The 121,265-nt window shown below is 39.2% G+C and overlaps 1 protein-coding gene across 2 annotated transcripts; it reads right to left on the bottom strand.

The window, feature by feature from the left end:
- Positions 1-5,611: 5,611 nt before the first annotated feature.
- Positions 5,612-99,305, bottom strand: LOC142094877 (protein MTSS 1-like). Of its 2 annotated transcripts, XM_075177462.1 has the most exons (14): positions 99,042-99,305; positions 67,813-67,874; positions 59,588-59,661; positions 45,560-45,644; positions 40,598-40,689; positions 38,240-38,314; positions 25,332-25,489; positions 23,251-23,358; positions 20,562-20,659; positions 12,520-12,634; positions 10,160-10,282; positions 9,581-9,731; positions 8,750-8,776; positions 5,612-6,452 (listed from the first exon to the last, which is right to left on the bottom strand). In XM_075177462.1, the coding sequence occupies exons 1-14, from the start codon at positions 99,111-99,113 to the stop codon at positions 5,719-5,721; spliced, it is 1,974 nt and encodes a 657-aa protein (XP_075033563.1). In that variant the 5' UTR covers positions 99,114-99,305; the 3' UTR covers positions 5,612-5,718. The 2 variants fall into 2 exon arrangements, with proteins under 2 accessions (XP_075033563.1, XP_075033564.1); XM_075177463.1 differs by lacking the exon at positions 8,750-8,776.
- Positions 99,306-121,265: the final 21,960 nt, after the last annotated feature.

Here is a 121,265-nt window from a genome sequence, read left to right as displayed (position 1 = left end):
CAGAAGAATAGGCATTCTAGGGTTAAGATTTCCAGTGTAAACAAAAAACAACTGTGGACAGCATAACAATAGGCAATACTGTGATATAGCAAAGGTCTCTAACTGAATGTCCAACAGTACACTTCCAATATTCTATTGTACGGATGGCATCAATTTAACCCTTTATGCAAAACTCATGTTGCTTGAGAGCAACATTGCCAAATAGTTTTATGTAATAACATTTAACTTTGTATCCTTCCCTTGGCAGAGGTGCTCTCAAGTGACAATTAATTGTGTGTTTATAGTAGTCAGTAGTTTCAGAAGTTCCAATATTGACCACTAGATGGAGTATGAATACAGTGCTGCAAAAAATGTTTTCCTTGAAATTTTCCATGCTTGTCAAATAAAGGGTTAACTTGCAAAAACGCAAATATTTTAGTCTCCCATTTATAAATAGACTTAGGGTAAAAAAAAAACCCCACCAAAAAACACCCAAAAATACAGCTTAAAGAAATATACAATTTGAATGATCTATATTTTTTGTTTTTAGATCTCACTGGCCCAATACAACTGTGTGTATCCTGAAATAACCAGCATTTGTAATGAAATCATTTTGATGTTGAATAATCAGGAAAAAAATAAGGTCAGCCAATGACTTCCAGGATCACCAATAAGCCCCAGTGATTTGACGCATAAATTAGAATTCATGGTGCACTGGGGTCTATGTGCCGTAGATAATTATCTACTGCGTCTGTCCACTTTGTTAATCCATATTGTTGGCTGAAGTTAAAACTAGACTGTTCGGTCCAGTGGACCATTGGATATGTCTATACATTAGCATCATAAGGTTATATACAGAATGCTGTACAAAAGAACACACAGCAGGAGACCATTTGGAGGCTTACGTATAAGTAAAAATCGTTGCATCTATAGAAACTGCATGTTACATTTTATCACAGTGTGCATAGCTGTCTCAGCAGCGGCCGGATATGTATGCATTATGGTTAAAGGCTGGCGTAGTCAGGAGTCGTCAGTACAATTGTCACACTTGCATATGGCTGCATATAAGAGGATACTTAATGCATGTTTCAACCTTCTCAGATGGTACTAGATAACAGATTATATAAAATACATCACTGAGTCAGCTCAGAATAAAAGTTGACTCCACTATGAAGGCAGTAAATATCATTTATTTCTTTCCTAGAAAACCAAGCAGGTCATTATCAGCAACCTACATATCACTTACTGTTATTCATGACAAATTCTTGTTCAGCTTCCTCGACATTTTCCCAGATGTACCAACTTCAGCTACACACAGTCTACCTGATATACAAGACACTGTGCACACAATCTGGTCACAGTGACTGATGGGTCCCTTTGCTTCAAAATACACATCGGCTGCAAGTGCATGTGTAACAAAAGAAAACACACAACAGTTTTTTAATCTTCTTTAATTTAAAGCTAAAATTGCAAGACATTCATACAAAATAAAACAAAAATATACACAATTTACAGAAAAAAACTTTTACTTCCAATTAAAACAGATAGTAATTGTGCCAAATCCTGAATTATTAATAAATGGCTAACTTATGTGGTCTTAAGCTGGGTACACACTACAGAAAATGACTTTAGATGTGATTGATGAGCATGCAGATAGATTTATGTGTACACACCAACACTACTTACATTCAGATCTGTGCTCTTCATCTGTCATAACCATCTGCTGAAAAGATCGTGACTCTGCCCACTCTAGAGATCTGCCTACACTGCTGCTCGTGAGTGCGTACACACTTCCACATTTGCACATCATTTCATCGTTAATCGTGATTTTTAGTCAGTTTTTAAAACCAAATCAAACTATGTGATGTACTTTGGTATGATAAAACATTACCATGTGGGTGTACACACTAATGCCATATCTTACCAAACAATCGTTTATCATGTGACTGGGTCGATAATTGGATGAAAAAGAAACCGTAGTGTGTACCCAGCATTATTTCACTAAATGGGAATTATGATGTGTTTTAGGATTTACTATTATTCAAATATACATGAATACACAATTCTCTTTCTATATAATAGTGCTCTGTACACCATTTCTTGTTAAACGCATTGCTCATTATGCTGCAAAGATAAACATTTCCTGAATTCTGTTATGTTGACATATCTGTGGCCTGGTTGTAGTCAGAAAGGCTTTCTCTCTATTAACTAGAGATTGCTCTATTAGAAAGCCTGAACTGCACTGATGTGCTACAAATAATTTACTTTCCAGAATGTGGACAGAGATACGAAGCACCATCTGAATATATTTTCGGATATTTACGTTCAGACTTGCTCCTGAATTGATGGCATAAAGATTCTTCAAATTAAAAAACAGTTAAAACAGCACTCAAAATATAGATGAATATTTTAAATGGATACCCAGACCTGCTGAGCCCATTATAATAATTATAAAAAACCCTACTTTACAAATATTACCTAGGTTTTTTTTTTTCTCCAGCACATTCTAAACTTTTCCAAGCGCACAATTAAAATCAGTTTCCCGTGTACAGCTTCATATATATTTTTTTTAATGGCAAATCACAAATAAGAAAAGGAAAAATCTCCTAAAACCAAATTTTGAAATACCAAACTTTGTTATAAAGTAATCAAAATGATCCCTATTCTAATCTATAAAGAACTATTTTACATCCATCTTTAAAGATTTAGCCTTTACCCCCAAAATAAAAGTTTAACTACAGTAGATGTGTTGCTGTTTTTTTTTTGCTTTTTTTTTCCCCCCACAACTTATTTTGTGTAATTTTTATGTTGTTAAATACAATCTTAACAAGCTTAATGCAGAATCATGTAATGGTCATCCAAGTAAACAGTCTTGGAACCCAAAAATAAAACAAGTAGTACAGAATATATTCCTTATGTGGGAATACTTAAAATAAGTCAAGGAAAGTCACCAATGTATTTACAATTAACAGAAAATATCACAAGGAAAAAAAAAAAAAAAATTCCAGAAAAATATTCCAGACAATTTAACAAAAAAGTACAAATATAAAAATGTTACTTGTTATGAAAATCAATGCAAGCTTAATTTTGTGCAGGCCATGAATAAAGCTTTGGAAACAGAGCTAAATGTTTGATAGGCTATTGCTGACCTTGGTTACATTTTCATTCACAAATGTGTGCCAGATTCCTACTGGAAGGACTTGTTCACACCCAACTGCTGTTATTGCCCATGTCAGCCGTCATAGCGTTAAAATTAGGATCAATGGTTTCTTACAGTCCATTTCCACCATCGCATTCTAACATTTTAATACCACACTTTAAAATTTTAGAATGCGGTAAAACTCCTTTATCATTCACTAACGCGTTCTACCAGTACATTACATTATATTGGTAACAGTGCGACAAATGGAACGCACATTCAAAACACATTCGTTTTTCATGTGATTTTACCCATTTTCCCAGTGTATGTATGTGAACAATGCACAATGTTAATTAAGATAATAATCAGAAGCAAATATGGGATGAGAAGTACGTCAGCTGAATTCTCTGACATGTCTACAATTGGCTTATGTTGGCCACCCACACAGATCTGCACAACTCCATTATTGCAGTAATCCAATACAGCTGAAATGGAACGTTGCTGCAGATGCTTCGGTAGCCTCACAGACGCCAATAGGGGTCCAGCATGCTACCTGCTGGATCAAAGCCAGTCTAACCTTGACCGTTTAGGATGGAATCATCACAAACATTGTTATAGTCATCAATTGGGTAAAATCAAATTAATAGGCTGACCAAATCTGCATACGTGGCCATCATAACGGGCATTAAGCACTAAGCAATTTCCTGTGTGTAGCGGGTTGTCTCTATAATGTAAACTATATATACAAGAATGAAGTTCCTGTATGTGAGGTTTATTCCTCCCTTCTGTGTGTAACGGGAAATTTAGTCCATATTTTATAAAGATGGACAATACAGCCATACTAAAGCTGAAATGGGGGGAAGGAAAAGCATCGCTCAGGTGGGATCTGATGGTCATTATTAACATGGAACCCTTTACCCAACATGTATGATGACTTTTGGTGCAGATGCCATTTTGGCAAGGTTTGTTACTTGTGGAATAACCCTTGCAAAGATCATTGGTTGTTATAGAACTCTATTATTTGCAACAACAAAAAAAAAAAGAAAAAGAAAAAAAATAAACATCATTAATCAAATGACTTTGCTACTATGCCATCCTTTTCATCAAATATATGCATCTATATACATATACACTGACAGGTGCAACTCACATCCTACATACCACTACGATAGTAATAGCGGGATAGTGCATAGTCTTTATAGGTCCAACACCAAATTCTTCTTCATCCTCTAACATACTGTGGTCTAGCTACAGATAAACAGCTCTGGTGGGCAGAACATTAGTGTTCTGCCTTCCCCTCTGTAAGAAATCCTCTGATGCTGCTCCACCTACATGCAGCTTTGGTGTGTTCTAGTATATGCACTAGCCTTGCACAGACACGGGGTTCATTCGTATGCGTATTCATTGCGTGCATCTAACGGGCAAAAAATGTAACATGCATGCGGAACTGCAAGAAAAAGGCAGCATGCAGTGTTCTAAAAACAAATAAATAAAATAAATCTTACATGAATGTAACAGTGCAAAATAGTGCCATTGGTTTCACCCTTCTCAGTGTATGAAACTCACAAAAGGTGTGACTGTGTCCTTTGGGTCCTCTGAGGATCATTTGAAGTACTGTAGACCCTTCATGTGTGTTAAATAAGAATAAAGTAACTTTTTCAAATAAATAATTAATTACGTTTTTATAAAGCATCTCTGTGCAAACATAACATTCTGTAATGCACTGTACTAATATCATGTATGCCAATATGCTATTACTTTGTAAATTTAAATTCCACAAAAGCCTTTTCATCTTTTGAAATTGATATCTCTAACGTTCCATCAGTATATTCAAGGTTTTGCCTGTGGGAGGTACAAAAACCAGCAGTGCATTTCATCTTGCTATAGTATATGTGGCCTAAGAATCTGCAGTTCTCACAATGCACTGTCCCAGAACCTCATTGTGAGTGTGCTAAATACAGCCCAGCATCTCTTAAACGGGAGGAGAAAGGAGGCATTGTATCCAATGATGGCACGCCAGGAAGAATCCCATGCTCGTCTATGCATAGCAACCCATCCGTTAAATTAAGGCTGCTGGAAGCCAGCTCTGCAATGCTAGGACTACAGATGAAGAGGAGGTCTGCGTAACAAAATATTAGCATTTACTTTCAATTGCTTATTACAGTTTAGGTTTTGGATGGAGATACCCTTTAAGACTTCTGACATTATTAAAAAAAAAAAAATGCCCTGTATTTGGAATAAAAAAAAAATTAAAAAAAAATTCTGGTCAAGCAGAGACAAAGCATGTGCAAACTGCTTTACCTGGGTCAAGGCACTTTGTCATCAAAGCACCAGCCTGAACTGAAAGAGAAAAAAACTGACCGAAAGCAAAAGAAATGTAATACATAGCACAAAAAAAAAAAATCCCCCAAGATTAAAAGTAGTTACAGATTGAGACCCTGCGTAAATGGCAGCTAGCTGAGCCAATGGCAATAAACAATGGGAATTCAAAAGTTTACATCCTATTAAGTCTTTATAATAATAATAAAAATATTGTCTTTAACTGAAGGAAATAAAAGGCAAGTGTAGTATGCATAGGGCTGTCCATAGAAACGGCCTTATTAGATTTGAGGAGCTGATCTATCATTGCTGATTGTTTTTCTAAGTCTCACTCCACGTTTTATCATTGACAGCATATCGTCCGGGGATGTGACAGACTCCGTGCTGCCAATGCTGGTGTTGTTTTGTACACCGCTTGCCATCTGCCCATCGCTTGGGGCAGGTGCATCATATGTTGGTGTGCTAGGCACTGTACCAGCACGGTGTGCAAACACTTTTTGTGGGCTCAAGGGCTGCGGATTGATACTTTGAGAATAGGTGTATGATTGCTTAGGTATAAAGGCACAATATGTTGTTTGTACGGCGTTGAGACTTTGAGCGGAGGAACAAAGACCTTGTTTCATTTGCGAGATATCTGATCTAGGGTCCTGGATATAGGAGAAATGTTCGCTGTTGGCCCTCTCACCAAATGAGCTTACAGGAGCCTCCGGAAAAGTTGGGGTTTTAATGGGCACCACAGGAGTTCGGATGGGAATTGGAACACCGCTAATTGTGCCTCTCCTTAATGTTGGCTTGTTGGAGGGTTTCCTCTTTATGGTAGCAACATATGGTAATCGGACAAGTGGGTCAGGCTCAGCTAGAAGACTGACTGTGGAAGCTGGTCTCTTGGCCTGGAACATTTTTCTATAGTTCTGGCTTATGTCGCTATTTCTGGGAATTGTAGATGACTTGTCAAAATCCAGTTGGTCCGTTTCTTCTTGTTCTCCATGCAGTGATATATAATCATAGTCTGCAACTAAATAGAGAGGGGGAAATTAGATACAGAAACATGTAAATTACCAAACCAATCCAACACTTAAAAGGGAATTCATCACAAAAATAAATTGGTCCCAAGATATACTGTAATTAGAATTGCGCGCATTCCAGGTATTAGCAAATAATCGTCAATCGAGTCAACCATATCGCGTCTTTGGCAGAGTACATGTGAATCATGTGGACCTAAGCCCTTAATCCTTTCCCAGTCCAGGACATAAGGGGTACCAGACAAGGCAAGGATGGTATCTATTGCCATTCCAGTACCCACTGCTGTGAGAAATGAAATGGGGATACAAGAGGGATGGTTGAAAGCACAACGTGTTCATTATGACAGTAGCAACATGGTTCCCACTGGACTGGTCAGGAGCAGACTAACAGTAACTTGGAGCCTCTTGTCTATGACAGCTGTTACTGTGTTTGGTCTTGTGTTGGTGTGTGCCTGTCAAAAGTAGGATGACATCGGACTTGCCCACTGGTTTTCTGGCAGGAGAATATCAATCACTTGTCCATTATGTGGAAGGAACGCGCACCAGAGGTTAGTCAGTTAAGTAAAGTAACTTGTACTGTTTATCCTGTTCATATTGCGTTATGAATTGCAGTGTATCTGCAACATATAAATAGCTGTAGTAATTTGGTGACTTTTAAAAAATATATACTGTACAGATATTTTCCTAGATCATGTTCCCACATTATGTAGTAGCAGGCAAGGGTTAAGGCTGCCGGAAAAGCCCAGTGGTGTTGATCTGGTGCTAGTGTCGCTCTTAGTTAATTCTAAGGGAAACGCTTCACTTGTTGGAAAGGGTAAAGAGCCAGTTGATGGCTCCCTGCAACTTTTACTTAATAAATTGAGACATCTTTCGGCTTCCTTCTTTGCTTTCCTGTCCTGTATTTATAACATCAGGCAGAGTTGCTTACTTTCATTGCTCTGGGATACGACGCACATCTGGTCCCTGGATACAGCCCTAGAACACAGGAGAGTTGGGTCGCATCCTAGGGCAATAAAAAAGGCCCACCTGCTTAATTATATGCCTCAGTGTCCCAAACACACTTCTGCCCCATAAACGTGGTCATTTCAGTTACAGATATAAAAGCATTGCATGCTTGAAAATGAAGGTCAGAACCTGCCATGACAGGTGATAAAGGACCAACCCCAATCTCATAACATATCACATGTTCTGACAGACAGCTAATCACAACGGAGACAGCCGGCAGGAACGGCTGAGCTAGAAAATGAACGTCCAGGGGACCAAGAGAGACTGTGGTGGCTATAAATATATCTCTGGAATATTTGAGAATTTAAACTGAAGGCGATTCTCCCCTTTGAAAACCTGAAAATGTTAAGGCCTTGGATAACCCATATATTTTTTTTTTTTATGATGCATTCCCTGTAACTGTTATATAATAATGTAAGCAACACATAGAATGTATTCATGATACAATGCTGAAATAGTATGCCAGAATAAATGGTGACCCTTATCCTGGGTAATAATTGTGCAATATAGTATATAGGGTCAGGAGTGGAGAAGGAAGTGCACATTGCTTTCTTTTCATTTACATATAAGCAACAAAATAAATATTTTGTAATAATTAGACCAGCTTTGTTTTACTAGTGTGAAGTGTACATTATAAATAGCAGCACACATTTCACCATTTACATCTATAGAAGCCAAGGACCAATTAATGGGGTCCGCCAATTTGTCCATAACAAAGCTTAAAACCCCCACAGGCATTAAAGACATGCTGCAGATGACAACACATGGAAGAGTCAGAATACTAGGCCAATTCGAGTAGTTAGCAATGCACAAGGAGAACACCCTGAATTTGCACATAGCAGTTTTCAATAGTATGCAGTGAAAGCTCAAAGGAAAACTGCTTGAGAAGCAAAGCTCAGTTAGATAACTAGTGTTACATAAACCACCACCAATATAGTCTAATATGGTAGAGATACGTTGGTAAAATGGATGTACTACATTACTGTGAGACTCACTGTTTAAGAGATTAAAATTAAAGTTTTCAATGCCAACCAACGTGTTTAATAATACTTGTGTGCTGCCTGGAAAGTGTCTAACTCGAGTCATGGCAGGGGAAAAGGTTTCAACCAGCAATGGGAAATTTATAAATAAAAACAAGCTTTGTTGTAAGGAGTATTGGTGGCTGAATTATTTTGACTGGCAAACCATTTATTGGCACACAACATTGTCCATGTGACAGGCACAACACCAGATTATATAGGATTGGAGCAGCCCAGTCCAATCTAATTAAAAAGCAGGTTCTTACCAAAAAGAGAGGGGTCCTTCTTTAAGGCTGTGGAAAGAATGCACATATGTTGGTTGAGAAGAGAACTAAGGAACTTGTGAAGTAGATGTTTACAAAATGCTCTTTGCCAAGCTTCACCTCTTTATACATAAAGCAAGTCACTCCTTTATGAGGTGGAGAATTCTACCTCTCTTGGTATTACACTGTACTGTGTGCAGCATGCAGTCTAGTTAGTGGCTGAATATTTGGATTACCATGGATGCAATCTTTGCTGTCATTTTTTTCTCCTCTAACTGGGGGTTGTCAAACTGGAAAATATATAGGTAGCCCTGAAAAAGGCGTTTCTAACCAAAAATAAAAACGCCCCTCCTCACCTCGCGAGAGCCCCTCCATGAGGCACACAATAGGAGTATATTTGGAAAGAGCGCCCAAAGAAACAAAAAATGTACCGGACTTTACAGTTCACCCATAACAGCCCTCACTTACAGATGGTCTGTGGGCTGACTCAATATCCACAGCTATTTATACGCTGCATTCCCGTGGAGTTTGGAGCAACCTACGGTGATGTTGCCGTTTTCTAGAGAATTTTCCACGGCTGCCAGATAACAGATGTACTTCAACACAAGACACTTTTGTGTTTGTCTTTTCTAAAGTTTTGGGGTTTGTTTGTATAATAAAAACTTAAAACTGAATGTAATGTTATATCTGTGACTACATACAGTACGTTTTATTTTTTCTATACGATTATATTTTGTAGCTACAGAATACAATTATGCTACCGAGACTGCACAGCTTCAGAGCAGTTTAATGGAGTATTTACAATGTGTATTCAATCACTGCAGCATAACTCACCATGGGAGGGAATGGTGTCATCTGAACAGGAGGGGGTGGTTGTCTGTGTGCTGTATCCACTGGAACAATGGAGAGAATCCCGGCTAAGTTGTATTTCCGAGCTCAAACCTTGACTTAAAGCCAGGGCTAAGTGGTCTCGTGCGAGCTTTGGCTGGAACAATAAGTGCGAGTAGGTAACATTAGCACCAAGAATACTGCTGGACCTTAGAAAATCTGCTGGACTAAAGGAAAGTGAAAGTGGCAAGCACAATATACAGTGCTAAAAACTACCATGACTAAGCATATTAGACCACAATGGTAAACAGGTACTTTAACTGAAAGAGCAAAAGACTGTTTATATTTTAGGGTCTGATGATTTCAGTCATTTTCAGACACTGTGTAAGCTACATACACCGCAGTATTGGCAGCTTTATTTATAAGGAGTCTAATTGTTCAGTTAAAGTTAATATATAATAAAAGTGAAAAGTGTAAGCAATAAACTGTAGCAGTCTTTAAGTATTTTTTTTTCCAAATAAACAAACAAATTACTTGAACAGCAAAGTATTTGAATGGGGTTATTTAGGTGTTATTTGAATATACCTTAGCCATGACTTGTGGTGGAACTCGAAATCCATCATTGGTCTGTTTAGATTTAAAAGTGCCGTTGTCTCCACTGGGTCCACTAGAGGGAGACACTTGTTGATTGTTGTTCATCTTAGGATCCTGTGTAGATAGTAACGGTTAAAGATATAACGTGCCAACCTTTTGTATGCATCTAGGCTATAATGTGCGATAAATACATTTGCTGAATCAGGAAGAAAAAGAAAAACAAAAAACAAACAATAAAAAACAAACAAAAAACAAACAATAAAAAAAAAACAAAAACCAAAACCCCCACACAATAATAGCAGGCACATGTCAAATTAATTTTGCTTGTATCACTTTATGCTTAAAGGGGATGCCACTATTATATTTTAATTCCCTTCTCACCCCTCAAACTATGCTACAGGTTATTCAAACAAACAATACAAAAACTTTTTCCAAACGTAAACCATGGTCTCAAAGTCTCTCAGTGTTTAAGCTATGAATATCACTGCAGTCTGCCAGCTCTCCGGTAGTGGTGCCGTCACTGCCTACTGCTGCAGTATATAAAAAGATTTTCTTGTTCGTGGAAACGATCCAAGATTTTCTCTTTAGAATGAACTGTGTGTAATTAAATGTGACTGCAGTAAAATCACCACGAGTATCGTGAACGTCTTTGTTCTAGGACCAAGTGTCAAGTGGGACTTCAATGTGAAGGGCTTCCTCTGCTCGTCTTCTGGGTTACGAGGCCTGACAGAAGTAATGCTTTATGGCAACTTGTAGAGAGCGGAAATTTCTGTCTGTCAGTAAAAAGGCCATGTCACACGGGAAAGGCAGCGTTCGCTGTGTTTAATCAATAGGATGTATTTCCCCTGAGGAGGAGCACACAACCACTGATCAGTCTGAATGAAGAGAGGACATGCATGTTCCACAATGATTCAGATCAAAAGCCTGAATATGAGGAGACTCCAAAATAGTCACAACCCAATTTAAGGAATCTGTCTGTGTTACTGACAGGATAACATACCTAGATCAGAGGTGCTAAAGTTGCATCTGTGGTCCCCTAATTGTGACATATGCAATTCAATCCATGGCACACTGACACACAGGGTACAGAGATTAAACTAAAACAAACTGTTTGCACCACTGATCTTGAGAACTCATTTAAATATGACTTTATAGTTGCCAGAAGCCATAAATTAAACATTCCATATTCTGCCTCCATATGGTCCAATCGTCCCTTCCTCGCCGGTGCCTCCATTCCCATAGTGTCACTGTGGTTCACATGACTACTTGAGGAAGTGCACTGTGATACATAGTCACCAGGGCTCTAACGTTAAGAGCCAATGTGACTGACAGGAGGAGGAGGTGGTGGTAGTGGAGCATGCGTTCCCTCAATAGGTCTGTGTCCCCTTGTACTACCTCCTGCAAGTGAGTGTAAATGGAAGATTGTGGGGTTTGAGGCACTGGGCTGGTTGGTAAATGTCACCTTTGTCTCTCCAGATGAGGCACTCACTGCACCTCATAGAAGAAATGGCCGTGCCTGAAACATTCACAAATACAGTACATATATAAAATCTCCCCGTACGGTTTGAAGTGGTTTGTACGTATTCGATCTAGCTGGTAGCAAGTCAATCTATTCTCTCCATTATCAACCATTTCACAGCAGAATTTGGTTTGAATAGAAATATTTTTCCCTCACAAAACAAAGCCTTATAAGAGGTCTGGAGGAGAAAAACATTTTACCAACAGGTCTGTGACTGTTACTAATATCACATTTCAGTGTGTGATAAATAAATGCATGTTTGTTTATGGTGTTATGAAAACAACTTTGTTTGTTTTTGTTGTGTGAAGTTTCTTTACACTTGTAATGACCATAATCCTAGTATAAATGACAATACTATTTTCTTTTTTGTTTTAAATAACATTTTCTGCATAAAACAATATTGCTTGTACATATTATTAACCCAATAATGCAGAGTACAGAATCAGAAAAGAGTATGTTCACCATAAAAAACAAAACAAAAACCTGTAATATAAGTACAGTTATCGAGAGGAAGTTTCCGTCAGTTTCCAGTCTTCTTGAAACATGAAGATTGGAAACTAAGTTATGAAAATACATTCACATAAGAAAGTGATTGCTTACCAGCAATCCTAAATCAATTAAAATTGTACCAAAGCCTAAAAAACTAAAATTGTACTGTAAGCTGGCACGTATAACAGCAGAATCTCCAGGCATGGCAGCCTGGAGAATTTTGAACATATGATCACGACAACTTGTAAAGTGCTGTCAATGAGCAGACTTGTTCACTACATTAAAATATCCATACTGATGCACCCATAAATTTCACCACACAGAATTGGATAAACACCCGTACCTGGAACATAGTCTCCAGCATTATGGTAGAAGGAGGACGAATATGAATGGCTTCCACTGAACTGGAGATGGAGTCCATAGATGGAACGTGCCTTATCGATCCATGTAGATAGTGACTAATAGGGAAAAAAATAAAGATAATATTAATTTAGCATTGTAATAGGTTGTTCAAAATTCCACCTGATACTATATAGGGGTACTCTCTAATAAGACATATGTTGCTTATGACCAGACTCAATTATTGCCGTTGACCTGACTGCCAGTCAATATATAGACTAACTGCGCCTCACAAGAAAGTTCATTTGTAAGCACAACGGACACCTTGTCATATGCAGCTGGCGGTAGTTTCTCTGAATCTTATTGTGCTTAGTGGGCAAACATGGGCAGAGAATTACCTTATAGCTAAACATTAATAAACCTGTTTTAAACCAAACACAGACGAAGAGAGCCTCATTGGCACAAATATTACATAGGAAGTATGTTCCATTGAGAAAAAAATGCATCATAATCTGTACAGCTCTTAAGATCGTTCAATGGTTCTAATACACTTTTATATATTATTATACATTAATCTTGGCAGCAATGTCTGGAGCAGACCCGCTCTTATAGAACTTTAGAGAAAGAGCCGAGTTTACTAGGGCAAATCATTACCCTGGGGTTGGGACTTCATGGGAGCTCCAACGCATGCTTAGCTAATAGTGGTTTAATCTAGAATAGTGTCTCCAAACACAATGTACATGTACCTGCCCTGAGACTAAGAACAGATAAATTCCCCAATAAACAAACCTTAAAGGCATTCAAGAGTCCCATATTGTCATATAAAAGAAAAATTACACAGGACCAAAAACCTTGGCAGCACGGTGGCTAAGTGGTTAGCACTTCTGCTGTACAGCGCTGGGGTCATGAGTTCAATTCCCAACCATGGCCTTATCTGTGAGGAGTTTGTATGTTCTCCCCGTGTTTGCGTGGGTTTCCTCCGGGTGCTCCGGTTTCCTCCCACACTCCAAAAAACATACTGGTAGGTTAATTGGCTGCTATCAAAATTGACCTAGTGTCTCTCTCTCTGTCGTCTGTGTGTGTGTATGTTAGGGAATTTAGACTGTAAGCTCCAATGGGGCAGGGACTGATGTGAATGAGCTCTCTGTACAGCGCTGCGGAATTAGTGGCGCTATATAAATGGTGATGATGATTATCGGACAGCTCCAGATTAAATGGACTGCATTACCTTGATCAAGCAACGCCCCAGGCAGGATCTGTTACATAACACTTTAAACCCAGCCAGTTTGCACATAATATATGTCCTGCCTGGAGAATAGACTGGAGGAAATCTGACAAAAGTGGTGATGTTTCTAGGGCTTCCCCGAGTACACCAGGCTTACACAACCTGTGACTCTCTGGGTGTTGTGAAACTACAAATACCATCATTCTTTGCCAGAAGATAGCTGGCAGGGTATTCTGGGACTTGTAGTTTCACAACACCCAGAGAGCCACGGGTTGTCCAGGCGTGGAGTACACCAACATCATGCCTCCATTTTAGTTTGCTTTGTCCTGTGTCTGCAAACATTGAAGTGTACTTAAGCACAGGTTTGCTATGAGAAATCCAGTGTTTGGTGACCTCAATATGTTTGAGAAATTGCAATATGGCATTCATGTAGTACAGAGCAAGCAGAAGCTGTAAATAATGGAAACAAAAAACAATGTTCAAATTATAATTATAATTATTTTTTTTTAAGAGGGCCTTTGGAATATAAACTGGTGTCTAATGTAGGTATATAGGATTGTGGACATTAATATCAGTTTGGCCAAGTTGACCATGCCCGACGAGGACATTCTGGACCACGTTCTTATTTAGGAAAATAAAGAGACAGATGTTGAGTTTGTAAAAGTTGTATGGGGTGTTAGACATTACTGTCCTGGAAGGTAATGCTGGAGGACAATATCAAGACAGGGGACCTAGCAGAGGGACCAGATTGTTCTAAAAAGGTAATATATTGAAAAATCTTTAGAGTGCAAAATAGCTCCTGTATTGGGAAGTCACCAATAGTACCCTGTCCAGGGAAGAACCCAAGTCCTGTAAATAAAGAATCCAGACATCAGCATAGAGGTGACATTTCTCCAGTGTGTCGCTATACAAGATATGTATCAAGGTGTCATTATAGACCATGGTAGCCAATTGCTCCACTGCAATGGCATAGGAAAACTGGGAAGAGGAGCACCCTTCCCGATTGCCCCTGCACATAATAAATATGTTAGAGCTGGTAATGCCAATGCATGAATGATCAAACTGGGACCATAACAAATGTCACAATGCTTCCAAATCCAAATCCTCACAAGGCTCCACTAGAGGGAGCTCAGACACCTGAGAATGAAACTACTGGTGAGGTGGGAACAGCAAGGAGCACTCCACTCTAGAATCGGAATAGTATTAGTTATAGAATCAAGATAAACAGAAGGTTGCTATGGCGACAGACAGATGTTCGAATATGTCATTCAACACCACAGTTGTCAGTGTAAAAGATTAATAACCGGCAAGTAGGATGAAAGCCACTAAAATGACAAAAGTTATCTGGATCAACAGACATTTAAAAAAAAAAAAAAAAAAAGAATATTATGGTTATGAAGAACAGCAAGACATGTAGGTTTTTTTAATCCTGTGACGAAGCAAATATATACAGCAGGTAATTAATAGAAAATAGGATTGTGTGTGTATGTTCAAGCAACCAAAAACAATTGTTGCAAGATAACGTTGATTATAAGACTTTTGGATCTACATAATATAGCAAAGCCTAAATGATCAGCTTTGTCTCTGTGGTGTAAGTACGATGCAAAAGATTCAAATTATTTGTCTCTGGTTCACAATGGTTTGGTATGTTTGCAAAATTCCACTAATTGGGAGAAAAGCTGAACTCAGCAGATATTTATAGCCAAATATAGCACAAAATACAATACAAGGAAACCAATGATAATCATATTGAACAAGAAACCTTTAATTTCAGCAAATCCTGCCAATTGTGTCCCCCCCTCCTTCATTACACTAGATTATGTCTCTAAATCGCCTCTTTTGGAATGTAAACGTAGACGGCACCTGAGAATGGTAGATATCAGATAGCCGAATGAGAATACACATTGCACTGACCTATAGTAACCCTAATTGATTGAGGAATCTAAGCTCCCGCTGATGAAGAGGCTGGGGAATTCTGGGTAGGGAGAAGATATTGATGACAGTGTAACGTTACAAAATGTTAGAAAGAAGAGTCCACACAGACGATCTGTAAAAGCCTGTGCTGATGTAATTCTATTCAGTGACAATAGCTGCTGACAAGTCACAAAAAAACTGATCATGCCAGAAATGTTTCAGTCCGCTAGTCTGAGCAGGTTGGTAACTAGAATTGTCCACTAGATGTCACTTACATTCTATTTGTGCCTGAAGCTCACATGCTGCTGGGCAGATAGAGGTCTGCAACCTGTGGCTGCCCAGCTTTTGCATGCTGCAAGTTACTTCCACAACACCACCAGGTGGAGCACCACAGATGCCTAAGCCCATGGCTTCCTGGGGTGTCGTGCCGCTCTCACAGGGGTACCACCATTAGTAAGCAAGGTGGGGGACTACTTGGTAATTATTTGGCTTAGGGGTGCCTTGAAAAAACGATGTAGACCCTAAGGGTGTCTCGAACTGAGAACGTTTGGGATGCACTGCCCTACATGCTTAACATAAACAAAAATGCCTAAATACTGCAAAAGTAGCAGACTAAGGCAACTTCATCCATCTGTAACATTTCACAAAAGTAGTACTGTACATTATATTGTTACAACCATTGAATAGTTATTTATTAGAACACAATCTAGGGGACATATCAAAGTTTGCGCTGCACCTGTTTGTTCAATGATCCCCTATGGTATTGTAATGTTTGACGCATGCACAAATACAAACCTTCTGGGGCATAAAGCTTACTAAGTCAGTGATGATTTGCACATATAAAATATATCCTCCTATATTGTATCAGACGGCAGGAAAGTTGATAAATTTCAAGTCTTATCAAAGTGAGTCGTGATTATCTATGGAAATACAATTGTGTTGTATTCCCTCTTCATGTGCCTGGTAATTAACTACTCATTTAAGCACCATGTCACACATGAATACAAACAATATAGTATTAGAGCAAATTTAGGAGCAAAGAGATTTTCACAGACAGTCCAGAGATATGTATAGTCATTTATCAACACAAGACCCCAAAAAGTTTATATAAAAACTAGAAAGAGACAAACGACACATACTACTGCTGTGACTTTCCTGAAGGACTTTGTCCCCAAAACTTCACACATTTTTTAACTGAACCAGTTTCTCAGAAGCTTAACTTTTTTTTTTTTTTTTTGCTGTGCTGATCAGAGGCCCTAAGGGAGTCAGAAAATATTCATCTTTATAAACAGCCTGTAGGTTTCCTCACTAATCCTAACCGCAAGAAGAAAAAAAATCCTCTGCCAAACACTGCAGAGCTGGTGGATCCTTAAATGGCCATATTGAAACAGGACACTATAGTCTAATGACTGAACCATCTCAAGGGAACAAACTCCACCTTGTTAGAACACGACTGCAGTACAGATTTGTGAATTCTGGCTCTGTTTCACAGATCAAGGAAAATACTTATAAGAGAACACTACCTTTTTTGGAATCTCGTATATATATATATATATATATATATATATATATATATATATATATATATATATATATATATATATATATATATATATATATATATATACACACATACATACACACACATACACAAGTGTCGAGGTACTTTGCACATTTTTTTTTAGATGGGGAAAAACATAGTAATAGATGCCCACTGATTATGATGAGTAAACATTCCCACGTTATGTCTAATGCACATCAGACAACACAATTTAAAATGTGGGTCCTTCTAAAAGTAGTATTTTGGCATTTCCCATGCTAGATATTTTTTTTTTTTTTTTTTTAAGAAAAAAAAGTATATATTCCTTTCAAATTGCACATCGACCCATTTAAACGCTCTTCATGCAACTCAGAAATTTAGTCTAAATACGCATTTTGATGGATGTGTGAAAGGGCTTTTAAGGTGCAATATAGTGAGAAATGTTTTTTTTATTCATTACAGAGAAAAGGTTGCAAGTCAGTAAACTAAAGGCACGACAACACAGAACAGTCAGATTCATTTAGCTAATTCAGTTTAGTAAATGAAAGGAAATGTCTGATTGGACACAGCAGGGTGTGGTTACCTGGTGGTCTTCGGCTGTTGTGGAACTACAAGTTCCAGCATTTCCTGCCAGCCTGCCTTCGTTCCACAGGTTACCCACCTTTGATTTTATAGCTTTCTGTTCACAATATTTACAAATGTTCCCTGTTGTGGTAATAGGATGCATTCTTGTTTCCCATAAACGCTAATATATAGGATGAGTTATTCCACCCAGAGATCCTTATGTATCATTGCATTATTTAACATGACTGCAAGCTGCCATAACTGAGATGTGTGACGAGGTCAAATGAAACTTATCCATACTCTCTGGTGGTTTAGCTGCCTCAGTGGTCGAATGCTTACTGTATTTATACTGTGCAATACCCTATAGGCATATGATCTCTCAGAAATAGGGAAAACAAAATACAACAAGAAGTCCAGCAGAACATAACACTTTTATTAATGAATAATGTTTGTTCTTATAGAAGAGGAAAAATCCATCAACATCAAGGTGTAGTGGAACTTCCCTGCAGAGTTCTATCACTATATATCAGACACCGTCACATGACCTTCAATGCCAATGCTGTGTAATTCCTGACATAATGCCAGTGGTCTGGGCCTAGTCATCCTATCCTTACACCCTTCCAGGGTGTACACCGTCAGTATTTAAAGTATCCATTTGTAAAACTAAACAGAAATCAATATTCTCTACCTGACCTCCAGAAAAGTTTTTAAACGCAAAAAGTGTACACAACGGTAAAGAGACAATTAAAGGATGCCCCTCTGAACATTATACAAGGGAGCTCTCAGAGAGAGTGATTATTTTTTGCATGCTAGGAAGTGAGAGCATCTTGACCCCTTTCTCAGTGATGAGATTCTAGCCTTTGACAAAAGGGTCAGATGCTATTTTTAACAGCTGCAAAAAAAAAAAAAAAATTGCCTTTCCATTTGCTCTGTTACTTTCCAACATCTGTTAAATCTCTTCCTCTCAAAGAGGTTTCCGGCTAATTGGCAGCGATTCAGAGAACCCCGCCATGTGCCTGGATCTATGGGCTTGTTTCCCAATTAAAAAAACAAACAAAAACAAAACAAAACGAAAAATCCTCACAACAAAAACAAAGAGACAGAATCCAGAAGCTGGGAGAAGGGAGAGTGTGAAAGGGCTGTGCTTTGTTGTAGAGAGGTTGTAGAACAAAGGCAGTGTGCAGCTCCCAGGTCCTCATAGAAAGGCAGGAAGTGAAACATACCCGTTTAGCCTGAACCTCAGTGACAAAGCCCTGCAGATTATAGCTGGCACTACGGATTCACTCAGCAAAGTTAGGCTGTGATATGAAAACAAAATCAACAAACGGTTTCCATATAAAACTTTTTAAATAATACAGATTGGATCTGTGTAATACTTATAAACAAAAAAAACCCGAAATTTTATCCCTAAAAACCACAAAAATCACAACTTATTGAAGCCTCTCTCATTGCCATTCAATGAAAAAGCACTGAGCAGTCTCCGCTTATGGTCAGATCTATACACCATACAATGGATTTCAATCTGTGTCAGGTATGGAGATTTTAGGGTTAAACACAGATGGTATTGGTTTAATATGGCAAAATTGTGGCATGCGTGTGCAAGCTTTAGCACCGACATGCAGATAGAGAATTGGGCATTACCTAGCATGGACTTCTATACAGCTCAGATGACTCCTGACCTGCCTATCTCTCCCTCCTCCTGATACTATTGGCTTGGCTAGAGACGGGGGAGAGAGAAAACAGATTCACCTGGAACTCTAGTAGTTCTAGTACTTTTGAGGAAAAGGAATAAAAATGCGATTCATATGCAGATGTTACGGCTACTGCTCATCTACATGAATTTAGTGGGGGGGATTTAAGAAAAGAAAAGAAAATATATAGCGAGATCCTCTCGCCAAATTAAATTATAAATTCTTATATCTCCCTATATGATAAATGAATACAGAGTCGGGTGAGTGAGAGGGTGGGAATCCCTTTGTGCCTTCCTGTTGGTCTGCGATGTCACATTACCCTTCGCACCACTGACCTAATTCCCCAGGCCGATTTTTTCTTTTAATATAATACATTCCTGCAAAAGGCTGTATATTACCTAGCTGAATAATATTAATACAATAACTGGCATGTGTATACTTAACAAAATATGTCCATCATGCTCTCTTCAACCTAATAGCAGCAAGCCATTACAGAGCAGACAGGGAGTGATTGGCAGGTGTGCAGTATTGATCTGCAAACATGCAATGTGTGCACTGGTAGAGTAACACATGTGCTGGGCCAGTGGTGTCACAGCAGCTTAACAGACTGCAGTCACAGCTTTTTGTCCTGTAACAGATCTCATTAGGACAAGGCCTCACCTGCCTGTATTGGTGTAAAAATAATGCTTTACAGCAGGCCTGTCCAACCTGCGGCCCTCCAGGTGTTGTGAAACTACAAGCCCCAGCATGCTTTGCCAGTACACAACCTGTTGATAGCTGGAAGGGCATGCTGGGACTTGTAGTTTCACAACATCTGGAGGGCCACAGGTTGGACTGGTCTGCTTTACAGTATAATAGAGCTACACTGCAATTTCAGGACAATACGGTTTTCAGTTTGTCATCTATTCATTTGATGTTTTTAGGACTAAACTGGTGTATTATGTGGGATGGTAAGCATAACTTACAGGTACAGGAAGCACCAAACATAAGGAATAAGAACAAGCCTGTGAGCGACATTCAATTCATAAGTAACTTAAAAAGGAGAACGTGATTTGCCCTTAGCTACACACTTCCCCGCACAGAAGAAATGCTGAGAATCCTCCATATAATACCTGTTGGTGCTGGCCTTTCGTGATAAGGTTCCACTTGGTGAAGCGGGCGGGGTTTGGTAAATGAAATTGTAATCTGAGTTCTTCAGATCGTGTATCACCTGTGGAGAGGAAAATGAAAGAGCACGGAGTCACTTCTCACGCTTCTTATGTCAGATCAGGATGTAGATTACATACTGAGCTGATAGATCACACTCACTACTAAGTTTACAAGGCAATATAAAACACAATTATTTTATTACTTTAACTGTACCTATCGCCTACACATAAATGCAGCCTCATCAAATTCACTATGTGCCACTGATCTCCCTCAGTACATCAGTGATTTCATCACTTTCTAGTGCAGTGTTTCTCAACTCCAGTCCTCTGGACCCACTAACAGTGCAGGATTGCCAGGTGACCAGTGAAATAATTATACCACCTGCTACACTGTGACAGTCAGTAATGAATACACCTGTGCTCCAGCAAGGAGATATGGAAAACATGTACTGCTAGGGGGTCCTGAGGACTGGAGTTGAGAAACACTGTTCTAGTGAATCGTTAGGAAGAATTCACATGATCATTAATTCAGACCACAATATGGCCGCCTCTACTGTACACAGGTGAGGAGTACACATCACACGGCTAAGAATGTGGACGTTGACACACACACACACACACACACACACACACACACACACACACACACACACACTGGGATAGTTACTCCATAACAAATGACAATGTAGAAGAAGCCCTGGGAAAGGGAGGTCACTCACTGCAAGTCATAATGCTTTACATTTCAGGGACACAATATTTACAGGGTTAACACAACACTTTTCAACAAACATTTATTAAAATAATGGATACAGAACAACAAACATTGTTGTGAAAAAAGTGAGATATATGACCGTGTTCATCAATAGGCTTACAGACAGGACATATGAGAAACAAACAGTAAATATTTCCCCATAATCACAATTTTATTTCATATATATTCATCAGTTCTAACAAGCTCCTGAATCTTTTACCTAGACATGTGTGAACGCTATCAGTACTGCTTTAATATATAGGACATCTTCTCTTCTAGGACTGGAGATACTGTATTTAATGTGTCTTTTAAGTACCAGGTGCATGGACAATGTCTTTTGAAATATCTGCAGATTACAGCATATGCACTGCTAGGAATCAATCAGATGAAGCAAGACGTAATAAGTATACTCTGTCTCTGGCAGGCCAGCAATTCCCTGGACACTACACATATCTGAATTGATAAGCCGCCCCATTCCTGCTGTCATGAGCCAGGGTGATTACTCTTCCTTTCTGGCAGTGCTGAAAAAGAGAGGAACTTTGCATTCAGAAGCACTGCTCTACCAAATATCTACTTCCAAAACTAAAAATGTAGTTTTCTGTAGAATTAGGTGAGCTAAAATAAAACAAAGTTTAACTTACTGGTGTTTTGTGGATCTGGTGATCTGGGGGGTGCTACACCTGAGCAATCATTTCTCTGGTGAACACTGGTTTCCACACGTTTTATGCATTTATTAGTCTAATGGCAAAGAAAATATGGTACTTTCCTGTTATCTGGAATAATTTTTTAATTTATGCCATTTTATTTATTTATTTTCTGGAGACCAGAAAATTTTAATTGCATCCAAAAGTGACTCGAATACGTTGTCTTCTCCGACTTCCAATCTCCAAATGAATTTGGCGAAATATGACTTCAAATGCTGCCGCGTTGTTCCTCTATGTTGTTTATTCCACCGTTTAGCGGATCCCCGTTCAACGCTCAGGACATCAGTGTAAGGATTGACAAAATTGTAGTGATGATTTACTATGAAATGTTGAAATCCGGCCTTTTCCAGTTCTTCCATCTTGTAGGCGCACAAACTATCCGAGTAAATTATAGAGCCTCTTTCAATATTGTTCAAAAATCGCTGTCATTAACGTTGCCGAACTGTGATCATCCACTTTTTTCAAAAAAGCACTTGCGCGACTCCCAACAGAGTCCTCCGAAGATCCACTGCTGAGGAAGCACTCGGCCGGCATTGTTCTTGTGCTTAGTGAGCAAGCTTTCGTCGATTTCGAGGATTAATCCTTCGCCTCTGATCTTCTGTTTTGGCTGTCGAATGAGCGCAGATTTCTCGCATGTAGTTGTACCAGTCGACGGTTGTATTTTTTGCTTATGCCCAATTCCTCTTTGCACAACTTGATCAATGTCAATTCCTTGGCCCAGCAATAGAAGAAGCGAACGACTGTCACAAATGGTGGACGACTGTCAGTGAACCAATTTCCCTGGCGGATGTTGACCTTTCGACAAATAGAATTCCAGGAAATACACAAACCAAAGTAGAGCTTCATTTCATGATTTCTTTGACACAGCATCCTAGCTGGCAGTATTCCTTTCTTTTGCAAAAATGCCACAGCCTCTCTTTCGGTAGAAGGCAGAGTGAATAAATTCATTTTTTAATGTCGGTTGTATTTTTTTTTTCTATTTCAAAAGGCTCCAGATAACAAGAAAGTACCGAAAATTCCTAGCTGCAAGAGCGCCATCAACAGTCACAGCAGGAACAGCAGCGGTGACCATGCTCACATAAACTACACCTGCAACTGTCTGTCTAAAAAAGCATGCAAAGCTTTAAATCAACATGCTTTAGCATACCAGGAGTGTATGTACCACATCCCTCTAGACGAAGAATAAGGATAACCTCACCTGTTCACTCAAGGGGGGCAGTTTATTTGGTTCAGCAGTCAGATTCGTCAGGTCTTCTAGGATGGTTTGTAAATGTGTTATCTCTCCCAGCATGCCTATCTCCTCATCCTATTAATAAATACATTATAGTAACAAGTCAGAAGAACAAAATGACAACATCCAAAGGCACTTATTAGGGCTAATTCAGACCAAGGACCAAATTGGGGATTAACTACTAAATGCCAGCATAGTCTACCAGCAAATGGATGTCAGGGCATGCTGATACTTGTAGTGCTACCACCACGCAAAAAAAAAACAAAAAACCAGTCCAGCTGTCAGAGCAACTGGCTTATGTTCAAAGCATCGTGGAAATACAAACTGTAATAAACATGCTAGATAGAAATAGAACATATGTAAAACACTGATGCAAATGATCTGATCTTTATTGTAATCACGGACGTCTCCTGCTGAAGGAAACATTTCACACTGTATCTGGGCTGCCTGTTACTGTGCCGCTGAATCCAAAATGGGCACAATAAAAAGTTATTTATTTAAAGGTATAAACAGACGGAACTCTATGAACACAGAACCTGCAGCAGAATTAGAAGGAAACGAATGCATGGTCACTACATGAGACTACGGCTTTTACACTACAGTTGTATGCAATTCTCTTCAAAAAAAAGCTGCAGCACTAATCTTTAGCAAACGTAATTTGACTGCCACAGGATGGCCCATTACCACAAGCCACTAAAATCTAAACATTGTTAATAATCCGTGAACTACGCAACAAATAGCCACCATGTTATGGAAGAAAAGGTGTCATTAAAGTATTGTGCACTCTGTCTGCTTCAGTGGCCCTTATAAGTACAGTCATGGCCAAAAGTTTTGAGAATAACAAGTATTGGTTTTCACAAAGTTTGCTGCTTCAGTGTTTTTAGACCTTTTTGTCAGATGTTGCTATGGTATACTGAAGTAGAATTAAAAGTATTTTATAAGTGTCAAAGGCTTTTATTGACAATTACTTTAAGTTTATGCAGAGAGTCAACATTTGCAGTATTGACCCTTCTTTTTGAAAACCTCTGCAATTCGCCCTGGCATGCTGTCAATCAACTTCTGGACCACGTACTGACTAATGGCCGCCCATTCTTGCCTAATCAGTGCTTGGAGTTTGTCAGAACTTGTAGGTTTTTGTTTGTCTACCCGCCTCTTGAGGATTGACCACAAGTTCTCAGTGGGATAAGGTCTGGGGAGTTTCCTGGCCATGGACCCAAAATTTCGATGTTTTGATCCCCGAGCCACATAGTTATCACTTTTACCTTATGGCGGCAAGGTGCTCTATCATGCTGGAAAAGACATTGTTCCTCACCAAACTGATCTTGGATGGTTGGGAGAAGTTGCTCTTGAAGGATGTTTTGGTACCATTCTTTATTCAAGGTTGTGTTCTTATGCAAAAACATTCTGCCTAACTGAAGGATTTCCTGGTTATAAGTAGATACTAGTCTGGATTTCGGCCTAAATGAAGGAGTTCATAAGTAGGTACTACTGACCTATATATGATGGTATCACATTATCCATTTCTGCTCATAATTCCTCTCCACATATGACTGGCCTTCCTTATTGGATTGCTACATATAGGCTGCATAAATTTAAGTTACCTGCAATAGTGAATCCTAGATCATTTTTCTTCTCCGTAATCACCACTTTTGTGCTGTTAATACTGTATTCGGCCTTTGGGTTTTTGAAAACAAAGTGCATGATTTTGCAGTTTTTGACATTACACTGTGTTTTCCACCCACTTAGCCATTCTTCCATCCACCTAGATCGATTATTTTGATCACCATTGCCGCTCTGTCTACCTGTTACCTAGGTTTGTATGATCTCTATACAGCTATACTTTCCCTTCTATACCAAGATCCCCCTACAATCAACTGGTAACCTTTCCTTTCTTTGCACCTACTCCACTTACTATAATTCTGTTGTCTAACCTTCAACCAATGTCCTATCGACTCAATTAGCTTTGCATCTAACCCTAATCAGTCTAACTTATCAGTCTTCCATGTGGGGCAGTGCCTTTCTGGACTCTAGATACGCTCATCACTTACCAATACAGGCTTCAGGAAGGACACAAACATACAAAAGCGTCCTCGTTCTTCGACTAGTGCTCGATACACAGCCCTTTTCTCGGTTTCTTCAAGTAGTACGTACTTGTCACTCACGTCCTGCAGAACACTGTCCAGCTGCATGCGTGCATCATCTTTGCCTGTGGGAACAGCACAGTGATATTTACTTGACATCCAAGACTGGATATCAGCAGACCGGTAAACACACAAACGCACAAGATGTACTGAATCCATATGCTACAATTCTGCTGAATAATAAACAGTTTGCATATTACAATCAAGCAGGCGGAGTCTAAATGATACTATTTTGTTCGTTTTAATCCCTAAAAGCATAATGGTGCCCTGAGTACTACCATCATGAGGAAATCAGGATTCACATTTCAACATACTTAAATCTTGATAAAAAAAATCCCCTATAGTTCTACTGAATCCTAGACAGAATACTGGACTCTGTATTTTTCCTTTTATCTAGAACGTGCATTGTAAAGATCACCCAACATGCTAAATCCCAAACAATTTCATGCATGGTAACCCACATACATTTTGTTCCTGAAGAATGGTTTTTATTTTAAAAAAAAACATAAAAAACCCCAAAAAAACCCCACACATTTTCTATAATTACTCAAACATATTGAGAATGTAAAAGTGATGGAACTACACCACAGTTTAATGAACCGGTTATCTTCTTTACATAGCAGCAGTGTTTATATGAGCCAGGAAAGTACCACTGCTGTCTGTATACAAGGAGACACAGTGACAGCAAAGCAGGAGTCCCAGCTATTCCAAATCGCTGCAATACCCCATAACTAAACCTCTGTAAAATAGGTGGTATCATAGAAAGGTTTGTTTTAGTAAGTCACTATCTTTTTTTTTTAAAACTGAACTTTGCTATTCATAATGCATTATTTTAATTGTTTTGATTCTCATCAGTATGTTTTTTTTTTTTTTAAGTAGTGCGCAAACCTCCTTTTAGCCTCTTGATGTCACCGTTGCAACTGCAGCCTAAAGAGGTCCTTTGGCCAATGAATAGGGCACTCCACCCAGTAAACGGTGACACATGCAAGCTATAAATAAAAGGTGCTTTATACCTTTGCTAAAATCTGTTGGAATCCCTCTTGCATAGAATAGTTTAAAAAAAGTGCAGTTAGGCAAAAAGGGCTATCCTATCATCATCATCACCATTTATTTATATAGCGACACCGATTCCGCAGCGCTGTACAGAGAACTCATTCACATCAGTCCCTGCTCCATTGGAGCTTACAGTCTAAATTCCCTAATGTACACACACATACAGACAGAGAGAGACAGACTAGGGTCAATTTTGATAGCAGCCAATTAACCTCTTAGTATGTTTTTGGAGTGTGGGAGGAAACCGGAGCACCCGGAGGAAACCCACGCAGACACAGGGAGAACATACAAACTCCACATAGATAAGGTCATGGATGGGAATTGAACTCATGACCCCAGCGCTGTGAGGCAGGAGTGCTTACCACTAAGCCACCGTGCCGCCCTATGCTTCTTCATTTCAGTGACTTTGTCAAACAGTACTGTGTGTCTTCAACTTTCCATATAAATGACAAACCATTAGAAATTGACCCTAGTCTTTTCAGGTATATGTGTGTGTTGGGGAATTTAGACTGTAAGCTCCAATGGGGCAGGGACTGATGAGAGTGAGTTTTCTGTACAGCGCTGTGGAATTAGTGGCGCTATATAAATAGCTTATAATGAAACAAATATTAAGCCTATGTATTGTCAAAAAAAAAAAAAAAAAAAAAAATCCTCAAGATGTACAAAAGAAAAATCAGCAGAAAAAAAAAAAAAAAAAGGAAAGTTTTAGAAAAGGTTTTCAAAACCCACAAGAATTACTCTGGAATTGCCATTGAGGCAGCTGGAGAATTTGAAGGAACAAATGGTTGGATGGGCAGGCTCACAGCATGACCTTTATCACAGCTGAAGTGCAGCAGTTGCCCAGTCATATGTTCTACTAAGTATTACTCAACAGTGAAAACAGAAGACACAATATGCACAGACCAAAACCAAGTGAAAACGTGTCATGTGGTGGCATTATACAGAAAACATAAAAGTCTACACAAGAAGAAAAACAGCAAATCAACAGGATTCTTTATAATATTTACATTCCGCTTGTCAACCTTTGACCTTCAGTCAAACAATCCGGTAAGCTCTTACCCTTACTAAGGTGCACCTGTCGCCTGGACAGTTCAGGCAGCCATTAGTATTCCAGAGAATGTAGCCCATCAATTTGTTAGGAAATACAAAAAATGCCTCAGTGCCATCAATGATCCAAAGGGAATTGCCAGGCTGCAATCGCAGGAATATTCACAAAGTGTGTGTAAACCCCGGGGGTTACCTTACAAACTGCAATTATGCCTTAATCGTGCTCTCTTCACACATACTAATACAATTTATTAATCAAAGAAACTTTCAATGGAAGAATAAAGAGACATACATTCTAAGAATAACAAAAGCAATATAATATGAAACTCAACTATAATAGGAACGACAGTGATGTATCAAAATGTTGTCTGTTTATTATTATTATAAAAACCCCGTATTTAAGCCAAACTTTTACACCATTGTCAGCATAAATCTATGTCACAAAGTCAATGAGTGCAATGTTTTCATTACACAGCCTTTGGCCATTAGTTACTGTTAGAGCTGTGATGAGAAACTAAGATGTGAGACTTGTCTGGAGCTGTAGAGATTTCAGCAGTGTTAATTAAATTCTTAAACCTACACTTAAAATGTACTTCCTGGAAAGGAATCATAAATATAATTTTGTTTTTTTATTTTTTTTTCTTAAATGAAAAAGATTTACAGTTCACCTACAACATTGCTACCACAGACAAAAAAAAAAAAATTCAATGCACCTTTGGGGTTCATACACTGTGCAGTCACAGCGCCTTCCATGCTGTGAAAATAGCTGATCTCTATTGCAGTATTTTCAGTGCAGTTTGCCCACATGACTTTACATCAAGAATTCCCCATGCCTGCACTGTGTTCTTGTTCGGACGAGCATATGGTCTCATGCTGCGTTCCAGGCACAAAGTATTTTCCATCTTTGTGAAATTTGTACTTTTTAAGGTACCAATGGCTCTGCTACCCTGGAGGACAAGGAACTTGTGTAATAAAAATATACATAACAAGTGGGTACTGTTTAAGCCCATCTTCTACAGAGAGTGGGGGTTCCAAGTAATGCCCTACACAGCTCCTCTAAAACTGAAGATGATTACACCACACACATTAGGAAGCCCTGCCTATTAATGTTTATGTTGTATGACCATTCTGCATAGTGTTACAGGAAGGCTCGCCTTTACATTCACAGCATGCCTGGAAATCTCAACTTTTTAAACGTCGGAGCGAAGGAATTGTGTGATTTAAGAACCTGTGTCAAGCTCAGGAATGTGCTTCAATTCCAATTTCTGGAACATTTCATAACCATATAACCAGTGGATAGATTTTCTTTTCAGAAACATTGCGAATGCTTTTCTATTACCTGATTAGGGCTCATAGACAAAGCCATCCCAAAATAGACATATCAACCATAGAGGTAAAATACGTTGTTCAGTGATAACCTGACATTCCACTACAGCACTGGTAAAAAGCAAAGTAGATCTGTCATGATCACTAGAATGTAATAATTGGTCTGCCACAATAACAGTGGTTGCTATATTCCAATGAGTATTGTTTTATCCTACACAATGACTGCAAATACTTTCACTAGAAACTGGTGATGTCACCAAGTCATGTATATGCAATCTCCATGCCTCATTGATGTTGGTAGGTCCTAATGAATATACAACATTCCCATTGCTATTAGTTCATGGCTGCCTCTATTGTATGCAGGTGATGGGTCTACTTTAACTGGTTTATTCACAAATGTCCAAGATCCCAGATTTTTACTGGTGTGCCCCATGTTCTTGTATTTTTGTATCAATTGCCTTGTACCCATTTCCATTGCTCTGAATGCTTTATGTAGTTTTCAGTATCAGTCCCAATACTATATGCTGTGTTCCATTTGTGTTTATACAAAATATATAACATTCCATAGTATTGTACTAGGATTTTTAATAAATGGTACTAAATAAATGGTAATAATAATAAATAATAATAATAATAAATAATAATAATAATAGGATCATGTCCAGTGGCAGGTGTAGTGTTCTACATATGTGCATATTTATATATCTACAAACGATGGCAAGTATTACTTATTAGCTGCTGAACAGTAAAAGCCTCTGTCTCCTGTACTGGTCTGAGAGGCTGTTCTGAACTGGATGTTTAGCGTGAATAAAATAACACAACTCTTCCATGGAATACAGAATATCAGAGATCTCCAATACTTCATTGACACATAGGGCTAGATTTACTAAACTGCTGGTTTGAAAAAGTGGAGATGTTGCCAGTAGCAACCAATCAGATTCTAGCTGTCATTTTGCAGAATGTGCTAAATAAATAATAACTAGAATCCAATTGGTTGCTATAGGCAACATCTCCACTTTTTCAAGCCCACAGTTTAGTAAATATAGCCCATAGACATTAATGAAGGTACCAAGAAGGTATTATATGCAAAACATTTTTTTTAAAAAAAAATGTGATGCATCAGATGTAAAGTACATGTATGAAGTCTCGGAGTATTGCAAGAAATTAGAGGATAAGAAATGAACGGCTTCCAACAGGGACACTCCATTATGTGTACTTTATATTGCGTGATGCACAGTTCGCGTAAATTAATCGGCTGCTGTGCACAACACAGATTTCAGGACATTATGGGGACAAGCCCTACGGGTGGGTGAGGGGTTTGGAGTTGGGGACCCTTGCAGACCAAGAAAGGTGCTGGCACTGCGTTCTAGACGTAAGAGAGGGTTCATAAAGAAACTTTGAATATTTTAGGTGACAGATGGGAAATTTTTATTTGTTATTTTTAAAGACCATTTACCTTTTAACAGTTTCACTTCCAACACAAAGAGAATGCATGTCGTTTTTGTCAATGATCAGACGTCAAAGTTTCAGAGCGTTTTGGTGAGAATTGCAACATAAGGAACTTTTTAGACAACGGTCTTAAACAATCATCCTCATGGCACCCCAATGAGTAAACAATGTGTAACTAAATATTATAAAAAGGGTTATTGCCATTATGCTTCCGATGTTCACTAATGTAAAAGTAGCCATCTAGAGAAAGTACAGACAGGAGTTGCAGCAATGCAGAAAACGCACACTAGCCTGTTCAGTGCTTGGAGATCAGGAAGTGGTCATTTGTGTTCTATGACATGTTTGCATTGCCAGAGATCCTGAAGCTACAGCTGTATTAGGAGGGAAAGAATTTAATGGTAAGATTTCCAGCTCAACATTTGAAAACCCCGTTATCCCTTAAGGAGATTATTCCTAATAACTATTATAATGGAATTATTCTTGCTTCACTAATAGTATTGTTATATAGTATAAAGTTACCTGAGAGGCCTCATTATGTTTTCTTGCATGTTCCACTTTAGTAGAGCTGGCTAAAGGTCCAACAAGAAGTTCAATGAAATATTACTTATGGTTATAATGAAACAGTACAACATGTCCTTGGCACATTGAGGGAAACCAGCACTGACTGGTATAGCAGTAGCTTAAATGTATTTTGCAAGAACTACAAAAAAAAATGTTCTCAAAGTAATGTAAATTCCAGAGGTATGCAAGGAGGATGGCACTTGTGAACTGATCTGTCACAGATTGGCAGTCTCCCGATTATTATTAGTTTTGCTAGAAAGAGTAAGAAGGTGCGACAGCGAGAGATATTTCCAAGAGATGTCACCCCATTTTATCAGGGAGATATTTGCTTCTAAACGTAGCACGTTATACAGGAATCTTTTATATCACGTAATCTGGTCCATATTCGGTCAGCCTGGTAAGGAGCAGACAAATATTTCCCATATGAAATGGTGACCCATGGTAAAATAGGGAGTTCTCTATTGTTGACTACTTCTAGACCCGGTACGCGGCTAAATCCATCTCCCTTACATACTTTAAATACACAATTTATTTTTGAGATACTCTTCCCTCAGTAGCTTTAATGGCTACTGGGCAGGGGATGCCAGTTTCATCAGGCAGCAGTAGACGTCCAAGTCTTGTGGCTGTATGATATGATCTACTACCTGGCTGAGAGGGAGTGGTTACCCAAGGAAACCATTCTTTAGCCTACTGCTTCCTCTGGTGAGGTTAATGAAAATATCACCCACAAACATTTTCTCACACACAAAAAAAAAAATAAAAAAAAAAAGTTTCATTTTAATTTACATAATGCTGAATATTTTTAACAACATTATCTGTGATAAGTTATATTGTTCTTCTAAATGACGAACTTATGTTTTATGCAAATGTGAAAGACAAAAACAAAAACACACACATTCCATCACCGTGGCTAGAGGGAAAGCAGCAAAGCTTTCGGTGTACTGGGGAGGATTTTTTTTTATTCTAATGATCTCATTCAGATTAGCAGCACTCCTCAGTCACCTCAAGCATGTGTCAGAGACCTGGGTAGGAAAATGCCTTGTGGTGGAGGAGAACGCAACAGGCCGTACATTCATGGAAATGGAAACCTACATAGGAAAAGCAGCAAAGTTAACAATGTGGTTTTTTAGAGATGTGTTTTCTAACACAAACTGGGTGGTTGTTAAAGGGATTTTTCTTCCAGTGAGAAACACATTAATCTTTATGTATATACTGAAGAACATCTTTGTGTTCATGAATTGGCCAGCACCGCATTGCCAAGAAAAATCCAACCCAGTGACAAAACGCTCTTTCAGGAGAGAGCCTGTGAAGTAATTCCTCAGGATGGCTTTGGAAACACACACACTTGCTAGCCAAAAAAAAAATAAAAAATGAGGAGCACCAGTCAGACCAATGATCAGGCTGAGCTAGTGACAGAAACGTTTAAGGTGATTTAAATCTGGATTAGTGGTACATCTCTTAACCACCAGTGATGCCTACAAAACACTGGTGTTTAGTTTATTCAATAGCTATCAAGTTTGCATTGTGTTGCCATGGAAACCTGTGGAAAACTAGAATAAAGCACTGATGTTATAAACTGTGGGAAGGCTTCAATCATCATCATCTATTTATATAGCACCACTGATTCTGCAGCGCTGTACAGAGAACTCACATCAGTCCCTGCCCCTTACAGTCTAAATTCCCTAACATTCAGAAATATTATCTTGCAATAAATCTAATTTTGTACCAGAAAATACTTGGTATTTAAGTACAGATCTTTATATTTTTGTATAATGATTAGGTCTTCAGAGGTAGTGGAACATTATTGGATTGAGGGTCCTTAACCACTGGTATTTAAAGTTAAAATAAATCTCTCATCTATCTATCTTTTGTAAACTGATGACAAAGGGTTTGGGGAATTTTTATTTCAAAAGACGTTTACTTGACAAATCGCTGGTTTTATTTACGTTTCATTACTATTTAGTTTAATAGAAGAGGGACTTATGGACCTCTGTTATGGGGTTCTCCTGCTAGAGTGGAAAGGAATGTTGGCTATCCCAAATCAAGTTCGTGGGAAGCAGCCCAGGCTGTCCAATGCTGGGGCTAGTTGAGAAATTTGGGGAAACTTCTCCCATCGATTTCAGTAGCTTACTCTTTTTAATGAGGTTTCTACATGTAGCACACATGCTGCAAACCCCACTTAGGTAAAGGGGTTATTGAGATGTTCCAAAAGTTCCATGTCTCCAATGTCCTGGACATATATATTATATCTATCTATCTATCTGTCTATCTATCCCAACCTTGTCATTTCAGCACGTGAATCGCAAGTCAAATGCATGAGCAAAAGCATAGCATAGATATGAGATTTAACATGCAATTTTTAATGCAATTCCAGGGAATTATGGTCCTAGATAAGGGACCTGCTGTGTGCGTGTGCCACGTACTCCATTTCAGCAAGAGAGTGAACACAGAGCAAAACCCTTTATTGATTCTTTGATAAAAATGAAAACAAAACAACTACCCTGAGTTCAGGCTATTTTCTTTTACAAACTTACAGAATTTTCCAAATACATGGTTCATTTTTAAAGCAAATCATAGAGAATAAGCTAATGTAAATAGAAAAATACAGAACAGCAGGATCTCCGATTACACAAAAGCTTTTTGCACCTATAAGAACAGGGCTGTTTCTTGGATCCATCCTAAATCATCAGTATGGGATCTGATCTAGCAGGTTGGAAAACCAGGTTGTCGGATGACCCCAACTTGTGCACGTGAGATCACTTAGTGACCTGGAAGTGGTAGGAAAGTGCATGCAACCAAAATCCATTGCAATCCGAGTGAATTAGATTTGCATGATTTGGCATACTGTTTTTGTGGAAAAATTGCTCACATCAGATGGCATAAGCCCTACTTGGTTACATTTGTTCAAAATTTGATTATTTGCAACCCAGCAAAATAAAAGAATGCTAAACTTGATAATACAGGCACCTGCATCATTATTTCATAGTACGATATAATAAAATAGCAACAAGCCCCATGCAAAATATTTTTTGACTCCTCTCTCTCCTTTGCCCCTCACATTCTCTCTCTCGCTAAATCCTGCCGCTTCCAGCTGCGGAATATCGCACGCATTTGGCCCTTCCTCTCCCAAGATGCCACTAAGGCTCTTGTCCACTCTCTTATCTCCCGCTTGGACTACAGCAACCTCCTCCTTACCGGCCTCCCCCGCACTCATCTCGCTCCCCTTCGCCCTGTACTCAATGCAGCCGCTCGGCTCATTTTCCTTTCTCGCCGCTCCTCTTCTGTCTCCCCCCTGTACCAATCGCTTCACTGGCTCCCCTTCCCCTACAGAATAGTGTTCAAGCTCCTCACACTTACTTTCAAAGCCCTCTCCAACTCCACTGCTCCCTACATCTCCAATCTCATTTCCATCCATGCTCCATCCCGCCCTCTGCGTTCAGCCAATGACCGTCGCCTCTATCCCCCCTGGTTACCTCCTCCCATGCTCGCATCCAAGACTTCTCCTGCGCTGCCCCCCTCCACTGGAACCAGCTCCCCCGCTTCATCAGAACATCCCCCAACTTGTCCAGCTTCAAATGGGCCTTAAAAACCCACCTCTTCCTTAAAGCCTTCCAGTTCCCCACCTAACCAACCTCCTTCCAGCCTCCCACCTACCGCCCTCCTCGTCATTCTCCTCTCCCCCCCTCTCCGTCTCTGCCTCCGTTCTACCCCTTTCCTCCTCCTACCCATGCGTCTCTGTCCATCCTACCCTCCCCTTAGATTGTAGGCTCCTTCGAGCAGGGCCTCCTCTCCTCCTGTTCTCCACCACCTTAACTCTGCTCTCCAGCTCTTTGTCTCCTCCATGAGGTCCTCTTGCCCTTCTACCCCTCTAGCTACCCCTCTGGGGGCTCTCACCTCTCTTCTAGCTGTACATTGAGCTTCCGAGTTATTGTGCTTTTTGTTAACTGTTCCGTGCTGTCTCACCCTGTATCGTGTTTCTTTCCGTCCCTGTACGGCGCTACAGATACCTAGTGGTGCCTTATAAAATAATAATAATAATAATAATAATAATAATAATAATAATAATAATAATAATAATAATAATAATAATAATAATAATAATAATAATAATAATAATAATAATAAATATATATATATATATATATATATATATATATATATATATATATATATATATATATATATATGTGTATATATATATATATATATATATACACACACAAATCACTTAATGCAAGTTTGAATATATGCATATTTGAAGTGAAGACGTGCATTGAAAATAGCAGCTTTAAACGTTCACTTACAATAAACTGATGAAGTCTCCTTATATTCATTTTTTTTTTATCCCTATAGAGGTCTCCAAAAGGCCCACAATTTCCTGCCTTTCCTATTTCCTCTGTCAGACTTCCTTCCCCAAAAAACAACTATTAATCTAAGCATGTATTAAAAGCAGGAAGTTTAATTTTGAGACATAAATCCTGTGAATTATAATTCATGAGATCTTTATTTCTAGGTCTTGCTTTCAACATAAATGAAAAGAAATATACAGCACAGTAGTGAAATGTATATTAAATTGAAAGCATAGTCAAATTTACGTCAGTGAAAGTTAAAAATAGCAAATATACAGAGTATTCTTTAGAAGAAGCTTTTCATAATATACCGTGGTATTCCAGTGGTAATTTTTATTTTCAATCCTAACCAATAATTTACACTTATGTTCATAAAGTATGGAGGATAATTATATATCATATTCTATAATTAGGGTGGAAAATTAATTTGTCCAAAAATCTTAAGGATAAATAAATCATGCAACTTTTAATTAAGTAATAAGATTATGAAACTTTGTTAACCAATTTGCTGCTAAAGAAAAGTGGGACTCTCTCCCTAAACGTATACTAATGTGCCAAAGATGAAACCTACTCATCTTTATCACTCATGGAGGTAAATGTATTAAAGTGCGGATTTTGCAAGTTGACGAGTTTTTTTTCAAGCCGCCAATATTTGGTGACCTTGCAGAGGAAATTTAAAACGGCAATGGCTTTGAAAACAAAACTTGCCTTTAAAGCTAATGACGTTTTAAATTTGCACTGCAAAGTTGCCGAATATTGGCGACTTAAAAAAAAAAATGCAGCATAATACATTTACCCCCGCCCCCCCCCCCCCCAAAAAAAATAAGAAAATACTTACCCGTCCCCACAATTATATATGTTGTTGGTGGGGGCTGGGAGAAGAGTCTACTAATGATGATGTCATTATGACCATTTGCAATGAGATCACTGAGCAAGCAGCACTCAGCCCTACATTACAAAAATAACAAACTAGGTTATGGGAGGAGAGCACTAAAAGTGCCCAATATCCCCCATCCTGGCACCCATAGAAAGAGGGGCAACCTTGACTGAAAGAGGGCTTTTCCCTTAGAAGAAGACCATTAGACAATAACACCCTACACTACAAAAGCATTACGGAGTCCAGGGACGGGGGGATGGGGAGCACTGTTGTGAAGCCCAATTCTCCGCTATCCTGGCTTAAATAAACTCAGGGATACCCTTATTCGATAGAGGGAGAGGAGGAGGCCCCTTATTAGTTATTGTTTGGTGATCTACAGCTAATAACACCTTATACTACAAGAAACATTAAGCAACCAGGGATGAGAGATGGATGTTGTAATGCCCAGATTTCCTCCATCCTGGCTTCAAGAATCTACGGGGAAAGATTTTCTTTGCCATGTCTGTAGGTATAAGTAAACTAATGGTATTTTTTTTTAAAATGGCAAAGCCTTCTGAATAAAGGTAGAATTTATGAGGCTACTGTGAAAACAAATAACTGATACTATTGTTGGAATGTTACCAGCCTAAAAAGAGCCATAAGAGGCTCAGTACAAGGGTGAGAAAAGTCTCAGCAGCAAGGGGGTTAATAGGCATTTTCATATCAATGCAAAATATCAACAGCGCTAAAAAGTTTTGTGACTACAAGCACATTGTTTCAACTTAGGGACAACTGCCTTTAGAGCATACTTGCCAACTCTCCCTGAATGTCAGGGAGACTCCCTGAAATAGGGGTGATCTCCCTCACTCCCTGAAGAGTCTGGCATTCTCCCTGATGCTGAGCCAGTACAAGACGTGGTTGGCTTCACCATCTGTGGCATGATGACACAGTTCAGAAATTGTGTCCTATGTCCATGTATTGATGCCTATGGAGGTGGCCATTTTCATGGAGACCAAGATTTAATCAAAGACTGACAGGTAAGACAACATGACTTCAGTAATGGAGACAGAAATGTAAAAGACACTTCAGTCTCTAGAGATTAATTAGCTGCTTTTCTTTAACGCATAGTTGCCTACTCTTCATCATTTTGGTGGGACCAAAATTATACAATTTGTCAAACCCCGCCACTACACAACCATCTCCTACGGGAACTCCCTGAAGCCAATGAGGAAAAGTTGGCAAGTATGCTTTAGAGGTGTCTGATACCACACTAGCTCCTTGTAGCAAATCAGTTTTTTTTGTTTTCTATGGTTCTATCAAAACGGTCTAAAATGTATGGAGACGATAGTGGCTGCTAATATGAAAACACAATAACTTGGCATTTTGTAATAGTAGGTGACATGATTCTTAAAGAGGAACAGTCATCTTTGCTTTCACTCACCCTTTGTGTGTAGTATTAGTTGAGGAAAATATATTAATGCATTTCATTTGCCTCATTGCTTTGTATGGCAACTCTGGGCTCTATTGTAAACGGCTGTTACTAGGAGTACTTCTATCCCTCCGGTAACAGCCTTTCTTCTGTCTCAAGGCAAATGTGCACTGATTGTCAACACAAAATTCAGATATGAACTGGGGGCTGCCGAGGAAATGAGGGAAGAGGATGCCTTTTTAAAACTGGGTGAGCAGATAGTGTTCTTTATTAATTTGCTAGAAATTCTATATGCAAGATGGTGCTAGTCACTAGGTATGAAGCGTATGTGAGAACATGTATGTCACGGTGCTATAAGTTTGACTGTGGGATAGAAAATGGTAATTGTGTAGTTTGGTTGCAACATGTACTACTCTAACTAAGGTCTTTAGGAGACAGATGCCCTTCAAGGTGGGTGGTTCAGCTATAGCATACTAACAAATACCACAATGTTTTCAATTTTATGGTGATAAAAAAGAAAAAAAAAAAAAAGACATAACATAAGCAACGCTTAGGTACCCTACAAATAAAATATAGGCCATTTGTCATGATAATGACAGCACCAGAAATAGTGCGGTGATTATGAGTCTTCAAACCCAGAAGACAGAGAATGAGCAATGGAAACACATGGACTGATGGGCAAGTGATAAACAATGGCCCTTGGCACAGTTACATTAAAGCAATGAGAAAATACAAGATCAATTACCTTTCTTCACTTTCTTTTGTAACTTTATTGTATCGGAGGATTTCTTCTTAATCTCAGCCCGGGCCTTCTTGTACTCTGAAAGCAGGTGGACAGGCATGACGTAAAGTAACCGAATGCAACAGACAGAATACTAATGATTTTTTCAGTCTTGTATATGTTCATGTTTCTTAGTATAGTCTGTGCTTGGACTCTTGTTCTAACTGAAGTCATGTTAACGTTTAGATGTAGCAGAGGAACAAGCACAGGTAGGGTGCACACATCAGTACTAAACTGAAGTTTAGCAAACAACCAATGAGTATTTCTGTATTCTGGTTTGTGCTCCGTGATAAGGAAGTGACAACACAGTTATAAAGATTCTACATCTTCTGGCGATTATAATTATCTTACACATACCCTCCTTCAGCCTTTACAACGCTGCTCCCTGGATATAAAATGTATTTAATGCAGAGAGCACAGGATAAGCAGCCCGGCCTGATTATACACACAGGAGGAATATAAGATCTTAAAGGTCACTTTCAAATATACATTGTTTTCCTCTTTTGAAAAACAATATAGGCCATGTAAGTGGCCACTAAGGAAGAAGTTTGTCTCCATACTTTACCCACTTATAATCAAAGTATCTTTTATATGTAATAATTCCCATTTATGCTAATGCTACCAATCATTGAGATCTTGTAACGTGCTTTTGTGACCTTTTGGTTTCATTTGTGGCACTAGACTAAACTTTGTACTGGTAAACTGCACTGAACACATAATGGCCAAATCTTTATTTATCTTTTGCAACCCTGCAAATATTTAGCGAACAGCTCAACCAAACAGAACATCCAGGATTTATGCAATAGTATTTCATTAACTAATATTTGAAATACAACAGGCTCTGCAATTGCAGTATTAGAAGAGATCAGGTGATGACATAGTGACTGACTCATCTAAATCTAGAAATGCTCATGTAGTGTTTTTATTGGTCAACAGCACAGAATCAGTATAGAACAGCATAGGATAGCAGTTGACTGGGAACTTTAAAGGATGCCAGACACTGTTTTCCGCCGTGATCAAACAGGCATCTAGGGGTAGAACCGTGGTACTTCCTTCTTGTACAATTACAGAAAGAATAAGTATGTTTAAATGAAAATTCACGAACTATAAAAGAAAGAAAATTCAGATGTGAAAGTTGGGCTTAATTTTACTGCCAATTATTAACCCCCGCGCCCCTCCCACCAGAAAAACAAAAAAAAACAAAACAAACAAATATACTATTCCTTTCATACGGATTGGACGAATACTGCAGTGGGTCTGAAATGATGAAATGTTCCTAAACAAACTTTAGGCATCCAGCTAATGTATTAATTATCAGGAAAGTGCTTTAGTTTTTTGTTACTAAAGCAATGAAGACCTCCTCCACCTTTTCCACTGAGGTGGGGTACGGCATATAACTGACAGGAAGGCCGATAAGACTTACCCCGAAATGAAGATTCTGAAGGAGCTGCTTCCCGACCATGACGACTCCTCTTCACCCCGACGTCACCCAATGACTATGAAGCAAGAGGGCGGCTGCAGTTATGACGTCATTGAGCATACAGACGTGATTATCGCTGTTGTTAAGGTGATAATATAAGTATGCAGCCATGTACAATGTAGTTTACAAAGGATTCTACATTGTACATGGGTTCATACTTGCATTACCCCCTTAACAGCGATAATCACGTCTGCATGCTCAATGACGCCATCAACTGCAGCCGCCTTCTTGCTTCATCGTCATTGGCTGAAGTCGGGTTGAAGAGGAGTCATCATCGGTCATGGTCGGGAAGCAGCCCCTTCGGAATCCTGACGTCGGGGTAAGTCTTGTTGGGGTAGTCAGCATCGATATGCTGACTACCACCGTTCCACTGTACCCTTTCAAGGCATATTCTGGAGCCTTTAATATTGTGCATCTATTCTATGTATTTGTGTGTGTATTCTTTTCATGATCACTTCAGTGTATATTTATATATGATTGTGTAAACCATACACTTGTATGGCTTCATAAAAAACAATGAGGAGAATACTACACCTAAAGGCATGCCGAAGGCCAGTCTGTGTACAATGCTACAAGTCCTCTCTGTCCCATAACCTCCTTATCTTCTACCAAAACACTCCTGATAATCCTATTCATATTTGACAATACATTAATGGCTTTGCCTAGTAATAGGATTCTTGATGGTTCCATTAACTGGACACTTCACTGTAAGGTGAAAATATTTATAAAGACGCTTTCAGGGAAGAACCACCAGTTAGTAATGAATACAGCAAATGTAAATTGTGAGAAAGGGAAGTATATCAGGTGAGGTCCAGCTACTGAGCAGCAGTCAGGTCTCTTACCTTTTGCATGGTCCTTGTCAAGCTGGTTTGCAATCTTCTTCCACTCCTCAATTTTCACTTCTAAGGGGTTTATTAAGCTGTCACTCAGCGCTCTGCAAAAAAAACAAAAACTGAGCTTTAAAAAAAAAAAAAAAAAAAAAAAAAAAAAAAAAAAGAGGGGAGAGGGACATTAAGCAATGAGGCAAAGTATCACTTTGTAATACTGACTTGGAAGCTTTATGAAATAGACATCTTATAAATCACCACAACCAGAATACTGGTCTCATTTCGCATTCTTTTTGGGGGTTTTTTAAAGCGGAATACACTTTTTTCTTCATATTTTTGTACGAATGCCCTTGAAAATGCTCAGATAGGTAAAACTGAACAGAGAACCATATTTCTCAGACATAGGGACACATTTTATTCAGGAAAGAGAGCGCCTCATCACATATGCAATATAGCACCTATTTTTGTTTCATATTCCCCATCAGAAAGTATGACAATATGCCGAGCAAGTGGGAGCACATCACTATGGAATTGCGGGAGTCTCCCAAATTTCGGGGAGTCCTAACGGAAGAGTAGGCAAAACTCTGGGATTCGCCGAAATGTTGACATTTTATAGTGGGAGCGGGGCTACCACGCCCCCTCCTGCCCCTGTCACATGAGAAGTTTTGAAAGTTGGCATGTATGATGTATGTATGTATGTATGTATGTATGTATGCATGCATGCATGCATGCATGCATGCATGTTATATTTCTTTTTCTACTCAACCTATTGGTGCTTTAAACTTTTTAATATTAATAGTTTTCAGATCTCTCAAATAGTTCATGAAGAGTATTTTTGCTCTCACTGGTGTCTGTCAAGACCACGTTGAGCATATTTATAGCATTTGCCAGAAATCCATATTTTAAAAAGCTCTCTGAGTTACCGGTGGAATCAACAGCACAATATTTAATCATAGACCCTTTGGTTACGTAGAAAGTATCCTCCTTTGGTGTGTTCCAGTAAATTAGCTGTGCTATAACTGCTAGTTAGTAAGACGTGTTCAAACTGCCTCAGAAAAAGTTGCCATGTCATCAAAAGTTGAAAATGACAGCCTTCTATTTATAGAGCGAGAGAAGTGCGTTTTATTTTTTTAGGTTTTATTTCAGTCTGCCACTGTAAGCACATAGAAATGTTCAAAGAGACAAACTGATTTCAGTAAGTAGATAATACTGCAGGATATCTCCTACACAAGAAAAGCCATAACTAAAATCAAGACATTTCCAAGCAGTGAGTGAGGTTGTTAAAAATCAGTTGTAGCCAGCAGGCTCAAAACAATTACTGAGGACATGTTGCGAGGAGAGTATCTTTTTAAGTGGTTAGACAGCAGAGATTCATTGTTGTCTCAAAGCAGTAAAGAGTCGCTTTCTATCTATATATAACTGCAGGAACTATATGTAAACTGCTGGGTTTATAGATTCCCCTCCCAGGCACCGTTGTCATGAGAACACCGCAGGGAAGTTTTATGCCAGGGGAAGTAATGGACACGCATTCTCACCTTGCTGCCGTCTTATATTTATAATACCAATATTGTCTTCACACTGTGTGTTGGTTGCGTTGCACTACTTTATTAGGACATCACTAATTAGCAGACTCTTTTTTTTTTTTTTTTTTTTTTTATGAAAGGCCAAGAGGCTGGACTAACACAGGTTACTGGTTCTTCGTAAACTCCGAAATCACATTCTCATGAATTCAGCGCACAAAGTGGCTGCCTCCATTGTGTGAAAAGGATTGTGTTGTACAGGAAAACCCCCGCCCCGAGTTGGGTAAATGGAACATTGTTTGCAACATACATACAGTTGCATGTATGTTGCAAACATACATGTATGTTGCATGTATGTTTGCAACATACATGTAACTGTAGGATAGACAGCTTGTAGTTGAATGTCATCCACTGGGAGGTGGAGGATGCTGGAAAGTGTAGTTTCACAGTTATGGGTGTTCCAGGCACTAGTAGTTTTCTTCTTCCTTCAATATAGGCTGTCTGGGTGCTGTTATTTAGGGGATTAGGAAGATAAGGGAACAGAAAGGCAGGTGGGGCCCTTATGTATAAATAAAAAATCCGTTATTTACATAGGTGAGCGCCTGAAATAGGTGACAAACATTTTAAAAATATTAATCGAGTGTAACTTTAGGGAGGGGGAAAAAGGAATTATTATCAGTCTGCTACACCTTATTAGTCACTGTAGGCCTGTGTAGTTCCAGGACAGATTTCTTGTGGTTTTAGGCCACAACCGGACTGCTGGTGCTGACTGACATGCACACAAAGATCTTCTGTGCCTACTAATCATACTGAAGCTGCATTAGGTTTGCCTGGAGGAGATCTTTCACACGGAATGTCATGACATCATCCAGACAGACAGAACCACAACATGTGATCAGAGCAAAGTATATAGAACAATGGAAAACAAATTACTCGCCACACACAAATATCAAAGCTTAAGAATCAAATAAATATTGATCCAATATAAAATATAATCATATCCAATATGGAACATTGCAACATACAAACAGAATCTTCCTATATGAGACAGAGACATTTCTCTATTCAGCAATTATCTGAAACACTCTCTGCAGTTATTTAGATGCCCATTTTGACTCTTTAGACCAAATGGTCCCCTAATTGCTGTATGTAGTTAGTCAAAATGACTTCAAAACCTGCTTAACATCTGATGGAAATCAATCAGCTGGTGACTGGGACTGAAGGAATATCAAGACCACATAAGAACTGATGGTAATGGTGCGTTCTTTTGTATTACAATTGATAGCACAGAGTTCTAAAGAATAAATCTTATACAGTTTCAGCACAATTGGTCCAGGAAACAAGGTTTATGTACCATATCACTCATATATTTTCACCTGTTTGCTATCAAAAAATATGCAGCCAATGTACCCGCCCTGATCTCACTTTGTAGAAATAAAGATAAAAGATAAAATTCTAGACTTATTTTCCACAGAAACACTCTAGGTGTGTATATCTAATGGCAGAATCATAGTTAACACCAATGTAATACAACCGAAGGGTGTCCTAACTTACAGTAGTGTTATTCAAGGTACAGCTATAGACAAGACCTGAAAACACACTTCCCCGCCCTTAAAGTACACTCAACACTAAAAATAATTTTATCATACCACTCCTAACAGAGGTATGTCTGGCTTTTTTTTTTTTTTTTTTTTTACACTTCCCTTATGTGTTTACATGTCATTCAACAAAACCACAGTGATCCCTCAATATGGGTTTGGAGCGGTTTAGAAGACTATGGAAAGGTCGCCATTGTAAATTAGCATGCAATCTAGTGCAGTCACTTGAGCAAGCGTGATGTGTGGCTGTGGGTCAATCAAAACAAAGCCACCTGCTCTGCCAAAAATGACTAAACTCCACCAAAATGATCTCTCACACTCAACCAAAGAGTGGAAAGTCAGCTTTATCATTCAATGCCGGGAGAACTATTCAATTCTGGGACCCGCGATGCTCATCGCCACTGAAAATATGACTCTTTTGCTCACACCCCTAAAAGTGATGAACCACAAATAGACAAGTGAATGCTTGGGCTACTTACAAAAGGATTGATAGACTAAAGGTGGCGACACAGGTTGGATGTTCTTCTACCAAATTGGCCCAACACCACACTGGATTTAATTATCAAAACCTAAAATAGGATTGGATAGTGCTGAACAGAAAGCAGGACAGTGGACAATCCCCATCGGCGTCTGGGAAGTAGTGGTTAACCAATCATTTACCCAGACATTCAAACAACCTTCACTGTAAATGTAGTCAGACAATGTATTTCTGAGAGAGTAGTAAATTGAATGCAAAACGATTGGGAAGCCAATGAATGCAGTCTTAAGGTATGAGATATAGTATTGCTAGGTTGACTTAATGCATAGAACTAAACTATTTGACGTTTAGACAACATTTTTTTCCCATTGTGAGGCCAAACTAATAACTACCCCACTAAGGCTTTGATTGGCCTTCCTCTAGATAAACACATAGAAAAAAAAAAACAGAAAACAGTTGTACTTGGACATTTGTCTTAATAACAGGATATATTTGCAATTATGTATTGGTGAAAATGTACCAATCTCACTGTCTTTGTGAGCGGACACAGTTATAGACAGGGTCGGACTGGCCTTCCAGGGAGTCGGGCTATCCCTCCACTCTTTGTTGGTGGAAGGAGAGCGGATACTTTAAAAAAACAGAAAAAAACCCACACTCACGCGCCCCTTCTCCCTCCTCTCTGATCGGTCTGCACTGAATGCATCACGCAAAGCCAGATATCACGCAACGCCCTAAATGCACCCATTTTTCCCCCACAAATAGGGCCCCCAACATTCCAGGATCCAGATAAGTCGCAACTAAAGAAACCAACAGCCACAGGTAGTAAAAATAACATGAACAGGTAGGACAGTCTGTCAAATGTTCTGATTCTAGTGGGACAATCCCATATTTTTGGTGACTGTTCTGCCCAATTTAAGGGGCAGGTCAAGATCGTGTAGTCTTTATACACACACTGCATTCTTTATATACTACACTATGGTGTTAGCTGTCCTTTGTGGGCTGACCACTCCCCCTCTAGTGTCTGGTCTCGCCTCTATGATGGCTGGCCACACCCTCTCTGGTGGGCCCCTAGCATTGCAGTTCCCCGATGGGCCCTTCATGCCCCCGTCAGACACTGGTTATAGTATATATACTGGCTATTTAATGATTTAAGAATATTTAAACACATGTAGCTCCAGTAACAACTGTTTACACAGATTTAACAGATAAGATCAGCTAGAAGTTGTAGTGGAAAAACAAGGGTTGGTCTCAGCTGCAGTCTTCCTGTGTTGCCGCACTGTTAGACAGGTGACTAGATTCAGTGGGTCTGAAATAAGACCCACTAAGTGACATATGTATTTACGGAATAGCTGTGCAGGTAATAAAATGATAAACCTCTTACACTGTTAGATGCTTCAGACGGGATTCGATGTTCCGGTGTCTCATACACATCCTGGTAAGAGCAGACCCTATTTCTTTTGTTGCTCCTGTAATACAGGGGGGGTAAAAAAATAAATACAATTTTTCATTCACTTCCCAGATTCAGATCGGCAAAATCATAAGAAAATGTTTGCATTTATATGGGGGAAAAAATGCTTATACTAAAACATTAACACATTAGTGCTCCATATCTGGTATATTCCACATTCAAAAGTTATTGATTGGTAAAACAAAAAGTATTTTAATATATTGTTCTACTTTTTGATAGAATTTACCCACTAGGGAGACCGTTTCATTGGTGTCTATGGATGTTTTTTATATTAATTTTTGGATATTTAATGTAACATTTATTATTATTTAGGGGTAGACTGACTAAAAACTTCTAAAAAAAAAAAAGGTAAAGTATAGGTGTTGCCCATTGCAACCAATCAGATTCTAGCCATCTATCTAGTATATGCTAGAATACTATAGCTAGAATCTGCTATTCCACTTCTCCTTTTTAGAAGTTTTAGTCAATCTACCCTTAATTATTAACAAATATATTGATAGATTGGAAAAAAATAGGTTCAAATCGCCCCATAGGTTTTTATAGAACATGTAGAAAAGAAACAAGCTGTAAAATGTAGCATTATTGTAATAGGCTATAGCCTAATGCTTTTCCTCTGCACTAAGCACAGTCGTCAGCTGACTAACCATGTGATGTCACATCTTGCTGGGTCAGTTTTGTGTTTGAGGTACAGACATTGTACTGAACAAAAAAAAACAAACAAACCTATTCTGAACCAAATTTAGAATGTTTACAGCTTGTAGGGCTTAAATAAAAATAACCGATTCAAAAAGTATTGTGAAACCAATCATTTTCCACTGGATGGTAGGATATTCGTGCTAAATTGTATTTAACATAGCAGAGAAAGCAGTTTCTTACGCTTTATCCAACTAAAACACTGCATGAATAAACACGTATTTTACGTGTGAGATGCGTCAGTTTTGTCAGTAGTACTTTTTTTTTTTTTTCAATGTAAATCGATAACGTTTTCTGTAGAAATAAGGCTTAGGGCTTTTCCTTGTATATGCAAATAAGATTTTTACTACCTAAAATCTTGTGTACAGCACCCTATGTGCACATAGGCTACATGATGGTAGTGGAGTGAATAGAAATACACCCAAAATATAACTTGATGTAGGTATAAGAGCTACAAATAGTCACAAATAAGCTTTAGCAACTTGCACATGTAAATCAGACCTGAACGTACTGAAAGTAGCTTTTCCTATGCACATCAGACTTTCGATCAGTGATTCCATAAAAGGCCACTGCAGGAAGCCTTTCCCAGCCTAACATGGTTGATTACATCATCAACATCATCATTTATTTATATAGCGCCACTAATTCCGCAGCGCTGTATTACAGGGAATTTTCAGCCGACTCTGAACACTACTAAACTGGGCATGTGTCTTCTTAGGCCTAAACGTTACAACTACAGTCCTGTAGCAAACTTTCCCATAGTCGGATATACAAACCCTGAAGATAAACAAAACCTTTTTGTGTTTGAAAGAGCCGAAACATAAAAGCAAGGAACGAATAGCAAACAAACAACATAACTGATCTGGCAGACCACCTCCCAGTCAAAGAGACTGGGCAAGGTCCCAAACGGTGTCTGTTGTTGTAATTTACCAGGGCACATTGCACAACCAAATGAGAATATGGTTAGTCATTCAAAATAAAAAGCACTTAATCCAGAAATCAATTTCACGTGCTGTCTAAATATATCTCACAAGAGACCGAGACAACGTGTTCAGTTGTCTTATAGGAGGGATCCACCGTCCAATGTGCGAGACCTGTACACCTTCAAGCCTCTATCCAGTTGTAGCACTCAGAAGATTGGGGCACACAGAGCAGGCGTCAGAGGCCTGGGAGGGTTGGTACAAATGTGTCAAAAATTGGCATGATATAGAATGTTTCCCTCTTCTTCGCCCTGCTGTTGGCGGGACTGTGGCCAAAGGGGTACGATGTTTCATATTTGGTGGTCTTGCCCGATTATCACCACCTTCTGGGATTCAGTCCATAGTTTCCTAAATACCCTTTTTGAAGCCCCTATCCCGAAAGATCCCTGGATATTTCTTTTATGTTACCCTCCCCAAGACCTGGACAAATTCTCCAAGAAATTAACTGCCCACATCCTGACAGCAGCCAAATCACTCATAGCCCTCAATTGGAAAAAGACCTCACCTCCATCCCTTTTGGCTCTCAAGAAGCAGATTTGGCACGTGGCCGCTATGGAGGAGATTACGTACTACCTCCACGAGAGGCCACGTTTTCTGTCAAGTCTGGGCTCCATGGCTAGCCGTGGAACACACCTTCCGCCCTCAACGCTCCACGTCCTCCGTCCTGACCCATGTGCGATGACCCTAACATATCTCCCCCTCTGCTATAAGCTCAAAACACCCTACTTATCCTCTAAATACTTACAGTGCTTATCTTTGTGGTCCTACCCCCCTCCCCCTCCCCCACAATCCATTTTGTTCCTACACTCATTTTATATTACTCTTTAAAAATGTAAAAACCGGTCATTTTTGTCTAAAGGTTTCCTAATATGCGATACACCACAATAACTGTTGTGATTTTACTATGCATGCTACACAGTGTTATCGTTTTGCTGTCTGTATTTTCTTGATTGACCACTGAAAATAAAAAATTATAAAAAATTGGAATGATTTACAAGGCTTGGTTAACGTTGAATGTTTTTGAGTCGAACTGACGTACTTTCCATGTCTAGAGCATCTAGACAGTATTTCATGAAAAACAATCCTAGTGACAAGTATTGGACATGGGTAAAGACTACGTGTCATAAGGCACTCTGGTTGGTACATACCACCAGGCATGTCATCAGTTTCCATAATCTAATTTCATGATAAACAGGAGGGTACCTGAAGCAAAAATAATTATTATGTTAAAAATGTTAGTGTAGGCATTACAAAGGCTGGGCTGTCAAAATCTTACATTACAAACTACCCATTTGAAATTCTATTTACATGATTTAATGAAATAATTAAGAAAAAAAATAAAATCATAATTACATAATGACTACTCCATGACACTTCACTGTTTGCAATAGACTAGGCCCTAGCCACAATTTTAAAATCTATAGGAAAATACACAAGTATGATACATACAGTGCCAATGATTGCATATTCATCCAGTCAGCTTGCAATGGGAAAAATAACTTGGTTGGGCTACATAATCCAGTCACACAGCAATGTTTGTTTGGAGGTCAGTAGGTTGAGTATAGAAGCATTAATGTAAGTTTTGCATCAACTATATAGAGGGGCAATAGATATTAGTGTCAGCTAAAACTGATTTTAACCAATACTGGTACCAGCAAGATAGCAAACACCAAAGTTAAATCCGACAAATATATCATAAAATAATCAAAAAACATAAACAGAATACACTACACAAGGGCTTATAACACAAAATGTAAACCATATGTACCAAAGTCATGATAATATAATGTAAAAAAATATGATTTATAATGTATAACTTATGAATCGATGAAATGAATTAGATCACAATAACATACTGCTTGTTCCTGAATTAGCTGCTGGAGTGTAAACACAACCAGAATTGGCTGTTGGGAATAAGCATACTGATCCGTTATGAAGGTAGAAGTTTCAGAAGAAAAGGTTAGTCGAGAAAATTCTAGATAGGTCCAGACTGCAAAACAGTCAAAGATGTTCAACACTGGACATGAGGATTTACAAAGAGGTGCTAGAGACAACCAAAGTCATTACAGTCTACGCAATTCACTTGTATCACAATTGTTCATGAAAGGAGGGATTGATCATAGAGGTGCACTGCCCAATTGGTTGGCGAAACGCTCCCATAGATCATCAGCTATTTACATAGCACCACAAATTCCGCAGCACTGTACAGAGAACTCAGTCACATCAGTCCCTGCCCCATTGGATCATACAGTCTAAATTCCCTAACACACACACACGCACACCGAGAGAGACTAGGGTTAATTTGATAGCAGCCAATTAACCTACTGTTATGTTTTTGGAGTGTGGGAGGAACAGTTTGTACAGTCTGTTGTTTCTTTGTGTTTTTATATACCTTATGCATTGTGCCATTTTTTTCGTCACATTAAACTTCATTTAGTAACGTTCTGTCTTTGTTCAAACCAGTTTACATGGTAGTTAAACTGGGTTGTTCAAATGCTACAGAACTGATGTACAAGGGATTTTTTGGTTTACAAATTCTGGTTAATTTAAGTTAGTTAGAACTGCACAACATCAGCAAAGTGTTAGATTCAATGCATTAGTTACAATCAAATCTGGTGGCAGTTTTGGTCAAATATGAGATAGCACTTAGGGGTTATTAATCACTGTTAGACAAAGCAGGTGGTTTAGTTGTGATTAACTCTGTCACACATATCACACGGGCTCAGATGAGTGCTGTATGCAACAACCACAAAAAAAACATTCCTCTTGGTGAGCTCTGGTGAAACACTTCAAATATGAGTCAATGGGATTTATTTATTTTTTTAATGACATTTATGTGTGCATAATTTTTTTTTACTTATTCAAAACAATTCAATTATACTTTCAAACAGGTGTTTTGAAACTAAATAACCATTTTATTTAACTTATCTGAAAGACTTTATCTGGATTAGCACCCCACATATTTTCTGCTTATAAATCTCACTTTTAATGATTTAATACAAAAATGTTGGACTGAGTGGCCTTTTTAGTCTTTTTTTATATACCATGTATAGAAGGGCTTGTTTCTAGTCGCAAAAAAGCACTGCTTACAACAGTATAAACCAACCCCACAAACGTCTGTGTTAGCAAAAATGAAGAGGTTAGACATGTATTTTTAATGGTGAAATTTTATCAATCATATTTTAATAGCAGAAAACAGTTCTAACCAAATAAAAGACATTTTTTTATGTGCAAGAAATGGATTTGAACTGTTTGAAATTAAAAGTGATTTCAATTTCAAAAATATGATCTCTTTGGGTTCAGTTAGCAATCTCAGATCTAGGAAACGGCTCAAGAGTTGTACAAATTAAGTCACTATATTGTGACTGGCTGTTATTTTCTCCTTACAGCTGGTAGAAGCATTTCCTCCTTTTTTCTTATTAGCATTAGAAATACTAACAAGATTCATTCACTGCCCCACTGAACCAGGCACTGCCATGCTGTGCAACAAGTGGCTTTATAGGAATGCAATGTTCCTTAATATTCATTTATATACAATATCCTGATAACTACAGCCAATCTATAATATAAATGCTTAGTGGCGTGTGTTAGTCTGTGTGTGTGTGTGTGTGTGTGTGTGGGAAAAATAAAACCAAGCTGCAGCGCCACCTGCTGGGCGGAGTTATACACTGACCTACTAAATTCTTAGTGTGGGTGGAAAGAAAAATTCAGAAAGGGCTGAAATGTGGTATACCAAGATGTTTTTAATTTGTTAATTGTTAAAAGTGTTTATAAAGATTTAAAAAAAATATATGTATATTTCTTGAAGGAGAAGTGACAGTTGGGAGTGGTTGGTGGTTGCCGGGGGTGACAGTGGGGAGTGGTTGGTGGTTGCCGGGGGTGACAAAATGAGAGGAGTGTGATACTCAGGACCGCTGAGAGAGATCCCTGTGTCTGGATAGACATCTGGATAAATGTGGCGATGAAAATGAAGGATGATGTGATGAAGAAGAATGATGAGGTGGTGACATGTGGACAAAACCACGTTAAAAAAGGGCGCTTACGTTGGGAAGTAACACTCTTCCCCTGAGGAGGCCTGGGCTAGGCCCAAATGCATGACAAGAACCTTTTTAACACCTTAAGTAGCTTGATTTGACTAGAATGCATGAGTATCATGCACGGGTTAACTTGTAAATCATATACTGCTAGATGAGCTATGCCCCCAAAGCATTTCATTGATGTTTAATACAGTCTCTACTCCAACATATTGTAGGTGATTTTTAACTTTAAAGCAGTTGTCAAACCAGGACGTTACATCATTTATGACTCAACAGTCCACAATGGAACTTAAATCTTACTTCATTCACCTACTCAGCTGCCAGCGGGACCTAACCTGCATCAACTTGTACATTTCATAACTGCTCTCTCTAAAGGTAACACAGGTAGGTCAAAAATAAGTGGTCTGTTTGAAAATGTAGGATTGGACAAATACAACGTAAATTTAATTCATAGCCTGTTTTCCAGCTATACATAAATAACGTGCCACTGTAAACCCGTGGTGAGGTTTTATCAATGCTCTGGGACAAAGTATAAGGTCAGGCAGAAATACACACGTCAGTGACAGATAACTGCTCGGTCTACCTGGTCTGTACCTTTGACAAGTCCTTTGAACGCTTTGTGCTAACAGTACACATGCTATTTGAGAGGATGTAACATGCCTCCCTCTGTTTAAATATTTCACAACCTTGTTAATCATGACACAAAGATGGCAGGAAATTTGGTAGGAGCAAAATAAGACGTCTTTCACAGATGTAACAGCCTTTACGTATATACAGCCAGGCAATAGAAAGGTCAACATTGTGACAGAGACAACCCCCCCCCCCAGTAAGTTCTCAATGTAAAACAAAATGAATAATAATAAAAAAATAAATAAATAGCATGTCTTGTTTATTTAGATGATCTGGTACCAGTCTGGAGACTTACAGCTCGTCTATAGCAAGACCAGCTGTATACATACAAGAGTGACACGGCAAGATACACCTACAGCCCCGCTGGTACAATTATATTGTGTATATACAATACTCGCTAATAAATCTTAGCTTACACAATATGGACAGGAGACAGAACAATAACACATATTCAGGAAAAATGAAAAGAACACAGGAAGTGCTAGTGGGCATTTGTTCATACTCAAGCCAAAGAAACTGATACAGATAATTCTATGGGGCATGGGAGGTTCTATGCATCGGCCTATAGCCATACAATACAATAAAATATAGACTAGCTTACGCCTCAATTTCCATGACCTACAAAGCTTAAATGCAGGTGCATTTTAAGGTCACTACAAGACAGCAGCACTCTGAGGTGCTCCTGAAATCCTGTACACAGATGAGGCATACGATATATGCAAGCCATACATTGGCAGCTGTATGTCTGCGCAGTTCATACGGTTTGTCAATATGTGTTAAACCTCCCAAGTCTTATATGCAAGGATATGGCAAAACAGTGGCTAAATGGGGCCCTTCAATGCCCTGGTTATTAACAGTAGAGAAAAAGACTAGACATCCAGGAGGAGAGCTACAACTGCATTTATATTTGGATAGCCATATGAATTGCCTGTACTTCCTGTAAGAATATTATCATTAATAGTGAATACTTTCTTACATAATCAGAGTCAGTGTCATAATTTATTCATAGGCACAGAAAAAATAAAATCTACACATGAAAAATAAACCATTTTGTGTTCCCATGGGGATAGCTCTGTTTACTGTATGTAACAACTGCAAGCCTTAAGGAGAAAGCTACAACAATGATATACAGTGTGGGAGAATGTATTCATTCTAACCTCAGTCTAATTTCTATCTATAAAGGGGCACTTTACAAATGTGTAAAAATGGACCAGATTTTGCATGAAGATATTCCACTGTGGAAATGTTCTACTTTGGAAACTGAAGGGAAATATTTTTCTTCAATATTAGAGGTGCTTTTCCATCATGACAAACTACACAAATATTTTCTTACTAGCTTGGTTCCATTCACAAGTCAGATCATTTAACTAGGTTTACAGAATATAATTGCATGGCAACACTAATTCTATTTCACTGTGCAGCAAGGAAAAACCGTACACACTATATGTACAAAATATGCTTCATCAAGGCACATTTTCTACTTTCACCCCTTTCACTTATATTAACGTTATGCATGTTGACATGGATGTGGTTTTGCATAGCTGCGACTGTGTACCAACTGGTCAGATGAGCATATAAAACTAGTCTGCTGCTTCTTGGTGTTTAGCCTTTAGCAGAGAAAGATTGGGACGTTGAGCAAACATACAAGAGGAAGCTGAGCTGATTGACAGTACCACCCTTTTTATTCAGGAAAAAAAAATGAGAACTCAAGCCAGTGAGGGACATCATGAAGTAGCTTGAAAGCAGCATGAGTGGCCATCCAGCCTTCATAGGGGCTGCAGAGAGGAAGGAGGGCTGAATGGAGCACTCAAACCTCCTCTATGTAGGCCATATGACCTTCATGCACAGAGGTCAACGTGACACGGAAGTCGGCTGCCACCCTTCTAATAAGAACGGGAGCAGCCAGCTGGGGGGGCCAAAAGAGCAGGCACAGCGGGCTGCCTGCTGCCCACTGCTGACAAACCAAGTACCTTGAATATTTGGAACAGACATGGGCGAGCATACAATGCTGCTTCCTTTGGTACAAGTCATCTACAAAGCAACAAGCTAACACAAAGCAACAATCACTGGAAATTACCAGAAAAGCTGAATATTTATATGTCCACTAGAGGTCGGTGATCTTTGCATGGAGTTTGGCAAGTTCCAGTAGCTCTTTAATCACAGGACCTCTTTAAGAAGTGTTATCAAACCATACCCCATTATTCTGTAATTTTTGATAAACTGTCAGTTGGAAATAAAATGTCACAAAATGACAATATGTGGCAATCCTGGCAGGTGGGCCTTACTTCTCCTTTCAGAAAACATGCAGAGCTCAAATGATGAAATGCACGTTACATGCTTCATGTTAGAGGTCACGCTTTACCTTTCTGTACTCCAATAAAGCAAACCATTAATGTGGGAGCATGGTCATGTGCATACAACTGATTATCTTGAATAAATCAAAACACACAGGAAGGATCCCTGGGGTTTAATACTAGTGTACTGTTTGTTTGTTTTTCTTTAGCATCTACCGAGGGACATCAATGGTTTAACACTTGACATGCCAAATATTGGACTAAAAATTATGTAAAAATACTGTGTTAATCTCTGTCAATTAGCAGTGTCTCCATTTACCATTTCCCTTTAAGTCAGCTGCAAAATAAGTTTTAGAATAATAGCCAAAAGGCCGTCCATGCTGTAATATTCTTGGAAAACCATAAAGTGTACCTGCCGCTTACACAGTGGAAGCAGCCAATTTATGGGCAGAACCATTATTGAATATATCAATTCAGTGGGCAGTAGTGATGGTGCCCCACAAAACAGTCTGCCCCAGTGTATACAGGCATAGAGTACTCTCTTCCAATAGGACTTCATAATCCAGACAAAGTTATAAAAAACCCTCTACATCTATGGATGATACATGTACATAGATAGGATGACTTCAACGTATTAAATTTATGATTCTTTTTAAGTGCCAGGGTCAGGTCACCTGGTCACCTTTAACTACTCATAAGGACTTAGAATGATATCCAGATGACTAGGCCCCTTGTGTTATAAATTGCCATGTGTTGTGAAATCTAGAAGATGTATTCAAAATACATGGAAACCAGAATGCGGTGGGACACCCGTACCAAATTTCATATGCTGCATTCTTTGGAAAATAAAACACCAAACATTTTGCATATTTCCCAAGACAAGAGCACAGCTCCAAGAAAAAGCACATTTATATGCAGACTATGGCTGATGACAGAACTTCAGACAACTGAAGAAAAGAATGTGCTTCAGCTATTGTACATGGCACAGGGTCTGGTTTTGCCACTCACTTTAGAATTTTAGGTCCTAAACACGCAAATAGTAGTGATCGTGGATTGCTAAGGAAAAGCTACAATTAAATGATGTACATTGCTACACAAAAAACAGGAGTGCAATATTTTCTACCACATTTATACAGGACAACTTGTGCATATTGCTACAACAGCACGATGCAAACAGGGGGTGTATGGAGGGGGAAAGGCTGTTTTATGTGTTGGTTATAGGCTACCTTTGTACAGGTAAACACCAAAGCAAACTTAAGACAGTGAAGGTAGTTAGAAAAAAAAAAAAAGGCCCAGTGACGCCAAGCAGTTAGTTTTTTAGCCTGGATCCATATAGGACACTCTGCAGCTTCCACAATCAGCGCTTTCTCTGCCTCCATGCTTCAGAGGTGGATGTCATACACAGTAGCAGTAACTTCTGAGGCCTCATGAGGTTGATAAAACAATGCGCTCAGTCATGAAAATCATAAAACAAACCAGTTACAAAGTTATCTCATTGCATAACTGTCTCTGGCCACATGTTTGTCAGAAAATAGGATTTCTGTCATGAGACGGACAAGCACGGATGTAGAACAGCAGTTTTCGATTATTCTCCTACCAACAGCACACTGCTTACCTGATAACGTGCAGATCACAGGCAGACTACTGTATGTATTTTCACATAATGTTATCGGTCATTTCTAAAACTCCAAATTACTCCATAGCTCTGTGTAGCATTTCAGTTTAAGGCTTAGGAAACGAGACGGCTTGTCACGTATAAGTTGCTGGTGAATAATTTAGGTGTTATACCATAAAGCAGTTATTTGACAACTCAAGGTAAAGGCATAGATTGTAAGCTTGCAAGAAGACCTTCTTACCTCTCTGTCTTTATTACCCAGTATTGTTTTATTATTGTGTTTGTTCTCAATTAGTAGCACTATGGAATTTGCTGGCGCTATATAAATAAATAATGATGAAAGGCCAGAGGTACATGTTGAGCTAGTTTACCTTTTATCAGGTAGGAGAAATACTTCAGCATTGGAAATTCTAGCTCCTCTCCACAGAGGTGATGACACAAAGGTCAGCGTATCTGACATTCACAGAGAATACCCACACAGCTGCAGACTTCTCGGAGGTTTAGCCAAAAAAACACCAGCTAAAATCCCATTTGTTGCCCTTAATGTATTGCTACTGTGTGTCCTAGCAGAGAGACTATAATGTATAGCAGATGACCAGCGCTAATATAGCTGCATGACAGATCATGTTACCGGGACGTCAGACATCTCATTTATAAACAGAAATCTAGAAATTCCATAGCATGACACTTGTGATGCATTAGAGCTTACCAAGGCCACAACTCTTGCAGACCTGGCTTATTCAGCAGGTGCTGTTTACACAGACAGCAATAAAAAATAGGGCATTGAACGTTTGCTATATGTCAGAGTGAATAACATAAGTCTATTTTTTTCCCCATAGGGATCAATGATCACACAGCTTGAGAACCCTTACCAGCTAATTACCTGCATTTGTTTTCATCCATAACACTACAAAAGTTCTTGCAAATGCTTGTCTGAGCCCTAGCTGTGTTGTGTGGTGTCCTGGGTCCCAAATGTTAATGGTCAATACCTTTCTAACATTTAGAAGTTGATGCCAAGTTTAATGATCCTTACAGCAGATGCTCTACTGGTACCCGTTATGTCAAGGTACCATAAAACGTTCCACCATTTTATTATGGTTACAATATCAGATTGGATTTTCTTTTCTCTGTGATAGTTAGTTATGCCCAACATTACTAATGCTGGCAACACAGGCTATGACAATTGTCCAGAAATGGTAGGAGTTACATAGTCTGTGTTTGTGGTCATCTTCCATCCACACACAGTCCCCAGTCATGCTGGAAGTGATCACATGACCTGAGGCGCTAATTGGCCAGATCTCATACTAATTAGCCACATATCACATCAAGCTGTAGTATCTGTAAGTGTATGGCCAGTTTACAGTGCGTGCAGTTTTATGTTGCTGGTACACAATCCAAACAGTGAATACAAATAATGTCCATTACAGTAATATTGCAGTTGACCTGAAAAGCCCTATTCACCTATGTAAAGGCTGTAGACTTATTTGGATGAGAGTAGAGGTTAGATTGCACCTACACACAATAGATGGCCACCTATCGATTCAGTTCATATGATGGCTTTCTCCACTGTGTCTAATGGCAACAGTTACTGCAATAAACATTGGGTGGGGCTGTCACATTTCCTTCCTGCCCCGGGTGCTAACATTTCTAGTTACGGTTCTAGAGCAAAACTTTTGAAATAGCTTATGGAGCACCGAGATGTAGCCTGTAAACGAGAAGCTGTGAGGACGTTCAGTTCTTTGTATAGAACACGGATTTAAAATTCTCAATAGTAAAATGTACACACTGGGGTAATACGTGGAAGCGGCAGTTTGCATCTTTCATGATCGTGACAAGAATTCATTCAACATATGCTCAACTGCAACTCAAATGGTTTCACAGATTGCCTGGTGGCATGTGCCCACACTAAGTAACTAAAGCAACCAGACAACACTGTGAAAACACTGCTCTTACACAGATTGTGCCTGACCACATCCTGCTCTGCAGCGACACGTCATTCTTGTGAATCTGCCATTGTGTCAGACTAAGACAATACTGTGACATGTTACTTCATGAAGGTATTTGCCTGGAGCGCAAACAATTGCTATGTTCTTTTAGCAAATATACTTTTAAATGTTAATAATAAAAATAAAAAAAAAAGTATGATTTTACTGCATTCCCTAGGTTTCTAAATTACCAATAAAAAATTAATCATTATAAAAAGTAACCCATGTCAATGGAGCCATATGTGCAGGTGGGATTTTTAATAACAAAATGTTATAATAATAATAAAAAAAATTTAAAAAAAATAATCGGAAATTAGCATCTATTAAACAGGGGTTTGCGTCAACCCACCCTCCTTAGGAGGTGCCCGCAAAGTAGCAATCCAGTGGGGCTCTTACCCTGTGCCAACACTGTAAAGCAAGGGGGTAGGTCAAATCTGCCACATAGGTAGGTCAATAGTGGATACAGCATCTTGGACAAGTACCACGGACAATTCAATTAGATGACCCACACTTCCAACACGTAGCGTGGTGAAGTATACCGAGGACAGTAGGTCCGCCAGCTCTCTTCTGTGATAAGGCGTGACACCAAACCTTTACCACTGTGCTACAGAGTGTATAGGAGTAAATAAAACACCCAAACGGCATCTCTTGTTTGTTGTACTCCGCAAGGGAGGAGTCTATATATTTTTTGTGAACGGCAATATAAGAACGAATTGAATAATTTGGAAGGGAATGACTATGGGGCCTTTTTTTTTTTTTTGAGGCAATAAATAAACAAAACAATCCCCAATTAATTAAAACACAACCCCCACCCAACAAACCAACAATTGACCCAGGTCTACAAGGGATAAGTGATCACAGATATGTGAGATGGCTAGCACATGCGCAGTGCATATTGAAGCCACAAAAAAAAAGGGAAAAAAGAAATAAATATTGAGATAAAATATTTATTATTGTTTCAATGTTTTTAAACAATAAAAACATACTCCACTGAAGGCACTAACAGAGCTGTACACCATGGGTTGCTCAAATAAACCAGACCACGTTTCCTTGTTATAATGATGCACGACTTTACCCAAGTGACGCCAGTAATACGTGAGAGGAAGCCACGTTACACTGCAGGTCATGTACAAGGATTAAAAAGCGTTTTCTTTTGTATAAGCTGAATTTATTCCCCTCAACAGGTGAAACAGTGACACAGTAGACGATCATGGAAGACTAGCAATGTCACCTAGCAACAACATTTAGAGAACACCTCTCTCAAAACGTGAAAAAGAATGGTTTCACTGAAGCAAGAAATAAATTCTTCAATAGCCAACATAACAAATAATGGTTGTATGAGCCAATGACATCCCTAAAGCACTTTTGAGGGGTGGCAGCCATATTGTGGTCTGAAGTAAGACTGATGAAGCAGCTTGTTAAGTCACAATAAAACCTGGTAGTTGAGAAATGGGACACTGGTTGCTACTTAAGCAACAAGCTGCATTTATATCGTTATTTATTATTATTACTATTATTATTATTAGCGGAGCCTATAGAATGGCTGCCTCAGTTGCGTGTACCAGCAAGGTCACTGGCTCCTAGTGAATGGAGAGTCACCTCCATTATATGGCCTGGGACAAGAGTCTTGTGTGTAAGACAACTCAAGTCTGTCTGTCTAATAGAAACACAATTAGGAGTATGGAAATTAGAAAATAAAATATTTACCTCTTGTATTAATGGCCATATCTGCTATTTTCTGGAAAGCGTCCAAAAAGGATCCGGTTACAATTGTCGTAGTTCTAAAACAAACAGAGAGAGAGACAGCGGTTAGTGTATATTATTGGCTTATAAAGCAGAAATTCAATTGAAAATATTGGCCTGTTTTTCCTTCTACAGCCCCAGCTGAAATATGTTGGCAAGCAAAATGACATTGCTTCATTTTCTAGAGACACTGTCAGACACAACAGGAAAATATAACTGGCATGTGGCCACCTGCTTAAAATGACAGGACTACCAAGTGTGTGCTAACTGCAGAAAATAACCTTTTAAGAGTTGATAATATTTTTCACTTTGTAAAGAAATGCAACAGGTATACAGTTCTGCAGCATCTGTTTATTTGTGTGCTAGATAGCAACAAAACAGTGCCTCGCAGAGACCAAACTATCATAAAAAGCGCAGAGGTGTTCTTGTATATACTAAGCATAAAACAATACATTTTTCATTCACAGTACACAAATTAAATGAAGACTATATTCTGAAAAGATAATTTACCTTAAGGAGTACACTGTATTACTCAATAAAAACAGTTTAGTAGACACGTTACATGGTGATGTCACAATTGGGGACATACACATTTTTTTTAATAGTGCGCACAATAGATGCTGTAAACCATACAACCCACATTCTGCCATTTTTCTATTTCCGTTAAGAAAATAATAAAGTAGCATGGTTCCTACTAGGGTCACAGCATATTTTGCAATGAACAGCTTTGGGGCCCATATACCGAAATGTCCAAGCAAAGAATTTCTTGTTGTGAGACTCAAGACAAGGCTCCAGTACTCTGCAGAGACTGTTCAAACAACATCCACATAATTTACAGGACAGACTATTGAAAAAAAAAAAATGTATCTGGTCTTTTTCTAGACTACAGATGCTAAGTGTTGGAGGCAGGATGTGCGACTGTGGATGACTTGGTTCTTAGGTTAATCAAAATAGGAGCCAAGCTCAGTACCAAAACACTGTGTTGCCATGGAATTATTGCCAGATGCTCAGATGATAAATCCTCCTTGTGACAAATGTAACCTGCTACCTACACAACGATTTCCTTAAATGAAGACTATAGGAATCATAACACCTGAAATTGTTGTGTTACAATTTTAAATATGAATATACAGGATTCCAGTGAATATATTTTGAGTGTCATTGGATCAGCATCACCATCTAGCATACATCTCTTAATGGCAGCTTGTAATTGGTAATCCCACTCACGCTCCTCCCCAGGGCTGTGAGAAGAACAGAGGCGACCCAGGAAAAATGGCAGCATGCTCTGGCTAAGGGGAGGAGCTTGTTATTAAAATGTTGCAGTATGCGTAGCTTTAAAAATGTATCCATTGTCTACAAATAGTGAAGGCAGCCATTCTGGGGGCTGAACAATGCTCAAGAACCTACCAACTCATTAGGAATCGTTGACAACATTGACGTACGAGGTATTGTGTGAAATGCAGATGAAACATGTTAAAAAAGCATGAGGTGAATCATCTCCAGCCTGTACCCTACAGGCTTTGGTTTACTGGCTTGCTTCTTTTATCAGTGCAGGTAAAATGTCACTCCTGCTGGGTCATATTTATATGCAAGTCCCGTGCCTAAAAAATCCTGGTTTGGCATCTCTGGGTATTAAGACCGGAGTCTAACGTAGAGCAGTGAAAGGAGATTACGTAACTTTCTCCATTTAATCTGTAGAAAAGCCCGCGGTTCATAGGAAATCATAATTGATTTTACCTGCTGCAAGCTAAAATTGCACAATTTACTTTTCCTGGTGAGAAGCAGAGTAAATTAAAGTAATTTTAAATTAGGCATTTCTAAGGGCATCTGACTAAGTTTTCCAGATTAACTGGTAAAACAACCTAACAAAGTAATCCTGCATGTCTGTGAACCTATTTCAAATTGAGCAACATCTAAATGGAAAGGTATGTCTTTGAATGATCCTTGGAATAAAGGATTCCTCACGCTTTGACACTGCTAACCATACTTTGGTTCGGTCTATGACAACTGTATGCAGTGAAATGTGTGAGGAGAAAAGTAAGTTATCAGTCGATAATAGAACAACCACTGGAACCAAGCTCCGCATTTGAATTACAAATATGTTGCGTTGTCGAGTTCAGTCAATGTACTGCAGCTTTTACATACAAGGTTACACTATGAATTCTTAATATTCTATCAACTTTTAAGTTTGTCCCTCCCAAGATGCATTTCGTTTCAAAATAAGCTAAATACAGCACTTTCTATGGGGTAAAAAAAGGATTACAACACCTCTTTCCTCAATTTCCTTTACATGAATGTTTACTTAACTAGTGCAAAGTCTGCAGTGACAGTGAGCAGGTTCCCATGACAATGTCTGGTGTTTATCCAACCTCCACTCCATCAAACAGCACATGCTATAGCTTCTTTACAAACATGATCATCTCCAGTGCACACATAGCGCGTGATTCATTAAGGAAAGCAAAGCATAAAGGAGCAACAAAACCATGCAGCATTGGAGGAGGAGGTTAATTTAAAATGTTGGTACAGATTTATAGTTGGGATAGAACATGTCATAGTTCAACTTTAAATGTCAGTGTAAGAATAAAGTTATCAAGTATTTATATGTGCTACATGAAAAAGCAGCCAGTATTTAGCTTATGTGCAAAATAATAAACTAATCTGCACTTCTCGCATTGTAACATGATTTGTCCAGGAAAATCTAACTTTTGCCTTACATGAATGAAGTCTCTCAATTAAAACAACGACTGGATAGTACTTAACGTGCACTAGTCAACTATTACTAGGAAATAGCTATGATAGCCGTCAAATCAACAGCCTTCCACTGCGCAGTGGTTGCATTCAACCCTTAATGCATACTTACTAACTCTCCCGGAATATCCGGGAGACTCCCGAAATCTGGGTCAGTCTCCCGGACTGAGAGAAGGCAATTCTCCTGATTGCCGACCGGCTGTGGAAAAGTAAATGGAGGGGGTGGGGCTTATTGGCGTCATGGAGGCGTCACTGTGCCCCGCCCCCTAGTTTTATTGGTCGAAAAGGGTGGTGACAGCATTGGCGGCGGGGCTAATGACACGATTCTTCGAGCCCCGCCTCCACACTCACCTGCTCCCCGGGACACAAGCTGCCAATGTTGCCAACTATGCATTAATGCTTGGATTATCTCCTATGCAGGAGAACACCCACAGAATGGGGTAAAAAGGTACAGAGATAACAACCTCTGTAGGACCATGTAAGAACATCTAAGCCAATAGTATTAAGGGGTGGATGATATGTAGGCTGTAGTGCAAACCTTTACTGATAAATAGATGGATATAGCTTCCTTACATATAGGCTTTAAGCTAAACACAAACCCTAAACAATTTTTTGATGGTAGTGTCACTTTAACAGAAAACAAACTTTCATCGCATCACTGTTTCTGTGCCAGACAGAATCCTGGCAGATGGCAGGGCAAAAATTCTAAAAAGGTGAGCATGCACTCTGATTTTGACAGCCAATTACACTATCTTAGCCATAACTTGCTGTAAATCTCAGTGTGCAAGTATTCCAAAAGAGCAGCCGAGCACTCCCGATCGGACCATGCATGCAACCACCCTCTCCAGAGTCTTCTTAGAGAGATTATATATATATATATATATATATATATATATATATATATATATATATATATATATATATATATTAATTTTTTTGTAAAATTTAGAGGTCAGGAAACAATGTAGAGGCACCTTAAGATTCACATTTCAAAAGTTCCTTAGTTTGAATTCCTCTCCCAGAAAGCTCTGCATCTTGAAGTGCTTTAGAGCTTGATCACACCGACACAACTACAATTAATATATTATTCAAGGAAACATTATACGCGCAATAAAATCATGCATGTTTTTTGTAGTATTGTTTTATTATCTTGCCGACAATGTGCCAACAAAGCCCACAGACTGTGCAAAGCCTGTATATATAAAAAAAAAAAATAAGTAACAAAAAGTGAAAATTAATTTAAAAAAATGAATAATTTTACATTTCAGTGCTCAATGCTTTGTTGAATTATGCCATTGATATTGAAATTCAAAGAAAGTGTGGTTACAAAACTCTACGAAAACAGATAAATAGTCTGCAAGGTCTCTAATCATTTTTCCATCTCTAAGTTAATCCTAGTCAAGACGCTGAAGGCTGTGGGCTGTCATGGGATTCCTGTTTTGGCGTATGGTGAATGACTTTCCGCCTGACCCACTTAATACAGTGCCTGTATCCAATAAACATTACTAACTTTATTAAGACATTAGGATTGAGAGAAACACTGGGTTGTAAACATTTGATAGCCTTTGAATACAATTGCTACTGGCTACTTTGGTAAAAAATTATTTAATATCCAAATATTACACTGATGTATGTTACAACACTTCCCTCCAAGGCATCTGACTCTACACTAAGGTAGCACAAGCATCAAAGGGTGAGTCAGTGATGACCTCCATAATCTTCATATTAGTCCTCTGTGTATACAAGGTCTAAAATAAATAATCCTCACTCACCATACACTGCCTATTTATTTTAGTATCTAACTAGTTGCCATGTACTCTCGTTACAATCATTCTGGGCAGGACAGAATAAATCTCTTTTGCATTAGAGCATATAATGCAAAAATAAATGTAAAGGAGACGGTAACAAGCCACAATAGCCGTCAAATCAGCCACATCAACAGCCTTTCACCAATTCTACAGTTAGCAGTATGTATATATATATATATATATATATATATATATATATATATATATATATATATATATATATATATATATATATATATATATATATATATATATATATATATATATATCCCTATCTTTAAAATAAATACAATGCACCCAGTCTTCAAGTAGAAGGTTTTTATGCCTCAAAATAAACGTTTACATGTTTAAGGTGGAGTTCCCCCCTTACAATTGTTATGTAAGCTACAGATCTTAAGAGATAAGTATCTGTCCAATAGTAAGACATGCGTACACTTTTTATGTTGGACTCTAGGGAAATGACACTTGCAGGCACTATAAGCAAAAAAATAAATAAATAAATGAGAAACAATAATTCTAAGCAAGAGGGAAATATTTTGATGCTATAATAAAAACTAGGATTTCTTACACTTTAAAAATGTAAATGTTTACATTCATTTTTATTTTTTTTTTAAAAAAAAATGTTTTATTTCCTGTGGATGATTGACCTTGCTGTATGGAGTCAAACAAAAACCATAATATCAGTCTCGCTGGAATTCCCTGTCTTTTACTGGCTGACCACGAACTTAACTATACAGTGGGAAAAACATCTGAAAATAGCAAGGTTCAGACACATGGAATGCCTGGGTCAGGATTAATGTAAAACATGAGACGTTTTCATGTGCATTTCTAATCCTCAAGTATTTTGAAACCATTGTTAAACATCTACATCTTTTTTTTAGTTAAAGGGACAGTGACATAAAATAAAAATGTTTTAACGTACTATGCCGTTAAACAGTGACCTAAAATCAATGTATGTGTAGGTCCACTGTGTCTCTACAAGAGCCTTGCAAGACACTCATCTCTTCGTGTGTGTGATATTTGTTGATCCATTCCATTGTCGGTATAGCATAGCTGAGTGGGACTACTTGGTAATGATTTTGGTTTAGGGGTGCCTTGAAAAATGATGGAGACCCTAAGGGTGCCTCGAACTGGAAAAGTTTAGGATCCACTGGCCTAGCTTCTATGTATCTGGTCTGATAAGTAAAAAAAAAAAACCCAACATGGACTCTTCCTAAATAACTAAAGCTGGTCATTCACATTACAATCCTACCTCTTAACTAGCACAACAGGACCACTGCCTAATTTGGCAACTCGCAAATATGGCCATGATTGACTTTATGCGGCTATTAAATGCTTGAGATAAGCAAAGGGAATACTCCCATGAGTCACTGGGATCAGTAAATGCTGTGGGAAGAAGATTTCATACACAGGCCGATAGTTGGCATTTTCCAATGTCTGATAATGATCCAATCCATTTCAATAGTATTATTGTGCGTTGGGAGTCACACACGATAGAGGCAGTTGTTTATATTGCAGCATGTGGCAAGTGTCAAAAATGGTGTTTTATCATGATTGAATTTACAAGAAATGGTAATTTTTCTAGTTTTAAGAAAAGCATTGTTTCGAAAAATTTATATACAGGAAGATTTCTGAAAGCAAACCTCAGTCAAATAAAAAAATATTAATATTTAGTAAAAATTAAATAGCATGACACGTATTGACTTCTGTACACAGCTTTAGTATGATAAAGTTCCAATAATGCGGAGCTACTGTTCCATGTTTTGGATAAAAGCTATCAATTTATAAAAAAAGAACTGTCTGACATTTTAATGAGATTAGCAATTCAACAAGTGTGCGGTTAAAAGTTCATGACATAAAAATATAAAACAACAATCTTTCTGAAGACCTTGACTACATTAATATGTAATCAGTCTGAGACAACATCCCTTGGCATGAAGAATTTGTACCTCAATCTTTGCCTATGTTGCTATGTGTATTCTCCATAACAGGGCAACTAGCGCACACCCGTAGCAGCGTTTATTGCAGGGTGGAGTTATAATGATCGGGTTATAAAAGATAATTACTTCCTAAACAACCGTGTCCTGATGCCTGGAACTGAACCTTGTGTGCTGGAAATATCCCTTTCCCAGGACTCGTTCTAAACTCATGATAACATCAACAGCACACCTTACATTATATCGGTTCATTAATAAGACACCGCACAAGAGCAATCTGAGAAAATATCCTGTAATCTGAATAGTGTGAAACCATGTAGCTCTATACCAAGGCCAAACAAATCCCAGAAGCCAGGTAGCCACAATAAAAACTATACAGCTGTAACCTCTTTGGGACATTATCAATAGATTATTATGAAGTTCTTTATCTAGCGTTTACATATTCCGCTGTGCTTTAAAGACAATCATTCATCATCAATTAAACAATTCTACATCAGTCCCTGCCCCAGTGGAGCTTACAATATATATCCCCTCCTACACAAAGACACCACTTGGAATCATTTTTGTCAGCAGTCAATTAACCTACCAGTATGTCTTTGACATGAGAGCACCCAGAGGAAACCCACACAGACACGGGGATAACATACAAACAGGTAGGGGTCCTTGGTAGGAGCACACCCATGACCTCAGTGCTAAAACAGTGCTAACCACTATGGTGCTGCCTAAAAATGGATCAGTCTCTGATCTGATCAACTAAAACTAGATCAGGCAGTGACAACATACAGCTGAATCCTCATTAATTGGTCAATTTACAGGATGGCCGTTTTCACTGTGTATTTATGACAGGTCTACTATGTTTATTATTGTCAGTTCTAAGGCTGTGTTATGTTTGTATAAACTGGTATATATGACTATATATCCCACGGACCTTGTGGTAAGTTGGAGGTTAGAAGAGGGCATTCAGTGCGGCGGAGGGCAGTATATGATTGTGTATAAACCAATGTGGTTATATGCCTCATTAACACTCTTCAGCTGATGCAGTGAGTACTACGCCAGTTTGCGCAAAATTGCTCTGTGCAAGCCCAGAAAAGCTGGCGCACACATACCCACTCATGCAGATTTCTGCAATTCTGTACTTATGCCTGGGTCTGTGGGAAGGAGGCATCTAACGTAGGCAGAGTACAGCAAAGGGCAATTGAGAACAGATGCAGACTGGGACAAAGAAGCATATGCACGTGAGAAAGCCATTTCCACTTGTGATTGGCTGCTAGACAATGCCCTGCTTACGGTGATTAGCAATTTCTGTGTTGTGCGGGCATATGTTATATTTTTGTGTGCGTTTAAGCAAAGGTTTTAGCAGTTTCGTAGATACCTAATGGTGAATGAGCTAGCTGCAAAGAAAATAAATGGAAAAAAACCATGGGCGCAAATGGGACGCAAGTGTATGCAATGTCCCACATATGCTACAGTTACGACCAGCATGCATCTTAAGCTGCCGCTTTGCATCTGGACACATCTGTGGATTTTTTTTAATGGACAACTCAGTCCCCACTCTCTGTATACATCTCTAGCAAGTGCAGTTTTACCAATATCTGTCAGGATAGAGGCTGGAGACACCCATTAGATGTAATTAAATGCAACAACTAAAAGCCACGGTAATATCATTGTTTATAATTATATGAATAAACATACTCACTTTAACTGTGACTGTAACTTTATAGCTTTGCTGATGAAATCTTCCCAGGTAGGATAACTGGTCTGAAATAAAACCACAAAAAAAAAACATGTATTAAAAGGAGAGCAAGACGTGAGTTGTGATGTGAAACAATATTATTACTATTATTATTAATAATAATAAATATACACACACAGATATACACACACTACAGTATTGTGGAGAATGTTATGTGCTCATATAACAAAATATACAGAATGACCGAAAGAAAAACAAACAGATAATATTTTTCAGATATAGATTAATGTGTTGAAGATGTATCCACTGAGAATTACAAATTTGGTGGCAAAAAAATCTGGTTTCTAAGGAAAGAAGGGAGACAAAGTTGACTTATTTATGGCATCAATAATTATTAATTATAGAGGGAAAATTTTAGAATTTTCTTAATGGGGCAATATTAATTTATACTTTTCCTAAGGGGAAATATCAACATAAAATTTTCTTAAGGGGCAAAATGAATATAAATTTAGGGGCAAATCAACAAATTAATTTTAAGTTGAGATGGCAATTCCACAACTGGTGCTTTGAAAACATGTGATTTTATGCATAGTTTCGCCTTTAGACAATCTCACGGTTTTCAAAACGCACATAATATCGCCCAAAAAAAATAAAAATAAATATGTGGTTTTGTGAAGCTGCATTTTAGGAAATCTCCTCCCAAAACATCAACATCTCAGTACAATGTTGTCTGCTGGTGGGAAGCACCTTGGCCAATCTGCAGCAATAACACTTTACCATCTCTGGCCTGGGGTTCTGAGGATTATGGGGAGTTCATGTAGTAGAAAAGTGATCTTTCAAACCATGGAGGTCACAAGCATGGAACAAACCATGGTTCTATTAAAAAGGGAATAGGTTCTGGATGGAAGAAATATTTTAGCAGGATTTCCCTTTTCTTATTTTGTACCAGTTACAACATATTTTTTTTTTAACTTTTCTACACATTCATCCAGAACACATTACTCCCAAATCCTTGTTACTTCTCCTTTCACCCACACCCAGAGCACACCAGTTGCATAACCATTTCCCCTGTGAATCACTGAGAACATATCTTTCTTTAGATTTACATCCAGTAATTGAAATGTAAAACATAATTATACCAGCATAACAAGTTAAAGAATGTAAAAACTACCGCTAGTAAAATATAACAATGGCCAAACCTTGGCTGCTGTCAGTATTACAGGTATACATTAGACACACGGAATATGAAACATAGTAACATTAGGAAGCTTTCAGCAAATCATAAAGGTTAAAAACACATGATTTTTTTAATTTCAGATAAATACTTATCACACAGAAGTCATTCAGATATTAGAGAGGTAAGGCTTGTAAGCACTTTAATGATGGATCATGAAGTCGGCTTGTTTCACCTTTTGGTTTCTCTGACATTTGATTAAACTGCTTTGGGCCAGTATAGTTACCAGTATTGACAAGCACTGATGCTGTGGGCTAGGTTAAAGTGCCATAATTATGTACCCTTACACTCTCTAAATGTTACATTTTAGTCCACAGCTGCACACGAAAACCCTTGGGGCCACAGCTGCATTTAAGTTATTTATGCAATGGTGTTACTAAAATTATTTGTATAATTGCAGAGAGTAAACTCCCATCAATTATTTCTCATTAATGGAAATGTTTTTCTTAAATCTAAAATGGAAGCAATTAAAGTGCTTCCAAATGGTGCCTTAAAAAAAAAAATAATCGACTTACTTACATATTTTGTATACAGGATGTTTTTTTTCCAAAACACTGCAGCAACAGAAGGTATACACATGCTCACAGCCAGCTAGCGTTACCCCTCACAGCCAAGGAATTCAGGATTATACCTAAGGAACTGTCAAGTAGCAACATACAAATCACTGCTCATTTGTCTCTACTGGTCAAATATGCAGCTAGACGTGTTGGATTTCTAGCACGAATACCCAAATGGTAAACAGCCATTTTTGATCTTGTTAGAGCTCATCGGTGCAGGTTATGGCCCAATGGCTTATGTAATCTAGTGTTTGGAGAGTACCTTAACAGTGCATCTATTAGATTATAGTAAGTATGCAAGAAAGAGCGTAAACAAAAAGATATTCACAATTCACATATAGTTTACATAAATGAGCGTTATCCCACGGAACCAAAGAAGAATTACATTTTAACCAAGGAATTGTGGGTAGAGACATACAATGTGCTCTTTACTTTTGGCCAAAGAGGCTTTCGCATCTTCTGGTTTATTAACATGCATATAAAGTCATAAATTCCCTAAATCTTTGAGTCTGTAGTTTGAACTGTGCAAAATATAATGCTAAACGTCAGTATAAACCTACTGTCTTGCTCTTCACTCACACACCAGCAGGATCTTTGCACAGATTTTCCAAAGAAATAATTTTAACAGTTTTAAATTACTACTTAATTTACAATGTATTTGTATACAGGATGCCAGTGTGTCCATGTAAGCAATGTTTAGGTAGACTTAAAAGCTACCGTTTGAGGCCTGTAAGTTTATGACGGAGTAGTTTTTGCATTCGTTGAGCTATCCCCCGACTTGGTATGTGTCACTGCCTGGGACAAAGTGTAGCAGACACTTGTTGATGACCGCTGAGATGTCATCCTTAATCTTAAACTGGCTTGTTCATAAATCCATGCATGGGTCTGCCGGTTCAACTTGGACAGCTTATAACCAATCATGTGCTTGCATTGGTGGCCAAACATGTAAGTAGTTTTATTAAATAAGTCTCGGACAAATCTAAGTCACTTATGACATCATATGATGATGTCACAATGCGCGCGCAGCTGTGTGTGACTTAGCAGCAGGTGATCAATAGAATTTAGAAGCAGAGCAGGAGCTGTACAAGACTTTATTTGAAGTGTGCTAGTTTTATGTAACATGTGTATGCATGTGAATGTATTTCACACACCCATGCACATGGGAAAACAGCAAATTACACAAATGTCAATAACTTGCCCTTCAGATTTATTCACGGCAAGGCTAAAAATACTTGTAGAATGTCCCAAAAGACATGTTATAAATAAGGGAGAGGGTATTTTCATGGCAAGCAAACTGTTAACACAGCAGTCCCAGCACATCACACAAGACAATAAAATGTCTTCCTAGTACATTCCAGCCTATAACTAAGAATATACTCTATAGCAGCTAGCGGCCATCTGCAGCTGCAATACACTCCATGTTAAAAAAAATAGTTTTCCAACTGTCATTTCCTCTTTATAATAAAGACTTAAAGCAGTTCTAAAAATGGAAACGTGGATTTGTTTTCATGCCCTTAGAACAAGAAATCCCAATAGCTAATTCTAGGCTCCTTTCGCAGCTGCAGTTCAGACACTAATCGCTTGATCGTATGAAATTCGCTTTTTGTGTACGTTTTGGGAGTGTACAGTGATTTTTAATTTCCACAAAACTGGAAATGCTAACCTAAAGTTCAAAGAATGTTTTCTGCATCTCACACATGTAATGAATCCAGGATTCCTTGACGTATTACAGAATCTCCTTATAACCTACAGATGTCACAATTGCTATCCTGTCATAGACATGTTTGGTTGCCAGCTGAACCTTCTTCTTAGACAGGATCAATCGCTTCATTTAGAACTTATAAAACAAATGCATTTGTTCAGGGGGAGTAAACTGCAGCATGCTTTCCTATCTGTTCCAATCATAAATCAACCTTGTGGGAGGGAGGGAGGGAGCTGCATTTTTAAATACTACAGAGACAGGTAGTAAATAAGAAAACAATGAAACAGCCTTTTTGCTTAGAGTGAAAAACACACATTCCATTTTCAATGCAATTCCTTACATAAATGTACTTTTATTTATCTGCAAACTTTAAATGCCAAAAAATTTCTCCCCTCTGCATAAACCGACGTCTTCATTGTTTTTAGAAACTACCCCAATACCCAATGTGGTGGGGAAGGGCACATGACTGTGTAGAAAACATGCGCCCGGTTGTGTTCTATTGGCTCTATTACATACAAGCAAAGGACCACACCCCATTTCACCAACGCTTTACCGCAAAGTAATCATTTGAATAAAATACTAAATTCATATTTCAGTAGTTGCATATTTATCACATTGTTGAAGCCACATTATGGCAGAGGGCAACAAGAGTGATAACAGACATCTGTCTCATTCACTATCACACAGAGGTGAAGCTGACATAGCTATCTGCATTAGATAACCTCCCACTCACACACCTCACCCAGTCTAGGGAGGCTCCAGGTAAGCTCAGGTTCTTTAGTTAACTTTGGAGATACACCTTCCAATGCAGTCACACAGCATTCCTCCAAACCAGTGTACAACAAGACTGCAGCCAGAATATACAGCTCAGTCACAGGAAATCAGTAAAGGTAAACAAATGCATACTAGTGTTGGCATATACAGCAGCAACACATTGTCCTTTGTCTGTGCAAAAAATGGGTGTCAAGCAAGTTGCAGGAGTCGGGTGGGGATAGTAATTCGGATGTCTCCAGCTTCTGTCAGAGCCTTGATAATTCCAACTTTACTGTATGCATAGAACATAAATGCTTTGCATATAGGTAAAACAGGTATAATACAACTACATATAAAGCATACTCCGTACAGTGTTGGTCTTAAATAAGCTGGATTCATGTACTCCCATTCACGTAGAGGTGGGTGTCACAACCTTCCCACCCCAGTATGTCAGGAGCCTTACATCACTACTCTATTATTAAAGCATAGCTGCAGAGTTGACTGAAAAATGGGCGCTAAGCAACAGCAGTGCAATCACAAACAGCCAATCACAAGCTAGTGCTCCCGCAAATATAAACTCTCAGGCATATTTTCCCCGGCCTGCATCCTTTCGCAATAACATGCACACTCCCTTACTGTACTCGGCCTACGTTAGAGCACCCGTGGTCATCTCTCCAGGCGCAGGTTGGCATACATGGCAGAATCTCTCATATCTACATAGTATTCACTCTGCATCAGCCCCTTAATGTTCTGCACCTTCGTCATGTAATATAATGTTATTTACCCATCAAAAGATCTTAATTTTTTGCTTCAAAAATCAAAACAGAAAGCTATATCTTGTACCACAGCAGATCGAAAAGTGTCTAAAATACATGAAAATGTAATACACCGAATGTAAGCTTCAATTACCTGCAGAATGGCACTTAATCTAAGTTGGCAGACATGCCATTACTTAGTTCATTCTACGGTTTATTTTAGTTCTCAAATGCTCAGATCCCTAATATTATTCCATCTGTAGCCATATGGTTCACAAAACAAACCAAAAGCAAAATGCAGGATAATGATACCAGGAAGAGACTCAACTTCAAATAGATCTTAACGTTCAGATTTCTATGCAGCCCGGCTGACCAAATTAAAAAAAGGTTTCCTTCCTCAGGAAAACCAAAGCTTATTTGCCCGACATAAAAAAAAAAGAAAAGACACAATGTGAACAAGAATTCCGTCATCTGGAATCAAATTTAAGCAGTAGCATGCGGCTGTTCTATACATGGTACACGCAACAAGTAGTTTTACATGACCGTTCAATGTAAAGTCTCCTTGAGATAAATGTAGAATGCACTGACAGGAAATACAGCCAGAGATGTGATATTTGAAGCCCTGTAACATTAGCAGTTAAAAGTATCAAAACAAAAAAATGAAAGCTTTAAGCCTACCCATTAAAGAGTCAAAAATATAAAAAGAAACAATTCCATCCACAGCAGTTCCACACAGTTGCATCCACATAGAAGCCTGTGGCAACTAGAAAAGTAAAAATAGTCATGTAATATGGCAGTTAAGGTTTAAAAAGTCCAAAATGAACCTCAAATTCTGTGTAATACAAGAAACAAATGTATATTTTGACAGGGTGCGGACAAACAAAGGAAGTGCATGGAAGTCATTCTGTCAAGTTTAGGGGTATACTGATGTCCACCTTTGTACATCCTGGAAAATATTGAATTCCTAACCAGAGAAGGAGAAATGAGGGGCTGCATTAGCTTCGTTGGCCTGATCAGTGAACAGACACTATCTTTGTATATGCAACAAACTAATGTTATGTGGGTGAGCAAGCAAAGCCCAGCTCTAAGAGCAGGCGTGTGCGCCCCAACAATAAAGGCCAGCCAGTGTATCTTGGGGATTAATACGAAACTGAATGGTGTAAAGGGACCAAACCGGAATTCCCACTGGGCAAATGTGCCCGTGTGATCAAAACCTTACTTAATTTACAACTAAATCAGAGCTGGATGAAAACCAGGCACAACACTGTCTGACAACAAGACAAGCCCACTGGCATATGATCTGTCACCAGATGTGCTGACACCTGGACAATGCTTTCCACACAAACATCTGTCTGGAGGAGGAGGGTTAAATGACAAACATGGAGGTAATAAAGGGACACACAACACACAAGTGTGATAGTATTGCCCTGATCGCATTAATGTAGTGGCAATGAGCAAAACTGGACTGCTAAAGATATATAGGAAGAGATACTGGGGTATATTTACTAAACTGCGGGTTTGAAAAAGTGGAGATGTTGCCTACAGCAACCAGATTCTAGCTGTCCTTTTGTAGAATGTACTAAACAAATGATAACTGCAATATGATTGGTTGCTATAGGCAACATCTCCACTTTTCAAACCCGTTTAGTAAATATACTCCATTGTGTTACCACGTACACCCATTATTGGTTTCCACACAAGACTGCAGAGTTTGACTTGCTAGATGTGTAATTGTCCGTATATTAATATGGTGCAGAAAGGAGAGATAGAGACTCACCATCCCGACATAAGTGGTGCTGTGAAATTGTCCTTGCATACAAAATACTAAGTGTGTCTGTACTGCAATAGTTTTTGTATACAACGAATCAATACCTGGCGGTATTAAGCTGAGAGTTTTCCGTCGGGTTTGAAAAACCAATCAGATTCTAGCGATCATTTATTTAGTGCATTCTACAAAATGACAGCTAGAATCTGATTGGTTGCTATAGGCAACATATCCACATTTCAAACACGCCGACAAACTCTCACCTTGATACATTTACACCCTCGTGTAAAAAAATTGCAACTTTGAGAAAAAGGGAGTTTGCATCAATACACGCTCTCATATTTCATAATTTGCATGTATGTAATAGCACAAACATTTGAAATAAACATTTTACCAGAACTCTTGAAATTCGACTGAAATGTTATGTCTCAATCACTTACAATGCCACATGATTTTGACACAGGGTGGAGATTATTTTTTTAGCCACATGATTCACGCTTATCTATTAGCAAACAGCACACAGAGAAGTACAGTTGTCTGAGTCACATTTAGGAACCCATGATCCATATATGAGTAAGCCAAGATTAATGACCAAAATATGAGCCCATCTAAACCGTTGCTTTAGTAATTTTATCAACATTACAAAAACGGCTCCTGCAAGTTTAAATGATTTTCAGACTGGTCTTTCCCTACAGGATTTCCCTATCTATAGGTTTTTCACACACAGAGAAACATGTTTTCTTGTGTAAATGTGGTTGTGTGCAAGATGATTCCACATATGTAACAGGCTTTCCGTCTACAACTGGCCTCGCAAGAGAAAAAAAACCCAAAATCTTAAATCTATAAAAATTGGACATGACCTGCAGACAGTTTTTGCTAACCCACATATGTATTCCACCCTTTCATTACTCTTTGGAATCAGCCAGCACATAGTTCCTGGCTACAATAGGTGTATTTCCTAGTCACAACTACATAAGACTACAAATGGGACAGGATATGCTGCCAGACTCATTTACAAAGTAAAGAAAATTAGTCAATGGAAAGAAACTCTGAATGTGAAATGAGAAGATAGGAGTAAATCATTTGGAAAAGAAAATATTTGCTATTAACCACCTTTTTTCATGCATTTCAATAAAGGGCACCTTTACCACTGCTGCCCATGGAACAGTTGTAGCGGCTGTGTCCTGCACCAGGAATTAAAATAATCTAAAACGGCGGCAGGATGTAAGCGGTGATACATGGAAAACACCACTGATGGAACACTTATTTAACATCTGTTAAGGTGGAAAAGTGTTTTGATGGAACAACTTGTCATCTTGTACTCTGTCTCGTCCATGTTTAAGAGGGGAAAAATAGAGGCATTATTTAACCAATTTGCATCTGAATCTACACAGAGAATAGTGTTCTTTCTGGGAGTACTGCTGGGGAATATCCTCTCTACCCAATAAAATACCCCCATGCCATAGCATCTCAAGCCCAGAACGTATTCAACAATACACCTAACCCATCATCTACTTACTCTCAAGGCAACTTGAGTTCAGCTACTTTCCTCACGGTCATGGGGATGCTATGCATGAATACCTACATAGGAAGGCTTCTTAAAAACAAAAACAACAACAAAATCACCAGTAGTACGCCGCTTGCTTTCTCTCTGAATCTGGGGCACTGAGCCACCTTCAACGTAGAAAAGACATCCAGTTAGGTGATTTACCTCATTTTTCAATGGTTGCTATGGAACGTGTTCCTGTTTAGCCCTCAGGTGTAACTAAATTAAACTAAGATATTCATATTCCTGCCCTTTCAGCTTTGCTCTCTGGGCAGTTGCTCCTCTCACACAGCCAGTGGAAGAGGGGAAGTGATGTAATACCAGGGGAGGAATTAATATTAAAGAACAAGATTAATGAGAGGATGGCAGGTCAACGAGTGAGGCTTAACAATGATGCAATAAGAGGTTATTGAAGAGGAGAGTGCTATGGATGGTCATGTGGATGGGTATTATGATTATAATGATGAAGAGGCGATGAGGTTGGGGACATGATTGAGAAAGCGATGAAGGGGACATGATGATAGGGAGATTATGAGAAGAGGATGATGAGGGTGCAGGGAGGATAATGAGGAGGGGGTGAATAGGTCTGGGAAGGGAGAGAGAACAGAGAATTAACTTGACTTGGTGTTAGAGGGGTGTGCTGTGTGTAAATAGGGCAAGGGCTATATAGAACATAAAAACATTTTAACATTTGCCTTATTCCTACATTTTTCTGCTAACCCTAGATTCTGAAATATTTATCATTCCCACAGCCGATGTTGATCCTCATTATGTGCAACCAAAAAAAAAACAAGTTAAAGGCTGTATTTTGGAATTACAGGATACCCAACCCTGTGACTACAAAATACAACATTCAAAATTGCATTTTATTTCTGGCGGCAAATCACTTTGGTAATTTGAGGTGACAGAGGCTACAGCCATAAGTCTCACCTCTAGTGACGGGTTGCAAGACACTGACTGCTGACATAAGAACATGGGCCTCTAATGTTAGCAAAATAATGACAACTGCTTGGTTAAATCCCCTACACCAAACCTGCCTTGTCAATCAATCCCTTGACATCAAAACAATATCTCATGGTCATTTGAAATATTTAGGTGTTCAGTATTGTAGTGAGCACTCTACCTTCACATCACTTCAATTTATAGTCTAGTAAATACCACCTGCAACTTTTACTAAATACATTACTTTTAAAGGCGTTTTACTATGTAGATTCATTCTGTCATTTTCAATCACCCGGCACATTACTTTCAAACACGACTCAAAGCCTTTTGCCAAATATATTTGTACCCAATGCAGAAATAAGAGCTGTCACATAATGCAGAGCAACAAAAGCAAACAACTCTGGTGATCTAAACACAGAGCTGAAAACCACAGGTAGAAAGACAACGCAATATACTTGTTGGCAAGATAATAATTTTCTTTGAGTGTACAAATTTAATATAGATCCGGTCTTGGAAAGGTTTTGGTCACCGTAGACACAAGTTAAAATACTGCATTTTGTCTTTATAGCAGCACCACTTAACTGGTGTCTGGCCAAGTTTGACAAAAATTTTGCCATGTGTGTGTTAAAAAGCGATTTTGGTCCATAACACTCAAATAGGATATATACAGCCCCATAAACAATGAGTGCAAGATATTCAACTGAACCCCCCCCCCCAAAAAAAACCCCAACACATTACAGAGGTTTTGTCATGGAAAGTTAGTCAATACTTTCTGATAATGAATCATGTGTACATCCGCTTTTAAAAAGGAAGATTTCACAATTCAATGCCAATATTATTTTAAAATGTGCACTGTCAGCGAAACAATAGATCAAAGTTGTAATCCATTAGAACTTTTAGAACACAAACTTACAAACAATAAGCACCTCCATGGAGAATTCAAATTAGAAAAAAAACCAAAAACAATTCACAGGCTAATTATTGGTGTACCTTCATTCTAATTAAATCAGAATTTCAATTGCAGTTCACAGAAAGGACGCACTGGGTAGAACAATGTACAAGTCTTAGTCTGGGTGTGTATGCCCCTTACAGTACCCTAAACCACCTGGGGCACCATCATTGATGGACAACTGCAGCCAGCAAGCAGCTGGGAGTTTAAAAGCCAGAACTGACATTTTTGAATTAATATGTCTATTTTTTATGGGTATAAAAAGGTGTGCAATTAAAAGATATTACATATCTACTGTATCTGTGCTGACCATTCTAAAAATATATTGCAGGTCTCTGGTAGTTAGTCTGACAGAGAGAATTTAACAAACTAAAATAAAAGCAGTGTGTAGAATAGGAAAATGTGACATTTATTTTGGGTCAAGTACATAAATTACTATATTAAAAAACAAATAAAAAAACAAACAAAAAAAAAAAAAAAACACCTCAACAGAAACATGGTCTCTCCTTTACTATCAATATAAATACAGATAGATTACACCGATTAGGATGATGCTTTAATACAACTCCTCTCAAGATACAAAGTTATTGATAAGCTTTTCCAATGCCATGCAGTAAAACCTCAAAACCTAAGACTATAGATAAGGGATAGGCAATCTGAAACACTTCAGGGGAAGCTCTCTAGCCTTCAGAAGGGCGTCACATGGCCCTTAATCTCAGTAATAAATTAAAACAACACATTTAATCAAAGAAAGAGATACCCATCTGTAATAACATATCGGCAGCTGCTTTAGACCAATATTACAAACTATAACAAACAAATCTGACAATAAAGTGGGAAGGCCTGGAGGGCCGCCTGTTGCCCGTCACTGGTCCAGACTTCCATTTTGTTATTTTATGGTTCTTGAAGTGTTCCACCCATTGGGCATGCCAAGATAAGCAGGTTTATCATGTCAGGTTACCTTAGTTACTTCAGCACTGGAGGGAGAATTGGGATTGAAGCTCACCACAAACAAACACCATTACTTGCATCATGTGACTTGTGTCACATATTTATTCTTGAAGAACAGTAAGGCTGTGTACACACTACAGAAATTTTCTCCCAATGTGTAAAGCTGGGTACACACTACACAGTTTTCAACCAATAATCGGGTCCATCAGCCGACATACGACCGCTCGTTCAAAAGTCGGGTCAGTGTGTGTAGTGACACGATGGTTGAAAGTCTGCCCAAATGGACGATTGTCGCCTCATTTGGTTGGTCGTACCGTTTAATATTTTCGTTCCAATCTCGTTTCCGCTGTGTAGTGTGTATAAACTTCCGACCGATCCACAACAGTGAGTATGAAATTACAGTCATTGCTCACGACAACATGGCTGTAAAAAGTCGCTAACCGGACGTCCGCTCTTCCCTTTATCGTCCTAAACAAGGCTAGTGTGTATGCAGTCCATGGACCGAGCGATCGGACCATCGATCGCATGTAAAATCGCTCGGCATAAAAAGTTGGTGGAAATTTCTGTAGTGTGTACCCAGCTTTATCTAGAAGGATTTTACCAACAACTGATTTACAAACACTGTAGTGTGTACCCAGCCTAAGGAATGCTTGCTGCAACTTAAATAATCACAAAGGGATTTCAAAGCAGGCGCTTCACCTACACACTAGGCACAGCCTGCCAATTTGTAGGTTAAACCAATGTTCAGCCTATCAATTTACTAGGAACTAAGGGACATCAGTAACACTCTCCAACTGAAAGTACATAAACTGCATTTTATTGTATAATAAATTACAAATCTATTTTTTATGGCTCCAAGAAAGGTGTAATTGCATAGAATCTATGACTGGATAAGTGATCCATTTAATAAAATGACAAATTACAAATATAGTTATTGAAATATGAATCAGATATAAACATATTACAGGATTTACTGCAAGCAGAGGATGAGTAGTAGTCATCTGTATTATTTCACATGTGAATAGCAGAACAACCTGCATATTACATGTATTTATTGGCAACACATAAGGACCAATATACAGTATTTACAGAAAATTGTTTATATATTATGCACTGATAAACTCACAATGGGGAACAGTTAAGAAAGCTAGTGCACACCAGAACGTTGTGATGCCCATTAGCATCCAATCACCTTCTAACTGTAGGCTTGTTAGTTAATTAAGGAAACAGTCTTTGGCGTGATTATATATATATATATATATATATTTATTTATATTATACACACATACATATACACACACACACACACATATGTATATATACCAGTGGTTCCCAAACTGTGCGGCGCGGCTCCCTGGAGTGCTGGCGATCTCTCAGGGGTGCTGCGGTCAGGGTTCATGGTAAGCAAGACGGGGGACTACTTGATAATTCATTTGGCTTAGGGGTGCATGGAAAAAAGTTTATGGAGACCCCAAGAGTGCATCGAACTGAGAAAGTGTGGACTCCACAGCCATATCCAATGCACAGCATTGCACACTTTCTGTTGTGCCATATAAATATATATGTCTCAGACCTGTAGGCACATAATTGATGACTAAAAAGAGTGACTAAATTATAGCATTCCAGGGCAGTGCTCTTTACGTGTTTGAGCAAAACCTTTGTCCACCTTGGTTTGGTTTTGTTGTGCCTCCCTACCACAGGTTATTACAGCTGATCACCCACAGAAACAGACAGGCGCTTGAAAAGCAAAGCCTGCAGATTGATTATATGTACATAATCATTGTAAGCACTGACAGGCTGATTAAAACAGTCACAAGATTTTCTTAGTCTTGGGTATACACATTTTATGTTACAACTGTAAGGGGCCCATACCAATATAATATATGTAAATTCATTATATTGCACACTAGGCTTGATGACCTGATTCAGACAGGCAGCAATATTGTTCATGATCCTCTCCTAGTATACATGCTATTTGTATACACTTGGAAGTACACAGGAGAGGAGCACTGACATCACCACGGCCTGCATGAATCAGGCAAGCAGGACAAGTATACAGGAGATTGTCATGGGACTGGTGGAGGTTCCAGAACCCTGTGTATCAGACAATGACACAACGAAAGAAAGCAAGAATCAATATTAAAGGCTAATATAGTGAACTCCATCCAATACTAGATTTTTAAAAATGTGGAGTTCTTTAAAGAGAAAGCAGACGGTGGTCACGCAAGTGTAGTAGATGTGGAAGGCTTCTACATGGGTGGGTGGAGTTCAACATGGCTTCCAAATGGCCAAGCCACGGCTGCTACTAATCATAAATCTCCAGGAACTGATGTCTGGAGAAACGAATATTTAAATAGTATTAGTATATTTAGTAGTTATTACATTTCTACCACCATTCAATATCAACTTCAGCATTGTATCCTCACTAGATTTCATTTTTAAATACACATTTATTCCATTAAGGCCAATGATTAATTTATTTAAGCTAAAAACTGCTGCCTGCAATTTTTTTTCCACCCTATTTCACAATGCGGCAGTGTAAAGATGGCCGTTTGCCTACGTAGATTGTTCATAAGCCCACACACAAATCAACTGTCTCCAGCCACGCTTTCTGGAAAAACAATTTGTCTTTGTACTTTTTAAAAGTGGGACTAAATCATTTTGAAATGCCAAGAGGTCTTTCTGGAGCTGGGGAAATAATTAGAGCTCACCAAGTTGTCACAAACAAAATGTTCCTGCAAAAGAAAAGCTTGTAATATATACACACACAAAGCAATATGCGAGTGGAGAGCTCTTGATGTCAAATGGTCTCCACTCTCCTTTTTTTCTTTTAATATGTACCGTATTTCCCCATGTATAAGACGCACCTTTTTCCCCAAAATTTTGGGTCCAATAACTGGGTGCGTCTTATACAGGGGTAGTAGCACTTACCCTGTCAGATGACTCCTCTGTCCGGTAAAGTCTTCTCTCCGTCTGATCCTGATGCTGGAAACCCGATTAAGGTCCTCTCTGCGATGTCCGGATGTCCTTTCAGGACCTTGACAAGGTCCTGAAAGGATTGTCAAGGTCCTGAAAGGACATCCGGACATCGCAGAGAGGACCTTAATCGGGTTTTCAGCATCAGGATCAGACAGAGAGAAGACAGAAGACTTTACCAGGCAGAGGAATCATCTGACAGGGTAAGTCAGAATTCACTATAGCGTTGTGTCTCCTCTGTATAAGCTGCACAAATAGTTAATGTTTATCCTCAATTTTTCACATGATTTATATAGGTGCGTCTTATACAGTGGAGCGTCCTATACATGGGGAAATACGGTATATAATGTGCGAGAATATTAAATATAATAACCAATGTAACGCAGCTGTTACAGCCTCTGTATCCATTTCAATTGTGAAAATTCAATGCTAAAATGTTAAAAGCATCATGGGAAAAAATAAACACATTGTGTCAACAATTGCACTGAACTCAAGTGGGCCAAAGACTGTTACGGTAAGCTGGTCATACAGTACGTTTTTTTTTTTTCTTTATTCAATATTCTACATAGAATCTAATTCAAAAATTTTAGATACCACCGTAATTTATGCATCTAAATAAATCTACGTGAATGGAAGATAACAGGACATCTTTCGGCAAATTTAAAGACATTCATTTTATTTAGTTTTTCCCAATTCCAAGAGATTTAAAAATAGTCACATTAAAAAATGTGCGCATCCCTGTAGCCAGTATTTTGTAACACCCCCTTTCACAAAAACAGCTCCCTCATGATTCCTGTAGCCATTTAAGTCTTCCTATTCTTGCTTTAAACATACCACACACACACACACACACTTATTCCTTGTGGAAATGTTCTAACTCCGAGATTTAAAAGCAGAATTATTAAAGTATTCAAGTCTGGAAACTATATGTATGAACGTGGTAGATCATTTTGGAGGTACATTTCCAATAGTCAAATTGAAATATCAAAACTTCTTTTCAACTTCTACCTATTCCCTGACTGCGGGACATCAGCTTCTAGTATATGGTGATATTTAATTGTATCCATTACAATATCCATTAAATATGTTAAAACGAGAAGAAGCATTGTCATTTTTCATTAAACCTTTTCAGAAAAATGTGTTTAACTTTGCACCATGCAGAGCGAGTAAGTGTTTGTTCACTTAGATACTTTGAAACATACAATTTCACCACAGGGGCCCAAGTTTGCATATAACCGTAAGGGTGATATCAGGGGGGCACTATGGACTCCAGTGTTATTCCAACGAGGGGAAATGCATTATTTTGTCACTTCAAGTTGTCGCCACAGAAGCGACTGTAGTTGCTTTTCTAGTTGGAAAAAGTTTCTGTCTGACATCGCCTGTGGGATTAACCATTTTTGACTATGGTAGAAAATAAACTGTCATTCTAGCGCCAGCAATTCATTCCTACAGTTGAAATGCTCTTGGGATATGCACTGTGTCACAGAAAGATTAAACAATATTGCCGATATACAGTAGCACAGTGGTCAGCAGACCTGCCTCAGAGCTGGGGGGACAATTCTGACCTGGGCCCTGTGTGGTGTTTGCAAGTTCTCCACGTGCCTGTGTGTGTGTATATGTGTGTGTGTGTATATGTGTGTGTGGTAGGGATTAAAAATGTAAACTCCGATGGTGCACAGACTGATGTGAATGATTACATATTCTCTGTACAGCACTGTGTAATATGATTATAAATAAATATCAACAGCTACTGCGCTTTCAATACATAAAGAAAGTTGAGCACGGTCACGTGTGCACAAAAAACCGTGTGTTATAGCAGAGTTTGAGCGGTAACACTTGCTGCCTTGCTTTGGCCAGAAACTCATACTTTACCGATTAGCCGGGACAGTCCCGCTTTTAAGTTGACGCGACCATGGCGTGCTTTCACTGACTGACGCAAGCTTATTTCTACACACTTCATTACCAGCCATCAGTGCACATTTCATGACCAAAGCAACTGTGATAATATTTCCAAACTCTAAACTACTTCAGCTATTATTCAACTATAACACGCATGTCAAGCAAACAGAGTACAGTGGTGCATTGACCCCTTTGAAAATACACTCAATATTAGGAATAACCAATGAGTCCCCAAGCAAAAAACATTTACAGATGACCCCACTTAATTTGTGAGGAGGGCCTTTAAATTCCATTGCAGAGCGCTTTGGGGTATGGGGGAGGAAGGAAGAGCAATGGCATCTGTTCTATAGGCATTTGGCTGTCTCCTTACTGTTGCAGAAGGAAAGATGCCAAAAAGGCAGTTGTAAAGTTTCACTTTTTAAAATTGCTGGGAGGGAAATATTCTAAGAATGCAACCTTTTCTGAGGGTAAACTCTGCCTGGCTTCAAAGACATACAGTATGAAAAAACTCAGGACTAAAATCTGGGAAAACAGATAAGCTGTGCAATAGATGGACTTGCTCACGACCGATCAATCTTCCTTCCTAACACCTTAATATTCTAATTACCTCGATAAATTCAGACCGGGAGATCAAAAAAGTCAGTGTGGATATTTTATTAAACTTAGCTTCCCAATACCATCTACCACGTGATATATCCCTTTCACGGATATGAACGCTGAGAACAATCCTTTATAGAATATCAAAGCTGGAATGACACAATCCGATACCAACACACACCAAAGGTGTTGAGAACAGGAGATTACAGCAAAGTCTGATTTACATTCTTTTTTCCCTCGTTTGGATGTTGTTTCATTTTATCCCTCTACGTAAGCTATGAGCAAAAATCTAGAGGAATCAACTGCTACCCACTTTGCAATATTTTTGATCTTTTCCACACCTGACCACATGTATCCCTTGGTAACTGTAGTGAAATGTGACCTCTGCAATCAGACTTGCTAGCTACAAGAATACTTTATATATCCCTCCGTTAATATTTACATTAGACATACACAAAGAAATAGGTATATAGGCAATTAGCAAATAAAATATGTATCACACACTCACCGCCCACCCATTTCAGGTTAGTTTTCCTTTAATAAGTAAGATGGGCTGAACTGACAGGCCAACTGGTCTTTATTGGTGAATCACCTCCATGGAATGTTCACGTCTGTTAAAATGCTTATGTGCCATCACCCATAGTAACCTAACAATTAGCTTTCATGGATCGAATATACATTAATCTATGCAAGCCAGTGTTTGATTGGTTACAATGGATTCCTCCATGTGTGTAGTGTGTTAGTAAATACACCTGTATTTTTGCAGGAGGATCATAGCAGGAATGGCTACTACAACAACAAAAAAAGCTCCAGTCATTTGTCTCTTAAGCATCTAGAAGAAAATAGCTAAAATAAAGCATTATATACATTTTAACTACAAAGTAGGTAAATTTGAATAGAGAAAAAAAGTGTGACTAAACATACTGCTGAGCAGCAGAGTAGGAAGCTTTGTGAACAATGATGGGAAGGGACGACAAAGGAGCTAGCAAAGCTTTGTGGAAGTTTAATTATATAATATTTCCTGCTACAGAAGAAAATCTCAGAGCAAAACTAATACCTGTTGTGGTATCAAGGATCTGATACCAGTGGTATGAAATAGGGCTCACGCACACACATATGGCTGGAAAATGGGTTAAAAGGCAAACATTTTTTTTTCTTTAAATGCCTTCTTCCATGCAGTTACCATTTGTAGAAGTGCAAAACATCTGAATTTTTTTTACAGATAGCGCACATTATTGCATGAAAACTAGCTGCCTTTTAAAATTGGCATTAAACCTTTAGAACACAATTGTGGAAACAAGCCCATAAGAAACCATTCACTTTATTTTAATGTAATTCTCAAGCATTCATTAGTTCAGCGGTTCCCAAACTGTGCGCCACGGCTATCTGGGGTGCCGTGGCCAGGACCGGTGGTAATTTGGGTAAGTGAGGGAGGGGAATACTTGCTAATTACTTTGTCTTAGGGGTGTCATTAAAAAAAAATTATAGTGATCCTAAAGGTGCCTCGAACTGAGAAAGTTTGGGATCCACTGGATTGGTGGCTGAAATACCCATTAACAAGCGGGTAGTTGCAGCCTTAAAACAAAAAGACAATTTGTGAATTTACAGCGTATAAATAAGAAGATAGAACAGTATAATTTAAGGGAGCCATTTTAAAACTGAACATAGTTCCTAGTGAACCGATATTGAATCGGTTGGAACAATAATTTGGGGACAACTGATGGAACAAGAGGTCAGCTCAATTTTCTCAAATAGGCCAAAACCAAAACACAATGTGTGTCTGTGGCCAGTGTTATATAGGAAATAAACATAGCTTTAGTTTAAAAAGTCTATTAACTGCACATTTTATCTTAGGCTTCGCTATATTTCAGCAACAGCTACCTATTTTGTATCTAAAAAATAAAAAAAACAGTCAACCGATTTTTGGAAGTCATTTGTCAACAAAGTTCTACCACATTACCTCCTCCCAATCTCTGCTATTAGTAGTCACACAAACAACACACCTCCAATCATTCATGTTCTACCACTGTCGTCTTTAGAACAAACAAACACATTTACAAAGGAGGATACAGTTTCAAAAAACAAACACCGCCCTTCTGCCTGTCTTGTCTTTATCTTTGTGTCAACTTTAAGTAGAGGAATGTCTAAGCAGGTTGGTCAAGGTGAAGTGTGGTTGAGACTGACGTTTCCAAATTTCTCAGCTTTTACGGCTATGAAATAACAGGTCAAACAGGAGGTTTTATATTTCAATAAAATATTTCAATATATTGGTCATGGTAGACTTGGCCTATGTCATCAGTGATAAAAGCATTACTGGTTAATTTTTATGACATTATTATTGTAACATACAGCCCAAGACACTCCCAGAGCAGAGATTCATCACTCGGGTGTTATTTAACCAGTAATTAAATTTTTATCATTGTATCGTCAATCTTACATTTATCAAGACTCAATATCGCATTTGACACTGGGCAAAGGAAAGTAATAATAGGGAATATACACAGAAACAAGGCCAGTTTCTCGAGTACATATGGACAGACAGATCAGCCAACTGTCAAAGGCATTAACTGACTTATGAGCGTCACACGCTGCAATATCTGCAGCAGACGGTGGTGGTGCCAAAATAACAGTGATGCCCGATAATCTGATCATTATCAAACATGCCAGTAAATGTGATGGAAAAAAGTGACCTCTGAACAGCCAGGGTGTACAGTCATCTTCTGACCATACTGACAGGTCCTGGCTTCATCCGAGGTCATCCAGCCTCTTGACTTAAAGGGCCAAACTACACAATGTTGTCCAATGTGACTACGTACCTACTGTCGAAGTCAAACAATTGGATATGCTCATTTCAAATTAATATCTATCGATCTGATTGTCTATGTCTGAAGTTATGCAAATAGCATGCTACGGCGTGGAGGAGCGTAATTAACCACAACATGTGTGAACACTTATACACACATTTACATGAACACATACACTTCTAATAAGTTCATATTAAAAATAGTTGCATCACAGTTATTTATAAGGAAATGAAGCAGAGTTTATAGTTATATATGTTATGAATGTTATATACACTTCATTGAGATCTAAGGTTCAGGTTACAGGAAACATATTGTTTGGTATCATTCTAATTCCCTATTTATTCGCAGATGTCCGGTTCTATCGGCTAAGATATCGCTCCTTGCGTATGCAAGTTATGGATTATATGGAATAAATGATCAGAATTGTGTGTGTAATATAAATAGACCAGTTTGAACCAGAAGATTAGTATGCATCTTTTTGAGAGCTGACCCCCACCCTTGGAGGGCATCATTTGAACTGACCAATGACCTGCATTACACTGGACCTTCCTGAAGCCTGAACCTATAGAAACATGGCAAATCATCTGTATTGTTTTCACTGTATCACTGACTCTATATAAGCAGGAGCTCTGGGCCCAGCAGACACTCTTCTCAACCAAAGAACTTCAGGACTGAGTGACTATGCTGGATCCAGAGCACCTGCGTATATAATCGGCTGTACTTATATTATTGAATTGTTACTCTGCTGCTTTTTGCTATTAAATCGCATTGTGCTTTGGAACCACACCATTTGAAGTGAATCATCATTGGACAGCGACCAGACGTACATAACACTACATAATTTGGGCCAAGCAACAGGATCAGCGATATATGCGGCCACTACTGGGTAAAACAACGAAAACTATCCGTCATGTTGCTTTCATTATATCAAATAAGGCATTCATGTCAGAAGGAGTTTGGCTTGGAAAGTATTGCTTGGCAATGTAAAACAACCATTCAACTACATTACCATGGTAATTTGGCCACAGAGGAGCTATATACTAATGTGGTCTAGGATTGATACTTAATCTAAAGCACAAGTTAATGGCATGATAACTATAAATGTGAAATTTCCCATGCATTGAAAGAGCTCCCATCAAATTTATATACCAAAAGCAGCCAACTGTCACCTGTTGTCCTCAGTTAGCTGCCAACTTTGGTCGAAGAGCGGCTGACTGCAGTGCCCTTGAAAGGGTCCTACTACCAGGAAGTCCGCTGTCAGAATAGATAATTCTGTAAAATATATTCAGTTCTGATAAGCTCCTGAAACAACTAACATGTTCATCAATAAAATAGAAGCTTCCATCATGATGGAGTTACCGGAAATATGCAGACAAACATAGAAGTATAGGTTGGACAAATTCTATGTTTCAGTTATTAACACACATAACTGCAAATGTCCATAGTCTCACCTAGGTAGACTACCAGCAATCATACAAGTTCCTGGCCACTAACAAAGTAACGGTATTTCTGAAGGTTTGCACAGCTGTCCCAACCAAAAGGATTTCTGTTTATTGAAGAGAGAAACATGCTACTTACTGGAAGTGCTAAGTGGATTGCAAGTGCAAAACCACATGTTATTTAAAAAAACAAAACAATAAAAAAACAAACACTATTTACAGTTGTATATGTAAAATGACCATTACAATTAAAAAAAACAGTTGACATAGACTAACATTCAATTCATACCGAGATAGAAATCTAAGTCTATGACATTGAATGCAATCTAAGCTAAATTCAACGCTTTCTAAAGTGCATAAAAAAATAGGGTTTTCCTTCCAAAGGAGAAGACTGTTAGTGGCATGGCTCCTGTCACAATGTTAGCAACAAACCAATGGAATGTAGACAACACATGCCTTTTATGAAGCATCTAATCCCAACAGATATATTAATATTGCTTTCAATTAGGTTGAGAATCTACGACTGTTTTCTTAGTCTCCCTTCTGTGGGATGTGTGCATGTTCAGCAAGTGCGTACAGAGGCGAAGAGAACTTGCACACACATCTGCCTCTGTTAAAAGGAAATTACAGCAAAGCAACAAGCTGCTCCCACTGATAATGAATTTTGTATTTATGATCATAAATGTAGATAGAAAGTACTAAAATGTAATCAAATGCCTACATCAGGTTTGGACAACCCATGGCTCTCCAGGCTAGGGCTCACAGTTCTGCAACAGCTGGAGAGCCACTGGAAAGAATACCATACACAATATATCAGAGGACATACACTGTTCCTTTACATCCTAGAACATTTCTTATATTGTATGTAAAGATTGTAAAATTAAAGGCAGACCTGTATTTGTTGTTAAATGCAGTAGAAGATCAGTCTGAGCTACTGATCCGGAGAAGACGGTTTGCACTCTACTGATTTAAAGATCACAGATCAGATACTGCATTAAGATGCGTCACTAAAAAAAGAGAGTCTAATGCGCACATTAGATTCATGCATTTTACCAGTACATGTGCCCTTAGAGAAAAAAATAAATAAGTCCCACTTGCTGAAATGAGTTTTTCAATAGACAAGAATAACCTTGTCAGGTAATGTGGGGGAAGGGGCTAACCTGTGTGACCAGCAGGCGCGTGCACACCCCCCCCCCCCCCCCCCCCCAAGATGAATGGAGTAAGCAGAATTTTCAGCGAGTTTCTCTTATGTCTTGTTTCATACAGAATGTAACATGAGAAATACTCTATCTGAACAAGCCCTTAATGGTCTGTCAATGTGTGAACAATTAAGAAATATATGATCAGCCAAACAATGCGCTTGTAATGTATCCGTATACTGGAAGTGACCGTTTCAGTAGAGTAGTAATTGGAGTGGCATAAAAAAAACCTCATGTAACTGCAAAAATGTTGTAATTAAGTAGATAAAACATGTACTGACCTATAAAAGTAAAACAAAACGAAGAGTTTATATCACCGTAATCTTCTGTTGGTGTATTATGTTTTATCTATGTTAAATACTTTGTTACATTTCTTTAAAAGAGAGACAAGATTCATGATGGAAGGGACTATTTTGCTCAGGAAACTTTCACCAAGGCAGCGTCCCCACATGTAAAGGTTAGGAGACAGATTTAGGAATTCACATCATATCTTTAGTTTAGAAGACACTCAGTTCTGTGAGTGTCTTATCTTTAGAAGACAGTACAAGGGCACTGCAGAGAGGTCATTGTTGGGCTACTTCTGAGTGTTGACTGTAAATTCAGATTTTTGTGTTGTTCAAAGCAGACGCTTCCAACACATACTGTATTCCCCCATCCCAGCAGATTCTTATCACTGACTGAAGGAAAGCACCATAATAACAGAATACAATAAGTGGTAATTAAATCTAAAATAAAATTTGGTATGATAAAAAGGAATCTTGTATCAAATATACTGACGGCCACATATGTGCAATACAGCACTGCGGTCTGATCGCATCTGTGAGCAATTTGCTTATATACGTGTTGGACATAACCACATAGATCTGGTCATTAAGATGTTAGGCTGAACAGCCAGATCACAATATTTATCATAGTACCTGCATATTATGAAGCGCTTTACAGAGAGAATATCTTATCCTCATCAGTTCCTGTCCCGGTTACACGATTTAAGCGGTACACTCTCTACCCACCCATTTCACTTTAAATACAACAAGTACTTCCTGAAGAGACATTCATCCTAATTAGCCCTTATTTCAATGGTCCTACTGCAATCCATTAAATTTAACAAATAGATATAATAATGCTGATAAAAGACTACAAAGTATGAAAAAGCAAGCTGTAATATCTTAAAGAGTTAATAGCATTTCAAAATATACATGAAAAACATGCACGAGTATATAAAAAAAGAAATATGTCCAAGATAACGATTTCATCATGAGGGGGGCATTAGTTTCTATGAACACAAGATGTCTTATCTATCATTGGAGGACACTGCAAGGAACCTTCTCAAAGGTTAAAAAAGGCTGAAAACAGGGGACTATAGATTGTTTTAATATTTTCTATATAATGGAATGCAAGGTGAAAGGTCTTGAAGCCACCAATCCGTTCAGTTTGTTAAAGCACAGTTCATAGCATTAAGCATGGTGACTCAATGTTTAGACAATGTACTCTTCCGTGCCAAACCACATGATCCTATTTTGTTGCCTCCTGTGAAGGCCACCATTTTGGTCACAAGTCCACATGCACAAAAGGTTCACTCCCCCACAATTATGTCGGTCTATGAAGTTTACTTGATGAAGAGCAGTATTCAGACTAGGTTTTTTTTTATACTACAGTAGGGGTCAAAAAAAAATAAAAAAATAACAAAACAAAACACATGGGTAAACGAGGGACACCAAGCATATTAAAAGCAACACAAGTGTGTCTCAGGCGTTACTGGAGCAAATAACATCCCGGCATGGTCAAGTATAAAATGACTGGACTGCCCTGGTTGCTTAGAATTATGGCTACTGCAGGAGACTTTGAAATAAATGGGAAAGTACACGTGTGGCATGACCTGGAGGAACTCTATAGCCTGAGTGCTTCTTTCCAACAAAGAATGTTCCGACGGTTCCGTAATGATGTGCAGTGTAGTCATTCCTGTAGAAGGCAAGGTCACTGCTAGTTATTTCTTAATGGTACCGAGTGAGCACCTTCACCCCAGCATCTCTTTCATGATTGGAGGATGTCTTCCAGGAGGACAATGCCCTCATCCATAGCACTTGTAGCTGTCCAATGCTCTGACTTGCATGACACTCAAATTATCAATCAGTCATGGCCATTGCTGTCACCAGATCTTAACCCAGTCCAGCATTTAAGGGGTTTTCTAGAACAGTGTTGGCTAACCTGTGACACTCCAGATGTTGTGAAACTACAAGTCCCAGCATGCTTTGCCAATATATAGCAGCTTATTGCTAGTAGGGCATGCTGGGACTTGTAGTTTCACAACACCTGGAGTGTCACAGGTTAGCCAACACTGTTCTAGAACAATGCCCAAGACAGATATTTTGCACTAGGCGATATCTGAGAGACTTTAGTGTGAAAGAATGCTGCTGTCTCTCTCTTGCACAATTCCAGACATTGGTAGATTCAATGTCTTGGTGCATACTGGTGACCTATTGCCCACCTCCGGTATGTTTCCCAATATGCTACCATTTCAACACAATTCATTTTTTGAAGTTAATGTGTGTTTCCACACTCATGCTGCCTGCTGCTACATTTCCCATGATGCCTTGCTATTTGTCACATGACTAAACAATAAATATAAGTACACTTCTATAGTGTGGAAATAGAAAAACAAGACGCTCCCATATTTTAATTATTAGCCACATCACCACAGGAGAGTTCTTTCCCCTCACTGGAGGCAAAACAATCCTGTGACGGTCACCTGTCTATCTGCCTAGAGGCTCCTTCTGAGAGATACATGAAACCGGACTAACAAGCTTCCAGATTTATAGATATATTTTTTTTTTTAAATATCTGACAGTCAAAAAAAAACAAAAAACCCAAAACAAAACATGTCTTGAGACTAATCGAGAGAACTCAACAGAGCCTTCAAGGACTGCGAGATACAGAGTAAGGTTGGATATACATTACAGAAAATTTCTCCCAATGAGATTTGATTAACGATTAAACGAATGACAGAAAGCCTTGATCAGTATGCAGATTCATGTGTACACATTATACAACATTTACCTTTAGATCTGTGCTCTTCATCTGTCATAACCATCAGCTGAAAAGTCTGTAACTCTGTAAACTCTACAGAGAACTGGTCGCGAGTGCGTACACTCTGCAGAATTGGGACATCGTTGAACTAGATTTTTAGTCTGCTTATGAAATTAAATCAGATACGACGTATTGCGGAAAGATAATCGTTCAGCGTTAGAATGTACACACTAACGCGATATAAGGACATACGGTTATTTATTGTGTGACTGGCCGATATGTGGGTGAAAACCCTGTAGTGTGTAACCAGCCTAAGAATCCTCCTCAGAGCCAAAGTAACACTTCCAATCCTTATCACAAGTTTATTTGTCTTTCTTCTTGGGAACTTATTAAGAAGCACAATACATGAGAAGCACAATAACATTTAGTACAAATCACTATCAGATCATAAATCAGTGTTCACTTGCATGCTTTCCAATACAGTTATTTCTTACAAGAATAAACAAGATCAGGAACCACTGCATAAAAATAGATTAAACAAGCGATGGGCTGGTATACCTTGCAGATTACTGATCAAAGCCATCATCTGATTGGTTGGTCAACCCCTTGCATAACCAACATAAACTGAAAGTGGAAACAAATCCTCAATATTCAATTGTTAGAATACATCTGTGCTCTTATCTTCATGAAAACGGCTATTTTTGTTAACCACACATCAAGTTGTCACAGACACCTGCACTGACCTCACAGACATATTTATGGGGTACTTCAGGTTGTCAAATTAAATCAATATAACGGTTTAATGCAGTGGTTCCTAAACTGTGCGCCACGGCTCCCTGGGTTGCCACGGCCAGAGCCGGTGATAGGCAAGTTGGGAACTACTTGGTAATAATTTGGGCTTATGGGCAGCACAGTGGCCTAGTGGTTAGCACTTGTGCTTCGCAGCAATGGGGTCATGAGTTCGATTCCCGACCATGGCCTTATCTGTGTGGAGTTTGTATGTTCTCCCTGTGTTTGCGTGGGTTTCCTCCGGGTGCTCCGGTTTCCTCCCACACTCCAAAAACATACTGGTAGGTTAATTGGCTGCTATCAAAAATTAACCCTAGTCTCTACCTGTCTGTCTGTCTGTATGTGTGTGTCTATATTAGGGAATTTAGACTGTAAGCTCCAATGGGGCAGGGACTGATGTGAATGAGTTCTCTGTACAGCGCTGCGGAATTAGTGGCGCTATATAAATAAATGATGATGATGATGATGATGATGATGGGTGCTTTGAAAAACAATTATGGAGACCCTATGGGTGCTTCAAACTGAGAAATTTAAAATTCACAGGTTTAATGCATTGCAGAACTGTATAAAAGACCAACTATACAGGCTATTTTATATACCACCAATACACTTCACAGGTACCTGGGAAATGTTTACACATGCGGAGCCCAGGTCATTCCTGCTTTATTGTCACATCTGTTATAACTTGTAAGACATGTTTAAAATACCTGCTGTTTGTTTATTACAGATAAAGGCCCCTTTCTTTGATTACATTTATTTTTTTAACTTATTACTGAGAATAAGAGCTATATATGGTCCTTTAGAAGTTTAGAGGGCCACTCCTGAAATACATCAGGCTGCCTATCACTGCCCTTATTTACTTTGGTTTTCCACTAAAAGGGATACCACATATTACAGGGTTATAAAGGTTTTAAATAATCAAAATCCAGTTTTATTAGACAGAATGAATAAATCTGGCCTGTAGGTAACCACTACCTGCATATGTCAGCATCAGCTGTCCTAAAATGGAAGGGAACACCTTTATATTGCAAGGTAATGGTTTGGCCCAATGCCTGAATAACCTTGTCTGTGCAGTTTGATGATCCACAGGTCAAATTACTCTGCTCTGAGATCTACTTGTTTTGTTCCAATCAAACAGACAAACCAGGCTGCAATGCTTGTCTTTATTTAGACTTGTCAGAGGCAGATATTAAAAGCAACCCATTTGTTTTTCTCCAAAGAATATATATTTTCACTGGGGTGAAATCTATCAGAATACAAATCTGGATTATGGTGGCAATACTTCTCTATACAGGCATAATTTCATGGTATATTTCTGCAATAACCATACATTTAAAAAGTATTTTCAAAAAGTCATAAAAATCTAGAAATGTCTACATTATGTTACTGCTCATGTTAGGGATTTGTGTTTCTTTAAAGAGCACCTATCACTATTAGATTATGTATCAATTTAATAGTAATTGAAGACAAATGCACCAATATTTTTCCCGTTCCATCTCCATTCGAGAGCATCTGACCAGAAGTTACTGGCGTGTAGTTCAGGGGTGAACATGCCAACGCCTTTGCTAGGCAGAACTTTGTCTCCACAGTGTCACCTCTTCCCATTAAACGTTAGTGCTCTGAGATCACGGACATAGAGCAGTGAGGCCGGTAGTAGAGAGACTGAATGCTACCCAGTAGATATTTAACATATTGAGCATAAGTTCCATAATAATCTGAAGGATGGATGGGAAGAATTGGGCATTACACTTATCAATTTCTAATTTATTAGAATTACCACTGCCCCATTTATGACCGTTCCTCTTTAACACACCAGCAAAGTTTTCACAGATGTATCAAAACTTTGGAAAAAATATACAATGAACACACAGGTGAATGAAATAAGTGCAAATGCATGTCTTGCTTTTTAACAAATGTCAACATTTGAACATTTCCTTGACTCTACTAGTTCATTCTGTAAAGGACAAAGGTTTATATGTCCTGTAACAATGATTATATGAGAAAATCAGCAGCTTGTTGACTTAAACTTTGATACATTATAGAACATTGCTATATCAAGCAAATCCTTTCTTACCTGCCTCAAAAGCCACTCCCCATACATTAGCTGATGCAAGCAAATAGTGCAGGAATTAAATCTCTACTTGGAGGTTACATGACTGTATGCCTTCAGGGCTAGTATCAGGCAAGATGTTTGAATATACTAAATCTTAACATGTTTGTCAAAGGGATTGCTTCACTGACTGGCGGTGATAACTGATTCATCATGGATACTAGAATTTGCAATCTTTCTAAATAAATAAATAATAAAAAAAAAATATGCCACCAAAAACGTACAGGTCAAGAAGTGGTCAGATGGCAACCATATATGCCATTGAAGCTTGGAGTTGTACTATCACAAATCTTTTTCTTAAGTTTGTCAAACTGGGAAGGTCCACTTCCCAGTTTGGCACCTCAAAATGCTATCTGTATAGGCTTCCAAAGGGCTATAATTTCAGATTCTGCAACTAGCTGACAAAGCACACAGAACATTGTACAAGTTAATATTTACTGACCAAACACTTCCAATAGAGATAGTCTCATCACAAATGTTATCCTACTTTACAACCGGATCAGGGCTTTGATGTTTCTCCAATATAAAGCTCAGCAATGTTGTAAAATGTTAACATAGAATATAATTCTACAAAGTGACAAACAGGGAAGCCCAATTCTGACAGAAAAATAACCTGTGCTCCCTCCCTCTAAGCATTTTTTGCAATCCATCATGAAAAAGCAATCTGTGCCTCCTTAATAATGGCCACTGATCAACTTCTTTTTGCAGTTGCTTCCTAACTAAACAAATATCTTGCATCAACTCTTTTAAACAGTGTTGTGTTATATACAGATGTATCAGTAAGTGCTAATTTGACCACATAACACATCAACATTAGTCATATTTTTTGCCATAACACTTAAAGAGAGCGATTCAATTAATTGCACGTTGCCTCACACTTTATACTTCTGTGTGGAATGTTCCAAGAGAAATTCAGTTACAAACCCTACGGTAATGATCGCGAATGAACATAGGGCTTAATTCGTTAATTTTTGCTCAAAGGCATCTCGGATCTACTTTATTGCCCACAAATTAAATTGATCCATGTAAAGAGGTTGTACACTACACCCCTGCTTTAAATGTGAATTGTGTTTTTTGTCAATGATCAAAGGGAGAAGTGTGAAAAGAGAAGTTGCCACATCAGAAGCTTATGATTGGTCTTTCTGAGCCTTTTAGCCATGTATTTATACTATCACGTATGACATTTCTACTCCTAATAACAGACAACTGAATTGTATTTAGCGTTCAGCTCTGTGTCCTATCCCAATGACAATGAAATTAAATTTTGATTAACTAAAATACATGGCTGAAAAGCACAAAGATAGCAAAAAAGGAAAAACAATGTACTGTTATTAGTTTGTAGACCCCATGTGCCTGAATAGTGGATGTCCCTTTGCCATTTATCCTATATTAACTTTACATTTACATAGTGGAATTTACCTTCCATTCACAAGTAACTAGCCATGCTAAATTTGCCTAATATTCAGTATATCTACAATACGCCTGATAATGATACCAGCCTAAGTCACTAAACTCATATTTACAAAAAAGTTTTAATCCTATACATATATTCTTAGCCTTTCAAGAGTCATAAAAAACCTATAGAGTATCAGAAGTTGTGCAATACTTTTACTGCCCTTTTTCTTTTTACCCCAACATTCCCACTGAACTGTGTGTACTTCAACCCACTTTCTGCTGGCAGGACAGACAGAAAAACATAATGCACACACTTCTAACCAACAAATGGCTCAGACAGCTGTTCTCCATAACCCTTGTGATCATGTGTTGGTGATTAACATAGCTACTTTACACAGCTGCCCTTATGCTCCTTTTAGATGTATCCAACTTTAATATTTCAGAGTACATCAGTGTAACCAGTTCACTGCACAGAACTATCATAAATCTACTGCAGACCTATTATACATTTTAAATAAAAAGTATTTACTGAACTTGGGTCTTTAGTGTACAAGATACTTTGACATATATAATGACTGACCGTAGAAAAATCACAAGGCAATTGTTGATGTTGCACTTTTATTTCACAATATAAAGAACTCCCAATCATGAGCTGTAAAAAAAAAACCAAAAAACCATCCTTCATTATTTAATTTTGCTTTGATGGTTTTCCCTGCAGTATTGTGTCTTACTGTTTTACTGACAGCAAAGTGCACACATGGAGCAGACGAGAATTAGTTCACTGCTGAATCAAAACACAGACTGTTTATCCAACAAGAGTTGTCTGAAAACCAGCTGTTTGGTTTACACATAAAATCAGCAAAAAGAAAGAAATAGATAAGAATCATAGATGCAGCCTCTGTAAAGCTATAAAAAACAATAAATTGAAGGTGAGGAAAGAAAAATCTGTACATTACATAGCATGGAAGGTGTCATGATCACACCATGAACCAAAATTAACTAACTTTACTAGTTGTTCAGACTATGTATTAATATTAACAATTCAAACCAATCTTTTGCAACATACACAAATCCCAACTAAATATATATATATATATATATATATATATATATATATATATAATGTACAGTTTCCTGTTGTGGTCTCATGTAAGTGTTTGACTGAATGGGGTCATACATTTCTGTGGAAGAATGTTAATGTCCAGTGTTAGGCATGTCTCAAATTCCATGCAAAAAAATGTTAGGCACAAGAAATCATTCATTAACACTTGGTATCATGTGATGATTGTGCATAGCTGTAGTGTCACTGGAGCACAGATCTAACATACCCTTTGGTGGTATGATGGGTCCCCCACTAAATGACACATTTTGGGGTATCTTGTGTATTGCTGTAGTGTCACAGGAGCACAGATCTAACATACCCTCTGGTGGTATAATGGGTCCCCCACTAAATGACACATTTTGGGGTATCTTGTGTATTGCTGTAGTGTCACAGGAGCACAGATCTAACATACCCTCTGGTGGTATAATGGGTCCCCCACTAAATGACACATTTTGGGGTACCTTGTGTATTGCTGTTTTTGGATCACTCAGCTGTGTGTCACAGAACTACATCTCTGCACTATGACTATACAGTAGGCAGCTGTGTATGCTGATGCACCAGTCCATGCTGGTCTATGTGTGTCATGTACAGTATGGTCCATAGGGGACTACAGCCCTAGTGACATACTCCCAGTTAGCCCAGAGCTGGCTGAACAGGTTGCATGGTCTCCACACACTGCATTGTCCCCCTGCTCCCTCCTTTGTTATGGAAGTTTCCTCGGACACGCCTGGCAGACATTCTCACCTTCATATCGTTCATAATGGTCTGGAAGAGTCCTCCCAGCGCGCTGCATTCCTTCTCCATGCCCGCGTCCATGTTACGGTGCTCCGGGCAGAGCACCACCCCCAGCTCTCTACGTGTCCGGTGTGCGGGCTCCTGCCGGCAGATCACCACTGATAATACGAGCGGAGTGCTCTCACTCTGATCTCATGCCGCTGCAATGCACTGGAGCGGGGAGGGGAAGACCTGGCTTCGGGAATACGCGGCTTACGCAACGGCGCAGGGCCCCCTGCCGGCCACACACGTTGCCAACGGAGACCAGGCACCGCCTTCCTCCACAGACACCTCCCCAATTTCCCCACAAACCACGCCCCCGATTTACTTTCCCGCCTCTATAGGCTCTCTCCACGCCCTCGACTCAGGATATACATAACGTCTGGAGAGACAGAGGGGGAGGGAAGTAGCGAGTTACGTCACACAATAAGAGGCGTGGCTTTCATTGTGACGTGACCAGGTTTCTGTACAAGTTGCCAACTCTGCTTTGAGAAATCAGTTGCGGGTTTGCCCTCCAGTAATATGGTCGTACGTAGAGAGAGGGGCGGAGCTCTGCGTGCAAAGGCGGGCTTGTAGCCACGCCCACAGGTGTGAGAGCGACGCGTTCAGCTCAGGTATTAACTGGTATAGACATGTCTTTATATATATATGTATATATATATGTATATATATATATGTATATATGTATATGTGTGTCCTTGCAGGGTATGATCCGGGAGGAACTATATGGGAAATATGTGAATGACGGATCCACTTAGGTTTCATTTAATAGCACCTAAATACATAAGTTGTGCCACCTGTTGTTTAGTGTGCTGTATATATCATGGGGTAAAATTCCTTCTACTTAATTTAAAACCTAATCGTAGGTTCAGGTTGGAAAATATGCCCTTTGCGCAGAATACCAAATTTGCATTTATTGTTAGCCAATGCATTTGTTTATCCATTAAGGGGTCTTGTAAATCTGTTTTTCGGGGCTTTACCGGTGAAATCCATATGTATTAATCTAGCATAGCGATATCTGCTGCTTTGCACCCATTAGCGTTTTTCTGAGCACTCCCCATAACAATGTATGGGGAGTGCTCAGTAACGCTATGTATGAAAGTGTGGCAGGTGAAGTATTTCTCTTTTTTTGCATGTTAATGTAAGCCGTCTGATGCTGGCGCCGTCTGAAGCTGGCGCCGTCTGATGCTGGCGCAGTCTGATGCTGGCGCCGTCTGATGCTGGCGCCGTCTGATGCTGGCGCCGTCTGATGCTGGCGCCGTCTGATGCTGGCGCCGTCTGATGCTGGCGCCGTCTGAAGCTGGCGCCGTCTGAAGCTGGCGTACATTAACATAAGTGAAACATTTCACTGAAATCAGCTCTGCTCCGAAGAGCAGAGCTGCACAGCGCATGTGTGGAGGGATCACATGATCCCTCCATGTCACATGCCTCTGGTTCCTTCAGACAGGGATCTCTGCGCATGCCCAAGGTTACCGGTCTGCGTATGCGCACAGGGATTGAAAGAGGGACGATCAGCACCGCACAGGGAGGAAAATCCAGTGAAAGGTAAGTGAAACACTTCACCGGAGCAGCCGTTTTTCGGAACGCCTGTTCCTGTGTTGATTTTTAATACTTATGAGAAACTTTTCAATCCGCATCTATGCGATGAGGATTGAAAAGTTTCTACAGAAAAAAAACGAAGGGTCATAAATAGACCCCCAAGTGAGCTGCAATGGCTCTCAATGAATGCAAGATCGTTCCTTGCTGTGCACTTTTCTGCGCAAAGTGCAAATTTTTAATTCTGGACCTATGGTTATGTTTTAAATTAAGCCTAGTAGAAGGATTTTTACTCCATTATAGGAACACCCTTATGACATGACCGTTGTTCAGGCTAAACAATTCAAGGTAGGCTTATTTCTGGGCAGAAGATAAGGTAGTGGAGGTTTGCTCTCAGACCAGGATAAAGCCTGTCATGTATTACAGGCTGTGGTGGGTTAATGTCAGGTGGGGCCCTGGGTAGTTTTTACATAATGCCCCCTGCTGGAATCTGGCCCTCACTGCAGGTGTGTTGTGTCCTAAATAATATACTTTTGACATAGGTGGGTATTCAATTGACTGCAATTTTTTTTTTTTATTTGTTTTATTTTTTTACACCGCGTTAAGTCATTTTAGCGTTTTGTTTGTTTTTTTGGGGGGGGGTTTTTTCATCATTTTCGAGTCGGTTAACTTTAAATGCGGTTCAATTCCATTTTTAACACTCCTTTTTTTTTCATGAAACGATCCTCTCTCCCTCCAGTAGAAGGTCTATTGAAAGTATAGGGTGTGCGAGAGGCAGCCACGTTAAAAGCTATTCAATTGTTTTTGTTTGCTGTTTTATCTCGCACCTCTTTGGGGTGTGATTAAAAATAAATAACCTAAGAAAAGTATTTGAAATAATGAAAAAAATAAAAATAAACTAGGTTTATCAGTAATGCCTAACATGGAAAAGTTGATTTTCTTATGAAAAAATAATGGGGGGGAAACCATAATAAAAATCACTAATATATTCATGTATGTTTTTGGTACATATATGTATGTACTAATGTGTTTTGACATTGTATAGATGATTCTATAGTAAAAAATAGTTAAATAAAAAATATGCTAAAGAAGTACTGTGACGTAGATATTATCAATAATAAATGGTTGTGTAATGCAATCTAATGTATGAAAATGTATGCCAATCCTTTTTTTTTTTTTTTTTTTTGTTTTGTTTTGTTATACATGACCACGTTAAACACTCCCCTAAAACTTGCAAACACAATGATTAACGTGCGGGGGAAGCGTTCCCTCTTTTTCAATCGAATTCCACGAGTTTTCACGCTGTTACCTAAAAACGGTTGCTATAACAGTTGAAAATCCATGGGAGATTTTATTTTTATTTTTATTTTTTTTTTTTACGTTGCGAGGAAGAAAAAAAACTTGCGGTCAATTGAATACACCTCATAGTTCGTTGAGACTCGTCATCGTTTATTTGTATGGTACCACAGATTTCATACTGCCTGACATTATAGTGCAAATAAGACAAATGGAAACAGTAGACTTGATAACATGTACATGAGTACAGAGCAGAATAATGGCTGCATGAGACATAGGGTAGAGAGCTTACATTGCTTTAAAGCCAGCAGGATATAGTGTGTCAGTATTTTATTTAAATGAAAAGTCTTGTGAAAAATGGCAGAAATGTGGAACTTCTTGCTTTGCAGTTTCTGTTTTTAGCTAGAGGGAAGGATGGCATCTGAGGTAGGGTACTGACATATTTGTGATTAGGGTATATTTACTAAACTGGAGTTTGAATAATTGGAGATGTTGCCTATAGCAACCAATGAGATTAGTTATCATGTATTTAGTACATTCTACAAAATGATAACTAGAATCTGATTGGTTGCTATAGGCAACATCTCCACTTTTTCAAACCCGCAGTTTAGTAAATATACCCCCAGGTGGCATTCCTTGATTTCAGGCATCACATGCTAGAATATTACAATAATTCCATTTGGGGGCTGCTGCAGGTCCTTCAAACCTGGTAAAAATAAACATTTAAATAGTTAAATCAAATTCGGTTGATCATCCAACATTTGGGGGAGGGGAATCAGCAGAACTAAGTTTTTAGGTGTTTTGTTATATGTATCTTTTGTTTTTAAAGAATTACTTTAAATCATTTTTCTTTTTTGATTGGTGACTACATGGAAATCAGTCCACTACATCTCCGTACTTTGTTTTGGTGTAAGTGTACAAAGAAATGAGCAAGAAATCACCTGGAAGCAGTGTTCTCTGGTAACACTGATGACTGGATGTAAGACGTACTGAGAGAGGAGGAGCTCCAGGAGCACAAGGCAATTTCTGTTCAAGGGCACAAGTCTCCATTTGTTTTGTTTTTTTGTTTTCTGTTACGAAAACAAAAAGTAATTAAAACACGTTTTACACAGGGGAATTTGGTTGATTAAAGTAAAGCTACAAGATCCTCTTGCAACTTTTGCCAATCCTTGAAAAAAAATTGGATCTAACAATTTTCTAAAATTGTACTTTAGCCAAGTATTTTATTGCCACATTTTTCCAGAACTGAAAGTAGAAGCGTCATCTAAATCAATAATCGACAGTTGTGATGTTTTAGTCTGATAAAGCGTGATCGTGGGAACGTCTTGCAATATCTGAGCAAACGGTCCTGAATCGTGTGATCTGCACAATATTTGCATAGATGTGTATCCAGCTTCAGTAAGAATTTCACAAACCTACATAATCTCAAAATCACTGGTATGACCCTCCTGGGTTACATTGTAGGATTTGGTGTTTTTTGTTGTTAACCACTGCATTAAATATACTAATGGCATTTGTACCTCTTTTTTTTTTTTTTTTTTTTTAAAGTACATGTATCAGTGATTTGTTTCCCTGGTTGTAAAGGACCCCTCAGGTATTGATCTAACTACGTGACACAATAATAGTTCTTTAATTCTTTCTCTATGTGCAGTGAAATTCAAATAATGACACATCCAGGGTGAAATTGGATGGCTCATACAGCATGACACATTGTCGCTGATAAGTTTTATCATCAACAAATTAACGATCAAATAATTATATAAAAATGACTCATCATGAGTATGTGTTCTTAAAAATATAGACTGTTGCTGGGGATGATTGTACAATATGAGTAATCCAATTAGATGGCTTTGCATGAAATCTCATACTGTGCAAATCTTCGTTTTGTTATTTATGTATTTAGTTTATGCCAACTTGTCACAAAACCTGTTATGTAACTTTTTCCTCACCACAATTTGCAGAATACATTTAACACATCCAAAAACACTGAAAATTAATATATAGCCTGTGAAACAGAACATATAATATAAACATTTAATTAAATGAATTTATTTTTTGTTCCCATAGTTATTTCACATACTTAATTATAATGTAATGATGGACTTTCACAAAGGATTTTGCAAAAAAGTGGATTAAGAGTGACAGGTCTCTACCTACACCTACCACCCTCATGTTATCATATTTTGTGCTTGACAGTTCACAGATTAAAGAAGAACTCTGCTCAAAATGTATTATTTAATATTAGATGTAATTCATTATGTTATAGAGAAACAGACCGTATTACCTGTGGTCTACCCTTTGCTTGATTGTTTAGGTACCAACCTCCAGTGACCTTGAGAATGGAACCTAATAATCGCCAGGAATTCACAAGTTGGCCAGTGCCAACTACTAATGATACTGTGACGTTCAATAACCAGCGGCAGCTGGTAACGTGCGCTCAAGTTATGGAACCCCCCTGATCTGCCCACCTACTTGATTATTCAGGATCTGTTATTAAATACCTCCTATTTCTATAACCGTTCTCTCTGCTTCTACCTCTGGCTCCTCATCCCATCAGAGTCCCTTCTAACCTTTCCCCTAACTCCTCTACCCCTTTTTTTTTTTTTCAATCCTTCTTCAGTACCCCTGCTATATCTCGTGTTCATTCCTCCTCTGTTCCTCTGACTACCTGCTCTTGTTCATCTCTCCCCTCTGAGTTCCAGTCCCCTCACCCTGACTCCCAACTTTGATTCTTGTCAGTCTACCCCTACTCTTTAGATTGTAAGCTCCATTGAGCAGGGCTCTCTACCTTCTTGTTCTCTTCCTCCTGTTCACCTTGCCTTCGGCTCTGCAGCCCCATTCTTGCATCCTAACCTTTGGCACCTGCCCATGGTTCTAAGTCTTTTCTCTTACCTTTGTGTCTCCATCATTGCCCTGGTCCTGTTAGTTACGCCCACATTGCTGGGCACAGGTTCACTCCCCACCATTCATCCCCTTTCTATTTTCTTTGTTATGTAATTCATGTATACCCGTTTGTCGTGCACACTTGTTTACAACTGAATTGATTTTAACTGTATTTTTGTTTTTGTTGTTTGTACTGCCTTGTATGCAGAGTTCTCTTTTACATATGCTCTATATACGGCGCTGCAGACTCTTTGTGGCACCTTTTAGAAATAAAAGATATTAATTCCTGTAAAATCTTTCCGGTTGCATGGATGCTATTCAGGGCATTTTGGTTGTATTACTATGTCACTATAGTGGGAAGCCCACAGGCTATTTGGCCACACTGATTGAAGGAGAGTTCCTATAGTTAACTAGCAGCTACTTGGCAAACCAGGTCAGGCCTCAGCAGGCTACCTTACAGCATGTAACCAGCAAAGAAAGTATTTTCACACCCAAGTACATATATGAATAAAAAAAATGCTTACGTTTATAAAGCATAAATATACTCCCATAGCACTTCTTTAAATAAAGAGTTACCAATGGTGCTGTAACATTTTGTAAAATAAGCCACAGAAAAACAATACAAGCAACAGCCCTGCTTTATTGTCATCCTGCTGTTGGTGGGTGCAACACATTTACAGGACCTGCAAGATATGATGGTGAAGGAAGACCTCCCTGGTCTTCGCTGTTGTTCTCTGTGGCTTCTGATTCTTGACAGTCCAGCAGGAGCCATAATTCACAGCCACTGAATTCCTCCTCTGGTGTCGGGGGAGAGAGAGAGTGTGAGTGTGTGTTGTTTTTTTTTTTTCTGGTCCCGACGCTTATGGCTAAAGGGAGGGAGCTGTCTCTGCTGGCAACCTTTATCACCTGTGGGGTGGACAGGGGACGAGACTCTGTTCCTCTCACTCTTGGACCCTGGGCCTCTAATTTTATAAATTTCGACAAAGTAAAGATCTACATATGTTCTGTGGTACCCAAGTCTGCTTTGCAAACAACTCGCCCTAAAAAGAAAGTGTTCAGCTGTCAGGAAAAGGACACTCCACACCAGGTATACAATTTGGCTCTTCCTTCGCTCATGTGTCTCTTTCCTGTCTACAGCTGAACAAGGCAGATGTTGGTGTAGAGCAGTTTTTATTTTACGCTTCGGGACATGCCTTGTTCCTGGGATGGATCCCTGAAGATCTCAATGTCGAACCCAAGTTGGAATTACAAGCAGAGATGGGGTGACTCCCCAGGCTGCAGCCTACTTGCTCAGCTGCAGCAAATGTGGGACATGTTCACTCTCTAAGAAGAACGTGCGATATGCGACCCAGCGTGTCATTGGTAATAGCTGGTCAGCTGCTCACTTCCGGATCACTTGACATGCAAACAGCATCTTGAAGTGTGCAGCAGAAATACTTTCAGTAGTATTACAGCTATTTTCTGTGTTACACATAATGGACCCTAAGGAAGAAGTCCAAAAAGTACCAGCTCACATTACGCTTCTAGTAAGGGTGCATTTGTTTCTATTAGAGCAGTTAGTAATTCTTTGCCTCTCTAGTTCCCTCTCGGAGACTGCAGGCTGGAAGAAAACTAGGAAATACACAATAGAGTATGTGGTGTGTGTGAGGAGCTAGCCGCAGATTATGTAGTCATTCTGCACAGTAATTGTATACCGCTCGACAGTGAATATATAAATCGGCCTCCTGAGCAGTTTAAATGTTTATAAATTGGACAAAGAAGACCTTTGCAATTAAGGAAGATCTCGGATTGTCTAGAAATTAAAAGAGCCACATCACAAATATATTTAGAACCTGATGATATGCCAGGATCCTCATAGAGGAGTCATGTGAATATAATGGATCAGTGTGATGAGGAAATAGGCCCTTTTATTTGGAAACAGAAAATGACCTACTTAACCAAACATGTTTATAAACCTATGGGTATACAAGATGTAATACCTGCAAAGTCTCTGCAGAATGCTTTCTTTGAGGACAATCAGAGGACACATAGGGGTAAATGTATGAAAGTCCATTTTTTTCCAACTCGCCGGAAATCGGCGAGTTTCCAGCTAAACTTTAAAGCGGCGCTGGCTTGTAAAGGCAAACTTGCCTTTACAAGCCATCGCCCCTTTAAATTTTCACTGCAAAGTCGCCGATTTCCGGCGACTTGCAGAAATCGGACATTTATACATTTACCCCATGGTCTTTATGCATAAGGTAATTAAGGAACTTCTAAAAGGTTCATGGTATGTATCCTTTTCAAGATGAGGAAGCCTTTAAATGAGATGCAATTCATAAACTGCCCACAGGGGCATCTACTTTATCAGCAAATACTACTATACCAGTAGAGAATGGTGGATCTTTTTGAGATTTTATGGATTAAGAGATGTTTTAAGAAATAATAGCATATTTCTGCAGGGACAAAAATTAAAACTAGTAGCAATGCCCTCAGTTTTCAGAGCATTGAGAAGCTGGATGGATATTTTATGCAAATATTCCCAGGAACAAACTAGCAGAGAGTATGTACTCAGTAAAATGGAATATTGTAAGAAAAGTGAGGTTTTTTTTATGTAATGCCTCTTTGGATATTATCAAGCCTGCAGCTAGAACTGTGGCATATACAGTAGTTGCCAGATGAGCCCTTTGCCAGCAGAAGCACAGTCTAAGAATATACTTTCTACATTTCCTTATGAAGGTTCATTACTCTTTGGAAACAAACTTGATCTAATGATTAAAAAAATAGCCTGAGGTAAATCTCTGTTCCTGCCTCTGGACATCAGAAGATCTGCTTCCTCTTACTCCATCAGCACTTTAAGAAACAAAAACGTATCATCCTTACCTGTCCTATAGCTGCTTTCTGGAAAAATCTTACTCCACCAATAGTTCAAATGGTCTACGGTCGGATATGCCACACCTACCAGATGGAACATATTACCAGCATTCTGAGGGGCTCCTCAGTATCCTTCTACAAAACTTGGACCCCATAGGCTTCCTATCATAAACAATTACTATTATAATTGATACCCAATCCATGGTTTGATTCCCGACAAGACCATTCCAGCATTTTCATCGTTTGAACTTCTCCCACACTCTTCTAATTTCCCCATACCTCCTCTACAACCCTGAACTGTACTTCTTTCACCTCTACATCTTATAAACCCTTCCCCTACCTGTTTGCAATGTTAAAACTATAACATCAATACAGTACAAGACCAGCAAAAGTATTGTTGAGGAGTGTTATGCACCCTAAACTTGATTTATATAATGTTTCTGAACCTCCCTGTCACGATAATGACTCTTGTGGCTGCCACTGACTGATATTGGCACAACTAAACAGGGACGCGCGGAGTCTAACGCACCCCAGGTATTCACCAGGGACCCCCACAAGGAGGTATGGACTTGACTACGTGAGGTGTGCAGGTCACATTCTCCAAATTAGTTATCAGTACAGCGGAAGAGAACAGGAATGGTCGTACAGTCCGGGTCGGATACCAAACAATAGTGCAGTACACAAGGGTGATCCAGGGGGATGGGTCAGAAGTGAGCCAGAGGTCATAATCCAGATGGCAAACAGCCAAATCGCAGGACGAGAGAGTGGTCAGGAACAAGCCAGAAGTCTGAAACCAATGCAACAAATAACAGGAAGCTGGAGCTGGTGAAACTAATACTCTGACACCAGACTAATGGAAGGAGGTACCTAAAATACCATAATATGGCCCCTGATAGGTTGGAATAGATTTGGCCGGTCAGATGCACCTGTCCGCTGACATGCAGGGAAGAATAGTGCCCCGTGGACCTACTGTGCATGCCTATGCAGCGAAACCGGAAGTACGCCCTATTGCTAGGCAACGGGACGCGACTTGGAACAGAAGACAGGTGTCTGTTTCCGGCACATATACACAGTGCGGGGACCATGCCTGCCACTCCTTTGAATCTGTAATCTTTCTTGTACTTGATGTTATTAGTAAAAATTATTTTAAAAAAAAAACAAATAAAAGCAACCTGTCATCCTTGCAAATGATATAGTTTGGGGTCAACCTATTCAGACAGAGTTTTCGCTCTTCTGGAGTTAAAGAAAGAAATCTTAAATCTAAAAATGTACGATGACTTGAAAGGTGCAAATTCCAGAAGTTACACTAGGGCAAAATTTCAAGGTACGCGGACACTCGCAACTCAAGATTGGTGAGTGTTAGATCTGACAAAAGAACATTTTTGTCAAATCCAAATGCCCTACCTCAAAAAATGAATTTGAAGGCTTTGCACTGCAGCCTACACAGAATTGAAGACAAGGGGCTAGATTTACTATCAGGCGTGTTTGTAAACCCGCTGACTTTCGGCGGGTTTGGCGGCGGTTTAGCCATCGCCGGATTTACTAAGGCTAAACCTGCCGTCCAAACGACCAGAAAAGATGTTTTCAAACCCGCCTCTGTATAAAGCGCCATGACGGTTTCAACAATGTTCAACATACAAACAGCCGGATTTACTATTAGGGGGTTTATAAAGCCGCCGGAAAACCGCCATTCAAAAGACCAAAATGAAAGCGCTGCTTGTGAGCGGCGTGATGGTTCAAACAGTGTGCTGTTTCAGGTATTTTGCCAATCAGACCATAAGAGAAAGGCCTATTTCATGTCCAATGACCCATTAGGACTGTGTATAGAAAATGGCCAAAGTGTCATGAAATTTCAGGCTACTGGTTTTTTTTTTTTCCATTTATTTTTTCACCCAGTATGATTGCATAGTAAAATCTCATTTCACCTTTCCTTTTCTAGTTGTTTTGTACTTTCCAAAAAAACACTAGAATACTGTTGCCTCAAAGAAATTAGGATGGGAATTGTTGCATTACATAGTTAACCCTTATTTTAATGCTAATGCAATCCACATGTGAAAAATGTTTTTTCTGCCTGAAGCAATCACAGACAATCACTGTCTATTGCCCAGCAGTTAATCATGATGCTTACAAAAAGGGCCCCTCATTATTTGGCAGGTGTGGGTTTGTTGGAGAATGGCTTTTGCAGGTAATGTGGTGCATTCTTGCCAGTGTATGTTTGCAGCTTTTTACCTGATGGAGGCAGAAAGGTGCCAGGAGGAGGAGGATGAACAGCAGTTGGCATCTGTTCCACGGAGCCTGCAAAGACCCCGCACTCCACGTGCATTTCCAGTGCGTTTGAATCTGGAGTCTTTGGCTGATGTGGAGGTAGTACAAATGTTTCGCCTCAATCGTACTAACCTCATGGCACTGTATGAGCAAGTGAAGGATGATTTGGAGCCTACAACCACGGCACGGCATCACAGACACGCCCCCACAATTGGTGACGCCGCCTTAGAGGAGTCCGGGCTGCCAGGTTGCCTAGGATGACCTCGTAGCAGGGAATGATATTGTGCACCAACACACAATTCTCATCATGTGAGAAGCGCACATTCCTCCCTGTCTTGGTCTTCCTGCCCTGTCCTGTCTCCTCAACCTCTCCCTCCTCTGACCCCTCAACCTCCATCTCCCTCTCCTCAGCCTGTTCTCCCCTCCTATCTCTGGACATAATGACAAATAAATGCCAAACACAGAAAGACTTACAAACACAAAGGACAAACTACACTAAATACAGACACACTCTCCAGACAGGCACACACAAGTAACACAGACAAAGGACAAGTCAAATACAAAAAATACAAGACAGAAAATAAAAGAGAAAATAAATGTACAAAACAGAGCTGGAAATGCTGTCCCAGTACGTAGAACCTGATGAATCTGTTGTAATGAACTGCAACAAGGATATGGATGTAGGCATCCGAAAGATCTATGGATGTGATAAAATCCCCTTTGCTTATAGCGATGAGAATTGACTTTACTCCAGACAGAAATGTATTACACAGACAAAGTGATTTAGGCTCCTTAACTCTAGTACAGTGTCGAATGCCCCTGATTATTTTTCTGACCAGAAAGTCTGGGAAAAAAGTCTGTGCCCATCTGCACAGGAGGAACAAGAGAAGGTTGCACAGGAGGAACAAGAGAAGGTTACACATGCTTTTTGCATTGTTTGCAGACTGATATGTAACGCTTCCAACTCTGCTGTAAGTGAAGGACTTCTTGTGGATCTGACAAATAATTTCATCATGTTCCCAGGGTAAACTTCTATCTTGTAACCTCATCTGACAATCTCCACAACCCTTTGATCTTGAATAGTATGTGTCCACCGTTCTGCATACTCTGCGATCTAGAGGTGTTATTGTGGACTGAGACAGGCAATGGTCATTGAATGGTCTTTTGAACTGTTATCCCCTCTTTGAGCCTGAAGATGCATGATACAACTTTTTGGTCTTGGTTTTTTATTACTGTTTTGAGCTAAATTGTGGTGCCGAATTTGGACGGTTCGGATTTGGCTATGGCACTGCTAGTGCTCGCCTCCTCCATAAACACAATATAAAAGTTGAAATGCACAGGTCAGTTAGTAGAGAAGACTTTCTTTCTATAGGAAAGAGGATTGATGAATGAAGGACTTTTCTATCTGCAAATTAACCTCAAGGACTTTGTTTTCCCCATTCACTACCTACATCACTCCCTTAGGGGACATTTTATTTCATGGTGTATGTTTGTAGCTCAATAAATATTTTGTTTTTATCATTTTATATAAGGAAAATAATCACAGAACTATTCCATCCTGTTTGGATGTCCTAACTGTTTCTCACTAGGTGTCTACTTTTTCACTGCACATTTTCAGTGCGGAGAAATGAGTAATTTGTACCACTCGTCTCTAGAGGACGCTTCTTTCAGATTGAGAATTCATCATTTCAGAGTTTGTGTAAGGCTCATTTAATACAGACATGTGACTGGAACTTGAATCACATTAATTATTTGTTTGGTTCATCACAGAACTTCACTACATATGTATTTTTTTTTTTCCTGGTTTTTGAACACATGCATTAATCATCTGGAGCTGAATCCACATGAATATGTGATTGTTGGATACAACATTTGCAAAGTAATTTTAAATTGTGACTTTATATGGAATATTTATTATATTGTTTTATATTAAGAAAAATTTCATATTGGATTTTAAGAATTTTTGCGATACATTTTCTCTCCTGATTTTTGTGGCTTAGAACCAACACTAGGGGGTATATTTACTAAGCAGTTCTGACACACCGCAGACTCTTCTTTAAAATGGTAGTTTTAGTAAAGACAAAGGCAATTTGGGAGTTGTTTTTAATAAAATTGTAATTTTAAGAAAATGACTGCAAACTTGCCGGAAGTGTTGGTTAGTAATATACCAGCCTTGAGAAAGACTCAGAGGGAGTCGAAACGCGTTTGCGATAGCGGGGACCGGCCTGGATGTATAACAGCATTGGAGCATTGCGTGACCCATGTCTGAGTGCCGTCTTCACCTGTGGGGATTGACCTGGACGTGAAACAGAGTTGGAACACTGTGTGATCAATGCCCATTTTCTGCTTTCATCTGGTATGAGTCCCTAACATATCAATTACAGGATTGTTTTTACTTATTTTTTTTTTATAAAGATTTTTTGTTTTTAATGTTTTTTTGCGAAAGTAAAGCGGTGTTGCACTAGATCCCTATTGTTTGTTTTTTCACTCCATTTACATGTGTAACGGAGGATGCAGCAACTTCTAAGTGAAGGAAAGGGAGAAAGGCAATAAAGTATGAAGGATTTCTGAAGGCCCTTTTAAAGTGGAAACACTGTAAGCATATACCCATTGGGGCAAGGTGTCACAGAAGAGTCACAGACCTTCTGTCTATTTGGGTGTTTTTTAGCGCTCTGTCACTTGGTGCTGGAATTGACTAACTTCTATTAGAGAGTGTGCCATTAACATGTTACACTATGAAATGCTCTTTTGAGTTGTAGCCAAAAGAACAAGTGGGCGTATTATCGATATACTGAAGAGTGTCTCATCTCTGTCGGAGTTAAAGATTGATACCTTATGTATGTACACCTTTGATATTTATTATTGTTAGTAATATACCGTTAGGCCTTATACTGTTTTAGCCATTGTATTGACTGCCATTAAGGATTTAACAGGAAAGAAATGTATTGCAGGGATGCATTTTTAAAGTTGTTTACGTTCCTTAAGGTGTTAGGTACACCATTTACTGTCACCCATTAATTTTGAAAAGTAGGGTTTGGACACCAGTTACTCTACTGAATTTCCAGGTTAGTATAAGGACCGACATGCAGTAAGTATCAAATTCTCCAGGATTACAGTATGCGTTGTAAATGGACATCTCTTCTGTGCCAGTGTTGATTGTAGCCCTGTGTCTAAATTGTCCTGCTTGGGATTGCTACCTTCACTAATACAATTGGAACTGCTGTGGCATTATTTGTCCATGATTGTCTATGGAATATACTACTGAGACTGACTAGTTGCTAAACAAAGTGATAGGAGCTATATGCACCAGCATGTGCAAGGGAAACAGAGTTTCTGGAAAAGAGGAAAGAAAGTCTATTTATATAAGTCTGAAATAAGAGAACAGGTGTGTAGAACCTTTGAAGACTGAGACCTCAACCTAGGATGTTGGTAATCAAACACATTTTTGGGACACAAAGTGCCTTATGGCAATATGGACATGTGAAAAAATGTAGAAATGGTTTGTTTGGTGGTGACATAGAATTAATCAGCCAATAAATTAAATTATAAAAAAAGTGTTATTTCAAAGAGCTGTTATCAAATACAATATACAATGAAAACACATCTGACCAGTATTGAATGGAGAACCCTTTTTAATGACCATTATAAAATTCAGATATGTGGCTAGGTACCAAAATATAATACAGTGTCTATTTTGGTGGAATACAGTAAGACATAACATGGAAAAGCAGGGTAAAACTAAATGCAAACAGTACAGCGATCATATCACTTCAATATCGACAGAACAATACATCCAGCACTGAGGAGGTAGGAGGGGAATAACCTTTTCCTAGAACATAAGTCATGAGAGCCCAAGCTGAACCCTGTACATAGTACTGTGGGTGAGCGAACAGGATCAGGATCTGTGATTGAGAAAGGGAAGGCATAGGCATGCTGGTGATAATGAAAGTGGAGGAAGGAGGACACGAGTGAAGAAGGCTCTGCTTGTGAGATCTTACCATCTGAAGGAGGAGCAGACAAATGGGGGTGGGACAAGGGGAGTAGGGGTGAGTTAGGTGGTGAGCTTTGCTGAAGAAATTTGGTTTAAACTTTGGAGGGAGGTAGAAAGCCTAATTGGGAGTGGAGAAGTAATGGAGGTGAGAGTGTGAGGAGATAATGAGTGAGGAGGAGGAGAGGCGAAAGCCATTGACAGAACAAAGAGGGTGGGAGGGAGATGAGGTTAGAGAGGTTTGGGATAGGGCTTTATTGGTGAGGGTAAGAAGTTTTAACTGGACTCTGTAACAAAGAGGGAGCCAGTGTAGAGATTGACAGAAGAGGCAGAATTAGAACATTTGGAAAAATTAGATGGTCAGTAGCACTGAGGATGGATTGGAGTAGGGAGAGGTAGGAGAAAGGGAGACCAGTAAGGAGGATGCAATAGTCCAGTCGAGAGATGACAAGCGAGTGACTTCAGGTCTTCTCTGCCTCCAGTGTGAGAGAGGGTCTAATCCCGGAGATGTTTCGAAGGTGGAAATGACATGATTGGGAGAGGAATTTAATGTGGGGAGTGAAAGAAAGAGAACAGTCAAGGATAGCTACAATGCAACAAACTTGTAGGACGAAGGATAGGGTAATATTGTCAAGCGAGAGCGATATGTGGATACTGGGATGGAAACACTATAATCTCCATTTTAAACATGTTCAATTTAAGGAAGCAGTGGGACACCCAAGAAGAGATGTAGATCTCTGTGTAGATGAATCTTGTCATGAATCGGGGTCTAAGTCCTGTTTACAGCACTCGGTGGTACCATATCACCGTACATCTCCCTCCTGGTTGAATGCAGCATTCTATCCTGGCCATTTTGGGTGAGACATTTGCTAAACATCCTGCTGAGTCTGAACACCTGATCTCGACCTCTGCAGACTATAAGAGTCTCCTCCTACTCTCAGCAAATTGCCAGTGCAACATGTTCCTGGTTCCAGATCACCAAAGTTGCTGTTTGTTGTACTGCTTCATCATGCCTGCTGTATACAGTTCTCAACCCTTCATGTGACTTCAGCTTCATTCTGGTTCTTTCCTCAATCCTCCTGCTGTATGCAGAAGTCCACCATTTACCCTCTAAGGGAATTCAGCCTCATCCTGCTGCTGTGTTATGGACTTCTCTGTGTGAGTTCAACTTCATCTTGTTAGCTGTTATATGAACTGCAAACCATTAACCCTCTATGTGAATTTACCTGCTTCATCTCGTTGCCGTTATATGAACTGCAAACCATTAACCCTTTGTGAATTTAACTGGTTCATCTTGTTGCTGTTATGTGAACTGCAAACCATTAACACTCGTGTGAATTCAGCTTCATTCTGCCTGCTGAAGTAAATACTTTGGTTATTTTTTCCTTGTGTGGATTCACGTTCATTCTACCTGCTTGTGTACAGATTCCAGCTGTTATCTTCTGTGTAGTTCCTCCTCCTAACATCCAGTATACAGGATTAGAGCAAGCTCTATGAGCAAGGCATTCATCCGGCCTCCCAGTTTCCATTACACTCATGCCACAGCTAGTCCCAGGGATCCCGAGACGGATCCCAGAAACCCTATTTTCGTGACAGTTTGCACTTGCCCAATGGATCTGGCAGGGAACATACCCCAAGAGCGGACTAAGTCCAAAGCCTAGTTGAACGCATGGAAAAACAGGAAACCACTCAAGAGCAAGTGATGGGATATTTGCAAGAGCTATCTGCTTGTATCGCAAACCTACAGACCGCATTGACACAGACACCTACACAAATCCCTTCAGAGAGTACCAGTGCCAATGTTGTACCAGGTCCACCGTCTTGGTTGGTTCTCCCTACGCCAGCCAAATACGATGGAGACCTAAAGAGCTGTAGAGGGTTTCTGAACTGATGCAGTATTCTCTTTGAGCTACAGCTAATTTTTTTACAGACCGAACTAAGACTGCCTATATTATCAAGGCAAGCCTTAACCTGGGCATGTCCCCTCTGGGAGAAGTCTAATGCCAGTCTGTCCAACATCAAGGGGTTCCTAACCCTATTCCGGAGAATATTTGATGAGCCTGGGAGATCACCCTGTGGTTGCGACAGGGCCAATCATCTGTAGGGCAATACGTGGTCCAATTCAGAACCCTTTCATCAGAACTCTCATGTAACAATGACTCACTAGTGGCAGGTTTTTGGCAAGGTCTCTGACCGCATTAAGGATGAGTTAGTCACACGAGATTTGCCCACTAACCTGGATGAACTGATCACGTTGTGCAACCAGATAGATCTGAGGTTCCGAAAAAGAATTTTAGAGAAAATGGTGTTTAGAGTATATCATGCATTGTAAGACACCTCAAATCTGGTCTCCTTCTCCCCCTCAAGGAGAACCCATGCAATTGGGCAGGGCCCGGCTCTTGCCTACTGAGCGTTAGCGGAGGGTCAAGCAGAAACTCTGGATCTTCTGTGGTGCATCCAGCCACTATTTGAAATCTTGTTCCCAGAGGCCACAGTTTCTGTTCGTCCTCCTCAAGCTAGAGACTGTTCTCCCTGTGACGTTGAGACTCTCAAAATTCTGTGTACATCTCTGCTCTCTTGGACTCAGGAGCTGCAGGCAACTTCATGTCAGCTCAGTTAGCCAAGTAGTTAGCCATTCCTCTGGTCCAGATGTCTCCACCCATCTTTCTAACAGTTGTAGATGGGAGTTGTATCCCTGGTGGCACCATCTCCTGCCTAACATCTCCACTAACCTTGCAGGTAGGGGTCCTGCACTCTGAGATCATTCAATTCCTAATGATTCCCGAGGCCACCAATTCCATTGTTCTCGGTTTGCCGTGGCTCCAACGCCACAATCCCCGTATCGACTGGTCTTCTTCCCAAGTGCTCTACTGGGGTCCACAATGCACTAAAACTTGTCTTCAGAAGATATTGCCTTATCGCAATACCTCCAACAAAGAGACTCCTGTTTTTCCTGTGCCCTACCAAGACTACATAGATGTCTTTAGTAAACGGGCTGCAGAGACTTTGCCATCTCACCGGATCTGGGACTGTCCCATATACTTGATACCAGGAAAGATTCCACCCCGTGGACGGGTTTACCCTCTCTCTGTTCCTGAGACAAAGGCTATGTCTGAATATACCAAGGAGAATTTAGAAAGGGGCTTCTTTCGCCCATCTTCACCTGCTGGGGTCGGATTTCTTTTTTGTTAAAAAGAAGGATGGTGGTCTTCGCCCTTGTATAGACTATCGGGGACTTAATGACATCACTGTAAAAAACCAGATACCCGCTGCCCCTCATCCCAGAACTTTTTGATCGGGTCAAGAGAGCTACCATCTTTACCAAACTTGATCTCCATGGTGCCTATCATTTGATCCAAATTAGACAAGGTGATGAGTGGAAGACAGCATTTAACACCAGAGATATACCCTTCAGCCTCAGTAATGCCCCTGCGGTCTTTCAAGACTTTGTGAACGAAATTTTCCAAGATCTCTTGTACAACACCCTTGTAGTTTACCTGGATGATATTCTTATTTTTTCTCCAGATATCAAGTCTCATAGAGCCCATGTCAAGGAGGTCCCTCAACATCTCCGTAAGAACAAGCTGTACTGTAAGCTGGAAAAATGCACCTTTTGAGGTTCACTCCATTCCTTTCCTGGGTTACATCATCTCAGTAACCGGTCTACGCATGGATCCAGACAAGGTACAAGCAATTATAAATTGGCCTCAACCTACCACCTTGAGAGCAATACGTTTCCTTGGGTTCCCTAATTACCGGACATTTATTTGAACCTACTCTATGGTAGTAGCACCTATTACCGCTTTAACCCGAAAAGGTTCCAATCCTACTAAGTGGTCTCTTGGAGCACAGACCGCTTTTCAGCAATTGAAACAAGCATTTATTTCGGCTCCTATCCTCTTGCAACCTGACATTAACAGCCCATTCTATCTGGAGGTTGATGCTTTCTCGGTTGGTGTGGGGGCCGTACTTTCCCAGAAGTCTCCTGATGAACAATGGCATCCGTGTGGCTCTTTTCTAAGAAATTTCTCCCAGCTGAGCGGAATTATGCCATCGGAGACAAATAATTGCTCGCTATTAAGTCTAGAAGAAAGCCAACATTTGCTGGAAGGGGGTCATTATCCAGCGACTGTTTATACAGATCATAAGAACTTGTTGTATCTGAAGACTGCACAATGTATAAACCCCGTCAGTCTTGCTGGGCGCTGTTCTTCTCTTGGTTCAACATTCATGTTACCTACCGTCCGGGCTCTAAGAACTGTAAGGCAGATGCCCGGTCACGGACAATAGTGGAGAATGAGGATCCCAATCCTTCTGAACCACGACCTATTATAAGTCCTACACGCATCGTAGCCACCAAACTTGAGCCAATTCCTCCTCGTGGAAAAACTTATGTGGCATAACCTCTACGCAAGAAATTTTTCCACTGGGCTCATTGTTCTAAATTTGCAGGACATGCTGGTGTGCGGAAAACTCATGCTCTTATATAAAGGAGTTATTGGTGGCCTACTCTTCTTAAAGATGTTGAACTGTTTGTCGCAGCATGTTCTAAGTGTGCCCAACATAAGAGTTTCAGGCAAGCTCCAGCCGGTTTACTACTACCCCTGTCAATTCCTTCTTGTCCATGGAACCACATATCCATGGATTTTATTTCTGATCTGCAGAGTTCCTACAACTTTAACACTATATGTGTAGTGGTTGACAGATTTTAAAAAATGGCACACTTCATCCCACTCCAAGGTCTTCCAGCTGCCCCTACACTTGCCCAGCTTTTCATCAAAGAGATCTTCCACTTACATGAATGTCCTGAGGAGATCGTGTCTGACCAAGGAGTTCAGTTTGGCGTTCTCTGTGTATGGCGCTCCAAGTTAAATTGAACTTCTCTTCCTCATACCATTCAATGGTCAGACTGAAAGAGTCAATCAGGATCTAGAAGCCTTTATCGGACTCTACGTGTCCTCCTCTCAGGACAATTGGTCAACTCTGCTTCCCTGGGCATAATTTGCTCACAAATTTCACTGTCATGAGTCATCTTCTTCTACTCCATTTTTTTACGGTTTGTGGACTTCATCCTCGAGTGCCAGTATTTACCCCATTACCTGAAACTTCTGTTCCAGCCTCTGAAACAGCCCTGAGAAAATTTGCAGACAACTGGCGGCAGGTCCGTGAATCCTTGTTGAAAGCTTCTCGCCGCTATAAGATTCGAGCAGATAAAAAAACGTAGAGCCATTCCTAACCTGAAAATTGGAGACAGAGTTTGACTATCTTCCACAATCTCCGCCTCAGAGTGCCTTCCATGAATTTCGCTCCTCGTTTCATCGTTCCATTCAAAATCTCTAAAATAATCAACCTTGTTTCTTACAAATTTCAGTTGCCAGAGTACCTCTAAATACCAAACAGTTTTCACATTTCCCTTCTAAAACCATTTGTGTTGAATAGATTTTATTCCCCTAAAGCTGGTTCACCCCCCATTCTGAACGAACAAGGTGAGGAATACGAAATAAAGACCATCGTGGACGCTCTGTTTCGACATAATCACCTGCAATATCTGCTCGATTGGAAGGGCTATGGCCCTGAGGGAGAAGTCTTGGATCAAAGCTTCCGATGTTCATGCTCCTGCCTTTGTCAGAAATTTCCTGCTAAGCCCCATCTTAGGTGTCCAGTACCCCCCCCCTGCTCTTTGGGGGGGGGGGGTACTGTCACGAATCGTGGTCTTAGTCCTCTATGAGCAAGGCATTCATCCAGCCTCCCAGTTTCTACTACCCTCCTGCCAAAGCTAGTCTTAGGGGTCCCGAGACGGATCCCAGAAACCCGATTGCCTTGACAGATCTCAGTGGGAGAGGTGGTGTCAGATGGGAAAATCCAAGACTAGATGCTGTCTAAAAGGTTGATGGAGTTGGAAATAAAGAGCCCATGGGAGGGAGCCAGTTTGTTGCAAAATAGATTTAGCATTCCAGTGGTAGCGGGAATGGTGATGAGATTGGGAGGAACAGGAGGAAAAGTAGGTTTGGGGCAGGGGGTGTAAATCTAGGGCGGAGTCCTGGCATAGGATAGGATCACAGGTGTAGGAAGGTGGAAAAGAGTTGTGGGTCATTGAGTGAGCGGAGCAAGAAGATGGCATACACGACTGGGAGGATTGAGCATGGAAAAGGTGGAGGCGTGAGATAGAGAGACGGAGAATAGGATATGGATCATCGTCTGAGGAAGTAGGAGGGCCGCTGGAGCTGCTGGTGAGTCTTTATAGGTGATGGACAGTGATCAGCCGGGAATCACCGTTTGCACACTTAGCTGAACCGCACTACTCAACTCGCGATCAATTTCTTTGAGGACCTTGCCGGATGGCTCCCACCCCTCCAACTGTTGCACTCACTTAACATAAGCTATTTCAAGACCCGTAATCAATCCACCAAGATATCAGTGATCTTTTTCTTTGTTTTGTATTGCTCCAGATAAGCGCCTCCTCTCTTCGCCTCTGTGACCTTGAGTAACACTGAAATCTTCGTTTTCAGACTCAGAAATAAAAGGAAGAAACAACACCAAAGGATCTGATGCATTACCTTTCATTTAGCTTTAAAAGGCAACTAAATTCACACTTAGTTTCTTTAAAATCCCTTAAGCATATAACATTTTTTGACAAAAATCCCCTTTTCTGGCATACTTTCACAAGCATTCATACCGGACCATAGTAGTAAGTTTGCCTCTCAACAGCACATAATGATATAAGTGCCGGGATCTGTCATGTGTACAATGTACCTACCAACAGTCAGTAAAATCGCCCAGATCTGCACCAGATCCTTTGGTGAATCATTGCATGTTCAGTAACAAATGATCTGCGCATGCTCCGTCGCATAGCTCTATTGTGTGTGCCAACTTAAGTTGGTACATACACAATTTGGACACGCAGCCAGGGGCGATGATGTCCTCATACGTGATAGTTGCACTGTGTGTCCACATGGGTGCGATGACTACATCACACACACATAAGGTCCCCCTGAAATTGTCGAAACAAGTACTAGGCTATGGTATCCAGGGCTAGTGGCGCAATAGCAGGAAAACCAGCAGAGTGAGGTCCTCCTTTCATAGTACCAGCCAGCTCTTGGCCGGTGAACTCAGAACTGAAATCCCAATGGGGATCGGCCTGTAAAAGAACTGCCCCTCTCTAATGGCTGCCCCATACCTCCTTTCTGATATCTTGAACCCCTCTCCTCCTTCCCTACCCTCCTGATTCCTACAAGTCTATACCTTATCCCTTGACTCAAACCAACCACCCGTCTCTATTACCCTACCCTCCTTTATTCATAGACTTATGTTATTATTTAATTCCACTCATTCCTCTTAACTAATCCATTCATTCTAAAATCTTTATTTAGTGAGAT

The sequence above is a fragment of the Mixophyes fleayi genome, chromosome 6, assembly GCF_038048845.1.
Source record: "Mixophyes fleayi isolate aMixFle1 chromosome 6, aMixFle1.hap1, whole genome shotgun sequence".
In the NCBI taxonomy this organism is placed as follows: Eukaryota; Metazoa; Chordata; class Amphibia; order Anura; family Limnodynastidae; genus Mixophyes; species Mixophyes fleayi.
The sequence above is the reverse complement of the archived record's forward strand: the minus strand, read 5'-3'. Positions and strand labels throughout refer to the sequence as shown.

Excerpts from the sequence above, each read along its gene's own strand:
- LOC142094877 (XM_075177462.1), bottom strand. The coding sequence starts at position 99,113 with ATGGACGCGGGCATGGAGAAGGAATGCAGCGCGCTGGGAGGACTCTTC. Across the intron at positions 67,875-99,041 it reads CCATTATGAACGATATGAAG|ACCAGTTATCCTACCTGGGA; the intron begins GTGAGAATGTCT and ends GTTTTATTTCAG. Across the intron at positions 25,490-38,239 it reads ACAAAAGAAAGTGAAGAAAG|GCAAAGATGATGCACGCATG; the intron begins GTAATTGATCTT and ends CTGTTCCCACAG.